Source organism: Sorex araneus, chromosome X (assembly GCF_027595985.1).
Source record: "Sorex araneus isolate mSorAra2 chromosome X, mSorAra2.pri, whole genome shotgun sequence".
In the NCBI taxonomy this organism is placed as follows: Eukaryota; Metazoa; Chordata; class Mammalia; order Eulipotyphla; family Soricidae; genus Sorex; species Sorex araneus.
The window spans coordinates 345212967-345356757 of NC_073313.1; the positions used below are offsets into that span (position 1 = coordinate 345212967).

At 45.1% G+C, this 143791-nt stretch overlaps 2 protein-coding genes across 4 annotated transcripts in view; both read left to right on the forward strand.

The window, feature by feature from the left end:
- The first annotated feature begins 22841 nt into the window (after window positions 1–22841).
- TAF1B (TATA-box binding protein associated factor, RNA polymerase I subunit B) lies at window positions 22842–82125 on the forward strand. Of its 3 annotated transcripts, none has more exons than XM_055122323.1 (15): window positions 22842–22927; window positions 24200–24298; window positions 28001–28088; window positions 32307–32404; window positions 34839–34934; window positions 36818–36974; window positions 37654–37810; window positions 43744–43843; window positions 61224–61371; window positions 68786–68963; window positions 69957–70003; window positions 72435–72525; window positions 74607–74677; window positions 75253–75475; window positions 81680–82125. In XM_055122323.1, the coding sequence occupies exons 1-15, from the start codon at window positions 22910–22912 to the stop codon at window positions 81882–81884; spliced, it is 1776 nt and encodes a 591-aa protein (XP_054978298.1). In that variant the 5' UTR covers window positions 22842–22909; the 3' UTR covers window positions 81885–82125. The 3 variants fall into 3 exon arrangements, with proteins under 3 accessions (XP_054978298.1, XP_004609472.2, XP_054978299.1); XM_004609415.2 differs by having other exon boundaries at window positions 36821–36974; XM_055122324.1 differs by lacking the exons at window positions 22842–22927; window positions 24200–24298; window positions 28001–28088; window positions 32307–32404; window positions 36818–36974.
- A 17743-nt stretch (window positions 82126–99868) lies between these two features.
- GRHL1 (grainyhead like transcription factor 1) overlaps window positions 99869–143791 on the forward strand; it is a 57052-nt gene continuing 13129 nt past the window's right edge. Inside the window, exons 1-9 of the mRNA XM_055122913.1 lie at window positions 99869–100026; window positions 103462–103648; window positions 105953–106023; window positions 109660–110050; window positions 110991–111067; window positions 112896–113052; window positions 113249–113360; window positions 114294–114388; window positions 138085–138243. Coding sequence (XP_054978888.1) covers window positions 100007–100026; window positions 103462–103648; window positions 105953–106023; window positions 109660–110050; window positions 110991–111067; window positions 112896–113052; window positions 113249–113360; window positions 114294–114388; window positions 138085–138243 — 1269 coding nt within the window. The 5' untranslated portion in view covers window positions 99869–100006. The remainder of the gene's footprint in view (window positions 100027–103461; window positions 103649–105952; window positions 106024–109659; window positions 110051–110990; window positions 111068–112895; window positions 113053–113248; window positions 113361–114293; window positions 114389–138084; window positions 138244–143791) is intronic.

A 143791-nucleotide genomic window follows, 5' to 3' on the forward strand; every position in this document is an offset into this window, starting at 1 on the left:
AGTCAAGGAGAATATCTTCATGAAAATCATAGGCTCTCCGCCCCACAGGGCTTGATTAAATCCTAGTTTACTGGTAGCACTTCAGGACACAGGGGTTCTTGCTCTAGTGTCAGTCTGGCTGGAAGATTTGAACTAACAACCCTCTGTGTTGCTCGGAGGTTGCAGGGGTGAGTGAGCCCCCAGGTCAAGGGGAAATAAGAAGCAGTGGCCATTTGAACAACACCGGGCTGTTTCTGGAGCAGATTTGTGCTGTCATGGCTAACTCTGAAGGCCCCTTAGGGAGTCACCGGAAAGTAGGAGAGAGAAGGGGCTGGAGAGACAGTGCAGAGCACACAGTCAGCCCTGGTTCAATTCCAGACACTGCATATGATCCCCTGAACACTTCCAGGAGTGATCCCTGAGTACAGAGACAGCAGCAAGCCCTAAGCACAGCCAGCAGTGGGGAGGGGAGGGGAGGGGAGGGGAGGGGAGGGGAGGGGAGGGGAGGGGAGGGGAGGGGAGGGGAGTACCAGAGATTTCCAAGAGAGTTTACAGAGATTTGCTGAGCAGATTCACAAGAGGGGAAGCAGGATTAACCCTCATCTTCATTGTACACTAAACAGACACAGACATAGCAGTACAAAACATATAGGTTTAATACATTTTTAATCAGATGATTTTAGAGATTTTTTTCTTTCTTATTTCTTTAGTCATTGTAGAAGATTGAAAAAAGTAAAATAAAATGCAAAAAATCAAACTTGGGGAGCTGGAGCAATAGCACAGCGAGTAGGGCATTTGCCTTGCACGCAGCTGACCCGGGTTCGATTCCCAGCATCCTATATGGTCCCCCGAGCACTGCCAGGAGTAATTCCTGAGTGCATGAGCCAGGAGTAACCCCTGTGAATCGCCGGGTGTGACCCAAAAACCAAAAAAAAAAAATCAAACTTGGGGTTGGAGCAATAGTACCAAGCACATAGGGCATTTGCATTGCACATGGCTGGCTGACTTGGATTCAATCCCCAGCATCCCCATGTGGTTCCCCAGCATCCCCAGGAGTGATTCCCAAGTGCAGAGCCAGGGGGAACCCCTGAGCATAGCTGATGTGACACCCCCCCAAAAAAATTAAAAATCAAACCAACAAGAACCTCTTTAATGCTCCCCAAATAAGTGCAACCACGGTAAAACCTGTTCCTTTCTGTTTTTCTTTGTAATTTTCCCCTTAATTTATTTTTTTTAATTTTAAGCACTGTGATCACAATAATATTAATGATTGGTTTTTATGCATACAAAGTTCAACATCACCCCCTCCACCAGAGGGTCCCTGGCTCCCTGCCCCACAATCCACCCCTCAGGCCTAAACTTGTTGAAATTATATTCTCTTTCCAGTTTTGAATTTTTCCGCCTTTGACTGAAATTTCACCATACACATTTGGAAGGGCTGAGCTTCAGTTAGCAGATACCATATAAAGGAGAAATCTGAGCCAAGGACTTAGCCTGAGAAAAGATGTGGGGTGGGGGGCTGGAGTGATAGCACAGCGGGTAGGGCGTTTGCCTTGCACGAGGCCAACCTGGGTTCGAATCCCAGCATCCCATATGGTCCCCTGAGCACCGCCAGGAGAAATTCCTGAGCTCAGAGCCAGGAGTAACCCCTGTGCATCGCCGGGTGTGACCCAAAAAGCAAAAAAAAAAAAAAAAGATGTGGGGACAGCAAAGAACCCAGGGCAGACTCTGGAAACAGTGAGTAATTCTCTGAGGCTACACTTGTGACTGTGATGAGCTGAGGTTTGGCAAGAGAGAGGAGAGAGAGAGAGAGAAAGAGAGAGAGAGAGAGAGAGAGAGAGAGAGAGAGAGAGATTCTCCTTTTCATGTTAGATGGGGAGGAGCCTTAATCAATGTGCTAAGAAATCTGAAGTGAATTCTATTTCCATTAAATAACAACACACTTTATACATATTTGGAAAAACACAAACAAGAATAAACAATTAGATAGAATTTATAATTGCCCAGAAACAATTGACATTGTTGTTTTTGTTTTGTTTTGGGGCCATACCCTGCGGTGCTCAGGGCTTATTTCTGGCTCTGCACTCAGGAATTACTCCTGGCACGCTCAGGGGACCATATGGGATTCTCACAATCAAACCCGGGTCAGCCACATCCAAGGCAAGCATCCTACCCCCTTTACTATAGCTCCAGCCCCGGCTATTGTTAATGTTTTGATGCATATATAACTTCCCCTCATAGCCCCCATTCTATATACCATTTCTTCTTTTTCCCTCCTAACTGGGACATAAAACACATTTTTTTAAGTTGTTTTGTGCAATAATGATTTTAAACACTTTAGACACTGGAACTCCACTTTTAAGCAAAATCTGACTGGGAATCTCAAAAGCTGAAAGAACTAACAACAGCGAGGCTGTGATGGGATGCTGAGTGGGGTGCCTGTGAGCCCCTGGCCCCTTCTGAGGTGCACAATATCGGTTTAGGGCTGCCTGGTCAGAATGCAGCAGCATCTGCTAAGCCTTGCCAGCTCCGTGGTTCCCAGGTTTTCCCTTTGTAAATGGAAACTACATTCTTGAAGAACATCCCATAATTATTTCCCCAGGAAGGTTTTTGAACATGGGTGTGACATGACCAGAGCTATTAGAGGGCATGCCAAATACAGTAAAATCTTACTTAACTGGAATTCAGCTAACCACAATCCTTAATTAACCCATTTTCTTTTACTCAACATTGGGAAGCATAAAGGAAACTGTCCCCCTCCCTCGAGTCCTCCCTCTCTCTTCCTCTCTCAAACACACACGGAATTATGAAACACTGATAAATTAGACAAAGCCATGCAATAACTGGACTCTGAAAATTGCATTGCTAAGAGCAATTCAACATGACTCTAAGTGGTGTGCTATACCGTACTAAGGAAATGGAAGACTTCATATCATTAAAATTTAAATTCCTGGGATGGATTGATAGTGGGGTAGGGCATTTACCTTGAAAGCGGCTCACCCAAGTTCGATCCCTGGAATCCCATATGGTCTGCCAAGCACTGCTAGGAATAATTCCTGAGTGCATAGACTGCTATGCGTGGTCCCCAAACAAAAATCAAACAAAGAAAATTTCAATTCTCCCTCCAAAGTGAGCTATAAATTAAAATAACATTGAAAATATTAGCAAGGTTATTTTGAGAAAGTGGAGTCAGCAGATTAAAATTTATGCAGAAGTGCAAAATCTGTAGAATTGTAAAAATCATATTGAGAAAAGAATAACAGCACTTAGAGGTGAAGTGAGTCAGAGGGTAAAAGATAAACACAGGTGAGCTCACTCATCTGAGGAATATAAGGAAATAAAGCAAGGCATTAGACAACTCCCAGTGGAAACAACTCTGAGAAGCAGTCAAGAACTTGGCAGAAGGGTCCTGGGAGAGGATGAGGGAGACAGGACCGTGGGATAACTGTGGAGGTCCCAAGCACTCAAGAGGTAGATACGGTGTAGCAGCTTCACACATATTCAATAATACTGGTTACATTGCTAAAACAAAAATAAACAAGTAATTTAAAACAACAAAAAAAATAAATAGAGACGACATAAGGAAACTTACTCTTTCTGGGGTTAAGACCTTGGGCTAGAGCTTGTAGAAAAAATAGATAATACAATATTCAACTAAAAGTTTGTCAATGGACATAATAGGAGGTCCAGAAATAGACAAATATATAAATTCTCAACTGATTTTCAGCAAGTTTGCCCAGACAATTAAATGAAAGGATACTCTTTTCTCTTTTCAATGAAAGGTTCTAGAATAATTGATTTGATATATGTATAAAAAACTAGCTGAAAGTATAAATCTTTTTTTTAAAGGAGAAAATCTTAGTCATTTTGGATTAGGTAAGCATTTAATTAATTTTTAAATTTCAAAATAGGACAAGTAAAATTTTAAAACATCAACACCTTGTATTTCATACAACCAAACAGGTCTGTTCTTTGAAAGTACAATTAGGAAAATTAAAAGGCAAATCAAAGATTGAGAAGTATGTGTACAAAACATGCGCACAAAAATAGGTCTTATTTTATCCATAATAAAGATATAAAATGCAATGAAGATGACAAGAAAATTAGAATTCAGCACAAGATTTGAACAGACATCTTACTAAGACAAAATATACAGGTACCAAATGAGCAATGAAAGGCCCTACCCATTGGGAGATACAAATTTAAATCACAAGTTGATACCTCCATACTGAAGTAGAAAAAATTGTAAAAGATTGAAAATGCCAAGCATTGGCTAGAACATAGAATAATGGAAAATCTTTTGTTTGTTTTGTTTTGTTTGGGGGCCACAGACAGAGGTGCTCAGGCATTACTCCTGATATTGCTCGGGGGACCATTTGGGATGCTAGGCTTGGGGATTGAACACAAGTTGTGTGAGAGCAAGGCAAGTGCCCTTCCTGCGGCTCTATCTTACATATTGTGGGATACAAGATTGTCTATAAACACTTTGGAAAACAGCAAGGCTCAGAGTGAGTGAAATCTGATAAAAATACAAATGTCCATCAACGGGTAAATGAATACATAAAGATATATAACTAAACTGAATACTACGCAATAATTTATAGGCATGCACTATAGGAACTGCTTACAAGTGATAGATGAACTGCAAAAGCATTATTGAGTGAAAAAAAACTAATTCTGTGCATCGCATGTATACATTCCCTTGAAGCTCTAGAAAAGGGGTTTTCTAGAGAGATAAAGAGCTGTCATATATCTAAATCAAGACTTCTTAAATTTTTTCTGCTTGTGAGCCCTTGTCACCCAAGAAATTTTTACTCAACTCTAGTTATATAAAGAACATATAAAAATCACTTATTGATAATAAAAAAATGAATCTATTTTAAACAATCATTTAAAAAATTACATGGTCACATAAAGGGTTGTGACTCACAGTTTAAGAAGTTAGGATGAAGAGGAGTAGAGAGATAATCAGTTTGTTGCCAGGGGAGAGAGGGCTGAGTTTGGGGACTGAGTATAACATTCCAAGTGGTATTTTGGTGATGGCTGCATTACTGTGTTAATATGTCAAAATTATCATGTAGGGTATCATAGGAAGAGTAGGAGGCACACTCCTCACCCTGATCTGATCCTCAGCACTACCTATGGTTTGCTGACTACCACCATTAGTGATCCTTGAGCACAGTCAGGTATGGCCCCCAATCAAAAAGCAAAACAAAACAAAACAAAAAAAGAAAAATCCAAAACCTACCAAAAATTCATAATGAATACTTAAAAAAATGGGTGAGTTTTATTGTAAGTTAAACATGCATTTGAAATAATCTCCATCAACTTTTAGGGATCATTATTCTAGAAACAATAGTTCAGAACAGTGAACTATTATCAAGAAGTTTGTGTTTCTTATTTTCATTGCCTATTTGTTTGTTTTATGTTTCTGGGTCACACCCAGTGATGCTCAAAGGTAACTCCCGAATTTGTACTCAGGAATTACTCCTGGCAGTGCTCAGGGGATCACTGGGGATCGAACCAAAGTGAGCTGTGTGCAAGGCAAACATCCAACCTGATGTTATCACTCCAGTCCCTTTCCTTCCTGTTTTGAGAGAGAAAGGAAGTGGGAACATCTGGCACTCACTGTCTCAAATATATAAACCAGGGGGAAGGGTCCCAGGCCCCTGCACGCAACAGGGTTCTCGGGCTACCACTTACACTCTCTCTTTTGCCCTACATCTCAAGAAACTGCTAATATGTTCCCAAAGGATAAATAATCAGAGCCCACCACCACCACCACTTTTCCTTCTCTGTCCCCCCAAGTAGTTATACAATAATATGAGTTATATCAATGGTCAGATATGTGTTGTTCGGATAGTATCAATGGACTAGAGGATCAAGATGGCTTATGCCAACCAAAATTCTGATCCATTCTTTGCCTACACTGGATTCATTGATTTCCTCCATCTATTTGACTTTCTATACACCCATCACTAATGTTTCCTAGAGACTCAGTGAAGTCTGACTCCATTCTACCAATAGTCTCTCATAACTCCAAAGAGCTCATGGTCATCTTCTTGCTCTGGGACCTTCCTCTCTACCTTCCCTCTAGGCTCTCCAATGCAGAATAGTCTGGAACACTGGGCGCACTGATGCCCAGGGATTGTGGCCTCCTGGTTTGGTGTCTCCTCTTCCCAGTTTGCTCCCTTGTTCTATTGGATTGTTACCTCTAGAAGCTGCTGTTTCCATTCTGTGCTTCCTTCTGCCTCATTGTCCCATCTCGGTCTTGTTTCTGGTTACCAATGCTCCCCTTTTCTTGTTCCTTGTGAATTTAACCCTTTTGTTTTACTATCCTTTTCATGGGGTTTCTGGAGTTATCGTGTATAACTCCATCTAGCCTGTGTTATTTCAATTACAGGATTCTAAATTAGATTGCGTTTGTCTTCTCCATTATCCCTCAAGGCACTGTTCTGTCTGGGTTTCAATTCCCTCCTCTATAAAACAGTAAAATGTTACAAGATGAACTTTATTTTAGTTTAGTTTTCAGGGTAGGCTGGGGGAGGTATCTTTGGGCAACATCTGAGGGTGCTCAGGACATACTCCTGGCTCTGCGCTCAGTTTGCTTCTAGTAGTGTTAGGCTAGGCTATGTGGTGCCAGGGATCAAACCCTAGTTGGCCAGGTGCAAGGCAAGAGCTTTACCAACACCCCCTAGATGGATATTTTAAAAGACTCTACTTGAAATCTCATGTTTCAAGAAACCACAGCCTCATCTCTCTTAATACTTTGTTCCTTGATCTTTTTGATGCTTCCGAGATATCTTGCCAATATTTTAAGCTCTGTCTTGGGTGGGGAGCAGTGGGGCTGCTGGTCACTCCTGTCTAGCACACACATTACTCTATGAGGGTCCTACATTCATCCAGACATCATGCACATGAAAGTTCTTCTTCCCATCTCCCAGATCAATGGCCACAGGAGGGCTTCATGCGTTCAGCCAGTGCAGTGACAAGGATCCTGGGCTTGATTTCATGTTCTGTTGCCACCCCTTGGAATTCTTATTAATTTTTGAACCAGGGGCCCCTGATTTCATTGTGTGCAGGATTCCATGAATGATGTAGCCAGTCTTGGCCACCAGTGACCAACGCAAGCCAGGAGTCATCTTTCAAGGACTTGAATGCCCATGGCAGAATCCCAGGTCCCATGGCTCTGTTAACTCACTCGCTGGAAGGCTGGGAGGAGCAATAGCACGTCTGCCCGACAAGTAATAATGGGTAAACCAGCCCCCAACAGGTTCTGCAACTTGCCTGAGATCTTATCGCTTAAAAGTTTGGGAAACTCCTGTGCTATTTAAGCCACATGCTGAGTACCTCACACGAATCTTAGATAGTTGTTTTCCTTTGGCTTAATTGGACCTGTGCCTCCTGGCTGTTGATGTCCTCTGACAAGTCAATTTTGCATCCAGAGGACTTAATTCCTTCATCCACTCATTTACTAAAGAAACTTTTATGAAACACTTATGTTGTGGGAAGAGGCAGAAATGAATAAGACTCTGCCTCCCCACCTCCCAGGCCATTCACTGCCTCCTTCCTGCTGGCCACATGGCCTGATTTGACCGCCTTGAGCTTCAGGTGAGAAGAGAATGATTACCTTACAGTTCAATGAAGACAAAGCATGAGGAACAGATCTGGCACAGTGGCTGACACACGTGTGCCCAGCAAATAAGATTCCTTTGTTTATTTTGTTATTTGACTTTGAGGGTCACAACTGGAGGTGCTTAGGGCTTATTCCTGGTTTTGTGCTCAGGGGTCACTCCTGGCAGTGCTTGGGGAACCATGTATGGTGCCTGGGATCAAACCAAGATTGGCCAAGAGCAAAGTAAATACCATAACCCCCTGTAATATCTCTCTGGTCCTAGGATTACTTTAATCTTCTCTCCAGAGTTATGCAAGCCACTTGGAGTTTCAGCTTTAGTCACAGACAGAGTAGATTTCTGGTGTACTCCAAGCATCCATCCATCCATCTCTCCATTCATCTATTCATCCATCTATCCATCCATCTATCTACCCATCTATCCATCCATCCTCGATTCTCTTTTCCTGAAGAGATGGCTGCCCAGGCAGAAAGAAGACCTCTCCTGCATCTGAGAGGTATCAAGGCTGGGGTTTGCTGTCTGAATAACCTCGTGCTTTGTGATCAGCATTTAATAGGCTCTCAGAAAGCTTTGAAGATAATGATACGTCTCCCCTCCCTTTCAACTGATGATCTTACCGTGATACACTTACGTTTGTAATGAAATTTCAAGTCTCTCCCAAGGAGCCAAGAATTGCTCTTATCTTCAAGGAAAAAAATAATAAATAAATAAATTTAAACCCTTAAAAGTCTATTTGTATAATAGAAGCTCATGAGGGGCGGCTGATAGGACTATCCCCTTTGACAGCTCTCCCACTGAGCAGTGCCTATCCTGTGAGATGACCAGCAGACAGCCTGGGAAGACCTCCCGTGACCTCCAGGGTCTGCCCCACACCTTTGTTTTTCAGAGCGTGGGCAATGCCCTTGCACAGTCACGAGCCAGTTTGCACTTGACAGTGTTGGGGGGCAAAGTTACCATTGGCAGGCAGCTGCAGAGAGAACCCAGACACAGAGCAATGACTTGCGCTGGTCACAACCAGAAAGTAACAGGGTCAGCTTCACATCTACTCTCCTGGTGGCAGGAGCTTTGCTCAGTTGCCTTCTTAAAACAATATTTAGCGGGGCTGGAGCGATAGCACAGCGGGTAGGGCGTTTGCCTTGCACGTGGCTGACCCGGGTTCTAATCCCAGCATCCCATATGGTCCCTTGAGCAACGCCAGGGGTAATTCCTGAGTGAAGAGCCAGGAGTAACCCCTGTGCATCGCCGGGTGTGACCCAAAAAGAAAAAAAAAAAAAAAAAAAAAACAATATTTAGCTATTTCCACACCCACTAGAATGGGCTTAGCTCAGTAGCTGAATTGTCCTGGCTCCAAATCTTGGGATATTAGCTGCCTGAGGGGCTGGGAGGCTGCCTCAAGTCCAGCCCCAATGCGGCCACAGGTAGGAGACCAAGGCCCCAAGCCACATTCCTGAAATTCTCATGGCCTGGTCATATGAGAAAAACACAGTGATGACCCATCAGGGCACACATCTCGTCTCCTCACCCACTCAGGACTTTGCTCCTGAAATTCCCTCTCTCCAATGCCATATTTATTTGCCCCGGCCAGAAATATTTGTTTGAATAATGAGGATACCTATTATACACCCACATATTTTCTAGAGTAGCCTAAAACTCCCCATTAGTAAAATACGATGTGCTATAAGTAAAATCTCTGTAGTCTTCACAACTGAGAACTTTCGATGGGCCATCTAGATTGATGATGATGATGATGATGATGATGATGATGATGGTGATGATGATTATTTTGGGGGCCACACCCAGTGGTGCTCAGGGCTTAGTCATGGTTCTGTGCTCAGTCATCACTCTTGGTGGGACTCAGGGCACCACTTAGGGTTTTGGGGATTGAACCCAGGTTGGCCAAGTGCAAGACAAACACCCTACCTACTATACTATCACTCTGACCAAGCAAAATTATTCACATGTTGGAGACTAAAAGTATGGTCGTTGATTTAGTCTTCTTAAAAACTATATTATTATTGAGATTACAAAATGTGTAATAGTGTTGATGTAAAAAGGAACAATAGTAGCACCAAAGTGCTACAACCATTCCACAGCTGACCTGATGTCACTCTGGTCCCCACCAAATACCTCCCCAACCACCCCACCCCAGCTTGGTGGCCTTAGTCCTGTTGTCAGAATCCAAGGGTTTGCTGTCACTGGACACTGGCCAAGCCCTTGGCCTGTTTCTATACCACATATAAGTGAATGAGATCATCTGACATTTGTTCTTCTCCCTCTGACTTAATTCTCTTAAACTGACCCCTCTGGTTCCACCCAAGCTGAGCAAAAGGCAAGAATTTCATTTTCCCCTCCTGTCTGAGTGGCATTCCACCCAAGGCGGCAATCTCCCATAGTTTACCCTCTTCATAGCTCCTGTCACCGTGATCCTGTCAGGAGGAGACCTGGGTGCCATCTTTACTCACCGTCATCACTTTTCTCCTCCCAATCTTCAGAACACACCCAGCTAAACTTTCATCCTTGCTACTTTTTTTGAGTCTCGTCCACAAAATCTCTCTTACTAGATCCCACGCAAAGTTCAGCCAAACTGTTATAATAGCACTTGATCCTTTTCTCTGGAGGTTGTCCTCCTCACTCGGCTGGTTCTCCTACCTGGATGTGACTGCACCTTCCCGGCCACCTCACCTATTCACCCCGCCCTGCCTGACCTCCAGCTGCCCTTGGGCTCTCTTCTCTCACTGACACCCACTCTCACTTCCTAGGTACTTTGGCGTCAGGACGCTAAAAAATGCGTACCTTAGACTCCCAAATTTCCTTTTCTAGTCAGAGCATTCCTGCATTCTAAATGCATTGTCTGATTTTCTGCCCAATTTCTTCGCTTTTATTTTTTAAATTTTATTATTTTTTTAGTATTTAATTTAATTTAATTTAATTTTTGCTTTTTGGGTCACACCCGGCGATGCATAGGGGTTACTCCTGGCTTTGTACTCAGGAATTAATCCATATGGGTTGCTGGGAATCGAACCAGGGTTGGCTGAATGCAAGGCAAACGCCCTACCCATTGTGCTAATGCTCCGGCCCCTTCTCTTTTATTTTTAATGGTCAAACTTAACATGTCCTATATCTGGAATTCCCAAATATTCTCACAAACATTTCGGTAAAGGGTTTCCTTATGACCCAGTAGGCCATCTTCGAGAGCTTTTGCACACCTCTACACAATGATTCTACTTTTAAAATGCTTCTATTTCTCATTGGCATGTCCCCATCCAAGCCCCACCTCTAGGTTAGACTTCTTTAACAGCTTTCCAGCTAGTCATCTTCATTCCACCTAATGTGGGCTGGTCTCCACATAGAGACCTGGATAACACTTCAAAGTACAAACTAGACCCTGTCATTCCGCTGGTGACTTCTCAGCACAATTTAGCATGAATCCAGTCTCCCCATCCCATGGTCTTAGAAGGAGCCTTTCACATAGCTACAGTTAACCACCAGTATAAATTCACATGTAAGCTTCTTTAGAAATCAAAAATTTAAAACATAGTCTTTTCTATTTTCTAAATAAACCCCATCATATCTATTTATCTACACGATAAAACTGCTTATGAAATGACGTAAGTCGTAACACAGAGCATTCATCAAGTCCATTTAATTACTTCTAAGTCATTTGTTGGTTTTTCAGAAATTACTGGTGTGATCTTTTGTTTGAAGATTCCACACTCATTAAACGATGCCCCTTGCTGGGTTTGACAGAGAGCAACACAACTCTTCTAATGAGGTCCCCACGAACTCAGTGTCTACTAGGTATCTTCCGCTCAAAACCAGAGAATGTCTCTTAATAACGGCAACACTGGATGTAGTAAGGAATTGTTCCTCACCAGCAACTAGATTCAAATACTTTCTGATGCTTCTGGTTTCACTGAGGATCCTGACATGCCATCATGTTCTTGTGAAGTTCCTGGATCCCTTAGTGCCCAGTGAGAGTGCCCAGTTGGGTGCCATCATGCCCTTCTCTCCTTCCTGAAAAGGCTCTGCTCACAATAGCCCAATTTCTCTTCCACAGCCTGTGGCTTGATCACCACTCTGGGCTCAGCTGCGTACATCAAATTCACATGACCTAAAAAACAAACAGAAAACCCAAAAACACAAGTCACATAACCTCTTCACCCCACAGTTTTCTTGTCCTCAAAATGGGGTTGATTTGAAGGCCAGACTAGTAGAGTAGTTGGGGTGCCTGATTCCAACTCCCAGCCCCACTGTTCCCCAGAGCATCCCTGGGTGCTCCACTGTAGTGGCTCAGGTAATCCACAGCACCTCTGGGCCCGAGCAGCACTACATCTTCAGGCTCTTGCACTGACCCACTATCCAGTTTTGCCAAGATCACTGGGTGGGGACCCAGGGCCTCCAGAGCACGACGTGGGAGCCCTTCCCCCACAAATATGGGGCAGGAGATGATTAGCCTAGTCCAAGGAGCTCACATGTTTACAGTTAAAATGCTAGCAACGTGCCAGCTCGCACTTGTCCGAGAAGACTGACATTCCTTCCCTTGACGGGGAGTCCTGCAACAGGCTTCGGCAACAGACCTGTGATGAAAATATTATAATAAGGTAAAAAGAGGGAGCCACACCTGGGGCCCGCAGGTCCTCCTGTCTTTGGAGAACCAACTCTTCCAACTTCCAACACTTTGCTACTTCCTGGGTGCCCACCAGCTACCACTTGCCTGTTCTGGGTGGGCTGTCTCCAGCCCAGTGTTCTTTGAGGGCTGGCATACTCCCAGGCAGGGGCGAAGGAGGCGGTTCAAAGCTGGCTGGCCATCGGTGATCCAGTCGCTTCTCCCCTTCCTGGTGGGAGCCAGTAAAATGATGGGAGGCCTGGTGACAGGCACCGCAGGAGCTGAGGGGGGACGGGAGGGAATCCAGGTGGCCTTTAGGTAGCGAGGCCCGTGCTCGGGTCAGAGGCCCTGACTCTACCTTTCACCCATTGTGCACACTGGCTTCAGTTTGCTCCACAAACACAACAAACACTCCTGGTGCTGCTGTGCGCCCTTTTCACTCTCCCTGGAATCTACTCACTCCCTGAGCGTGCTTCTCTCTGCTCATCTGCTCCTTCTTCTGAGTGAAGTCTTCTTCCTCAAGACGCTAAAAACAGTCTGCTCTCTCTCCCCCACCCAGTCTCTCCATCCAGCTGCCCCGCTACCCAGTCGGACTGGGTACTAGTCTGGCCCTCAAACCAAACCCTATTTTGAAGACAAGAACAATCGGGGGGGAAAGAGGATAATAGCACTATCTATGTTACATCTTATTGCACCCATGCCCCTCCCCCCACCCCCATCATTCATCCATGGGAAATATGGCTGAAATAACAGACAACAAATACTCTGGATGAGGAAGACAAGTGCTGAAAATTTGGACAAAGCAAGTCTTAAAATTTATTTTATTTATATATACAAATAAAATAAATAAAATTATATATATACTCATATAAGAGCAATATCATTTATAAAATAATATGATAATGTGTATATAATTTATATATGAATGCAGATCTATATAATGGGACGAATATTCCAAATGTTTTTACACTATGTTGTCTCAAGGAGGAGGAGGAAGTGCTTAGGATGTGATTAAGTCTGTGCACATTTTTGAGGTTTTGTTACCTCAAATTCTACATTAAGAACCAATTTCTCTAGAGTATCTATTACTGTGTAACAAAGTACTTCAGAATGTACTGGCTTAAGACAATAACCATTCTGTTGACTCGGAATTTTGTGAGTCAGGAATTTGGGCAGAACTTGGCTGGGTGGGTCTGTACCATCTAACTCAGCTGGGGTTATTCCCAAGGCTGCACGCAGGCAGTGACCAGGTCAGGCTGGGAAATCCTGGAAGGTTTCACTTCCAGCTTGAGCATCTCCACTCGCTTCTGTGTGGCGTCCCCATTGCATGTGACTTGCCCAGGCTATCTCACAGCGTGATCATTTTAAGGGAGTTGGACCATTTGCCATGTCTGCTGAAAAGACAAATGCTGTAAAAGCACGGCTTGGAAGTGGCACAACATAGTCAAAGTGCCATTTTGTGGCTCAAAACTGGCCATGAGACCAATGCAGGGTCAAGGAACTCACCTTTCAGTGAGAATAATGGCAAAGAATTGCAAAGCTTTTTTAACCCACTGGGAGCTTTTCATACATCATTGTATATGAGATTCATTCCCCTTGTGGTATGCAGGAATTACTCTTTTCATTATAATATTCCATAGTACAAATCCATCATAGCTTGTTTATTCATTTTCCTATTGATGGAAACTGGTTGTCTGATAAAGAAAGCGTTATCAAGATATCTTTAAGTGAGCTAATTTCTCTCAAGTATACTTAAGAGGGGAATTCCCTGGTCCTAAATAGAATGTATTATAATTGTTCCCAATAATTTCTCAAGGTAATTCTGTCAATTTATATTTCTATCTGGAATGTAGAAGAGGTCCAGTTTACTCATATTTGTGACAAACTTTGATATTGTCCAGCTGTTTAATTCTAGTTATTCTGGGTGTTAGGACATCTCACCGTGGTTTCAATTTGCATCTTTGTAATTTATAATTATGCTGAATGTTATTTTATGTATCTATTGATCTTTTGCCTATTCTCTCTGTGAGGTATATCTATGTTTTTGTTTGTTTTTAACTTAATTTAATTTTTATAAGTTGTTCACAGTGATTTATTGCATTCAATATTCTAACACCAATCCCACTACAATAACACCTTCCCACCATCATTATTTGGAATTTTTTCCAACTACCACTCAGGCCCTAAATTTTTTTTTTTTGCCTTTTGGGACACACCTGGTGATGCACAGGGGTTATTCCTGGCTTTGCACTCAGGAATTACTCCTGGCAGTGCTCAGGGGACCATATGGAATGCTGGAAACCGAACCCATGTCGGCCGTGTGCAAGGCAAATGCCCTACCTGCTGTGCTATTGCTCCAACCCCCAGGCTTGGAGCCCTAAATATTTTATTTTGTATTTTATTTTGTTTTGTATTGCTTATTATGCATAATTCTCTATTTTTGGTTCTTTTTTATTCATTTTAGTGCAGGCATGCTTTATTTGTAATAAAACCCAGAAAACAAAATGTTAAAGTTATGAAAGCTAAGACAACGTTTAGTGGCTCCATAAAGTAGGGCGCAAGAGAGGTGACTTGAGGAAAGAGTGTTTCCACTTCTCTACCCAACCCACACTCAGGGAAATGTCTGGCTGGGTCAGGAACGGGAAGTCGGCTCTGAGCACCTGCATGGCACAGACATTTATGTCCCACCAGCCCCATGAGGCGACTGTGCAGCTGGGCCTGGAATTCACTTGTCTGCTCAAAGTGAGAGAGGATCCTTGTCACCCAGTTTCTCAGGGAGCTGTGGAGTCAGGCTAGAGCAAGGAATTTTCTTTGCAGGGGAAAAAAAAAGTTTGGTCAAACTTCCTCAGAGGTGTTCCATATCTGTCACATTTTCCCTCACAAAGAAGAATTTCAGGAGGAGGCAAAATAGGGAAGCAAGATAGTTTTTATTAAAACTTACTTAGAAAGTTGTGAGGGGAGAAACAGGAGTATGTGCTCAAGAGAAAACACATGGTTCTTCAGAGTGAAAAACAAAGGTGCAAGCTAAGAGACATCGACCCAAGCAAATAAGATGCATGTTCCAGGGAGAACACACACTTGAAGAACAAAACTATTTACTCTTTTAACCAATTTGGATTGGGTTATTATCATTGCTGTTATTATTTTTTGTCGTACCCAGTGGTTCTCAGTGCTTACTCCTGGCTCAGGGATCACTCCTGGAGAGCTTGGGGATCAAATGGTATTTTGTTGGGGATTGAACCCAGGTCAACTGCACGCAAGGCAACTGCCCTACCCACTGGACCATCTCTCTGGCCCCTGAGTTATTATCTATTTTCTTATCTCTTTCTTGTTTTGGGGCCCCACCTGGTAGTCCAGGTACTCCTAGCTTGTTTTGAGAGGGTCACTCTCAGCAGTGCTAGAGAACTATGAGGTGCCAGGAATTGAACCTGAGCCTTCTTCATTCAAAGCATGTAGTCCAGTCCATTGTGTTATCCTTCTAGCTCTATTATTTATTTTCTTATAAGATTCCTTTCTATAGATGTCTTTTTGTGAATAGGTTCCTTAAGTGTTCCGTTTGCCTTAATTAAAGATAATTGAGATGCCAGATAGCTCAATGGGCTGAGTGCCTGGTTTGCATGCAGGAGACCCAGCTTCAATGCCTGGCACCACCTGGTCCCGGAACACCACCAAGAGGGACCCTTGAGCACATAGCTCGGAGTAGCCCGTGAACACGACTGGTGTGGTTCAAAAACAAACAATAGACGCTTAATTTAAAGGAATTTTTAAAATAACTCATTGAAAAATATTACAATACATAAATTTTAGGTGTGCGCCATGAAAAATCATATTTAGACATATACTTTAAGACTACTTTAAGTCTACCACTAAAAGTTCAACTCTTTTTATAACCATACAGTTAGTACCTTTTTTCTTTTTTGCTTTTTTTGGGTCACACCCGGCGATGCACAGGGGTTACTCCTGGCTCTGCACTCAGGAATTACCCCTGGCCATGCTCAGGGGACCATATGGGATGCTGGGATTCGAACCCGGGTCGGCCGTGTGCAAGGCAAACGCCCTACCCACTGTCGCTATCGCTCCAGTCCCCAGTTAGTACCTTTTATCTGATGTACTCATCTCCCCCCCTTCCCTTATGGTAACCCCTGATTCGGTCTTTTATTTTAAATAACTTATCTAGCTTGCTTTTTTCTCTAAATATTACATATGAATTACTTTAATTGCTATAGTTTAGGTCACATGTTTATAATTGTTTGAATGTTTGTGGTTTTGAGGTACACAGTTACCATCACGACCTCTACCACAATGTCCAGGATGTTCCACCCCTGTTCTTCTATTTTTTCTTTAAGTAAACAGATTTTATTTAGAGGTTTTTTTGAAGGAAGGAGGAAGGGATAAAAGGGAGAGAGAAGAGTAAGAGTAATGCGCTCAAGAGAGAACACAGGCTTCTCCAACGGTGGAGAGCATCCCTGTTCTTACATTACTTCCAGTCCCCCTCCTCATCCTGCATCACACATTGCCTTCTCTCTTGCCTGGTATTTTCAGTTTTATACTCCAGAGCCAAGAGCTTATTATCAATTGATACTTTCTATATGTTTGTTTTTGTTATCATCTGATATTGTCCATATATTTTTTTAGCATCTAATATTGTCTATATATTTGTTTTTGTTTCTCTGTATAGCACAGACTAGTCAGACATGGGTTTTGTCCTTTACCCTCTGAAGACTTATGCCACTAAACTTAATATCTTCTATGTCCATGGACCAGTGCCGGTCTGCAGGTGTAGAAATTTTAAAAATGGTGGTTCACTGCCTAAGTTCTAACTGCCTGTCAGTGGACCAGTATGCAAGACATAAACTGGTCAACTGATATAAAGTAATTGTAGAGCACCGGTTTAAAGCATTCATACTAGCAGTCAATTTAACTCTCAGGTTAGGTCCACTCTTTTTCAAAATTGAAAGAATTGGGGGCAAAAGCAATGATACAATGCAGGGCATTTGCTTTGCATGTGGCCAAAGTGGGTTAGATCCCCGCATCCCATATGGTTCCCTGAGCACTGCCAGGCATTATTTCTGAGTGTAGAGCCAGGAATATCATTGGGTGTGGCCCAAACCAAAAAGTAAAATAAAAAAAAACTGTAAGAATTTTGGGGACCACCACCATTATAGATTGCAGTTCATTATTGGTTGAAATGTCACTGCAGCTGAAATAACTGAGAAAACTTCACATTCAAGGTCATAGTGGAGGAAAATTATTTTCCAGAATAAATCTTCAATATGGATGAAACTTCTGTGTTCTAGAAATGCACGGCTGAAAGGAGTTTCATCCAGACGGAGCCAAATCAATGTCAGGTTTCCAGGCAGAAGGGCAAGGTTGCAGGTTGCAAATTAATACCCTTTGTGATCTGTCACAGGGAGAACCCCACAACCTTCAGGCATAGCAATAATCACACACTGCCTGGAGAACACAGGAGCAAAAAGATGTCACAGGGACCCAGTTCCTCTCAAGATGCCCCTCCCCCCTAATGATTATGCCAGCAAAATGGAGAGTTAGCATAGCTTTCAAGATTTTGCCTATTGCTCCAATTTCAAAGTGTCTTTCCCTTCAAATACCCCCTCTTTGATTGGACCAGTGGATCAAGGAGTGACCACGGCAGTAAGGTCCAGTACTCAAGGAGGCTCTTGCCCAAGCTGTTGTTGCTGCAGCTGTGGAAAATGTGGAGAAGACATGAAGGCCATTCCAGAAGGATTACCACATCTCTGACTGTATCAAGAACCTGGCTGGGGCTTGGGGTGATGTCAGCAAGGTGGCGGGGTGGGAGAGGGGGGAGGATGAGTGGCACCCGAAAGAAAACACTCAAGAGATGGTTCACTGTGACTTCAAAGGATCTGCCAGGTGGAGGCGATTGCAGAAACCAGCAAGGCTGTGGTTGGGAGGGCGAGCAGCTTCAACCTGGGTGGGAATGAGGGTGACTTTGAGGTCCCTAGAGGCAGTTTCTGAAGAATTGACTAATAAGTGGGGGGTGGGGGTGGGGTGGGGACTAGAACAGCATCAAAACTGAAGCATCAGCAGGAATCAAAAAACTTCCTACAAAAACAAACAAAAACTGAAAAACAATCACAGTGAAGTGTTTAATAGATGCTTTTACAGATTTTTCGGGGGGGTTTATTTTGGGGCTACCCCCAGCGATGCTCAGGGCTTACTCCTAGGTTCTGTGCTCAGAGGTCACTCCTGGTGATCCTTGGGGACAGAAGCCGGGTTCACAGATTGCAAGGCAAAGCACACAACCTTCTATTTTATCCCTCCGGCCCCAATCCCAGGCTTCTTAAACTGTGTGTCACATAAGTGAATGTGGGGGTGAGGGAAAAAAAATCTAGCAACAGCAAAACTTTTAGAATGACCAAAAACTAATTCAAAATCAATCAAGTGATGAGCCTTTCTGGCAGCATTCGCCCACGATGCATTTCTTGGGTGAAAAGGGGAAGGGGTTGCAAGTGGAATAAGATTAAGCCACCTTGGTCTGGGTCTGATAGCCAAGGTGTGTAGCAAGTTTTCCCATCTAGGTCTGTACAAGTACGCGCTATGATGTTTACACAATGATGAAATTGCCTGGTGGCTAATTTCTTAGGATGTGTCTACATCACGACTATTTGGAACTGTTGAAATGTCCTATTTCTTGCATCCTTCTTGATTTTTTTTTAATTATTTTCTAGATTTTTTCCATTTTGTTGCAACTTTCAAGCTTATTGGCTTGGAGTTGTATTGTTTTATGCTGATTTTTATGTATTTGCAGTGATGTCACTCTTCTTTTTCTAATATTGGTTACTTTTGCTTTTGTTCTGCTTTGTTGTTGGGTCACACCCAGCTGTGCCCTGTGCCTACTCTTGGCTCTGAACTCAGGGATCACTCCCGGCCAGCCTCAAGTGCCTTTCCTGCTATACCACCTCTCCAGTCCTACTCGCTTCTTGATTAGTCTTTCCAGGTTTTGTTGAATTTATGAGCTCTTTCAAAAGAACTAATTAGCACTGTGGATTATCTCTACAAATTTGCTCTATTGACTTTTAAAAAATAATTTCTATTTCATCTCCTTCCTTCTATTATTTTTTTTTATTCAACCCTTTTCCTAACTTTCTGAGATCTCTGTTGGTATCACTTTAGTCTTTCTAAATTTTTAATTTTAGCCTTTCTATTTTTATGTCTACTTAATTTCTTTTCAGGCTATAGAGTTCCCTCTTGATTTAAGTGCATTTTGTGATTTTAATATGTTCAACTTCCAATACTATTTAATTCAAAATGTTCCATTAGTCCATTGTGTTTCCTTGGACCTATGAGTTATTTAGGAGGATTTTGCTTAAATTCCAAACACTTGGGAGTTTGCCTGTCATTTAAGCATGCAGTTGATTAACATGACTGCTGATGGCCCAACAGAAGCAATGAAAGTTAGAAGGAATGGAATGCTCGAGTACTGAAAGAAAACAAATCTTAATCCACTATCCAATGTCAAGAGAAAATAGCCTTTATATTAGTGTATTCTCTGTTTTGAGTGATAGTTTTGGTTCTGCTGCTGCCAGTTAAGAGTGGCGAAATCTCCTATATAATAACTGACCATCATAGTAGAAACAGGTCCATGCTATTATTATAGTTAGGCTCTATTTTTGCTAGGCTCAAAAGGAAAAAATACATTTCTTTCTCATTTACACTGTGTTTCTTAAGACATGTTAATGCCTTCAGTCAGGCTTTCATGTTAAATTAAATCTTGACCCACAGACTCTTCAGTTCCTTTAAAGAATTTATAATTGGGCTGGAGAGATAGCACAGCGGGCAGGGCATTTGCCTTGCACGCGGCCGACCCGGGTTCAAATCCCAGCATCCCATATGGTCCCCTGAGCATGACCAGGGGTAATTCCTGAGTGCAGAGCCAGGAGTAACCCCTGTGTATCGCCAGGTGTGACCCAAAAAGCAAAAAAAAAAAAAAAAAAAAAAGTACTTCAATTGTTAAAAAAAAAGAAAAGAAAGAATTTATAATCTATGTTCTAATTTTAGTTTTCTCTTTCCTCTTTCTAGCTTTGGTTCATGTTGCTCTAGCATATCATCTTTATGAGGCTGAACTGTTTTCCAGAAATATATTCATTCACTCTCATCAACAGCATGAAAAAAAGAAAGAAAGGAAAGATTCCCTCCCTCTGAATTATGCCACTGTAATAAGTAAAATCAGGGGTGCAAACTTGACAGGCTAATGTGGAACCTGGATCACAGTTTTTAGAAATGCCTGTTGAAGTTTCTTTGTAAAATAATCCTCTCCATTGGCCATTTCCCCTGTGGAGAAGCCCATGCTCTCTCTTTCTCTCCCCTCACATCTCTCTACATTTCTTTCAATAAAATCTATTTTGCTTCACAAATAAAATAATCTCTATATCCTACAGTCTAAGAAAACCTTTTCTTCCATGATGCCAACTTTGCTCAAAACACTTAATTTTCAGTTAAGGAATAGGGGGGCAAAAATCTGTGGTTCATTCCTGTCCAACTGCATGTCCAAAGTCTCAAATCAAGTTATGTCATGTAGGGCTGGAGAGGTAGTACAATGGGTAGGGCCCTTTTCTTTGCACACACCACATACAGGTTCAATCTCCGGCATCACATACAGTCCCTGTGTCCTCCTATGAGTGACCCTTGAGCACAGAGCCAGGAGTAAGTTCTGAGAACACTGGGTGTGGCCCAAAAAACAAAACAAAAGCTACGTCACCTATACTATTTTGCATATACACAAAGTCTTACAAAGTCACTTATCTATTCAATAAATACTTATAAATCACATCCTAGGGGCTGGAGCGATAGCACAGCGGGTAGGGCGTTTGCCTTGCACGTGGCCGACCTGGGTTTGATTCCCAGCATCCCAATGGTCCCCTGAGAACCTCCAGGAGTAATTTCTGAGTGCATGAGCCAGGAGTAGCCCCTGTGCATCGCTGGGTGTGACCCAAAAAGCAAAAATAAAATAAATAAATAAATAAATCACATCCTATAAAACAAAACGTAGTTTTAGACTCTATAGAGCGATAAACAACACCAGCAAAAACATAGGCCTGAATCTCATGGAGCTGGTATTTTAGTTCAATACTCTTAACTTCCTGCTTACTTGGGCATTCTGTACTGTGCCCTCCTTCTTCTCATTTTCAACATTTGAAATCAAGATTTGTCTAGAGTGTGATGATTGTCCAGAAGAAGGAAGAGGAAGAAGAGAAGGAGACTTTTATTATTATTATTATTTTTCTTTTTGGATCACACCCGGCGATGCACAGGGCTTACTCCTGGCTCTGTACTCAGGAATTACTACTGGCGGTGCTCAGGGGACCATATGGGATGCTGGGATTCGAACCCAGGCCGGCCGCGTGCAAGGCAAACGCCCTACCCGCTGTGCTATCGCTCCAGCCCGGAGACTTCTATTTCTGATCAAATTGTTCATATGACAATCTTCAATGCTTCGGAGTTCAAGTTGCATGAAGTGAACCGGGTCACACAAACGGAGAAGACCTTTTATCTAGTAACACGATAAATCAATGAGGTTGTTTGCTCCCCTGAACCAGAGGACTCTTGAAGGCTGGGACTCTGCTGTTATTTTCATTTCCCAACTGCTGGCACAAAGCCTGGCATTGGGTAGGTGGCTAAAGACTGTGAATTACAGGAACTAGCAAGTAAATAAGGAGCAGTAATAAAAAGTTAAATTGAATGAGCACCAAATGTTATATCTTTATTAATCAGAGAGTCATGGGCAAAATCTGATTTTCACAGTGAGAGAGACCGGGATACAAGGCAGCAGAAAAGCCGGGGGGTTAGAAACGGAGGTCCACACAGATGGGGTTTACAAGCTTGCAATGATCGAATATCCGGATGAAATCTCCCTGGACTTAGTTGTTAAAGTACAGAAATACAAAACCGCGCGGCCGCAGTTTGTGAAGAGACCTCATTTCTCTTCACAACAGGTCTGACTCTAGTGGGGTGCTCCTAATAATAATGGTGAGGTTTGTGTTGAAATATTAAATGTAACCAAAGTAAATAGAAAGTAAAGTGAAATTTATCAGTTACAAGGCGGAGGGGGGTGGGCGGGATGGGAGGTGTACTGTGGTGTTTTTTTTTTTTTTTTGTCTTCGGTGGTGGGATATAGGCACTGGTGAAGGGATGGTTTTTTCAGCATTGTATGGCTAAGACTTAAGCCTGAAAGCATTGCAATTTTCCACGTGCTGTTCAATAAAATAAAATTTAAAAAAAAAAAAAAAAGAAACGGAGGTCCAACTTCACGACCTGGGTCCCTTCGCCCAGACCCCGAGGCCGCTCGGGCCCCCGCAAAAGCCGGTGGAGCTGGGAAGCCCGAGCGGTGGGTGCGGGCGCCCCAGCCTCCCCCTGCAGATGCAAGGAGTGGGTGTTGGGGCGAACGGCCGTCAGGACCAAGCGTTGATCTCTTACTGCCGGGTCTTGGGCAGTCGAGGTCTTGGTCCTAGGCGCGGAAAGGGGCGGCCCTCGGAGCTGGGGGAGCAGAATTTGCCCGACGGAGGGGCGCGCGCAGGCTTCCGGAACCCCCCGGCCAGGCTCTGGGTTTCCGCCCGGAGGGCTCCACCCGCCAGTCCCGGAAGCTGCGCTGGCGGCCGAGGGGATAACGGGCCGGGGGCGAGGCGGCCGGGTGGCTGCAGGCGGCGACGCTATGGAGCTGGAGGAGGCGGTGAGGGGGGCCGGGAGGGCCAGCGGCGGGCCGGGAGGGGGAAGGAGGCCGGGGAGGCGGGGCGGAGGCCTGCGGGGCGGGGACGGGGCTGGGCCGGCGCGCGCGCGCGTCCCGCCGGGCCGGGGCGAGTGCTGGCCGCGGGGGATCTTCGTGGACGCGCGGGTGCTGCGTGTGGACCCAGCTCCGCGGGGCGCATCTTCTCCCGGAGGAACCCCCGCAGCTCCCCTTTGAGGCTCGGGGTCGGGGGTGGGGGAAAGGGTTGGGACCTGAACGTTCCCCCGCGGTGCCTTGGCCTGTCTAAGGGTTTGGGGGTCCTTGCTGCCCTCCGTGCGCTTCAGCCCCCCCCCCCCCCCATACACGCCTGCGTAACGATCCTGACCGGTGCAAGACCTCTGAACACTTTCCAGCCTGTGGAAATCAGTGTGTATTCTTTTTTTTTTTTTTTTTTTTTTTTACGCGACTGGTAACAGGACCCACCCTCGCATCCTCCGCGCTAGTTAAGGATGCAAAGCCCAGGCGCGGCGGCGGGTCTCTCCCCAGTGTGCCCGGGCGCGTGAGGATGGCAGGAGACCTTACTCATGCCCCGTGCCCAGTGCCGACGCAAGCTGAACCCTGATGCATGACCACGCTAGGTTAAACGGCAGGTCAACGCAGTGATTCATGGATCAGCTCCCACACCTTTAGCCCGCGTGCGCTTTTGATGAGGGATCGAGTCCCATTTTTGCTCATTGTTGAACACCCCCTTCCCCCCACCCCCACCCCCCCGCCGCACGTAGTTAAAAATTTTGCCATGTATTTGTAGAGGTCTTAATATTGCTGAACGAGTACGTGGAAACTTGAGGCGACCGTAATGAATATTTGCACTATGCAAAATCAGATGTGTATAGTGGTCCTAGAGGAAATTTCAAAGGGTACCTCCTGCTCCTCTTCCTTCTTCAAGTATTCTCAATATTAAATCTTAATTTTTTAGTAGTATTTTCAAGCAGTTTTATTTATTCCTCTTTTCTCACACACGTTTACCCTGCCACCTTTTCTAACCCCCCTCATATACCATAATTTTGATGCGATTTGATAGATTCAGGGTTTTATGGCCATAGACACTTTTGGGTGCTATCATCCAGAAAAGGAACAGTGTGTATATTTAAGTTACTGTGTGTCTGAGATACAACTGGGACATCTAGGATCCAATGTATGTGTCTAAAATACTATGGAAATAAGATACCAGGTATATGCTGAATGTGGTTTGCCAGTAGCCTTTCCTGTCTTCTATAGAAAGAATTCAAGGAACGATGTTCTCAGTGTGCTGCAGTCTCCTGGGGTCTTACTGATGAAGGCAAATATTATTGTACTTCTTGCCACAATGTTACAGAAGTAAGTAGTACTTATAACTTTGCACCTGCCTTGTTTTGCTTTTGTGCTGTGGGTGGTGGCATCCTTACAGTGCTGGACTCAGGGTGCTCAGGGACCACCAGAGCTGTACCAGGCAATGCTTGGGTGCCTTGCCAAGCCAGGGAAGGTACCCGCATGGGCTCTAACCCTTGAGCCACATCTCCAGCCTGCCAGTTGCTTATGTTTTAGTTCAGCCTAATGTATCTCCAAAGACTCAACCTGTATTCTCACTCATGCGGCTTGCCCAGATTCCAAGGTCTTCAAGTACTGGTACATGGATTAAGAGTTGATTAGACTTTGGGTGAGATTTTGAAATTATGTTAGGCTAAGTGTGTATACATGAGTTCCTGACTTGTACTCTGTAGTTGAAGGGAAAATAAAAATTGTGTTTAAAAGATGGTGCATTGGGGCTGGAGCGATAGCACAGCAGGTAGGGCGTTTGCCTTGCACGCAGCCAACCCGGGTTCGATCCCCAGCATCCCATATGGTCCCTTGAGCACCGCCAGTAGTAATTCCTGAGTGCAGAGCCAGGAGTAACCCCTGTGCAGAGCCAGGTGTGACCCAAAAAGCAGAAAAAAAAAAGATGGTGCATTGTTTCCCCTAGTTTATACTTCGTTAACATTTTAAAAAAAATTGCTGTAGGAGCTTAGAGGTTTTAAAGATGAAATGTTAGGAAGATTAGGGGTTATTTGGAGTACTGAAAACATTCCTCATCATTTTTGTTTAGTTCTTTGGGATTACTGTGCTTGCTTTCTTTTGGGGGGAAGGAGGAATACCCAGCTGTGCTCAGGGCTTACTTCTGGCAATGTTTGGGGGACCATTTGCAGTGCTAGGGATCAGGCCAGGGGCAGCCACATGTAAGGCAAATGCCTTAACCCCTATACTCTCTCTCTAACTCTGCAGTCTTTTCTTTCTCTCCCTCCCTTCCCCACCCTCTCTCCAGGACCACACCCAGCGATGCTCAGGGTTTACTGCTGGCTCGATGCTCAGGGGTCATTCCTGGTGGATTTGGGAGACCATTTGGGGTGCCGGGGATCAGATGCCCTACAACTCCTGCCTTTCTGTAGTATTTCCTTAACCCATGATTTTATTTCCCCCTTGTAACAACCTGTGAGATATCGCTGTGTCTGTCTAGAGATGGGGCAAGTAGAGCCCAGGAGTTGAGTCAGCTTGCTGAGTCACATCTCATAAAATCTTGAACCATAAAATGTTACACTCGAGTCCTCTTGACTCCAGTGTTCATTTTACCCTCCCACATCTGTCTGTGCCAACAGAGTTGTCACACTGTCCTGTGTGACCTTGACCAATGGGACTATTTTCACAACAGGAGTGTTGGGTCTTACTGTGATTCTCAATCCTTCAGGGCAATAAAACCAAAATAATCCAGGGTGGGGACAACTTGCTGTTGGACTGGCTAAACATGCCAGGACTCTTCTGCTCGTCAAGGATTTGTTCAGAATACAGAACTAGGAAGGAACCAATACCTGCCCCTTATTGACTTACGAAAGCAGATTTGAGACTGATAAAAGCAGCAGCGTAAACTTCTCCTGGCCAGGATGGGACAACAGGGGCCAGATTAACCTTCCCATCTTGACTAAAATATGTGGGATTTCCTGGACAAAACACATAAAACAAGTTTAATTTTTTTTTCCCTTTGAGAGAAGTGGCTAATTTAGCTTTCCCTTGAATCTCTCAAGAGCATTTTTTTAAAATTTATTTATTTATTTTATTTTATCACCATGTGGAAAGTTACAGAGTTCTCAGGTTTATGTCTCAGTTATACCGTATTCAAACACCAGTGCCCATATTCCACCACCAAATCCCCGGTATACCCCCCGCCCCCCACCCCAACTGTATAACTGATGAATTTCACTTCATTTTCTCTTCACCTTGATTACGTTCCATATTTCAACACAAAACTCACTATTGTGGGAGTTATACCCCCAAACAAGATAACCCTATTAAGGAAGCATTTGATAATTACTTTTCCATTAAAAGATTGTATGTTTTCAGGTTTTAGAAAAGGTCGGGCCGCACGGCTCGAATGTGTCCCAGTCCCGAATCCCAGAGCCGTGTTAGTTGCTGCTCAGTGTCACCAGGGCTCCATCTGGAGAAGGTGTGCAGGCTGCACCTCTTCCTTCCGGCTCCCCGGTATTGTTGGCCCCAATTCGGGTCCGGAGCATTTTCCGGGCCGCGTTGCTCACCAGAATGCCTGCCGCTTCTCTGTTGATTGTGGGAAGATGGCGCCGAGGGTGGGTCGAGGGCGTGACTTCCGGCGGCCGGGACCACTTGGAGTTTTGGGCTGGCGCCGCCCCACTCCAGTGCCCCCCCCCCCGCAGCTCGGATGTGTCCCAGTCCTGAATCCCGGAGCCGTGTTAGTTGCTGCTCAGTGTCGCCAGGGCTCCATCTGGAGAAGGTGTGCTGGCTGCACCTCCTCCTTCACAAGAGCATTTCTTGAGACAATCATTGTTCCTCAGTGTGCAGCTGAAAGTCTGAAGGTGACTTTCTGTCTGTTCAAACAGAATATTCAGAAGATGTGTTCACATGAGGTGAAAGTGTTGGTTGCTTTGGTTATGGTGATGGTTTCCTGAGTACAGACACGTATCTAACTGCACATGTTAGAGAAGCGTTGTCTGGTCCTCGCTGCTCTGAGGCTTGTTCATGCCCTTGTACTCCCATTCCTTTGTCATGCAAATATGAGCACAGAAAAGAGAGGATGTTTTGATCTTTGCTCAAGGATCAAGACAGCATACTATTCCTCTAGAAAATAAGATACATTCCTTATTTCTCTTGTTTCAGTCTTTGATACTGTTTCTATTTGATTCTGTTCCCACACTTCAAGGCTATATCCTTATTAAATCATATATAAAATAACTTGCAATATCTGTTGTCTAAAGTGGCCAGTTTTAGGACCTGAGAAATCTTTTTTCCATGGAATTTAGTATATTTTACCATTATAAAGGCAGATTTGTTGTACAAAATTTGAAAGTTATCATGAAACCTAAGGCTAAAAATTACCAATTAGTATATTATTTTAAGTACTCTAGTTCCTTTTTTTTCTATGTGTGAAAGGGAGAGAGAGGGGATATAGATGGGAACTATTAACTCTCCCATCTTAATTTTTTCCCTGTGTCATTCTAAACATTTGTGGACTTTTTATTGATTATTTACAAATATTCTATAATATCACCACAGAATGATTATAGCTCTGGATTTTTTAATTTAATTTAATATTTTGCTTTTTGGGTAACACCCAGCAGATGCACAGGGGTTACTTCTGGTGAGTTAAGGGACTCGAGTGATAGCACAGAGGATAGAGCGTTTGCCTTGCATGTGGCCGACCCAAGGTTGATTCCCAGCATCCCTAATGGTCCCCTGAGTACCACCAGGGGTAATTCCTGAGTGCATGAGCCAGGAGTAACCCCTGTGCATTGCCGGGTGTGACCCAAAAAGCAAAAGAAAAAAAAAGATTTAAAAATAAAAGTGTATTATATGGCAAACATTTATTTGTGTTTACTGTGTCCCAGACACTGTTTAGATATTAAGATGCTTTCAATGAAAAAGGAAAATAAAAGGTAACTAGAATATACTTTATATAATTGTCCCAAAATGTTATCATTGTATAGAAAATATATGTAACTGATTCAAAACTATCTTTTAAATGATCTGTCTTATTGTTTACAGATATCTAAGGAAGTTTTAAACACTGATGCTATTCCTAATAGTAAAATTCAATCCATCAACCGGGGACTTAAGAAAAAGAAAACACTTGGTGAGCTCGCTCTTTCTTTGTGCTTAGCAGTCCTTAATTACCTTTACACCTTCCTAAGAACGTGGAATGGATTTTTATTTTTATTGTTTTTAATTTTTATTGCTTTATAAAGATCACAAGCTGTCTTTTTTTACTTTATTTTATGTTTTGGTTTTGAGGTCACACCTCACTCAGTGCTTGCTGGGGTCCAGGGTTGCTATGGTCTCTGTGGAAGGTCACACCGAACAGTGCTGGTAGCCACTCCCAGCTTTGTGTTCAGCGGTCATGCCTGGCAACACTTGGGGGACTATAGAGTGCTGGAGATTGAACCCATCATACCACGTGCAAAGCTCAGCCCACCTGAGCTGTCTCTGTGGTCCCCAGGAATGGATTTTATTGTTTGGAAGCCATGCTCAGTCATGCTCAGGGACTGTCCTGGGTCTATACTCAGGAGTTATCCGTGGTGGTGATTGGGGACCATATATGGGTACCAAGGATTCGAACTAGGGCTGGCCTGATGCAAGGTCTTAACTCCTATCCTGTTTCTCTGGCGTCTGGAATGGAATTTTTAAATCAATTCTAGAGAAGCTGCCAGAATTTTAAGGAGATAATTTAAAATGGAATTAATTGGGTAGTTATTGATGAAAAAATTGGAAACAAATGTCTTAAAGTATATCCTTTTTTATCCTGTTTATTGTTAGTGAGCTGCTTTTCCAGTGGGACAATAAATATGCCAAAAAATAGTAAAGAGAACACATTTTCAAAAATCTGTTGACATGTCTTTCTATCTTATGCTATCTATTATAAATGTGATTTTCTTTTAAAAAATGCTTATTTTGCAAAAGGATTCAAGTGAAGTATCTTCAAGTTAGGTGAGTTAAACATGATATTCAACTTTCTGAAATCCGTGACATTGAATTTTGAGTACGCCCTTTTAAAATAGAGAACATTATTTTCCCTTAAAATAGTTTCAGCATGAGTGTTTCTTGAAAGGTAATCTATTTCTTTAATCCACTGAGTACATATAATTAACCATTACTGAGAAGAATTTGAGGTAAGGTATAACTGAAGCTTTTTATTTCTGTGACTAATTGTTAGAACTATTCTTAAATTTGAAACCAGACTAAAAATAATGGTTATTTGAGGATACACAGACATGATATGTAAAACATGTTTGCTATAAATACATATGCATATGTAACTGAACAATAAAATAAGAATAATGATAAATATATGATGTATATTCTTAAACGATTAAAAGAGAATGCATAAATGCTTACTTGTTTTCTTGGTTAAGCTATTGACTTTATTTGGCTAAGTTACTAATATTATTAGGTTAAAATTTGATTAATTTTTTATTAAGTTTCATTAGTATAGCTCTGTAGCACTGTCATCCCATCATTCATTGATTTGCTCGAGTGGGCACCAGTAACGTCTCCGTAGTAAAACTTGTTACTGGTTTTGGCATATCGAATATGCCACAGGTAGCTTGCCAGGCTCTGCCAAGTGGGTGGGATACTCTTGGTAGCTTGCCGGGCTCTCCGAGAGGGATGGAGGAATCAAACCCTGGTCAGCTGCCTACAAGGCAAATGCCCTACCTGCTGTGCTGTCACTCCAGCCCAGTTCATTAGTATAAACCATATTAATTTCATTTTGATTATTGGTATGTAATAATTAAAATTATTAAACTTGCTGAAGAAATTTCAGGTACTTCAATTAGACATCAGTAGCTACCTAAGAATCAGCCTCTTTGTCTTTGGTTTCTTTTTTTTTTTTTTTTTTTTGGTGGGGGGCCCCATACCCAGTGACGCTCAGTGCTTACTACTAACTCAGTGCTCAGGGATCACTTCTGGTGGGGCTTGTGGGACCATATGGAGAGCTTGCTGGTAACTGGTCAGCTGTATGCAAGGGAAGGACCTTGCCTTCTGTACTGTCTCTCTAACCCCAGGTTTATTCATCTACAAAATAAAAATGATTAATACCATTTGTTAGGTAAAATAAAAACCCAGATTCAGAATTTAAAATACCCATTTATCAGTTTCTAAGAATAGTGTGCAAGAATAAGACCATACATGTATACAGCTTGAAGACTTAAACTTCACTTCCAAATGCACCAAAATGACAGGTTTTCTAGTTTACTCGTGCACAGTCCTAGACCTTATGGAGTTGAGTTAATGAATAAAAATGAGGGAGTTCTTATAACATCAGGTAGTGAGCAAAGGAGGGAATCCTGTGATATTCTGCAGGGAATAGGGGAACTTGGAGCCAGAATAATAGATTTTAGAAACTCTGTATAAAATGTGTTAAAACTCTGTATAAAATATAAAGCATATTTTTCAGAATTTTGCAGTGTTCACCCAGCAGGTAGGGGTAAAAACATAAGAGTCTTAAAATTTGATTTTAGTATATATATTTTTTAGCATTTCTGATAGTTCTGTTTAAATGCATAGTTTTCTTAGAGTGGCAAATTCCTTCATAATTAATCTTTTAGGGTTCTTTTGTTTTGAGGATTAAGGAAAGCACCTTATTTTAAATGCCAAACTGGTTCAGAGGCAGAGTTCAATAGTAGTTTTCTTGCTTTCAGTTTCTCCCTAGAACCTAGAACCATTTCCAAGAAAATCAGAGTCAGGATGCCATTGACCAGTTTGATACATTGAATGTTCTTACGGTTTTTTCTATACCTTTAGGCTATCCCATCTTGGCCTTTTTTTGGCCTTTTTTTCCTGGTCAGGGCAGGAGGAAGGAGCAAAGAGGGCCTTATGCAGTTAGGAATGACAAAGGACCAGTAATAGTTGGGCATGATCAGTAATAGTTGGAAATGATCATTGGAAATGATCACTCTGGACAAGAATTGAGTGCTGAAAATAGATAAAGGGATATACATAATAACCTTTTAGTGTATGTATTGCAAACCATATGCCCAAAAGGCGGTGGGGGGGCTGGAGGGTGGGAGAGGAGAGAAACAGAGGGAGAGAGGGAGGGAGGAAAAGTGCCTGCTGTGGTGGGATGGGGGGATGAGGCAGGTGGGAAACAGGACTTTGGTGGTGGGAAATGTACACTGGTCAAGACATGGGTGTTAGAACATTATATCACTGAAACCCAACCACGAGCAACTTTGTAATTGTGTCTCACTGTGATTCAATTAAAAAACAAATAAAAATTCAAAACACAGAAAACACAGAGGGCCTCCTAACCAGCGCTGAGAGACTTGAGGGCTACTCCCAGAGAGCCTCAGCCTGGCTCTGTGGGTCACGTGGTCCAGTGCTTGGGTTCGGCGGTGCTTGCTGTGAGACTGCTGGGAATTGAACTCAGGGCCTCATGAAAGCCAGGCATATGCTCCAGCCCTTTGAGGTATCTTCCCTGTCCACCTCCTGCCCCTTGGTTTTCATTCATTCATTCTCCAAATAATAATTGTTCCCTTTCTTTTTAAGTTGCAACAGAATTGCAGATCTAGGCGGTGGCTGAATTCTTTTGTCTAGGACTGTGCTGAACATTGTTCCGTAGGATGCACATTCTTCATATTAGAAGAGAGAGAGAGACTTAAATAGGGTTCACCCCCAGTGGTGCTCAGGAGCTACCAGGGCTCCATCCATTTGTACTTGGGGGAGTTAGGGGATAAGGAGATAGGGAATGGTGAGACTTGATTCTCATGGCCTTGCACGTGGTAGGCATATGCTCTACTATTTGAGCCTTTACTCTGGCCCTAATCAATTTTAAAACATTTGTCTTCCTCCTACAGTTAATATTCTAGAGCAGTAGCACTATCTGTAGCACTATCGTCCCTTTGTTCATCAATTTGCTGGAGCAGGCACCAGTAATGTCTCCATTGTGAGACTTGTTGTTACTGGTTTTGGCATATTGAATATGCCACAGGTAGCTAGCCAGGCTCTGCTGTGCGGGCGGGATACTCTCAGTAGCTTGCCGGGGAGGGATGGAGGAATGGAACCCGAGTCGTCTGCGTGCAAGGCAAATGCCCTACCTGCTGCACTATCGCTCCAGTCCATTCTAGAGGAATAATAATTTAAAATACTTAAAATCTTATAAGTCACAAAAAGGATGTTTAACATTAGCATTCATTTACAAATGTTTCAGACTGGAAACAGGAGAATGTAAGAATGGAAACTATTCAGGGGATACAAAATTCCAAGTGCAGTGTATAACAGTATAGAGTATAGTAGCATTGCAGTTAGTAACTCAGGAATGCAAATCTGAACTTTTTTTTTTTTTTTTGGTCTTTAGAGAAAGGCTGGGATTGGTATGTGTGCGAAGGTTTCCAGCACATACTTTATCAACAAGCAGAAGCCTTGAAGACCCTAGGTGTGGGCCCAGAATTAAAGGTAATTCTTCTATGTCCAGCTTTTTACTTTATTTTTAATTTTTATTATATCACCATGTGAAAAGATACACAGTTTTCAGGTTTATGTCTCAGTTATACAATATTCAAACACCATCCCTTCACCAGTGCCCATATTCCACCACCAGAATCCCCAGTATACCCCCCACCCCCAAACCCCCACTGTATAACTGATGAATTTCACTTTATTTTCTCTTTACCTTGATTACGTTCCATATTGCAAAACAAAACTCACTATTGTTGTTGGAGTTTCCCCTCAAGAAAGACAGCCCTACTAAGGAAGCATTTGATAATTGGTTTTCCATTAAAAGATTGTATGTTTTCGGGTTTTAGAAAAGGTCGCGCGGCCACACGGCTCGGATGTGTTCCAGTCCCGCAACCCGGAGCCGTGTTAGTTGCTGCTCAGTGTCTCCAGGGCTCCATCCGGAGAAGGTGTACCAGCTTTACCTCCTCCGCCTGGAGCCCTGGTGTTGTTGGCCCGGGTTCTGGTCCAGAGCATTTCTCCGGCCGCGTTGCTCACCAGACTGCCTGGCCTCCTCTCTGTTCAGTGTGGCAAGATGGCGCTGAGGGTGGGTCGAGGGCGGGACTTCCGGCAGCCGGGGCCATTTGGAGTTTGGACTGGCGCTGCCCCACTCCAGTGCCCCCCCCCCAGCGGCTCGGATGTGTTCCAGTCCCGCAACCCGGAGCCGTGTTAGTTGCTGCTCAGTGTCGCCAGGGTCATGTACATTTTCAGATTTTCAATTACTGTACCACATTTTTCAGGGTAGGCCCAGAGTGCATTTAATTCATTCTTCAGTTTGCCCCAGACACTGATTTGAACAGCAAAATTTCTCTAAAACCTAGTCTTGACGATATCCATCCATAATGATCTTTCATTTTTCTTCCCTCTCTTTTTGTCACATAAAGATATCATAATAGGCCCACCTTGGAGGTATTTTAGGCTTGGTGATAGACCACAATAAAATATTTATTGTGATAAAGTCACATGAATTATTTGGTTTCCCACTGCATTAAAAAAAACATATTTCTACCAAGTTGTCATCTACTAAAATATACAATAGCATAATGTAAAAATTGGCATACCTTAACTTTTAAGTATTTCATACTTAAATAGGTAAAAATTGCTAACCATCATCTGAACTTTCAGTAAATCATAGTCTTTTGATTGGTTTGCAGACACAGTATCTGCAAAGCACAATAAAATAAGGCGCACCTGTATGAACCTTGGTGCTACCCATTCCTCACATACAAGCTGTCTCTCCAACCAGAATGAAGAGAATGTCTCAGAATGTCACTTCATTCCCAAAGATGCTCATGATCTACCTGCTACTAGAAAAAAAAAAATGGCTACTAACAGGATTCCTGAAATGTCTTGAGCTAGATGAGGATATGAAGTAAAGCTCAACACAGATACTATGGTACTTCTAAGAAGAGCAAAATCAAAGAGTGGTTCCCGGACCTGCAGCCACAGTAACACCTGGGAACTAGTTAGGCAAATTCTTGAGTCCTGCTCCAGACCAGGAGCAAAAGAGAACAGGAGAGAACAATTTTGCTAGGACAGGAATCCTGGAATGCAGTCCAGCGATGTTTCACCAAGCCATCAGATGATTCTGACACACATTTATGAGTGAGGGAGCACTTGTTTAATGCATCGCTCTTCGAAGGGCATTCTGAGGAATCCAAGTCCTGGCAGGCCGTGCACACATACACACACAAGAGACTCTCAATCTCAAGTTGTGAATACTGAGATATTCACACAACACAGCCCCTTGAAAATAAGCACACTATTAACATATAAACTGTACCAGTGAGTATGCAAAGTTGTTTTAATTTGTCCCACCCAATGTTTCCCAAATATCTGAGCTCAAAAAAACGTTCTTTTGCACGTACTGTTTATTTACATCCCTTGGGTACTGCTGTCCTAGAAAAAAGGATTTTAAACAAGTGTGGAAAAATGATTCTTCCAGTAGTCAGAGGGATATGATTAATAAGATTAATTAATGAGATTGACTTCAAGGAACCAGTCTCTCTCTCTCTCCTTTTTTTCTTTTTTGGGTCACACACCAATGTTCAGGGGTTCCTCCTGGCTCTGTGCTCAGGAATTACCCCTGGCAGTGGCTTGGGGGACCATAATGGGATGCCGGGGATTGAACCCGGGTCGGCTGCGTGCAAGGCAAACTCCTTCCTGCTGTACTATCACTCCGGACCCAGTCTCTTTCTTTTTGAAAAATTTAAGATTATAAAGATTTTATTCAGCGTATCTCATATACCTGATACTCCTTTTTAAGGAAAAGTTGGCAGGAAAGTTAAGCTGAAGTAAGATGGGAGGCAGTATGCCAGGAGTTCTGTGGTTCTGGTCTGCCTGCCAGTCAGTGTCTGTCAACGCAACCCCAGTCATCTCCTTTCCCTCCACTTAGAATGAAGTTTTACATAATTTTTGGAAGCGCTACCTTCAGAAGAGCAAGCAGGCGTATTGCAAAAACCCAGTTTATACCAGAAAAAGGAAAGTTACGGTAAGTTACAATCTGATAAGGGTTTAGTTTTGTTTTTTCAGGTGTTTCTTTGACATCTCTAGTTTGAAGTAGAGATGGACTTGGGCGGGGGGAGGTTAGAATACTTGTCAGAGAACTTTCAGTGATTTATAGCCCAGTGATTTTACAGGGCCACTTATTTAGACTTTACAATTAATTTTAACTTATTTGACTACTTGAGACAAGCTTGTGGTTAATTTCTAAATGGAAACTTAAGAAATGTATATCGTTATGCTATTAAAGAAATTTGTTTTTGTAGCAGTCAGAGATACAGCTCCATGGTGGGGCACATGCATCACATGAGCTCTGGGTTCGATCCCCAGCACCCCCCGAAATATATAAAGTAAAACACAGTCTGAAGCACTGAAATAATGTAGAATTCTAATTAAACTTGGGATGGAGCCAACAAAACTTCCTGGTGTATTGGAAGCAGCATATGAGAGAAAGAGGGAAGTCATCCAGAGGACCGCTAAGGTTTTGGGAGCAGCGGGAAGGAAGGAGTTGTCATCAACTGACAGAACTGGTGGAGCAGGAAAGTTGGTAGTTCTATTTTAGACACAGATTTGAGACAGCTGTTAGACCTCCAAGAGGAAATGTCAAAGACTCAGATGTATGTCTGCAGGCAAGAGATAGATCTATGTTGGACATATTTATTTGGAAGCTTTCTGCCTAAACTATATCAGATCTAAAACGTTGTTTGTGAGTTGTACCTATAGAGATGGGATGTGCCTAGTGGCATCTTACCCCCTTTCCTGCGTCTTGTATATTTCATTCTCGTATGAGCTTCCTTAACAGGAAGTCTTATCTCTTTATGATAAGACCCAAGTTTCTTGGGTTGCATGGCTAAGATCGTGGCTTTTTGACCACGATCTGCTCCTCAGAGCTGTATCAGCTATTAAGACCTTTAGGGTCAGCCAGTCAGCTGCCCTTCCTAGGGAGCATTCTGACTGCTGTTTCAGCAGTGTGTGAAGAATTAAACAGTGGTAAGAGATATAACCTTGTTGATTAATTGCTGTAAATAATATGTGCCACTGGAATTCCAGGAAATGACACATCCTTGAAGAAGAGGTGACAGATCCTAGTTTCATGAATGCTAGGTTGTGACCCCCTTTGGGGTCATGCAGGGGTTATGAAATTTCTGGCAGCGGTAAAATGTTTCTGAATATGCAGCCACAGAAATCAACCACGTAATGACTCCATGGTGTTTTCTGGTAGTGCCCTCCCATGTGGCATTTCTGCTGCCAAAAGGGGGTCACAAGTGGCAAATGTTTCAGAAGCCCTGTGATAAAGTGTGTTGGAGGAAGTTGACGAAAGGCTAGTCCAGACAGTGGAAATGGAATTATGAAAAAAGTTTCGAGCAGAGTTACCCAGCAGACTCAGTAAAGAGAAGCCAGTGTTTTTATTGGTGCAGGTACTAGAGCTGCGAGAGCCATGTTAATGAAAGTGGGATTCTCGATGTTTAAAATTTTTGTAAATTACTCATTTTAGACACCATGATTTACAACGCTGTTAATGATTGGGTTTTAAGCATGCAAAGTACCAACACCACACCCTCTATAGAGTGTCTGTCCCATGCACTCAACTACACACCCAACCCCACACCCACCCCTTTTTGTCATCCTGAGCTCGGTTCTGTTGCCTTTGGTCATTTGTTTTCCCTTGCTTTTTTTCCCTTAATGGAATTCTCTTTTCTGACAAGCATTGCTAAAATCTTACAGAGAGCACAGTGATGAAATGAAGGTCTTTTGGTCCTAGGGGTTCGGTAAATAGTTTCAGCTCTTTAGTGGTTTTATTTTTTTATGGTGCTTGTGATTGTGTACCTTAATGGAAATTGTTTTAACCTTAAAGGCTTTTTATTTTGTAAGCAGGTATTAGGAGATAGTCTGAGTCATTCAGACTGGGATAGTGAGCCTGACCTGCTAAGTGACCTTAGCTGTCCTTCTTTTGCTGAAAGTGGATCCAAGTCTCAGTCTGATGACTACTCTCAACAGCCTTTCCCCACCATGAGAGCATCACAGGCAGGTAGGAATGAGAATCAGAATACCTGGAACTTTAAGAGTGGAATTTTAATCTGAATCTTAAGATTAAGAATGTCTGAAAAAATAAGTAGATCATATAAACTGCTCTTCAGTAGGAAGCTTGCCACAAGGTGGGCTGGGAGAAGGGAGAGATCAGAGAAGGGGATACTGTGACAGTGGCGGAGGGAACATGTTCCTGTTACAGAGGCAGGCTGAGGGACAGGAGGAAATCTGGAGACTGTGAGAGAGGGACATGGACACGGATGAAGAGATTGGTGCTGGAGTACACCTGAAACAATCATTAATAACTTTGTAAAGTTGTAATTCATGGTGATTTAATAAAAAAATTTTTTAAAATAATAATTTCATCCAGATCATGGATGTGGGTTGGGTCAATGGTAGAGAATGTGCTTTGCATATATGAGACCCTGGGTTCAACCCCTAGCACCAGGTGATGGTGATGGTGATGGTGATGATGATGATACTTGTTATTTTGTAAAATTATTCATATTTTAAGGGAAGGAATTTGGCTTACAAAAATGAATGATTTGCTCTTTGTAGTTGTAAGATACATAGCCCAATTTTAAGATATATAGAATGCCTCTATCGATTCTTTGTTGTTTATCTTTTGTTGTCCTGAATCATTACTTGCTCTTTGAAAAAGTGTTTCTTCATCCCCTAAGACACGGCGGCCATCTGTTCAGGTTCACTTGATGGTGTAGAGTATTCACAGCAAAAAGAGAAGGGAATCATGAAGATGACTGTGCCGAAGACACTTGCTTTCTGCTACCTGTCATTGCTCTGGCAGAGAGAGACAATCACTCTCTCAGATCTTTTGAGGCAAGCTGATTATAATATTTTTACTCATTATTTGTGTGAACTAGGGAAACAACCCTTTAGTTATTTTAATTTTTCTGGGGACTTTGAGCCACACTCGGCTGTCTCAGGGGTTAGTCCTGGCTCTACACTCAGAAATCACTTCTGGTAGTGCTTGGGAACCATACTGGATGCAGGAGATCAAACCCAGGTCGACTATGTGCAAGGCAAGCACCCTATACGCTGTAATATAGCTCTGGACCCTGAATTTTACTAGGTTTTAACTGAAAACAGTCTAGAAAGACTGGGTAGACTTAATTTGAACTCTAAAATACAATCCTCCCTGAGCTATTAATCTTCTCAGTTTTTACGTTACATGAGATGTTAGAAAATTAATTTTCTTTTTTTTTGGGGGGGGTCACACCCGGCGATGCACAGGGGTTACTCCTGGCTCTGCACTCAGGTATTACCCCTGGTGGTGCTCAGGGGACCATATGGGATGCTGGGAATCGAACCTGGGTCGGCTGCGTGCAAGGCAAATGCCCTACCTGCTGTGCTGTTGCTCCAGCCCCTAGAAAATTAATTTTCTAATGTGAGTAAAATTCTTTGAAGATAAAGAATGACATTTAGAACCAGAAAGATCTCAACAGCTGGAGTGCATGGCCTGGATTTAATTCCCAGCAGTTCATAGACCCCTGAGCATTAAGCCAAGAGTACCACTGGGTATGGACCCCAAACATGCAAACAAATAAACAACAAAAAAGAAAAGTGACATTTGAGTAATATTTTTTTTTTTTTGCTTTTTTGGGTCACACCCAGCAATGCTCAGGGGTTACTCCTGGCTTTGCACTCAGAAATTACTCCTGGCAGTGCTTGGGGGACCATATGGGATGCCGGGGATCGAACCCGGGTTGGCCGCGTACAAGGCAAACACCCTACCCGCTGTGCTATCGCTCCGGCCCCAACATTTGAGTAATATTATTAAGAATTTTTTTATTTCTAAAAGACAAGATGAACAGATAACTTTTTATATTGGCAAATGAATATTGGTATTTAACACAAAAGCATACACATGTATTATAAACTAAAATTTAGGCTGTCTATGTTTATAAGGTAAAATGGAAAACAAAACTATTGGAAGAACCTGTTAAGTAGATAGTGTTTATATTTTTCAAGGTAATCAACAGAATTTTGTTTTGTTTGGGGGGGGTCTCACCCAAGCAGTTGTCAGGGATCAGTTCTGGAGGGGCTCAGGGGACCATAGGAGATGTCAGGGATCGAACCTGAGTCCACCACATGTAAGGCAAGCACCACCGCACTGTCTCTCCAGCCGAAGACAAGATGCAGGTTTGGTTTGGTTTTTCAGTGTAGGAGTACTGCTGTTTATTCAGCCATTGCTTAAGCTGATTGAATTGGGCATGAACTCCACATTACTTTTTCTCAAATTCAGAATCTTTATTATTTCTTTTTATTAGTAATTTTTAATCACCACGAGATACAGTTACAAAGCTTTCCTGTTTGAGTTTCAGTCATACAATGATTGGTCACCTAACCCTCCACCAGTACACATCTTCCACCACCAAGGTCCCCAGTATCCCCCGCCCCCTGCCTCTATGACAGACAATTTCCCCCACACTCTCTTTGGTATTGTTTGTTATGAATAGCACAGGGTGTTGTGTGGCCACAAGAGTGGCCGTGTGCTCTTAGAATTCTAAAATTTTAGATAATTAGGGTCTGGAGAAATCTCTGCATCGAGCTGCTCGGTTTGTCTGGGTCTTGGCCATTAAGGAGCTTAAGTGGCAGCGGGAGGCAGTTTGCAGGCATGACCTCCAGGGTCCCAGGGGGACGGGGGAGAGAGGGACCGGCCCATCCCTATTCCTTGAGGCCTGGAGTTTGCCATCACTGAACCCATGTACATGTACTTCTTATTGGGTTTTGGAAGTTGGCAGCTGCTGGGTTTTTAGAGGAAGAAGCAGGTTTTTACAGTTTATGAGTAAATTATGACATTGTATGTAAGAATTTCCCATTAAATAGAAATGTACCAAAATTGTTAATGTGGTTATCTCCCCCTTGCTTTACATGTATTCTAAGTAATAATATTTGGACTTAATCAGTGTGTAGTGTGGTTTTAAGATTTAGAGCTCCTTTGTTTGAATCTTGACTCTGCCATTGGTATGTTATGTGACCTTGAGTAAGTTATTTAATTTCTCTGTCTCTATTTCCTCGTTGATAAACTGGGGTTAATAATATATACTGAATATGGTAGATACTACTTTCAATAATTAGAGTACATAAAAGCAGAACAATGCCTCACCCATAATAAGAACTTAATACTATTACTATTGTGTTTATTTTCTTCATCATCATCATCATCATTGGCTCTAGGCCCTTTGATTAAATAAAATGCCTCCCATAAATGATGATGGTGCCTTTGAATTTGGCCACATCAACTGAATAATAAGGCTTTTTTTTTTCTTCAGAAATGATTAACTCTGCATGCAGATAGTTCATGATTCAGTGAACTTTACTATTAAGTTAAAGGCCTTGTCTGTATGTCCTCACTGGGTGATCTCATCCTTTCCCAAGGCTTTAATTACCTTCTATATGATGATGGCTTTCAAATTTGTATCTCCAGCCCAGACTTGTCTGCTCAGGGCCAGACTCATATATATATCCCTACTGGACACCTCTTGGATGTCTTTATGTTATCTCAAAATTAGCACGACCAGGAGGTTCATACTCTTCTTTCCTTAGCCCAGCCTTCTGTAGTGTTTCCTGTGTAAATATAGTGCATATTAATGCAGGCTATTCAGAAACTAGGAATCATGCTCAACTCTTTCCTTTCTATGTATACAGCTAGTTATTATACCCTATCAGCTAATCACCCTCCCAGAGTAACTCTCAAAGCCATTTTTCCTCCCGTTCCTTTCTGCCTCTGTTCACTCGGATTACTTAGCAGTGCCCTAACTAAACCCTGTGCCTGTGGTCTTGTGTCACTCAACTTCTCTTCTACTGAGGACCAAAGGGATCCACCACAACCTCAATCCTACCACATCATGAATGCTGGGTAAAGGGGCTAGCCATCCTACCTGGGGCTAGCCATCCTACCCAGGGCAGTCTTGAACAGAATTCTCCCAGAAATCTAACAAGATAAGAGAAAATAATATTTATTCCATATAATCATTTATTTATTTATTTATTTTGCTTTTTGGGTCACACCTGGCAATGCACAGGGGTTACTCCTGGCTCATGCACTCAGGAATCACTCCCGGTGGTGCTCGGGGGACCATATGGGATGCTGGGAATCAAACCCAGGTCAGCTGCATGCAAGGCAGACGCCCTACCTGCTGTACTATTGCTCCAGCCCCTATCCCATATAATTTTTAGAGAGAAGTAGTTTATATGGTTGAAGGGACAGGAGTAAAATACTGGGTCTTACCTGTTTCACTCTCTTATTCCTTTCCTCCCTCTCAACTCCTCCTTTCTTCTCTCCTTCCCTCCCCTTTCCAAGGGGAATTCTAAAGGCTCTTTAAGGAGATTGGATCTAGCTAGCTGGAAGGTGTTTCTTTTGCTTTGTGGGACCTAAAGTTTAGTAATAGAGGAAGAGACTGTGACCACTGGTTTTTCTCTGCTCTTTTGAAGAAAGCTCCAAGTGTGACCTCTGACCTGAAGCATCAGCTGCACCTGAGAACTTGTTAGAGATGTCGATTATTGGACACATCCAAACCTTCTGAGTCAGAAACTCTGGGGGGTAGGGCCTGGTAATCTCAGTTTTAATAAGCCCTCCAAGGGCATCTTATAAATGCTGAAGTTTAAAAACTGCTGCCAACCTTGGGAAAAATTATTTAAAGAGCATTGCCTTGAAATGGCTATATATATGTGTATATGTGTGTGTGTGTGTGTGTGTGTGTGTATACATACATATATATGGACTGGAGCTATAGCATAGTGGGTAGGGCATTTGCCTTGCATGCAGCCAACCCGAGTTCAATTCCTCCATTCCTCTTGGAGAGCCTGGCAAGCTACCGAGAGTATCCCACCCGCATGGCAGAGCCTGGCAAGCTACCCGTGGCGTATTCGATATGCCAAAACCAGTAACAAGTCTCACAATGGAGACATTACCAGTAACAACAAGTCTCACAATGGACGCACACACACACACACACACACACACCACACACATATGTCCTTTTTGGACCTAGGTTCAATCCCTGCCACTACATATAGTCCCTTGAACTCTGTCAAAAATGATCTCTGAGTGCAGAGCCAAGAGTAAGTCCTGAGTACTGCTGGGTGTATACTTCATCCCCCCAAAAAAAAATTTTTTTAAGCAAGCCATAAATTCTGTATGTGAAATTTTCTCTTTTATAAGTGTGTTATTTAGTGATTTCTAATATACTCACAAGGTTGTGGAAACCACACCCTGCACCTTATCACTCCAGAAGGAAATGTCACTGAGAGTTCAGTAGATAATAAATCACTGAAAGAGCTCAGATTCAGGCAACAGTGAAGACAATGGATTTCTCGATAGACCTGGTGGAAGCAGAGAGCCCAAGTGGTCGTTTGCTGTTCTCAGGCAGACACAGTGACTTGGAGTCAGATGGTGATTGTAGAAGTGGAATGATGTGAGCAGGCTCAGGATATGTTTTGCAGGTAGACATGACGGTTCCCTTCCCATGCAGGGCTTCTTAATTATCCTGATGAAGAACCAAACTATTATGTCTAACTTGTCACAGATTTAAATGTTTCTGTTCCTGGACAACACCCAACTGTGCTCAGGACTTACTCCTGACCCTGCACTCAGGGATCACTCCTGACAGAGTTTGGGGGACTGTACGAGGTGCCAGGAATTGAACTCAGATTGACCGAGTGCAAGACAGATGGCTTATCACTGTACTATCTTTCAGGCTCCAGATTTACATTTTTGAAAGATGCAATAAAAGTATAAGTAGAGAATTTTTGGAGACATAGCTAAAACAGTGGTCTCCTGTTGGGTGGAGTGTATCGGATGCTTCCTGAATTCATCCAGAGAAGCACTTTTGACAGGGCTCAGGGGATCGGCCATGTGCAAGGCAAGTGCCCTATCCACTGTACTATCATTCCAGCCCTATTTTTTTTTTAATTTTTAATTTTTTTAAGTGAATCACCATGAGGTAGTTAAAGACTTACAAACTTTTGTGCTTACGTTTCAGTCCTACAATAATGGAGTACCCATCCCTTCACCAGTGCCCATTCTCCACCACCAATGATCCCAGTATCCCTCCCACCTCTGTCGCAGGCTTATTTCCTTTTACTCTCTCTCTCCTTTTGGGTGTTGTGGTTTGCAATACAGGTATTAAGTGTCCAGCCCTGTTTTTCTGTTTTATTTGCTGCTATGTCCCTAAGTCTGTAAGAGGGGTGGAAATATAGTACTAAAGTTTCTGTTAAATGAGTAAATACTAAATTTTTTTGGTACTTAGAAAAGTGCATTTGATCACCTAAGTGTGAGACATTAATATGGGATGGTGAGCAAATAGGAGAGACCTCTGATTACTTATCCTTCCAGTCACAAACCTCTAGCATACACTGTCATAGGTATTGGGGAAAGGCAGCTCTTCTACCAAGGAAAACAGGCTCAAGGAAGGTCTCCATGAAAAAGTGGTTTAAGAATGCAGAGCCACTACTGAAGTGAGGCGAGCAGAGATAGGAGCAATGCAGTGCCTGCGAGCCTGCTGGGAGAACTGGTGAACGGATATGAACCCCAGACACATCTCATGTCTCTAGTCAGAGATAATTCAGTGCTTTCCACATGTGAGTGCAGGGAATAAGAGATACTTTCAGGTGCATCACCCCTAAAAATATGTGGGAAATAAAATATGCCTAACAGATTCTTACCTAGTCTTTGAAATAGCGTTTTCAGAAGTTTACTTTTCTAAATTCATATATACCTCTGATTAAAACTCTTATTAACAATATAGATTTGTTGAAGAGGACCATATTCCTTACATAAATGCTTTTGAGCATTTTCCAGAAGAGATGAAATTGTATGGGCGCGACAAAGGAATCTTTGCTATAGAGGTAAGTTATTTTCTTTTTCACTTTGTCATACTAATGAGGCACGAGAGCAGTGTGGTGATCCATATTCCTACCCTGTGTAACGTGTACACTGCAAATTACATATGTTGTTGATACTGCTAGATATTTTGTAGAAAGTCTTCTGGTAATTCCAATTAAAAAATTTTATTTGCACACATAGCATAATCAGTGAGCCAGAAGGATATGATGGTTGGGGGGTGGGGGGAACAGGTAAATAAGCTTGTTGCATGCAGTGATACATAATGCCTGAAGATATTATATTTTTGTTTTTGAGGAGGAAAGAGGTTGTTAAGTTGATTCCTGTTTTGGGACAGTATTTTAAATGGAGTTGTCTTTTTTATTTCTTTCTCCTCTGTTTGTTTGCATAGAGAATTTTGTGTATTGATTTAGTTTTGGTTTACTTTGCAGTATGGGTTTATTGTTTCTAGGAGTTTTTTTTTTTAGCAGCGTATTTGGATTTTCAATATATGTATTATCATCTCATCTGGAGATGGTGATAGTTAACTTCTTTTCCAACTTGATTCCCTTTGATTTTCTATTCTTGCCTTGTGCCTGATCTCAGAGGGAAGGAAGGTTTTGTTTTTTTTTTTAATTACTGAGTATGATACTGACTGTGGGTTTGTTGTAAACAGTTGTTCCAATCTTGAGGTGTGTTCTTTCTATCCCTATTTTGATTTTTTTAATCATGAATGAGTGTTGAATCTTTTAAAAAGGTTTATCTCCTCCAATTGGTATGATCTTTTTTCTTTTTATTGCTGAGGTATGTTACATTAATTGATTTGCATAGATTGAACAATTCCTGTATCCCAAGAATCCCACTTGATCATTGTATATGAAATGCTTGATATATTGTTGGTTTGGTTCATTAAGATTTTGTTCATTAAGAGGATCTTTGCATTGATATTCATTGGAGGTATCAGTTTGTGATTTTCTGTTTTAGTATTAGGGTAATGTTGGCTTCATGGAAGCTGTTGGGAAGGAGTCCCATTCCTTTGGTGTTTTGGGAGAGTTTGAGAAATATAAGTAATAAATTTTTTTTTTTAATGGTTTAGTAGAACTCACTAAAACCCAGATGGATCCAGATTCTTGTTCTTGGGGAGATTTTTAATTACTGTTTCAATTACCCTACTTGAGATTGTTCTGTTCAGGTTTTCTGCTTCCTCCTAATCAATCTTGGGAGGTTGGTTATAGGTTCCAAGAAATGGTTAGAACCCTTTTATTCTAGGTTCTCCAGCTTACAAGCATAGAGTTTTTTTAAAGTAACCATTTATGATCTTTTTATTTTCAAAATGTCCCCTTCGTTCATCATTTCTTTATTTTTCTCCTTCCTCCTGATATTTTTCTGGGACGTTAATTTCATATTAGAATCCCATGATATTGTCCTGCTCTCTCTTTTTCTGTTTTCTCTTCAGTTGTTTCTTTGGTCATTCTTCAAATTTAACAGTCTCTGCGTAAGTGTTGTTAAACTTAGTTTAGTTTTCATTTCAGAGCTTATATAATTTTTATATCTAGACATTTTATTTTAGTATTATTTTTTAAATTTTTTTATCATTTTAGACAGTGTCATTGTTGATATTTCTCTTTGTTTTCTCGAGTATGTTCTGATATTCTTTATAATAAATGGTTTTACATGTTTACCTAATTTTATCATCTCTGCTATTTTGGGGACGCCAAAAACAGTAACAAGTCTCACAATGGAGGGGATGGGGTGATAGCACAGCAGGTAGGGCGTTTGCCTTGCACGAGGCTGACCCGGGTTCGATTCCCATCATCCCATATGGTCCCCTGAGCATGGCCAGGGGTAATTCCTGAGTGCAGAGCCAGGAGTGACCCCTGAGCATCGCTGGGTATGACCCAAAAAGCAAAAAAAAAAGTCTCACAATGGAGACATTACTGGTGCCCGCTCGAGCTAATCGATGAACAGTGGGATGACAGTGCTACTGTGCTGTTATTTCTGGATATATTTTCTACTTTTCTACTGATCAATTTTCTCCTGGTTATGTGTCATATTTTCCTGATGCTTTAAATACCTCTAATTTTGATTGGATGTAGATATGAATTTTATGTTGTTGCATACAGGATTTTTGTTCTGGAGTATAATTAGGAAGGATGGCGATAAATTTGATCTTTTTTTTTTTTTTTTTGGTGGTGTGGGAGTTCGGTCATACCATGCTCAGGACTTACTCCTGGCTCTGCACTCAGGGATCAGTCCTGGTGGGTCTTGGGGGAACCATATGGGATGCCAGGGGTTGAACCTGGATTGGCCACTTGCAAGGCAAGCACCCTAACCACTGCACTGTCACTCAGTTTGATCCTTTGCAGGCCTATTTTTGACCTTTTTGAAATAGGAGGTCCTGAGCCTAAATATGTTAGAACTTGGCCCCACCAGCTACTAATGCCTGCCTTTCCAAGACTCAGCGCATGTTCCCAGTTACTCAGTCTCTCCATCTGTACATTCTGACTTTGAGACCTTCTGAGTAAGATCTGGAACTTTTTTGGATTCACTGAAGGCTAAATCTAAGTCCTGTGGCCCAACAACACATCCCCCCCACACACGTTATGTCTAGTTTCTCTGAGACTTGAGCGGATTGTTACTCAGACTTGAGCAGATTGTTACTCAGGCAAGATACGTTTGTAAATGCGGGAGTTCTCTCAGTTCCTGCTGGTTCTCTGCCTGCAAATTATGTAACCATCTGAGCTTCCAGGAACTCCAATCTCTCTAATCGACTCAGCAAGACCACTAAGCTGTTTCTCTCTCTACCACCTGCACAACCACTTGGAAACTGCCCCTGGCAGTGAACTGGGGCTCCAGGTTTCTCTTTCAAGGGTTAGAGTCCCGTGCTTTCTGTGGTCAGATGTCTGAAATGGTTCTTCCTTTCTTCCCGAGCTCTGATTACTTATTCTGAGATAATAAGTAGCAATATCTCAAACCTTTGTAGTTGAGTGCTTCTTCCTAAATAATTCTTTTTCAAATGCCTGAGTGTATCTCGTTCATTAATGCCTTGAATTTATTTATTAATTTTTTTAAAGTCTCTTTATTTTTTATTTATTTATTTATTTATTTTTTGCTTTTTGGGTCACACCCAGCGATGCTCAGGGGTTACTCCTGGCTTTGCACTCAGGAATTACTCCTGGCATTGCTTGGGGGACCATATGGGATGCCAGGGATCAAACCCGGGTTGGCCGCGTGCAAGGCAAACGCCCTACCCGCTGTGCTATCGCTCCAGCCCCAATGCCTTGAATTTAGATACTAGGATTTATACTAATATTGTCACAAATCAAATCTTTGTGTTAACATTTTCTCCCAAGTAGACCATGTTTTTGGAAAGTCATGGAATAGTATTTTATTTACACAAAATATTTTCTTAGTAATTATCTCTTTTGTAGACTGTTTCCAAGTTAACCTGAATAAGGGTTGGGGTAAAATAGAAGAGTAATTTTTGTATAGAAATGATGTGCATAATAATAAATTACATCATGGTACAAAAGCATTGCCCTTTGACTTTTTCATATATCATGCAGAGCTCTTTAAAAACACTTTTTGTGGGGGGCTGGAGAAACAGGTAAGACACTTGCCATGTACATGGCTGACCTGGGTTTGATCCCTGGCGTCCCATATGGTCCCCCAGTGCATCAGGAGTGTCCCTGAACAGAGAGCCAGGAGTAGCCTGGAGCACAGCCAAGTGTGCCCCTCCCCCTCAAAAGTAAGTTGATGATGATCACATTTTAGGATACTAGTTACTTCTGTGGGGGTAGAGGGGGAGGGAGGTAATGAGGGTAGGGAAGGAGTACGCTTGTCAGTACAAATGTTTTGTGATGTTTCACGTTCATGGTTATTTATTTTATTATCATTCTTCATGGTTTACAGTTATAGAAAAAGAATATTTTTGTTCATTTCAATTTTAAAGGCAGAGTCAGAGATAGGAAATAGTAGGTAAGGTGCTTGCCTTGCACACTGCTAACCCAGGCTCTATCCATGTGTACATGGCACTACATATGGTCACCAGGAGTGACACCTGGGCATAGAACTAGAGGCCCGGGGCGCAGCCTGGTGTGGTTCAAACCCCCTACCCCCCGCACCACCACCCCCAATAAATATATATATGTATATATATATGTATATATATACATATATATATTTCGAAAGCAGCTCGAAAGTGTTATCAAGACAGAATTTCTAAAGCAGAACAGTAAAGGGCTATATGTGATACCTGGGTTTATTTGTGTGTGTCTTGCATCTCCAACTAGGAGTGTGTTGGTATCAACGCAGGAAGAACCAATGTGCGAGATAATCTTATTTCATTTGTTCTGGCCACTGATCTACTGAAATCATAGTGAATTACTCCAGTCAGAAGGTGTTTGTGTTAGTTTGCATTAATGATCCTAGCATGTTCAGGGCTCCTTGTCTCTGCTTCCCAGATGAATGGGAACTTGGTTTTATGCTAACCTAAACGCAAACAATGACAAAGGTAAATCTGCTGGTAACACTTCCAAAATCAAATAGAAAGTATTTTGGAATTATCTGTTCTTCAAGATACCAGTTTTTAATCTTTTTGAGTAAGGATATATGAAATTGAAACATCGCTGTTAACCAATTGGCAGTTTTGTCAGACAGATCTTAATGAGGAAGACTGCAAAAGGCTTTTCCCAGCTCTGATCCTGAGGCCAAAACCAATTACTGTCTCCTGTTTGGTTGGCAAGACCTCATTGGTCATCAATTCATAAATGTGTATTTGTTCATAAGCTTTGTCTTTGTCTGTGCAGGCTGACAACATGTTTCAGAAATGCTCTAAGCCCTAGGACCAAGACTTTATTTCATATAATGTGGTCACCACAGGCTTACATAACACTAGACTTTGAACATTAAAAAAAAATTTTTTTTTGTTATTACATGGCAGATGTAGAATCATTAAGATAATTCCAGCACACTAAAATTGCAAGGTGAACTTTTCTGTGAATCATAATATGCTTGGAATTCATTTGATCCTTCATAAATAATATATCATAGTACTTTGACATTAACTCTAGCATTAATTTTATTCCTTCTTCATTTTCCTTTGTTATAGAAAGTCCTATTTTAAGTTTGGATTAGCAGGTGCATGCACAGCAATAGCTTTTTCCCAGTTGAGTCTTTGCCTCAGAACCAGAATAAGGGTGAGGCACTGTATTCTTTTTTCTTTTTTTTAATAGCTAAGCAGGAAGTTCACCTCTGACAGGGTATTGTAATCAGGTTTATCACAAGCGCCTGCTGTTGTGTAACAGAAACTCTAGCTTGTCCTTACCTGTCTTAAGACATTGCTTCATGAAGGAAAATAAACTCACTGGAATATTTGTGAAATTCAATAAAATGCTTTCCCAAGCACTCTGTTTTAAATGCATGCTAGAACACTTTATTACAACTAAGTGGATTTTAAGGAACATTTTAACCTTGTGGTATCTTACCGTTGTAACAAATGACTCTATGACTTTAGAAGCCCAATGTGCCATAGTCATTATACTTTTTAGACATGTTTTCAGCCACATTTAGTAATAGTCCCCACTTCCTCCTTGTTCTCATCCACCCACCCCTCTTTTTTTTCTGAAGGCCTGGGATGCCTTCAAATGACTGTTTATTTAATTGACAGGCAGCTTTTCTTCATTGTGTGCCTTGCCTGTGCTCACAAAAGTGCATTCACTATTCCGTAGTATGTTGAAACTTTTAAATGGAAACGGCTTTTCATTAACAAAGGAAGCTTTTTCTTCGTCTTTCCATGTCTTAACTTTCCCCGCTAAGTCTTGGCTTCTTCAGCAGCTGTGCCTCCACCAGAAATGACAAAAGGTGCAATTGTTCTAGAAGATGGTGATGAAGATAATGGCACTGGGGCTTGTGGGGGGGGGGCTGCTGGGGACTGTTTTTCTGTATTTGTTTTGGTTTTGTTATTTCAGAAAATTGCACACACCTTAAATACCAAGAGGGGGGAAGAAATGAGCTCTAAAGACCCATAAACCTTTATCCTAGGTGAACTATTTCCTTTGAGTTCTGTTAGTATTTAAGTGCCCCCCTTCCCATAACAATAAACTTAACTAAACTCACTTAAATTTAGGAGAATAGAAACATAGAAGGTGTTAATGAAGGGGGTGTGTGTGTGTGTGTGTGTGTGTGTGTGTGTGTGTGTGTGTGTGTGTGTGTGTGTGTGTGTGTGTTATTTTCCTTTTCCAGGCATTTCTTGAGAGTTTGAGTTTTCCTGATATTGCTTCTGTTCAAAATCAGAGCTCAAGAGAGGACACAGATGTGCAAGTTAAGCTTTCATACTTCCAGCCATTTCCTTTTTTTTTTTTCTGTGGGAGACCCAATTCTAGGTAGTCTTTAAATTGTTTTTCCTTTTTAATTAGAAGCAACCTCTACCTTATTTTACTGCCTTAGCCTTTCTCTCTTTCATTCCTTTTTTCCTTCCTCTTTCCTTCCTTCCTTCCTTCCTTCCTTCCTTCCTTCCTTCCTTCCTTCCTTCCTTCCTTCCTTCCTTCCTTTGTTCCTTCCTTTCTTTTTCTTTCTCTTCCTTCCTTCTTCCTTTCTTTTTCTTTCTTTCTTTCTTTCTTTCTTTCTTTCTTTCTTTCTTTCTTTCTTTCTTTCTTTCTTTCTTTCTTTCTTTCTTCCTACTGTTTCTCTCTACCTATTTCTTTCCTTTTTACTCTTCTGTTTCCTCTCTTCTACCTCTCTTTCCCCTCCTTTTCTCTCTTTCTTACTCTCTTTTTCTTGGGGGTTTAGACCTCACACATGTAAGCCATTTGTTCTGCAGCTGAACCACATCTCCAGCCCCTACTTTATGGTTTATTTTGGGGGGGGTCACACCTGGTGATTCACAGGAGTTACTCCTGGCTCTGCACTCAGGAATTACTCCTGGCGGTGCTCAGGGGACCATATGGGATACTGGGAATTGAACCGGGGTCAGCTGTGTGCAAGGCAAACACCCTACCCGCTGTGCTATCACTCCAGCCCACTCCCTGCCACTTTATGTTTTATTTAAGAATTCTGGCACTGGTGGAGGGATGGGTGTTTGATCATTGTGTGATTGTAACCCAAACGTGAAAGCTTTTAACTATCTCACAGTGATTCAATAAAATTAAAAAAAAAAAAAGAATTCTGGGGCCGGAGTGATAGCACAGCAGGTAGGGTGTTTGCCTTGCACACGGCTGACCCCGGTTCGATCCCTGGCATCCCATATGGTCCCCCAAGTGTTGCCAGGAGTTATTCCTGAGTGCAGAGCCAGGAATAACCCCGGAGCATCGCTGGGTGTCACCCAAAAGACAAAAAAAAAAAAAAAAGCTGTACTATAGTGTTGATTCAAATATTGATACTTCTAACAAAAATATTTCAGCCCATATGGTAGAATAAGTTGGAATTTAACCTCTTTCAGGGGGATCATCTGTATACAAACTACCAAAAATAATATACATTGATAATTATAGTAATAACATTATGGTTGAACCAAAGTATTAGGTTTAGACACAACTGTCCCTATAATAGACACAATTTACTCTTCTATTAACATACAGCCAGTACTAGTACATCTGTCTTTTTGGCCTTGATATTCTTTATTTTAGTGTATTTTAAACCGATTTCTACATAGATCATATGTAATACACGTACTGTTCAATCATAGTCCTTTGACAGTGCTTCCAAATCCTTTCAAGAATTAGTCATTTCATCATGCATCACTAGACTCAGCAAAAAGGGATAAAGAGGAAACTGGAACTTCACTCTGCAGTACATCTCCAGTACTTGAATGTTGATCAACAACATTCTGATGATCTCTCTGAATGAGTAAAAAGAAAAGATGTAATGCTGGTTCTGCCAAACCTGTTGAGTGGCGCTTTGCCATGATGATTCATTTTGCCTTGGTGTAATCTTACACCCTCTGTGAAACTACGTTCCTCTCAGTTAAAAGAAGTGGGGAGGAAAACCTTCCAGATATGCCAATTATTTTTCAAGTATCTCCAAAAAAAGTTCTAGTGAATCAAGTTTTAATATATCCTGAATCTTCAAACTCTACATTTGTTCGCCACCTTACTCTCTAGACCACATATAGCTCTTGAGAGTGTTTATGCAGTCTTTGTTAGAATAATTATCTGATAGGCTTAACATCTACCTAAGGGAGATTAAGACAAGTGCAACCATAGCAGGTATTAAAGCTCCCTCACTCTTGCTCCTCCCTTCAGACTTCAGGAGTAGAACCCAGCTGATGTTTTGCTCCTGGCCTCCTCCACTTTGTTTACTATTATGGAATTTGTAGCTACACTTCTTTTTTTTTTCAGCCTGTGTTGTGAAATTGTCTTGGGGTCTCTTCCAGATTGCAGGAAAAATGAGAATTGGAAACCACTGTGTTTTTGTTTACGAATATCCTGGTGAGGGGCTCAAGAGATAGTACAGCAGATAGGGCACTTGCCTTGTATGTGCCAACATGGGTTCAGTCCCCACCACCAAATGTGTCCTCCAAGCCCACTAGAAGTGACCCCTGAGAGCAGAGTCAGGAATAAGCCCTGAGCACTGCTGAGTCCACACTTTTTTGCCCCCACCCAAAAAAAAAAGGGGGGGTGAAACCCACACACAGAGTCAATAATAGATTAAAAAGCTCTAACTTTAAAAGAAATTCTAGAGAGATTGTTTAAATTGTAGGGTTTTTTTTTTCTTTTTGGGTCACACCTGGCAATGCACAGGGGTTACTTTACTCCTGCCTTTGCACTCAGGAATTACTCCTGGCAGTGCTCAGGGGAGCATATGGGATGCTGGGAATTGAACCCGGATCGGCAGCATGCAAAGCAAATGCCCTACCCACTGTGTTATTGCTCCAGCCCCTAAATTGCAGATTTTTAACCCAACACTAGAGATTGATTCAGTAACTCATGTGGGATCCAGGAATCTGTACTTTTAACAAGCCTTTGTATGTGATGCTGATTGAGAGGGGACTTTGTGCAGTGCAGATCAGTCTTTTCTCTGTACCTCTTATTTATTATTATTATTTTTTTTGCTTTTTGGGTCACACCCAGCGATGCTCAGGGGTTACTCCTGGCTTTGCACTTAGGAATTACTCCTGGCGGTGCTTGGGGGACCATATGGGATGCCGGGGATCAAACCCGGGTCGGCCACATGCAAGGCAAACACCCTACCCACTGTGCTATCGCTCCGGCCCCTGTACCTCTTTCTTTTGTTAGTCCTTCTTCATAAAAGATCTTGTTCATAAAAGAATTGAGGTAAAATTTGACTACTTAGATGGCCATAGGGTAAGTATAAAACAAAATGCTATGATACCTTACTATCGAGCAGAGTTTTAAACAAGATTCTAATAACCCTCTTATTTCACTTTGTACGTTAGCAATACCACACACCTAACGGCAAATCCAGTGCTGATGGCTTGGTCCTGGGGACCATGCGTTGTTGGAGCAAGCAGCATCTGTGCCCTAACCCTCTAGGCTCTCTCCCCAGCCCCTAGAATCTTGTCAGAGTTGGAGCCTAATTTCCCCATTGTAAAACAGTGAGACTAAGCCAAAAATATTTCACCACTCTCATCCTCTAATCTGCTGCTAAGTAACAGGGTTCCCAGATTTCTGTGCAACAGTGTCTCTGCTGGGCTGCCGTTGCAAGCCCCAGACTGGCCTGGCTCAGTTGGTTCGGGAGCAGTTGTGTAGGGATCCAGCTGTGTAGGGACATTCCAGAGCAACCTTGCAGCAGCCAGTGGGCCACCACTTGAGGTGCCCTTGGAATTGGAAGCTAGCATTCCGCCCCTTCCCGTGATATCCCCTGGACAGAAATGTGTGTTCTCAGAAATTGCCTCATTGCACCTGCCATAGAGGCAGGAAGGGGTGGGGGGCGGGGAGTTATAGGAGGGAACCTGGGGGCACTAGTGCTGGGAGATGTACATTGGTGGAGGGATGGGTGTTGGAATACTGTATGACTGAAATGCAATCATGAACAGCTTTTTAAGGGTCTATCTCACCGAGATTCAATTAAAAAAAAATGAAAAAAAAAAGAAATTGTTTCAATGGCAGCACTAAGAAGAATGCTAATACATGAACCATTCAGTCTCATATTGGGTCCAGAAGCATAATAACTTCTGGACAGAGACCCTGAGAAAGAGAGCCATATATGATGTTCTTCAGTGTAATTTGTCTTCTGGGAAAGGCAGATTCATAATTGCAATTTAGGAACTCCTTCCAACATATGTTTTTGTTGCTAATTATACAGTTGCAAAGATATTTTATATATCATAAAAGTGAATGTTAGAAAGTAGAATTTATGGGGCTAGAGCGATAGCACAGCAGGTAGGGCATTTGCCTTGCACACGGCTGACCCAGGTTTGATTCCCAGCATCCTATATGGTTCCCTGAGTACCAAAAGGAGTAATTCCTGAGTGTGTGAACCAGGAGTAACCCCTGTGCATCATCAGGTGTGACCCCCCCAAAAAAAAACAGAATTTATTTAACTTTAACTTTATTATTCTAATTATGCTCTAATATGTTGGGAATTTCCCCCTGTAGACATATGCTTTTTTACATTTACTTTTATACTTTTAAATATGTATTGAAATATACTTAGCACTGTGCCAGGGAGATAGCTCAAAGACCTAGTGCATTTGCTTTACAAGTGGGAGGCCTAGTTCAATGCCTAGCACCACATAGTCCCCTGAACACTGCTAGGATCAACCCTATATACCTTGCTGGCAGTAGCTGTTGGGTACTGCTGGGTATGGCCCCCAAACAAAATGAATACATACCACAAAAGAGTCAGCCATCTTTAGGTGTGCCTTTCAGTAGAATTAAGTGTGTTCACATTGCGCGTCCATCAGCACCATCACTTTCCAGATGGCTTTTAGTCTTTCCAAACTGAAGCTCTGCATCCATTCAACCACTGGCTCCTCATTCCCTCTACTCCAGCCTCTAACATCTGTCATTCCACTTTTTGGTTCTATGGATTTGGTTATTGTAAGTACCCCATCCAAGTGGAATCATACAATACGGTCTGTCCTTTTCTATCTGGTGTATTTCATATAACAAAAGCATATTTAAGATTTCTCCATGCTGTTGGATGTCAGAATTTTATTCCCTTTTAAGGATTAAGTAGTATTCCATTGTAAATAAATGTCACATTTTGTATATCTACTTATCCATGAGTATTTGGATTGTTGCTATCTTTTGGCTTTGTGAGTAATATTCATATATGGTATAACAGTACCTGTTCTTGCTTTCAATTCTTTCAATCATATACCTTGAAGTGAAGTTTCCGGATCACAGGGTAATTTTGTGTTTAATTTTTTATAGACACCATGATATGCTTTTGAATATTATTTTTCTTATTATAAAGTTAATTTGGGACTGGAGCGATAGCACAGAGGGTAAGGCATTTGCCTTGCATGCAACCAACCCAGGTTCAATTCCTCCATCCTTTTCGGAGAGCCCGGCAAGCTACTGAGAGTATCCCGCCCACATGGCAGAGCCTGGCAAGCTCTCCGTGGCATATCTGATATGCCAAAAACAGTAACAGCAAGTCTCACAATGAAGACATTACTGGTGCCCGCTCAAGCAAATCGATGAACAACGGGATGAAAATGCTACAGACAGTGCTATTATAAAATTAATATATTCAGACTGAGTAAAATATATTCAGACTGATTATAGAAAGTTAAATATAAAGAGCAAATTAAAACATCTCCCTTTTATTTTTTTCATGGATACCACTAACATTTGTTATTTTTGTTTTTTTAATGTATGTAACTGTTTGCAAAATTAGTTGAAGACTATTTACTAATTTGTTTCCAGTTTTAAAAATTCAGTATCATACTATATTTTCTGGAGAAATAAAAACTTTTTAATACCTATCTTGTATGTATGTATATTATGTATAACATTGATATACAATCACGAATCATGAATCACGAAAACCCGTTAATCACCTATTTCTCGGGCGGTCTCAGTAACCTCTCATTTCGTCCTTTCCCTGAGATCTTAGAAGTCTCTCTCTACTGGCCCTCCCAACGATGTCGCACTGGGGGCTCTTTCAGGGTCAGGGGAATGAGATCCAGTTTGTTACTGGATTTAGTGTATGAATACACCATGGGAAGCTTGCATGGCTGTCCCATGTGGGCAGGAAACTCTCAGAAGATTGCCAGTTTCTTTTTTTTTTTTTAATTTTAAATTTTTATTATATCACCATGTGGAAAGTTACAAAGTTTTCAGGTTTATGTCTCAGTTATACAATATTCAAACACCATCCCTTCACCAGTGCCCATATTCCACCACCAAAATCCCCAGTATACCCCCCGCCACAGACCCCCCCCCCAACTGTATAACTGATGAATTTCACTTCATTTTCTCTCTACCTTGATTACATTCCATATTGCAAAACAAAACTCACTATTGCTGTTGGAGTTTCCCCCCAAGGAAGACAGCCCTACTAAGGAAGCATTTGATAATTGGTTTGTCATTAAAAGATTGTATGTTTTCAGTTTTTAGAAAAGGTCCCTGGTGTTGTTGGCCCGGATTCGGGTCCAGAGCATTTCTCCAGCCGAGTTGCTCACCAGACTGCCTGGCCTCTTCTCTGTTGAAGGTGGAAAGATCAGAAGATTGCCAGTTTCTCCCAGATAGCGCGTGGCCCCGTGCTTCTAAGAGCTTGCTTTTAAGTCTCTCTCTGGATGTTGGCCGTTGATGGAATTACACACACCTGGGTTCTTCTGCCAGTACCTTCATGCATGAGGCCTGTCCGAACGTGTGGAGAGGGGCCTCCAGCATGGCTGTAGCTAGGTTCTGGTGGTCTTCAGCTCTGCTCGGGGTGGGGAGGGAAGCTGGAGCCCATCCCCACCAAGGGGCCCTGGGGAAGACAGCCAGGCATGTGAGCAAGAGACTGTCTGGATCATTCTCTTGATATACAATAATAAGGAATTAATAGGGGGCTGGAGCAATAGCACAGCGGGTAGGGCATTTGCCTTGCACTTGGCTGATCCAGGTTCGATTCCCAGCATCTGATATGGTCCCCTGAGCACGCCAGGAGTAATTCCTGAGTGCAGAGCCAGGAGTAAGCCCCGTGCATCGCCAGGTGTGACCCAAAGCAAAAAAAAAAAAAGGGGGGGGGATTAATAGATTCACAGAGGAAGAATAGTAACCCACAGTGCTGGTTTTAGGGCCCGAGATAGGATGCAGGGTAAGGTGTTTGCATTGTATGCAGCCAACCCCGGTTTCATCTTCTGCACCGCACAAGGTCCTCTGGGCACCACCGGGAGTGATCCCTGAGCAGCCGGGTGTCACCCAAAATGAAAACACACACACACAAAAAAAGTTTTGATTCTAAAGTTTAATCTTCCTCCTCGTTAGTATAGTAGTAAGTATCCCTGCCTGTCACAGTCCAGCTTTTGACATAGAAGATGCTCACACAGTATAATATTAGGTGAAACCACAGAACATGAAGAAGACACACCTATTTCAGCTTGTGCAGATGTTCTCTAGCAGATGGGAGCTCTTTGTCCTAAAGCATTGAAACTATTAGGAAACTTATTGGGGAGGGATAGGTCAAATTTACATTTAAAAAAATTTTTAATTAAAGCACTGTGATTTACTAAGTTATTCCTAGTTAAGTTTTAGACACACAGTGTTACAGCTACGGTCCCCACCACCACCATCTGCTTCCTTCCACCAGTGTTCCCAGGTCCCATCCCATACCCACCCCACACCTCCAGCCTGCCCTCTCAACAGACACCTTTCTACATTGAGATGTTAAAGTTTGGGTGTCTTGATTTCAGTGTTATTAACTGTGGTTTGGAAATTCAGCTCTATCATTCCATAACAACACCAATGTACCTCAATCCCCTGACCTGGCCCCTGTTGCTTCCCTTCTGTCTCTTCTCCTCCTCCCCTCCACTCTTTCTTTCCTTCTCCTCCAGCCAAGGTTGATCTGGGCATTCCCCGTTTAAAACATTGCATTCCCTCACATATAAGTGATATCATACACCTTGAAGTGCAAGTTCAGGATCCCAGGGTAATTGCATTCCCTCACATATGTTTGAGTTGCATTCAAACTCCCACATATAAGTGATATCATCCTATGTTTATCCTTCCTGCTTATTTCACTTAACATGATATCTTTCAGTTTCATCAGATTTGCATTTTGGAACATCACTCTTGCTGCTAGTTTGAAAGCGGCTAAAGGAGGTACAGGGTATCAGTTAACTGGCCTGGCATAATAGGCGTGGGGAGGGCAGTGGGAATGGGAGTGGGGAGAGAGAACAGTAATCAAGACCCAGCTTTGAGGTGAAGAGTAACTATGACTAAGTGCAAGTGAGGTGTGAGCAAAGGGAGCTGTGATCGATCCTTGAGTGTTTGTTTTTGTGTCTCAGTAGGGAATACGGATGGGGGAATCATATTTGTGAGTGAAGATGATGAAGACCCACTTGGCATAATACAAGTTTGTTGTAGTAGAGCCATCCAAGTAGAAATATCCAGGAAGTTATTGCACTTAATACCAACATTACAAATATGGATTGTCATAGGGCTGAGGAAAAAGTCCACCAAGATCCTTATAGTGCTCCTCCCTCTAAATTATGAGTAATTTTATTGTCTTTATTGTATTTTATTGTATTTTAGGTTTCATGAATTTCTGTATTGATCAGGTACCTTAGTAGTGATTTTTTTTAAAGTTATAAATGATCACTTTGGTTTTTTAAGTTGTTTTTTTTTTGGGGGGGGGTGTCACTGCTCAGGGGTTACTCCTGGCTCTGCACTCAGGAATTACTTTTGGCAGGGCTTGGGGACCCATATGGGATACCGGGGATCGAACCCGGGTCAGCTATATACAAGGCAAACGCCACCCATTATACTATTACTCCAGCCCCTTAATAGTCATTTTAAAATACGACTAACACATGCTTATTGTGACATTATTCATACTAATATGAAAATGGAAACAACTTAAATAATACTGATAGAGCTTAGGTTTAAAAAAGTTAGCAGAATGATCATTAAAAATTCATTAGCCACCTCTGAAAAGTGGTTTCAGGGCTAGGGATGCGGCTTAGTAGTAGACCACTTGCTTTGCTTGTGTGAGTGCTTGGGTTGTGTCAAGGACCACATGTGTGTTCCCTCATATATGAGGTAGAAGCAGTCTTGCTTTGTCATAGAATGTGTAGATGCCCAACTGTAATAGAGTATCAGTCAGGTTTCCGAACGTGGTTTGCATTGTGACCCAATTTTACAAGTCCCTGCCATATCAGAAATTTAAATTTTTCTGAAATCCCATAAGCCTTAAAAAAACCCTAGATAATAAAAACTTATTTGTGATACGTAATAAGTACTTAATAGCTTCCTATTTAGTTCTCTAGTTATTTTTGTATGCCATATCTTCCCTTCTCAACTATAAATACCTTGGAGGGATTGTTTTTCATCTTTTTTTATTTTTCAAAGATGCTTACATAGACTAGATTCTAATTTTAATATTTGTATAAGAACAAATGAGAAAATGAAGAAAATATGTAGTATAATCAATGTTTACAAGTATCAAGAATGTTTATAAATTACAAAAATAGAAATTACAAAAATAAAAGTAGTATATCCAGTACATTATAGAAGTGCTCTGAAAGTGGACATAATGTTAGCTCACAGATTATCCTGAATTCTGTAAGAAATTTATATTACATAAATTATTAATAGAGAAAGATTAGTATCAAATTGAATTGTGGATTTTTAACTATTACACTTAAACCCTGTAACACCAGCCAGTATTGAGCTAACCTTCTGAACTGCGAACCTGAATACTAATGAGCGGAGGCTGATGGAGACGGGCGAGGGGCAGCCGTGTCAGTAGAGCAGCCTCTCCAGCTTGGCACCTTCAGGTTGGGGCAGCTCTAGCCCACCCCATCCTCAGCCTGCCACCAAGTACTGTCTCACTCTACCACGGGTAAGACCAGGGAGAGTTTTCTGAGACTCAGTAGTGCTACCATTAAAATCCGCTAAGTCAATATGAAATGGTTCCTTTGTAATGGGTTGGACTTTGGGGGCACCATAATAGGGTTAAAGTTTGTAGCGACGTGTAATTTCTGGCTGTACTTTCCCTGGACTTTATACAGAAATTCAAAGCCGAGAGGCCACTGCCATGGCCGCACAACCTATTGTCATTTAATCATCACCAATATGAAATGGTTCCCTTTTAACGGGTCGGACTTTGGTGGGAAATCCTAACAAGAATAGTAAGTCTTTTGCTGAAATATTGAAGGCTACCAAAGTGGTAGCCATCTCTATAGACTGAACTAAGCCATATCCCCACGCCGGCTGAGAAGAAATATCCTTCTTTCTCGGGAAGAAACGCGGCGTGGCGTTAACCATAGTATGATGTCCATTAAGCTGACACGGACCTGGTGGCGTGGGAATGGGATACAAGGGAATAAATTATTATGTACTTGGAACAGCGGGATGCTGGTAGAATCTCGAGCCGGGGCCGATACCAGCGTATTACTTTTGGTTCCAAAAACTGCTTGCAGACATTATACCAGACTATCAACTAAGCCAGAGCCCCACGCTGGCTGATGACGAGAAATAACCATCTTTTTTTGGTTTGTTTTCCCTTTGTCAGGCAGCGTGGTGATTACTAAACAGGCGTGATCTCGGTGGCGCGGGACGAGGGGGGAAAAAAATAGAAAAGTTATGTAACAAACAGCGGGACTTAATATCTCTACATTCTCAGCAATGGAGAGCCATCAAATGCTTCCTTGACAGTGGGACTGTCTTTTCTTTTTTGGGGGGAAACCCTAGCAACAATAGTGAGTCATGTGTTGAAACATGGACTATAACCAAGATAAAGTGTAAACGAAGTGAAACTTATCACTTACAAGGGCAGGGGCTGGGGGGGCGGGAGGGGGCGGGAGGTATAATGGGGTGGTTGGTGATGGAATATGGGCACGGGTGAAGGGAAGGGTGTTTGAGTATTGTATAACTGACATAATCCTGAGAACTATGTAACCCTCCACATGGTGATTCAATAAAATTTAAATTTAAAAAAATAAATAAATAAAATCCGCTGAGTCAGGGTTTTAGGTATTTTGTTGTTGGGGGGGTGTGGGCACAGGGAGAGTGGTCTGGGCGACACCTGACAGTGCTTAGGACTTATTCCTGGCACCGCTTTCAGGAATCCCTCTGCGGGGAGCTCAGGGATCAAATCCAGTGTGTCGTGTGCAAGGCAAGCGCCCTTCCCCTGTACTGTTGCTCCAGCCCCCTGGGGTTTACAGTTGCTTCTCCTTCAGGCTTTTCTCCATATTCCAAATATTAGTCAGTAAAAATACATGATTTCAAAATGGAAGTATTTTTTTTTTAATACTGTGAACACTGCTCTCTTAATTCTCTCTTCTCTTAGTCTTGGCCCAACTATGAGGAAATCTTTAAACAGACCATTGAAGTCGCCATATTTTTAGATTTGCCTCGTTTTCCAGACATAACTGAAGACTGCTACTTTCACCCCAGGATCCTGTGTATGAAATACCTGATGGAAGCCAATCTCCCGGGTGAGTGTATAATGTGTATGTCCTGAGGAAGCTTTGACCCCAGGACCATGGTGAGGCAAGTGACAGGCTAATAGGACCCCCGACAGGGTCCTCACAGCACACACCATTAAAAACTGTAAACCGGGGCTAGAACAATAGCACAGCGGGTAGGGCGTTTGCCTTGCATGCGGCCAACCTGGGTTCGATTCCCAGCATCCCATATGGTACCCCAAGTACCGCCAGGAGTAATTCCTGAGTGCAGAGCCACGAGTAACCCCTGAGCATTGCTGGGTGTGAACCAAAAAGAAAAAAAAAATGTAAACCCTTCAGATATGTCAGATAGTTTGAAAATGGTTAAAGAGCTCGATTCAGAAATAAGGGCTCTATTCTGGTTGTGGGAGATGACCTTGAGAGAATACATTTGCTTTCAATATTGTTTCCCGAGTGCCTATAAAGTAACAGCGGTTATTTGCACAAAGCAAGATTGTTACAGAATTCTAATTTTTAAAAGACGACACGAAGGTAATCAATGAGAATGCGTTTATCGTTTGGCAATGTGCTGTTCCAGTTCCTGAAACAAGGGGAGATCACCCTGGTGCGGTCACTGAACTCTCCAAGGTCTGAAGCCCAGAGTGAACGTGGAGAGAGGCCGGCGGACCGTGTGCACAGTATACCACAACACAGGGCGCCGAAGCGGCCTGCCTGGAATCCAGCCCTGAATTTCTTGCTGAACTAGAATTGTGAGAAATTCAGGATTTTATTCTAAAGAGAAAATACAAACACGGTGTCACAATATCAGTAATGTGATTAAGTATGTCTTATTAGGAAATAAAAATTCACATTTCTACAAAGCATAATACAAATCTCACCATGTGTAATAACACATGCAGAAATATAAATATTATATCTGCTTTTTTTTTTTTAATGTGGAAGGTCCACCAAGTAATGTGCACAGGGTCTCGGCACCACTCCCAGTGTTACTCTGCCAACAGGGCCAGACGGTTCAGTGGAAGGTCCCAGCAGTGCTGGGGTCACCAGAACCACCCCGAGGTGCTTATGGAGCCATGCAGTGCTGCAGAATGTGTGTGGGGCTCGTTTGCGCCAGCCCTCCGGGCTCCTCCCCAGGCCTTTGCTACCTGGAGTCCACTAAAGGAAAACGAGGTTATGGAAGTAATGCGACGGATCACCCAAACGTAACTGATGCAGGCGGGTTCATGCCAAGTATCTACCTCACGTAGTTGCGATTGGATGGAGAGAAGGTGGCAGTATTTTCTGACCAGGCTGTAGTTGACCAGTATTTGTCTACTAACTGCTGAGTGCAGAAAGGTAGAGGTAGGTCCTTTAATGTGAGAGAGGCATTCTTACCACCTGGGCGCCCTTTCGGAGACCATTTAAACAGAGTCAGGGTGCACAGATGCCATCTCTCACAAACTCTCCAGTCGAAATAATTGGAACTCTGAAAATTTTCGTGCATGAATGTTAGTGACCTTCTTATTGAGAAAATAGAAGGGATGAAGGGACAGTACAAGGGTGAAGGTGTGTAGGTTAAGGCATGGAGGTGCCCAGCCAGCTCCCCTGCATCCTTGGCACCACCTGGTCAAGCATTGCCTGGGGCAGCCCTGAGAGTCCCACAGCACCACATCCTTGGACACTCATATTAGACCACTGGCCAGTGGGCTGAGAATTCCTGGGAGCCCCCCAACCAGTCCTCTTCAGCACCGCTTGAGAGACCCTCCTATTTGCACCCCAGTAGAATAAATAGTTTTGGGCTCTTTGTCGGTGTTGAAGTAACTACGCCAATTCCTAAGTGGTATGTCACCTGTCCTTTAACGTAATGAATTTTAAAAAATAGAGCAGCAAAAATTAGAAATACCTTGGATATCCAACAGAGAAATGATGATGGTTAAGTCAATAGTACTGTATCTATTAGCAGTATTAGTAGAATCTAATGTGTTTTTTAAAATTATGTTTGTGGGGCTGAAGATGTCGCTCAGAGTAGGGTACTTGCCTTGCATGTATGAGGATCTCTGTTTGATCCCTGGCACCACAAATAAAGTAAAATTATGTTTGTGAAGTTAAAAAAAAATAGGGGAAATGTGTGTTATAATAAAAAATAAGATAGCCGCATTACAAAGGTATGTATATATAATGTGCCAACATCTATGTAGAATGAAACATTGGTAAAGTATTTAAAATATACCAAAAGATTAAAATTCATTTTTCCTTCTGCCTTTGTGTATCCCTAAGGGACTCTATTGAGTTTTTATTACCTAGTGGTGGAGAGAACAGTTAACCAAGTCTGTAAGATTTTCCAATGCGCATTCCATTCTAGAGTTCTGAGCTCTCCATTCTGGGGTCACCCTCATCCCAGCTCTGCTGTTTTCTTTTTTTTTTTTTTTTTGGGGGGGGGTCACACCCAGCAATGCACAGGGGTCATTCCTGGCTCATGCACTCAGGAATCACCCCTGGCAGTGCTCAGGGGACCATATGGGATGCTGGGATTTGAACCCAGGCGCTGTTTTCTTTATATGATTTCCTTTCTCCTCTCTCATATATATAACATTTCCTGAATAAAACCAGTTTACTTTTTTTAAAAGGGAGGGGCGGAGCAATAGTACAGGAGGGAAGGCGCTTGCCCTGCGTTCGGCTGAGCCAGGTTCGCTCTCGGCACTGTATAGGATGCCCTGCCCCTGCCAGGAGTGGTCCTGAGCACAGAGCCTTGAACACCATTGGGTGTGGCCCCAAAAATGAAAACAAAAAATGAAACAAAAAAGACATAAGACGTGATAGTGTGCCTTAAGATTTAGGTTTAAAAAAATTGTGACTTTATAAAAGTATAAGCTTGCTTATATTTTTATAAGCAAAACTGTTGTCCTTTTTTTAAAAAAAACTTACAAAGTTTTCTCTCTCTCTGGTAGCATTAGTTCTGTTGTATTGTGAATTAGAAAGAAGAGACCTGTGTATTTGGCACTTTCACAAAGAGAGGTTTTAAGGTTCCCAGAAAACTAAAAGGAGCTCTCAGCATGCTGGGGCGAAAACAAATGCCCCGCCTAGAAGCCTTGACAAATGACCATGGCGTCACTGGCGCGAGGTGGGGAGTGTTCAGCAGGCCTGTCACACACACCCTCCCTGAGTAAGCACCGTCTCGGGAACGGCCTTGACCGCGCTCCGAGCAGTTTCTGAGACTGTTCCTCCTACTGGAACTGATGAGCCTGCTTGGAGAGAATTTTTGGCAGCTCTCACGGTTACATTGCGGAGAACTTGAGTATTTCCATGGTGCTTCCACCTGTGTTTTCCCACCGGGGAAGGTGGAGAGGGCAGGGAGTAGCCTAGTTCCTGTGGCACGACCTGGGAGGTGGCCGGGCCCAGACGTGAGCCCATTTCCCACACTGCTCTTCCCTGTGCCGTCTGGCCCAGGCTCCCTGCACAGCCGGGTTTGTGGGTTGGTTTGTTTTTTCTTGGGTTTTTTTTTTCTTTTTTGAGTCACACCTGGCAATGCACAGGGGTTACTCCTGGCTCTGCACTCAGGAGTTACTCCTGGCACTGCTCAGGGGACCATATGGGATGCTGGGAATCGAACCTGGGTCGGCCACGTGCAAGGAAAATGTCCTCCCCGCTGTGCTATCGCTCCAGCCCCTCTTGTTTATTTTTTCATAACTATTTTTCTTGTTTCTTTTTTCATAACTTCCCCGTTCACATTTTTATTAGTCTTTTAAAAAATTTTTCTTGGGGCTGGAGCAATAGCACAGCGGGTAGGGCATTTGCCTTGCACGCGGCTGACCTGGGTTCGATTCCCAGCATCCCATATGGTCCCCTGAGCACCACCAGGGATAATTCCTGAGTGCAGAGCCAGGAGTAACCCCTGTGCATCGCCAGGTGTGATCCAAAAAGAAAAAAAAATTTCTTATTTGTTGGTATAAGAGAAGTAGTTCAAGAGATACTCAGTTTAAAAGGAACAGGAGAGACTAGAACAGTGAGTAGGGTGTTTGCCTTGTACAGGGCCGACCTGGTTTCGATTCCCAGCATCCCATATGGTCCCCCAAGCACCACCAGGAGTGATTCCTGAGTGTAGAGCCAGGAGTAACCCCTGTGCATCGCCGGGTGTGACCCAAAAAGAAAAAAAAAAAGAAAAGAAACAGGAGGCTTTTTCAAGAATGTGATTTTATAGTAATAAGAATATAATTTTCTAGTTTTTAATTATCTGAGACTATAACACAAAAAGATAGATATAAAATCTTAATGGACATATTTTTTAAAATTTTTTTGTTATATTAGGATGCATGGACTTCATTTTTTTTTTAATCCTATTCTTTCTGTGTCTGAGTGAAGTTCATGAGTAAATTCTGATGGAATCTGAAGTTCAGATCATCCTAACAAGAGTAGGTCCAATTTCTTAGGCCAGAAGGCCATGATCTGGCTCTGCCCACGTTCCACTCCATGACCCTGCTGAATTATTTGCATTTCCCCCACATCTCAGCCACCATCTCTTCTTTGTCGTAGTCCTGATTTTGTCCTTTAAATTATTTGTATGTTCTTAAAAAAATGATCTCCTTGAGGAAAATGACTATATTATTATCCAAACATAGTAGTTGCTCAGTAAATGTTTGGTTTTGGGTTTGGGGGACATATATAGCTTTGTGTTCAAGGTTCTATGCTCAGGAATCACTCCTGCCAGGCTCGAGGTACCATATGTGGTGCTGGGGATAGAATCTGGGTCAGCTGCATGCAAGCCAAGTGCCTGTAGTACTATTGTTCCAACACCTATGAATGGATTTTTTTATACAGAATAAATAAAAAGTAAAATTTGCAATCAAATAGACCTATAAAAATGCTTTGCCGTGTTTTGAATTGTCATTGTTAAATATTTTCTACTTTTATCTGAGCAGTTATTTTTTAGTCAGTAGAATTTTTACTAAAATATTTCAAATAAAAAATTAACTTTCAGAGGACCAGAGAGATAATGAAGCAGGTAAACCACTTGCTTTACACATACCGACCCAGGTTTGATCCCTGGTACCCCATACGGTCCCCTAGGAACTGCCAGGTTTGGCCTAAAAATGAAACCAAAAAATGAGGTTTTATATTTTATTCATTCTTACCATAAACGTCTAAGTAGCGTTAAGTATACGTCAGCTGCTGCAGGTGAAGACAAATACACCGAAGTCTTCGCCTCTGAGAGGGATGTAAAGAAATAAGCCCTTGGCATCCCAGAGCAGCCTCGTGAATGCTAGAAGACCTGCTTTAGAATCAGAAGAAGGCTGATCAAAGGGGCCTGATAGCATGCGTGTGTTTTTAGAAGTAATTGGTGTAACTGAGATACGAGAGATAACGTGTGTGAGAATCTGCTCAGCCAGGCCCACGGTGAGAAATGAGAAGAACTAATTGGCCTTCTCAGCAAAGGGGCAACTGCAGTGTGGAGAGCAGAGGGCCTAATGAGAAGGAGGCTCCGTTGGGAACAGAGACGTCTGTCTGGCCTGAATGAGGGCAGGGTAACAAGGTGATTGGATCACAGTGGGATCAGACCGAAGGAGGACCAGTCAGGAGCATGAACGAAGGAGGGACCGTAGAGAGGAAAGGGCAGTTGAAGATGAGAGCAGTCAGCAGAAGAACTCCGGTTTACTAAGTGCCGTTGTGTGCCAAGTACCGGTTAGAGTGCGTTAAATGTATTTGTTCATTTAACATTCACAGTTGACTACAATATCGGTCCTACTGACGCTCCTGCTTTATACCGAGAAGTTGAGACTGGTCCAGGGTCGCAGCTCGCGGTGTGTAGTAATGGAGCGGGGATTCCAGTGCCGACAGTCCAGGGTCCCACCGAAGGCAGCTTCATACACCGCATTAAGGAATTATACGCTGCAGTGGGGCGTGATGACTATATGTAGGAGTTTCAGTTCGACTTATTATGACTAACATCTTGAGATTAATTACAATAGAATGTGGTGGGGCCAGAGCAACAGCACAGCACTAGGGCATTTGCCCTGCACGAGGCTGACCTGGGTTCAATCCCCAGCATCCCATATGGTCCCCCAAGTCGACCAGGTGTGATCCCTGAATGCAGAGCCAGGAGTAAGCCCTGAGCACCACTGAGAGAGAGAGAGAGAGAGAGAGAGAGAGAGAGTTGTGTGTTGGGGGGAGGGATGGCATATCTCAGGTACTTAGTAAATAAAGAAATTAGCTCTTTTAGGGTTGGGAAGATAGTTCAAGTGGCAGACAGAACACATGACTAATATGTGTGAGGCCTTGCGCTTAATACTGGCACCACATGCCCCAACCCTTGGAGAAGTGCCAGGGTGGCACTGGCGACCCCAGTTACCCTAAGCTCCAGTGGCCCTGAGCACTGAACCTGTACGGCCCCTGACACCAAGAGTGGCCCTTGATCCCCATACCCCTTAGGGTGCGGCTTCTGCTTTTAGTGGGGAGAAATGGGGGCAAGAGAGAACTCAGGAGACGGCTGAAGTGGTGGAGCGTGTGCCTAGCCCATGCACGGCCCCAAGTGCAACCCCAGGCATCAGAATCCCACGGTCCTGGTGAGCATTACTGAGTGTGGCCCCCCAGGTCCCTGAGCGACCTCTGTAATGAAAAGATAGAAAAATTCATTTAATAATTTGGAATTTTTCGGGGCCGGAGCGATAGCACAGCGGGTAGGGCGTTTGCCTTGCATGCGGCCAACCCGGGTTAGATCCCCGGCATCCCATATGGTTCCCCAAGCACTGCCAGGATTAATTCCTGAGTGCAAAACCAGGAGTAACCCCTGAGCATTGCTGGGTGTGACCCAAAAAGGAAAATAATAATAATAATAATAATAATTTGGAATTTTTTAAAGTATGGTCTCTTGTCTTATGTACTGTAATCTGTTTCTCCTCGCTGTCATCCATTTTACAAATGAAGAAACTGAGGTGAAGTGACTGTGATCCCGAGTCCCTAAGCTAATAATTGGAAAGCTAAGTACAGGCCCGAGGGTTTCTGATCCCAAGTCCCTTTGAATTCACCTTTGAATTATAAATACAGTCCATGCTGAGCATATAATTTCTTTGTAAAAGTAATACGTGCAGTGCGCGGGATGCGAGCCCAGGCACCAGCCAGCGAACAAATGTGCGTTCCTGGAGAGGCACTCGGGCCTACTGGGGGGTCAGTTTCCGGGGTGCTGATCGCTGCAGCTATGTGCATGACTGCCGTGGCAGCCAAGTGGTCACCTGTCCTCGCTAGATGGTTTAGGAAGTCAAAATCAGAAAAGAGAAGAGCTTGCCGGGAGTCTCCCAGTTGTTTTTATATTTGGGAAGTTTCTTGTGTTTTTTTTAATTTGCTCACAAAATGTATTTCAGAGTTGTAATACAGCGTGATGTCTTAAGAGAAAACCCATTGCCAGTATACACAGTAGTATAGTCTAGTAAGCCAAATAATTTAATTGACATTTTGCTGTTTGGTTCTTCAACAGACGAAATGCACGATCTGACCTGCCAGGTGGTGAAAATGACTGGAATAGGAGAAGTGGATTTTCTGACGTTTGATCCTATAGCTAAAATGGCAAAAACTGTTAAATATGATGTACAAGCTGTAGCTATCATCGTAGTAGTCTTGAAGCTTCTCTTCCTATTGGATGATCATTTAGAATGGTAAGCATATATCGATTTCTTGAGGAAAGTATTCTTTTGTTTAGGGGGTCAGAGAGATAGTACAAGGTTTAAGGTCTGCCCTGCACAAGGCAACCGGGGTTCAATCCCTGGCACCACATAAGGTCCCCCAAGAGCAACGAGGAGTCAGCCTTGAGCACCACTGGGTGTGGCCAACACCCTCCTCTCAAACCATACTGTTTTTAACCTAATTACTGAAAGTGAAGGGATCTGTCTGTCTCAGTAGAACATCCAGGCTCTCGTGTTACAGAACACTAAGAGCAACAATTGCTTCTTACATATTTTGAGTCAGATACAGAGTTCATTCTTGCTTACTAAGTAGTTTGTGTCATGTTTCCTTCATCTTTTCAAGAAGACACACACAGGTTTCTTTTTGCTCCACTAATTGAGGAGTTGCTTGTTCTTTAGTTTTATCGGTTTTGAAACCACACTTGGAGGCGCTTGAGGTCTTCCTGGCAATGCTTCGGGGACTCCATAGTGACAGGGATGAAAACAGGTGGCCTGCAAAGGCTGTGCTCCAGCTCCTTGAGTCCTCTCCCGCGCCCCGGCTCAGGAGCTGTCACTCCTCGGGACAAACTGTAAGGAACCAGCACGCAATTTATATGCTGTTAGGATCCTGACACGAAGTGTTTTCCACAGACTATTTTGTGAAACCAAGGAATCTTTAAAACATTATCTCTTCCGAATTTGTAGGAATGGCAGTTATTTATTCTTCCCCGTTCCACCGATTATTTCTTCATTACAGTTTGGCATCAGTAGATGTTTCTTTTAGGAAAATTCAAAATTTGGAGGTCAAAGAGGTAGTATAGCAGGTAGGGTCTTTGCCTTGCACATAGCTGACCCAGGTTCGATCCCTGGCACCCCAGATGGTCACCCGAGCACCACCAGGAATAATTCTTGAGTGCAGAAAAATTCAAAATTTTACTCTCTTTAAATAAATTCTTTCTAAATTAACCAATTTATTGTTATCTCTAGGTCCCTGTCTAATACTGCTGAGAAGCATAATGAAAAGAATAAACAAGGTACTTAAATTTTTAAAAAATCAGTTTCAAAGTGATTGTAAATGATGGATTAAAAGGTCTGATAAATGTAGGAAAAACATGAAACTATATAAATACACATACATGTAAATATATAAATAATGTGTGTATAAATCATGCCTTGCATTGTGTTTGCTCCTTATCAGTTTTATTTTGCTGCCCTACTCAGTGACTCACTCCTGCTTGCAGGGATTAGCTGTTCTCTGGTTCCTAGCTTCTACCCACTAGCTACTCTAGAGCATGACCTGACTGGAAGTTTTGTGACTATACGACTAATTCTAATGCCTTAAACCTTTGCTCATGCTGGTCCCTCTACCTGAAATTCTCTTTCCTCCTTATCCTCTACCTGTTTTAATCCTTGGCACATCTGTCTTAGGTGTTCAGCATGTAGCACAAATACCCTCTTCTACCTTCTTTTCATACCTACTCCCCCCTTGCCTCTTCCCAGGTCAAACTGATGGCTCCTGCCACAACCCAACTCATATTAGGTGTATAGCACATGGATCATAACTAGTGGACTAAGTATATAGTTAGTTGTAAGTATTTGTAAGGTGCCTAGAAAACTTCCTGGTAGATACATATTAAGTAGTACATAAAGTGTCCAGACAGACAGGTAGATGGTAAGGGTGTAGAGGGAGAAACGTTACCTTTCTTACCTTCTTAACAAATGTACCTTCGGCGCATATGCTGCCCAAGCCCATGTGCTGCTTGTGCCCACATGGCTGAGCACATGTGGTGCCCGAGCACATGTGTCGCCCGCATCTCCCCTCTTGAGATGTGTACTTTCATGCTCTCATGTCTAATGCTGGGATGTGTGTAAGGGCTCTCTTCACCCTTGGAGAAGCCCGCATTCTCTCCTGAGTGCGTTACTCTCTCTTTCACCCTCTCTCTCTTCACATCTAAAACCCTCCAAATAAAATCTGTTTTACTTAAAAAAACAAAAAAAAATTACCTTCGGTGCCAAGTGTGGCAATTGCTCTATAGGCTACTTAATACAGTGTGACAGGTACATGGATTCCTAAGTTCAGTTCCAGTTTCTGAAAGTGTTCCCACCAGGTTTCATGTTTACCTGTTATTTTTCAGTTTCAGCTTCCTTGAGGTATTATGTATATATTAGATTGTAAGATATTTAAGGGGTACATAGTAGTTATTTGATTTCATCCTATCTACTGTGAAAGGTTTCCTGCCATCTAGTTAATACAGCCACACCTCACATATTTACCTTTTTGGTGTCTTCCTGTTGGCCTTTGCGTGGAGCTAAAGGCTGAACAAGATGTCCCTTAATGTCCCTTCTCAGATAGGGCTGTAAAAGACTGTATAGATACTGAGGGTACAGGGATGGCACTGCTGTGATATCCCCCCTGCCTCACCCACCCTCTGCACCCTGCTGTTTGCCACCTCTTGCCTCCCTACTTAATTGATGAGGAACGAGCTTGTGGTTTAGAGAAGTTGGGACTGGCCTTAAGTTATTAATAGTTACAGTTTTCCTCTTTCTAGCTCTTGTGGTACTGTCTCCTCTGTATGAACTACAAGACCCTAAAAGGTTAGATGATATTTGTAGTAGACAACTGAAAAGATGTTTTTCTGAAAAGATTTTCAGGTAGATATTGAAGAAGATTCTCTTCATCAGGGTTAATTAAAATTTTGCCTCTCACTCGTCCTTCTCTTAGCTTATCTTGCTTCTAACATTCTCTACCTGCCCCCATTCTCTTTTTTGCTTTTCCGTCTCATTTTTTCCTTCCTACTCTTCTCATCTCTTCATATGATTTCATATGATTTTAAAAAGAGTAAAGATTTATCTTTATATTTGACTCCATTCCATTATGTTCTAAAGGATCTCGAATATAAACTCGTGACAACTGCCAAGTGCAGTCTCCTTTCCTAGACTAGATTCACTGGACTAGGGTTTGGATCCAGATTAGGAAGAACAGATATAGGAGCCAATAAGTCTAGAAATTTGGGATTAGCTATTATAGTGCTACTTCACGGAGCTGTCGTTTGTTATTGATTTATGAATTCTCAGGCATTGTTTGAACAATGTGTAAGGCATTGCTGGGTATTGGATTGGGAGGAAAAGGGCTAATTACGTAGTGTCAAACAAAATATGTAAAATATCTCTTCTGTAATAGTCAAATCTAGGAGAAACATAAATAAATAGATAGGTGTGTGTGTGTGTGTGTGTGTGTGTACACAATTTAAATACGGTTTAGTAAGGCCACAATATAGGTGAAACTCAGAGGAGTGGCTGGTGGTTAGGAGTCATAGTAAAAGATAGAGATAGTGACTCCATCTATAATTTCTAAGAACTATTATAGAAATCTTTAAATACGTCATTGGATGACGACTCAGATCATCACTGTATTGCTGTTATAATGTGACTTTGTTTGATAATTGTGGATTTCACTTCTTTCAGATAAGCCGTGGTTTAATTTCAGAAAATGGTACCAAGTTATGAAGAAATCTATTGATGAGAAGAAACAAAAATGGGAAGAAGCTAGGGCAAAGTATGTTATCTTTCCTAGTTTTTCATTTACCAACTTTTTTCTGTTACTTTATATTTGAAAGCTGAAGTTTTATCGGTATAGACTTCTTCGCTTTATGACATTTTCCCTAGAAGTATTAGTCTCTATATTCTAATTATTGTTAACTAAAATTTAGATTTTGTTTGATTTTTTACCAAATAAAATCAGTGTTTCCATTGATGTCCACTTTCTGCTCCAGATTACCAGTCTACCACATTATACTTAGAGTAAGTTAACTTTTTGCTGTGTGTCTGTGTCTTACCTGCATTTCTGTTTCTAATGCATCTTTCTCCGCCCCTTCTTCAAGCTGATAATTTTCTACCTATGCTTTTTATTATTATCAATATCAGTAATGTCAGCCTATGGAATAGTTCCTATGAAAGTCAAAACAAAGAAAAGCAGAGTGTATACTTAGTTCAGTCACTGCCACTGTTTGATTTTGAACCCTCAGTCTGCCAGAAGTCCCTGGTGCAGAAGCTTTAGAGACAAATGCTGGTTTGGTGCATAATGACGAAGAGGTGGAAAGTGAAATTCCCCAGGAAGCCAGGATTTTCATCTTCCTTGTTGAAGCAGAAATTCCTCTTTAGTCCTTGGGTCCCTGTGAGTATAAGAGCAGCAGCAGAACAAAAGTTTTAATAGAAATAAACTCCTAAGACTTTAATTCTGAAAATCGTCCTTTGGTCCTGCCTTTATGCGGTGCAGCTGGGTTGTCCTGGCTGGCACTGGAGGCTCAGTGTCCCATGCCATCCTGCTCAGGCTTCTCGGTCGTGAGTGGGGATTTATTAGCCCCACTCAGGTACCAGCTTACTTTAAGCGAAGCTCTTGGAGCCCAAATTCACATTGCAAGGTTCTGCACTCCTACAGCTCTCTTACATTTAGCTACTTTAGGGAGAACCTAATGAGCAACAAAAGTGTGTCTAGTTTCAGAACGGCATTTTCCAGGGAACATCAAAGCCTGTGGAGGGTTTTATCCAAGATCCATTATCAGGATCCTGCTTCAGAGAGTGTGTGTCGTCTTTGATGAGGAGGACATTTGTAAATCGGTGCTGACTAGTGCTTGAGCGTAAAGCCTCAGTGCCTTTTTCACTCCACCCTACCCAGTTCTTGACATACAGTTCTAGTTTTCTCCACATCCTTCTGGGCATTATCTTCTCTGATGCTAAGTGAAAACTACTAAGGCGGGGCTGGAGCAATAGCACAGCGGGTAGGGCATTTGCCTTGCACTCAGCCAACCCGGGTTCAATTCCCAGCATCCCATATGGTCCTTTGAGCACTGCCAGGAGTAATTCCTGAGTGCATGAGCCTTATGCATTTCCAAGTGTGACCCAAAAAGAAAGAAAAAACAACAACAAACAAACAAACTACTAAGGCATTTCCCCTCCTCCTTTGGGGCACATCCAGTGACTGCTCAGCACTTACTCCTGCCTCTGTGCTCAGGATTCACTCCTGGCCAGGCTCGGGGGACCACGTGTGGTGTCAGAGATTAGGCAGCCACAGTAAAGTAGTACTCACCAATTGATTGTTGGCTCCACACAAAACCTGTCTCTCTGGCTTTCCCTGGGCCAAGAGGAATCAGTCCAGAGATGAACATGTGCCAGAATCCAGATCTTTCCTTCTCATTCCTGGCAGGAATATCCAGACATCAAGTGTTGGAAGACAGGTACTTGTTCACTCTCTATGAGCTGTTAGGAAGCATCACCAAATTAATCATCAGCAAGAGGGCTATTGGCCAAAAGGGAAGAAGAGACAGTTATTTCTTAGGTCGCTTCATTTTATGAGAATTAGCAGCAGGAGAGTTTGACTGTCAGGGAAGCTGTCTCTGCATTTTTGTATAGTAGCTTTTCATCTTGAAGAAGATCATATATTTGTCTTGTTCAGTGCTTCCCCCTTCTTTCCTTCTTTCCTTCCTCCTTATTCTCTTCTTCCTTTCTTAAGCTCTACAGACATGTGTCAATAAGTAAATCCTTCAAAGCCAGAACTTATGATAGCTTTAGACAAACTTCTCTGAAACATGTTAAGGTCCATTTCATCTCCTGCTTCACCTACTTCTCTTCCCTGTATAGGTACCTGTGGAAAAGCAAAAAGCCACTCTACCACTCATCCATTGACAAATCTGTAGTATATAAAAGAAGAGGTGAGTTGCATTTTCTCTTGTTTATGCCAAGTCGCAACACACTTGTAGGAAAGCTAAATACCTTCACTTGAAAAGAAAATGCATACAAATTTTGGTTTGTCTGTTTACTTCTTTTATAAATGTTCCAATGCACATCCAAAGAAAAATATCCTCTGCAAGAAATTTCCAAAGGCATCTATCCATTTATTTCAGAAACAGGCCATGATTTGAAATAGAGTTTAAGTTTCCAAATCTAAAACCCTAGATTTGTATAATTTTCAGAACTCTAGAGAATTGCCATTAGGCTGTCTTGTTCATTTTTTTTTTCTCAATAGTGGTCAAATATACAAAAACAAATGTAATGATTTTAACCATTTGGGCATCAAGTGCTTAGCATAGCTTAGTGCTGCGCCCGTTGGTGTGTGCTGAATCCTCTGGTTTTAGTTCCTTTAACGTTGCCCTTTTACATTAGCAAAGTACATTTGTCAGAACTGAGAGACCAGCCTTTGACCGCTGGGTAAGCTCCAGACTCTCTTTGTGCTTTAACACTAGTCACGTGTCTGTGTTTTTTCTTTCCTTTCATCCTCCAACTCCAGAAATGGTGGAAAACCTACAAAAACAGTTTAGCACATTGATTGGCTCAACACCAGCTACTGAAAAGCAAAGCCCTTCGAGTTTTCAGTTCAACTGGATGGATGAAGACCCCGGCAGAACTTGTTTCCATGGACATAGCCTCCAGGGCCTCCTGAAGAAGAAAGGCCAGTCACTGACAGCCAAGAATTCACTCTACTGGCTTAGTACACAGAAATTCTGTAAAAGGTAGGTGATGCCTTTAGAAGTCAAAGGATTAAAAGACATGATGAAATTTCCAGTTTGGCCTGAAGTAGTAAGTATGCCTTTCTCATTAGAAGAAAGACATATAATTTAAAGAGGTTGACGATAATAAGAGCCAGAGAGGGGGTTTTTTTTGTTTTGTTTTGAGACTGAGAAGATAATGAGCTTATTATCAAGAAAATCAGAATTCTGTATTGAGTTTTTTTAAAAGGTTTAGGGATGGAGGTGGTAACCAATCTGACTGTGATCATCTCAATGTGACAGATCCTTATTCTGTACACCCTAAGCTTACGTGGTGCATGTCAAGATTTCTCAGTTGAACTGGGAATACAGTTTTAAAGGATAAAGACTTTCGGAATGTTGCTTTATGGTTTTACACTAATCACATTCCTGGATTGACAGAGAAGTTGTCTCAAGGCGGTTTCCCACAGTAGCTGGAATCCTGCTCATGGGATGGCTCTTCAGATCGCAGGACTGTTACTTACTGTTCCTGGCAGCTCATTCCTAGCCCCTTGGTCCCAAAAGTGAAAGAAGGAATGATACTGCTCCCGTTCCTCTTCTTCAAACCTCCCATCCCATCCAGTTCTCCCATCTCACGCAGAGTCGAGCTCAGAGAGCCCAGGAAATCTGTGAGTCCCTGCTCTTCACTCACCTCCCTTGCCATCGTACCGTTTTGCTTCTTTTCTTTTTTCTTTTTTTCTTTTTTTTGGTTTCATTTTCAGGTCTCGCCAGGTAGTGACTCCTGGCCCTGCTCCGGGGACTGGGTACGGTGCCTGGGATAGAAACAGGGCAGTTTTGTATGAAGCAAACACCCTCCCAGCCATACTGTCTCTCAGGCCATTTTTCAAGCTCACTCCCCTCTTCACACTGCCCTTCTAGCTGTCCTTGAACTTGTCAAATGGCACTTTCCACAAAAGCTTCTGCATGTGTGGTGCCTTCAAACTGGAATGTTGTCCCTTTTTTATCCACCCAGACTCACCTCTTTTCCGGGCTTTGCTCAAACTTTACCTCCTCAGAGAGGCCTTTCATTACTCTCCTCTCTGTAAAAACAGCGCCGGGCACTTCATCACTCTGTCACCTTGTTTCCTTTTTCCTTATTGCTTTTGTCATTATTGACAATATTATGACAAATTCTCTTCAGACCTGAAGATTTATTTTCTTAAAGATCCAGACATTTTATTATTGTATATGTTTTAATTTTAATTTATTATATGTAAATTAAAATTAAAATCACTGTCATTCACACTGTCATCCCGTTGCTCATCAATTTGTTTGAGCGGGCACCAGTAATGTCTCTCATTGTGAGACTTACTGTTACTGTTTTTGGCATATCCAATATGCCATGGGTAGCTTGCCAGGCTCTGCCATGGGGGCGCGATACTCTTGGTAGCTTGCCAGGCTCTCGGAGAGGGGTGGAGGAATCGAACATGGGTCGGCCACGTGAAAGGCAAATGCCCTACCGCTGTGCTATCGCTCCAGCCCAAAATTAATTTTAATAATTTATTCTTTAATTTTAATAGTTTGGGATAGACATCTTTGAAACTGAGCCATTGGGCAGAATAGTTTAGCGGGTAGGGCACTTGCCTTGCATACAGGTAACCCCAGTTTGATCAACACCCTATCTGGTCCCCTGAGCCCTGCCAGGAATGGTCCCTGACCAGAGAGCCAGGAGTAAACCTTGAGCATTGCCTTGTTTGGTCCAAAAACTGAAACAAAAACTGAGCCACGCATTATTTGGTTATCATAAATAGCATATTTAGCATAGCTTTTAGTCCGACAATTACATTATTACAAAGTGTCCATTTTGGGGGAGAAGGTATGGCTTGGGCTACCCCTGATGGTACTCACGGACTACATGAGGTACGAGGGATTGAACGTGGGGTCGCCATATGCAAGGCATGCACCTGACTCGCTGTACTATCTCTTTGCTTGTGACAATGGAAACTACTGTCAGGTAAAACCAGCCTAAAGAGAAGACAGCATTTTGGGACATGCTCCGGGTGGAAGGGAACATTTCAGGTGTCCTTCGTCTGTGAAGCTGGCACCTGTCTTATGAATGAACTTCTGTAATGTGCATTATTTTTCTCTGTGTCCGGTCAGATGCTGGCACCTCTCTCATTTGTCAGGCGGATGCCATGTCAGTGTGCCGTCGCGATGCCCGTCAGAGGCATATTCTCAGGCCCCCTCCCACTTTGTTTCTTCCCGTGATTAGGGATTTGGAGATTCAGACAGTTCAGGCTCCCAGCACGCCTGCAGGCAGACTGAGTCGGGGGCTGAGGCTCTGTTGGAGAAAAGTGGATGTTTGTCATGGGCTTGTTGGCTTCTTATTGGTTGGCAAGTGCCTTTTTGTCCTCTCTATGATTCCAGGCTATGGTATAAAATGCAAGGCAGGGAGATCACTTTGCTGCAGAGTTAGAGAACCTCTGAAACCCCATCTGTGCTACAGGTTAGCCTTGTAGACCACCAGGGGGAAATTTCTCTAGTACTTTTCTCTTTGACTAAGCTAAGGTCAATGGCTCACGGCCTTATACCTAATCACTAAATCTGTGAAGAACATCCATGATCCTGCTGTGCCTTTGGAAAGCACAGAGGTGCGAGCTCAGGACCAATTCTGTAGACAGACAAGGCAGAAGAGAGCCAGCAATCATGAGCAGCTTTGTAACATCTGTCTCATGGTGATTCAATTAAAAAGTTAAAAATTAATTAAAATTTAAATTTAAAAAAAGCGTGCCAACAAGCACTTCCCATCCTACCAGATGTCTGCAAGTGCTCCTCACAGGCTAGGACTGTGACACTTTCTCTTCCTTCTTCAAGATATGTTGCTGAAATCTGAGGGGCTGGAGAAATGATACAGTATAGCAGGTGCGGAGCTATACGTGAGCATCCCACAGCATCCAGTTACCACACATCTGTTCACAGTGTCAAATAGCTCAAGGGACAGTGCTTGGTACATGCTCCTCTCAATGCTGATGTTAACAAGTTCCTTGTATATTTGTTTTGTTTCTTATAACTCAAGGATAAGTTACTCAAGGGCTGGAGCAATAGCACACAGGTAGGGTGTTCACCTTTCATGCAGACGACCCATGTTCGATTCCTCCGCCCCTCTCGGAGAGCCCGGCAAGCTACCGAGAGTATTGCGCCCACACAGCAGAGCCTGGCAAGCTACCCGTGGTGTATTGGATATGCCAAAAACAGTAACAGTAAGTCTCACAATGAGAGATATTACTGGTGCCCGCTCGAGTAAATCGATGAGCAACGGGATGACACAGTGACAGTGACAGATAACTCAAGGATAGTTTTCTGGCTTATAACAACTGTGATCCTCATAAGGCTTTAGGGGTTCCACTGAGAAATCCTTATTGTAGCAAGTTTGGTGTGTATACCATATCTTTCTGCCATAGAAACAGTCCTTTATGGCCCCAAATACGAAAAACAATACACCCATTTTTTCTATGGTACAACATTGTCTGAAAAAAAAATTTGGGGGGGGGGGTTTGGGTCTCCCCCAGCGATGCACAGGGGTTACTCCTGGCTCTGCACTCAGAAATTACTCCTGGCGGTTCTCAGGGGACCATATGGGATGCTGGGATTCAAACCTGGGTCTGCCGAGTGCAAGGCAAACGCCCTACCCACTGTGCTATCACTCCAGCCCCCCCCAAAAAAAAATTTTTTTTAAGTACAGCAGAAACCAAAAATTAGAAAAGAGCAAGAGAGAAAGCTCACAGAAGTGGAGCTTGTCCTCTGCCCCGGCCTGATATTATATTGTCAGAATTCCTGTAAAAGATTTTCTAGTCAAGTCATCAACAGTGAGACTTTTGGGGGGTAGTGGGGGGTGCAGTGCTCACTCTTGGCTCTGCACACAAGGATCACTCCTGATGGTGCTCAAGGGACCACACAGGATGCTGGCGATTGAACCTGGCTCGGCCACATGCAAGGCCACTGCCCTACCTGCTGTGCTATCTCTCTGGCTCCAACAGTGGGACTTTCTAAAGTTTGTTGCTGATGAACAAAGAAGGGTATCACTTTATGGAATTATTAAAATAGCCTTAATATTTTACATAAAAACAAGAACCACCTCAGTTAGACTTCATGTTTGTTTGTTTGGGGGCCGCCCCCAGGGCTCACTCCCGACTTCCTCGGGGATCCCTCCTGAAGGTTCTGGAGGTCCCTGGGGGGCGCTGGGGCTGGAACCCGGCTCAGCCGTGGGTGAGGCGTGCACCTTCATGCCTGCCCGAGCTCTCTGACCCGGGAAATAAACATTTTCAACTCCTTGTGCCAAAGATGGGGTCAAATAATATATTTTCATTTAATTCGTTTCTCTACCCGTGAGAGGGATAAGAGAGCCAAGAGTAGCTGGCTGTGCAGGGCATACCGGAGGGGCAGCTGCGCACTCTGGCACACTCATCCCTGGAGGGTCTTCGGACCCTCCATCCTACAGGAGGCAAAATAGCAAAGTTTATCTGTTACCTGTTTACCTGTTTTAAGTATTTTATGATAAAGAATTTTATTTTTTAATTTTTTATTTTATAAGGGGGGCTGAAGAGACAGTACAACCAGTAAGCAAGGGTGCCTGCCTTGCATGCAGCCAAACCAGGTTCAATCCCAATACCCCACATGGCCCCCTGAGCACCACCAGGAGTGATTCCTGAGCACTGAGAGAGGTGCAGGCCCTGAGGACAGCTGGGTATGACTCCAAAACAAAATTCTATAATGGAAAAAAGTTAATATATATATATTTTTTAAATCCTGAGAATCCATAATAAGTCCCTTTCAGTGACGTAACAGCATAGCTCCACTTCTCACCTAGCTTCACCTTTCCTGCTAGTCACAGATTATTTGGGGGCAAATATCCAGCATCATATTGTTCAAAACAATATCCTAATACCATTAATCATACATAGAAAATAGAATAATTCTTTTTTTTTTTTTTTTTTTTTTTTTTTTTTTGCTTTTTGGGTCACACCTGGCAATGCACAGGAGTCATTCCTGGCTCATGCACTCAGGAATTATCCCTGGCGGTGCTCAAGGGACCATATGGGATGCTGGGATTCGAACCCGGGTCGGCCGTGTGCAGGGCAAACGCCCTACCCGCTGTGCTATCACTCCAGCCCCAGAAAACAGAATAATTCTTAATGTTATTAAGCATGTTTGGTCAGTGTTTAGATTTTTTCCAATTATCACATAAAAATTGTCACTAATAGCCCCGATCCAAATAAGGCCATTGCCAGTGGTGAAGATATCCCTTAGGCATTTTAGTTTGTAAATTCCCCCTTTATCTCCTTTTTCCACTTGCAGTTTACTTGTTGAGTAATCCAGGTCATGTGTCCTGTACAATTTCCCATAGTTCAGATTTTGCTGATTACAAGCTGCGATGCCATTTAAATGTTTCTCTGTTCCCTGGGTTGCGTATATCTTGGTATAAGTTACTCTGGTATTAAAGACTGGTTATTACAATCAGAGGTTTGCTGGCAGAGCTTTAGCCAAATTTCATTTTTGCTACATCAAAATAAATGAAGACACTTTATAAACTCTTCTATCATCTGCACAGAAAAGGCTGTCAAGTCTGGCATCCGATTCAGGGTTGTGAATTGTTCATTTTGTATAAAATGTGTCCAGAGTCTCTCTGTGTGCTTTCTCTGTTTGCTTTGACCCTGATAAGAAGAAGGTGGCTGCCTGTGGGGGCTCTGGGCAGGGGCCGGGAGTCTTGGCCCTGGTGTGTCCTGTGTTCCTGCTGTCCTGGCCACAGATGGTATGGATATAGTTTGTTTTGTCAAATTAAGGAGTTCTAACAAATTGGGTTTTTTCCAGCTCGAAGTATTGTTTTAGAGATGTGGTGGAAGACGGGGTGAAGGGGCTGGCCGTGCCAGAGTTTGAGCCCAGGGCTTCACACATGCACAGCATTGCCACGGAGCCTTGCCCCTGCCCTTTAAATTACTAGCGAGTACAGGAGTGAAGGCCCTGGCTTTGCATGCAGCCAGTCTGATCCCCTGCATCGAATGGTCTCCTGAGTACCGCTGGGAGCCATCCCAAGCACCACCAAGTGTATGTCCCAATCCCCACCCCAAAGCACTATTTTAAACCTGAGCATTTTTATTTGCAAAGTTACTTAGGGGGCTGCGCAAGAGATAGAGGCATCCATTTCTCAACGGCCATTTAAAGATAACATCTTCCTTTTCCTTCCTCCTCTAGCTACTGTAAACATGTGACTACCTACGAAGAATCCAACTTTTCCCTGAGTTACCAGTTTATACTCAACCTCTTTTCTTTCCTGCTGAGAATCAAGACCTCCTTTCTCCATGAAGAAGTGAGCTTAATTGAGAAGAGGCTTTTCAAAGCAAAATACAGTAAATTAGAAAAGAAGTCTTCAAGATCTGGGAAAGCAAGGAAATGTTGACAAGAATGAAATGGGGGCGGGAGGGCGCAGAGCGGTCGTACAGCAGGCAGAGCTTGTCTTCCATGCAGTGGACAAGACTCAGTCCCCAGCACCGCATATGGTCCCCTGGCCCGTACCAGGAGTGATCCCTGCGCTCAGAGCCAGGAGTAAGCCCTGAGCACTGCCACTAGGTTTGGTCCAAAAAAACAAAAGGGAAAAAAAAATGAAGTAAGAACCTCTTGAGAAAGTATTTTATTTCTTGGGGGGGAGGGAAGCTGGGGGTGGGGGGAGGGGACAGAGGGTATTGACACCCGGCAGTGTTGAGGGGACCATGTGATACTGGGCATCAAACCCAGGACAGCTCCACATGCAAAGCGTGCACTCCCGCCCTTTGTGCCATTTCCCTGATCCCTTGAAAAAAAAAAAGCTATTTTGTTTTTTTGTTTTGGGGCCACTCCCCTGAGTGCTCAGGGCTTCCTTCTTGTCTCTGTGCTCTGGGATATTCCTGGCGGGCTCGGGAGAACATATGGGGTGCTGGGGATGAAGCCAGGACCCGAGATAGACAAGGCAAGTAAGTGCCTTATCAGCTGTACTTATCAGGCCCCTGGAAAAATATTCTAATATTTTTTAGGGATATCATAGTGTATGACTTTCCAGGAAACTTTGGGAAATATCTTTACATATATGTATATATATGAGCTACGCTTGTAAAAATGTTTATTAGGAAACAAGTAAACTTTAAATTTGGGCTTTTTTTTAGTTATAATGTTTTTTGATAAAATTAAAATAAGTTATATAAAAGATATCCAAAAATGTGCACTCATTATATTTATTCATACAGCTACTTACTGAGCCACTTCAATATTCCAGACACATGCTTGACACTGGAGATAGAGCACTGAATAGTTCTCTTCTCTGATAGGGGCTTTACTAATTGGGTAGGGACAGTTAGTCAGCAAATCCATAATATCGGGGGAATGAATACAATAAAGGAAAGGTAAAGTGATAGGATTGGCCGTTGTATAAAAAGGGATTGAGAGCTGGAGCACTAGCATAACAGGTAGGGCGTTTGCTTTGCATGCAGCCGACCCGGTTCGATTCCCAGCATCCCATATGGTCCCCCTCCCCCCCCAGCTCCTCCAGGAGTAATTTTGTGAATGAAAAGCCAGGAGTAACCCCTGTGCATCGCCCGGTGTGACCCAAAAAGTGAAAATAAAGGATTGAGGCTGTAACATTTTATCAGAGACCAACTTGAATGCTAGTACAGCCAGTAGGGGGTTGCACACAGCCCACCCAGGTTTGAGCCTCTGAGCCCTGCAGGAGTGATTCCGAGTGCAGAGCCAAAAGTAATCCCAGAATATCTCCAACTGTGGCTCCTGGGTTTTGCAACTTTTTTACACCAGTAGAGTAGCCCAGTTGAAAACCACTAGGTTAGATTATTTTGCATTCCTCCCTTCCCTAGGATTAAAGCTCTTCGAGCAAAAATAAGGTACCATTAGCAGGGAAAGATGGGGTGGGATGCACGAGGCTGTTGGGCGCTGAGAGACATAAGAGCTTGTGATCTTTGTTCTTAAGTCCATGGTGTTGAGCTAAAGGAGACAGACTATGATGCTCCGACATGGGAAAACGGTTCCTAATATCTGTTCATCGTCGTCCAGGGGAGGACTGTGATTCTTGATTCCCATTCAGGTTTATTCTAGTCTTGTGCAGGGACCTGATATTATCACTAAAATATTGCCGCAGGAAGTGATTATCTGGGATTTTTCCTTAGCCTCCATCTGCTGGGCAAAGGCGGAAGGCAGGGAAGAGGCAGCGATACCCCCTTCAGTCCTCAGTGTCACCCGTGCACGACACCCAGGTCTCCTCAGAGGTCAGTTGCCCGAGAGTGGGCATTGGTAACGTTCAGGTCCCCGTCAGGGCGTTTCTCCATTTCTCTTTCCTTCCCCAGACCTTCCCAGAAGAGCCCCCACTCCACACACACACGCTGATGACAAAGGGTGTCTGCGCTGCAGCTCAACTGGAGGGACCTGTGCCGTGGACGGCAGGTGGCACTCAGCTCTGCCCTCGCTTGAGGAAGGTCCTTGAGACAACGCGCCCATGACCCTCAGCGGCTGGGCCCCCATCTCTCTCCGCTGCACACGCCCACCTGGCACAGGACACTCGGAGGAGATAGATTCCCAAGCCCTAGCTCTGCCTCAGTGCTCGCCTCAGCTATTTTAGTCACAAAGGCCCACGATTATGAAAGAAGGCAGAAGTAGGTGAAGTGCCTGAAGGGATGGACAAAGAGCGTGGTGGGGGCAGAAGGAGGAAGAGATTAACACTTCTGGAAGGCTCCGGGCGAGGGGGAGCAGGGCCCCAGAGCTGGCCCTGCCAGGAGCAGGAATCAAACTTAATCTCCTTTCAGGGTCAACAAATTGTTTGCCGCTAAGGTGACTTGTATTTATTCCTTTGTGTTGAGTCTTTTTTTTTTTTAATGAGCAATTTTTTTGGTTTGGTTTTGTTAAATGTAGAAGGCCGGGGGGATAGATTGAGGGACTACTGCGCCTGTGGGACCCTCGCTCCATCCCCGACTCCACACGACCCGCCTCTCCCATGAGCTACCCTGGAGGGCCAATGGGTGTGGTCAAAAGCCAAGGGGGAAAATATTAAAATCTTACCACTACAAGGAAGCATAAATCTATGATTGAGGCAATCACCCGAAATGGCAATTAAGATGAGATCTCACCTGGTCTCAGCCACATACTGTCACTGTGTGAAGCCAGTCTTTAGGCGGGGGGGGGGGGGGGGGGGGGGAGGGGGGGTGCGGGGGGATGCAAGTACAACACAGCAGATGTGCTGGGGCAACTTCTTGACACCGTTTTAGCTCTCTGGAGCATCTGTCAAGCTCAGAGTCCACCAAATATAACATGTTAAAATTGAGTTCCCGACTTTATATATTATTTTGTTTGCTGGGGGGGCCATACCCTGTGGTGGTTAGGAATGACCCCTGGTCCTGTTCAGGAGACCCCATGTGGTTCTCGGTCACCACCAGACACTACCGGCGCCTTTCTTCCTGTACTCTCTGCAGCCCAACTTTTGAGTTTTTAGTTCTGAGGATTAATTTAGATCACAAAAGACACAGCTCTGAGACTCTTTATCTGTACCTTTTTGTACCACATAACCATCTCCATTGCATATTGTTGCACACTGGTTGTTTTTCATTTTTTTTTTCAGTAATATTGGCATAATTGTTTTAGAAAATTCACATAGGGTCAGAGAGATGGTACAATGGGTAGGGCGTTTGCTTTGCATGTGGCCAAACTGGGTTCAATTCCCAGCACTCATCTGGTCCACCAGATTACCACCAGGAGTGATTCCTGTACCGAGCCAGGAGTAACCACTGAGCATAATGCCCACACCCCACTTTTGGGCCAGAAAAGGAAGGGAGTCATAACATCTGCAATGAGAGGCCAGAGAGATAATACAGCAGGTGAGACACTCAGGGGAACCATGCTAGGAGTAAGCCCTGAGCACCACCTGATATGGCAAAAAAATAAATAAATAGTCTGCAATGATTATGCAATGAAAATCATGTATCTGTCTTCTACGGAACATTGTTATATATTTGCTCATTTAATATTTCTAGGAAAAAAATCTGTAACCATAGTAATGAAAGGTTGGGTCACAGTATATTAAAAACTTGACTTTTTTTTTTAAATGAAAAAATTTGGGAGCTGGAGTGATAGCACAGCGGGTAGGGCGTTTGTCTTGCCCGGGTTCAATTCCCAGCATCCCATATAGTCCCCTGAGCACCACCAGGGGTAATTCCTGAGTGCAGAGCCAGGAGTAACCCCTGTGCATCGCAGGGTGTGACCCGAAAAGAAAAAAAAAATGATAAATGAAAAAATTTGATCAGTAAGATGTACAATGAGAGTTTTCCCCTGTGAGACTACAGAACATCGGCCCAACTATTTCACTGAGTAAAGGGCGTCTTACTCATTGTCGACATTATTTTCTTTGTTAAGTTGGTTTCTGTGGGCTGTTGGGAGATTCTGGGTTACATCTAACAGGCTGACAGGGAAGGTGTGTCAGCAGCGGACCTGGCTGATCACGGTGACAATCAACAGGTCAGCAGCTGCGGGGTCCCTTCTCTCCTCGTTTCTCTCAGGCCTCCGGGGTCTTCCAAGTAGAGGGGCGATGTCAAAGCCCCTGGAGCTCACTTGCCAAGCCCATGCTCTCTGCTGAACACGCAAATCACTTGTTTGTCTCAGTGTTTTCTTTGCTTGCCTGGTTCCACTCTGGAGAAGCCAGTCTTCTGTCTTCAACATGTATCTCTCTCTTCCTCTCCCCTCACAAGTCCCAGTAAAACCCCTGCTTCACCATTTTGCCTCCTCCTAAAATTCTTTTCTGGGCTGGAATAACAGAAAAGAATCTTAGTAGCACAGAGGGTAGGGCGTTTGCCTTGCATGTGGCCGAGCCGGGTTCAAATCCCAGCGTCCCATATGGTCCCCTGAGCACCGCCAGGGGTGGTTCCTGAGTGCATGAGCCAGGAGTGACCCCTGTGCATCACCAGGTGTGGCCCCAAAAGCAAAAAAAAAGAAAAGAATCTTAGGCCCGACCTGATGTAGGCCCAGTGTGTGCATGGAAACCGAGAGGGTAGCTACATTCTTTTCTCAACTCAACTTTCCTTGCTCCCCACTTCATGAGTCGCTGGCAACAGTTACGTTCCTAATAATAAGTGACTTCCTTAACAAACAAAGATACCTGAGGGGGCAGGAAATTTTTTTCAAGCCCCCCAAGGAAAGAGACTCCTGCTCCGGGCACAAGAGCTACACGCAGACATGAAGGCCCCTCCCCCTTCAACAGGCATAAAGCCACCTCGGAAAAAAAGCCCTGAAGAAGAAATAAATTTAATCCTGCATTAGTACGGAAAGAGATGTTCACTTAGGAGAAAAGGAGTGTTAAAAGGAGTGTTATTTCTGACAACCTTGACGGAAAATTTCAAAGTGTAGCTATTGTAAAATTTCCGTGAATTATTATACAGGGCTGATGGCTAAAAGTGTGTATTTTTATCTTGACTGCAAGGCAGGTGGTTTGTTTTGTGTGTGTGGTTTTTCTTTTCCTTTTTAATTTAAAATGCCTCTGTGTTCTTGAACACTGAGTAAATTCACACAGTATTAAGTCTCTCACCAAGCGTTTTCAAGAAGCCCTTAGCGTATGTTCCCTTGTTCTGTGCCCTTGGGAAGTATTTAAAGCATAAAGTGGGTTCAGTGCTAGACTTGGCTGATAATACACTCAGACTTGAGGACTTACAAAAGAGTGCTGTTATTGACTTTATAAATTAAAAACCCGGTGTTTCAGCTTACTTGGCCTTTTGCCCTTCTGAAACAATTATTGCCTTCTGGAACAATTAGTACGTATTTTATAGATATTTGCCTTGAAATGGGTGACTCACAGATACTCCTAGAGGAATTTTTGAGTGAGAATACCACTTAAATGGAATTACCTTTCGACACCATTGCGGTCTGCATCAATTCAAATGGATTAAGTTAAACATTACCTAAAATGAAAAAGATGGTCTCTGAATTAAAAAAAAAAAAATGCACAAGGTTAAAGGTGTGGGGGCGGGGGGGGAGGGAGTGTTCTTTATAGAGTTTGAGGGTAAGAAACTATTTTAAAATATATTTACTTCTTTCCTTCCTTTTCTCCTTAGAAATACATACCAGCCTCAGTCTCCCAGGAGGGATTTCGTTTTTTGTTTGTTTGTTTTTGCTTGGGGGTCACCCTGGCTGTGCTGAGGGCTTCCTCCTGGCTCTGTGCTCAGGGATCACTCCCTTTTGGGCTTAGGGGAGCATACGAGGTGCCCCAGGATCATGCCAGGGAAGCACCTGGCATCGGCGCTATCACTCCAACCCAGGAAGCATACCTTCTGTCCAGTGCCGCGTCCCCTGGGCAATCACTGCTCAGCTCAGAGCCCGGGGCCTCCTTCCCCACTCAGCCCTGCACCTGGCTTGGAAGCAAGGTGGCACCCTCGCCCGCCCCCTGCCCTTCAGTCTGACCCTCAGAGCAGGCAGGCTGCCCTCAGAGTCCGCGTCCCCTCCCCTGGCACCTGCCACCTCCCACTCTTCAGGCACAGGTAAGGGACAGCCCACATTTCCCAGCTGCTCCTGGCTCTGAGCCAGTGTCTCTCTCTGTCCCTCCGTTTCTTCCATCCTCCGTGTCTGAAACGACCCAACACCCTCCTCAGCCTTGGACTGGGAAACCCGTTTGTATTTCCCTGGCGCTTTCGAACACATCCAGTTTTCACACAGAGTAAGCATGTGGTCCTGCTCCCCTCACAACGCAGTGGGTCTTCGAGGCGGGGCAGTTTCCCAGGGCTCTCTGCGGAGTCCTAGACTCAACACTCAACACATTGGCATCACCCTCCCTGCCAGAGCCAGTGGACATGATGATGATGATGGGGAGGGAAATGTGACCCAAGGCTCCCTGCTTTCTTTGTTTGATTAAAAAAAAAATGTTTTCATTATGGGCTGGAGCGATAGCACAGCGGGTAGGGCATTTGCCTTGCATGTGGCTGACCCGGGTTCAATTCCCAGTATCCCGTATGGTCCCCCAAGCACTGCCAGGAGTAATTCCTGAGTGCAGAGCCAGGAATAACCCCTGAGCATTGCCGGGTGTGACCCAGAAATCTAAAAACAAAACAAACAAACAAAAAAAGAAACAAAAAAGAATGGCCATGACTACTGTGGGTTTGTTGGTTTATTTGGGATTGGGGGCCACACCCAGCGCTGTTCAGATCTTACTCCCAGGATCACTGCTGGCAGGGCTCCAGGGGACCATGCATGGTGCCAGGGATAATACCTGGGTCAGATGCATGCAAGACAAGTGTCTTACCCACTGTGCTATCTCTCCAGCCCTGACTTTAAAAAAATTCAAGAGACCTATACCTAGCAGTATTGGGGTCCCAGTGGCTCTTGGCAGAGGTAGTCTCCCACCTGGACAACAGCATCCCTACTTGACAGGTGATGCTGGCTGGCGTTTCCTGCTGAGGACCAACCCAGTCAGTGTGCTCAGGGCAGGCATGACTTTGGCCCCTGGCATGATGGTGGTCTTATCAAACTATTTACAGAGCTGAGAACGTTCCAGAGACAAAGTGACCGCTCCTTGCACTCTCTACATTCGGCCTCATCTGTGAGCCCATGAGTGGCCCCTCTGATTTTAGCCAAAGGCACTGAGAAGCTCTGAGCCCGGGCAGTTGAGCCCAGGATGTGTGGGTTTCACCAGGGCACAGCCCGCCTCTCTGAGATCTGGTGATAGCTGCATTTGGAACCTCAGGAAGTGGAATGCCACTCTGGAGAAGAAAACATTAGCCTTTATGAGGGGAGTAGATCTTCACTACCCCAACCTCCCGTCCACCTCCCCCGCAACTCCACCCAAACCTGTTTGTCTTCTCTGGTCCCTGCCTCTTAATTACAGCACCATTCACCTAATGGCCCCAGCCATAAATCGCTGGCCCCTCCCTGCCTGTCACTCAGGCCTGACAGTTCCACACTGAGCACCTCTGGCTGGTCTCCAAGCTACTCAGTCACGGCGGCTCAGGCCCTCATCCTTTCCCTCCCGGTGGGTTGCAAAACCTCTCTCCCGTCCAAGCACTTGTCATCCCTCTCATCCCACTGCCAGTTATTTTCCAAAAATAGATCTGAGATCCTAGATCCTTCCATGGCTCTTCATTGCCTCCAGCCTGAGAGCCTGACTCCCAAACATCATTTCCTGCTGCATACCCCGAACCCTGCCTCATCAGGCTCCTGACGGAGCCTTGGCATCCAACCCCAGGGCCTTGGCCCAGGTCGCCTGTCACAAATGTGCTCCCTCTTCTCCCAAGAACCTTTCCTCTGCCTTGAGCCTGCTCGAACGCCTCTCCTCTCTCCCACTGCGGTGTCACATCCCCAGCATGGAGTACCCACCTCTGGGAAGGAATTGAAAACGACTTGTGCTTTTATGCCCAATCTCCAGGCTAAGGAACTGGAGGGCGGGACCTGAGATCAGCTGCCAGTCTGTGCTTCCAAAGGCAGGAGATGTTGGGGTTAAGAAACTTGAGACCTGAGTGTGAAAAATAGAGTTCACAGAGAAGAAATAATGCAGGCAGCGTGCCAAAAATGCGCACCTCTGACATTTCACACATCTAGCTTGCAATAATTTACACAATTTCCACTACTCCGAGCTCAAGAGAAACTTGGTAGGATCCCTCTGCTGACTGTTTTCAAAGTGATTCCTGTACATTTGTTTTGCTTTACTAAGGATTGTGTGTTCACTACAAAGTATGTTGGGGTGCTTTGCTGGTTCCTCCTCGTATGGCTCCTGTTGAGCCCCAGATTTTCTGGCTCAACACTAGTGCCCAACAATGGCTCTAGAGGAGTTGCTCAGAGATTTTTCTTGCTTTTGATCTTTATTGGTTGTTCGAGTTGGGGCTACACAAAGTGGTGCTTGGGAATTATTCCTGGCTCTGTGCTCAGGGATCACTCCTGTGGGCTCAGGGGAACACCATAGATGCCAGGGATCAAACTGGGTCAGCGACACACAAGGCAATTGCTCTACCTGCTGTACTGTTGCTCCAGCCCCTGCTCAGAGTTTGTGATGCTCTGAAGGCATAAGGATTGGCAGATCCCTGCGTAATGCTCCCACCTGGACAATAATCTAGCCAGAGACGCCCTCAGGAAAACTTCACACCAAAACACACCAGAGCCTTCCCTGTGTGAACAGAAATCCCACAATTCCAGGACTGACTTTTGCTTCTTTTCTCTCTCGATGCTTTTGGCTAAATTCCCCTAAGCCTTTCCTCCTCTTTTTTTTTTTTTTAATTTTTCTTTGACTCCTAATTTTCCCCCTTTTCTAATTATCATCAACAGGAGTAACTCAAGATTCCAGATCTTGGAACCAACAGCCCTGCTGTTTAGATGAGAAGCACAAAAGGGAGTGAAATTAAAACAACTAAAAAAAATTAAATAAAAATAAAAAAATACTCAAATTTTAGGTAGAGAAAACTCTTGAGGAAGAACTACTTTGAAAATGGTGCTCATGTCAACTTTGGGCAAATAACTTCACCCCTCCTTGCTGGGATGAGAGACTACCATTTGAAATGGACATTATTTTATGAAGAAGCTTAGTGCCACTAGTAAACTTTCCTTCAAAGAGTAAAACATGCAAATGTCAGCCAGCAAGCGCTGCCTCGGCCTCCCAGCCTTGCATCTGCAGTGAGCAGAACGGGCCGCCCTCGCGTGCTTAGTCACAGGCAGAGAGAGAGGTTGAGAAAAGGTGAAGGCCAGTCTGACCAAGCCAAGAGCTTTCTGGCAGCTCTGTTGCAACTGGTAAGTCTTCGTCTGTAGGATGGGTCTGCAGTGAGGCAGGAGGAAAAGAATGTGAGAGAGCTGGGTTCCAGCTGCCAGCCGGAGGGTGACACCCAGCTTGATCGAGCGACTCTGCTGCCTTTCCAAAACAGAGAGATTGTGGGTGCCGGGTAAACTATGTAGTAAGACTCATCTGAGATGAGGGTCATGCATCTGGCATGACAGGGCGGCACTATCTTCATCAACAAGCACCTTCACCAACACACCGCCAAGTGAGGTCTCACGTCTCGCCTCTGAAATGAGACCATGTGGACAGTTGTGATGAGAATGACGAGAGCCAGCACGCTCAGCTTAGACACAAGCTACCACCCTCCCTCCAGTCAGACACTATCTCTGAGAAATTTTACCATCCCACCAGGCTTCTGCCCCATATTCAAGAGATCTCAAGGCAGAAATACATCTCAATGTTTCCACCACCTAGAGGGGAATGTCTGGGTGGGAGGCCCACCCACAATGGTGCTCAGGGCTCACTCCTGGCTCTGAGCTCAGGTATCACTCCTGGTGGGGCACAGGGACCAATCTGAGGTGCCGGGGATCGAACCCAGGTCAGCCATGTGAAAGGCAAGCACCTTACTAACTCTCTATTATGTCTCCAGTCCCAGGTCTGGGATTTTTGAAACGAGGCCTATGAGTTCAAGTCCTGAATGTACTAGCTCTGAAACTTTGAATATGTGATTTGAACGGCCTGGATCTCATATATCTGCCTATAAGCTGGGTCTAACCCTGTCTACTCAAACAGTGGTTGTAAGGATCAAATGAGTTCAGGGCTCTGCCTGCTTTGAACTCTGAATACTGCTGAGAACTTCATGCTTTGGCCCTTCTGAATTCGACCTGTTGTTCCTCTGTAATATACTGGTTCTTATACTAGCTCCTGAAAGAAGAATTGTTAACTCTGAGCTAGAATTTCTGTCCTTGGAGCAGTTAATAACGGGGAAGGAGAGGAAGAAGGAGGTGGAAGCCTTCTGTGTGTGTGCCTGTGTGAGACATTTGTCATAAAACAAAAACAAATCGAGGCACCTACCCCTAGGTGATAGGATTTCTTTCCCTGCATTCCCCAGTTGAGGAAACCAAGACTCAGGGGTTCTGTAAGTTGCTGAAGGGCCAGGGAGGCAAAGGGGAAGGTTGCACACTCTCCCCTCCACACCCTGTTTCCCTACAGTGGGAGACTTTCCTCTCACACAGCGGCCCGGGAACTGGTTGTGACAGATTTGAGTGAAGGGCAGAAGCTCTGCCATCTTGACATCCCTTCATCATGGGCTGTGTCAGGAGGGTGTGGCCCCTGGATAGGATGAGTCCCACAGAGGGCTGGTCAGGTGATGATTAGGTCACCTTGTCACTTAACAAGCCCTTGGAGGAAATGGACAGTGTTCCTGCCCTCCTGAGATGTGTAGAGATGGAGACTAACACTCAAGTCTCTGCCATGCATTGTGTGGGAAGCCCTTTCAGTAACGCTCCTGTGAACCCCATAAGCCTCGCCATTGTTTCCCCTCATTTGACTCATGAGGGACTAGCAGCAAGGTAGATAATGAAGATAAAAAAGAGGAGGCAAGTCTAGGCTTTGAAGCCAGGTCTGAAAGCCTTCATGTCATCATCAGAATCATGAAAAGGGGGAGGGAGTGCATGAAAGGCAGGGATAATGTGAAGAGGGGCTCAGTGAAGGGGGTGCCATGGCACTGAGGGATCCCTTCACATGAGTGGGAGGCTGGCCTTGGAAGAAGATGAAGAGGTCGGAGTGATAGTACATCAGGTAGACCGCCTTGCATGTGGTCGACCTGGGTTCGATCTCCAGCATCCCACATGTTCCCCCCAAGCACCACCAGAAGTAATTCCTGAGTGAAGAGCCAGGAATAACCCCTAAGCATCACTGGGTGTGGCTGTAAAAACAAGCAAGCAAGTAAGCAAGCAAGTGAGCGAGTGAGAGAAAGAAGGAAGGAAAGGAAGGAAGGAAAGAAGGAAGGAAGGAAGGGAAGGAAGGAAGAAGGAAGGAAGGAAGGAAGGAAGGAAGGAAGGAAGGAAGGAAGGAAGGAGAGAGAAAGAAAGAGAAAAAAGAAAGAAAGAAGAGAGAGAAAGGAAAGAAAGAAAGAAAGAAAGAAAGAAAGAAAGAAAGAAAGAAAGAAAGAAAGAAAGAAAGAAAGAAAGAAAGAAAGAAAGAAAGAAAGAAAGAAAGAAAGAAAGAAAGAAAGAAAGAAAGAAAGGAAAGAAAGAAAGAAAGAGAGAGAGAGAGAGAGAGAGGGAGGGAGGAGGAAGATAGGAGGGAGGAGAGGAGAGAGGGAGGGAGAAGAGGGAGGAGGAAGAGAGAGAGGAAGGGAGGGACGGAGTAGGGATGGAGGGAGGAAGGGAGGGAGGGAGAAAGGAAGGAGAGAAGGGAGGGAGGAAGGAAGGAAGGAAGGAAGGAAGGAAGGAAGGAAGGAAGGAAGGAAGGAAGGAAGGAAGGAAGGATAGGAAGGAAGGAAGGAGAGAGAAAGAAAGAGAGAGAAAAAAGAAAGAAGAGAGAGAAAGAAAGAAGAAGAAAGAAAGAAGAAAGAAGAAAGAAAGAAAGAAAGAAAGAAAGAAAGAAAGAAGAAAGAAAGAAAAGAAAGAAAGAAAGAAAGAAAGAAAGAAGAAAGAAAGAAAGAAAGAAAGAAAGAAAAGAAAGAAAGAGAAATAAAAGAAAGAAAGAAAGAAAGAGAGGGAGGGAGGGAGGAAGATAGGAGGGAGGAGAGGAGAGAGGGAGGGAGAAGAGGGAGAAGGAAGAGAGAGAGGAAGGGAGGGACGGAGTAGGGACGAGGAAGGAAGGGAAGGAGGGAGAAAGGAAGGAGGGAAGGAAGGAAGGAAGGAAGGAAGAAGGAAGGAAGGAAGGAAGGAAGGAAGGAAGGAAGGAAGGAAGGAAGGAAGGAAGGAAGGAAGGTAGGAAGGAAGGAAGGAAGGAAGGACAGAGAGGAAGGAAGGACAGAGAGGATGGGTGGTAAGGGAGAGACCACCCTCACCTATTGGGGTCATCATTAGGGACCTAAAACTACAGGACTCAGACAGGGAATGCTACAGCTGTGGGGGTTCCGGGCTTGTAACGGGAATCTACACTTGAAAGTACATGTTGAAGTCTGAGAGAGGAGGCCCCTGAACGCCAGGTGTTTGCACGTCAGTCGGTGACCTGTCGGTAGCTGAGATAAGAACTGCTCTGAGCAACATATTTAGAGTTCTGGGACATTGGATCAAGAAGCCACCAAAAGACCTGTCTGACCCCTGCCTTTTGCTGGAAAGAAGGGACTGGACTGACATCACTTGAGTGGTGATTAGAAGTCTGGGTTCTAACCCAGGCTTTGTGGCTCAGGCTACGCCCCTGCCTCTTCACTTCTCTGTAAAAAATGCAGCCTCCAATGAGGGCTCCAAACATTCATTCTCACTCTGGACCTCAAGACTTGTGAAGGCATCCTATCATAAAATTCTCTCTCTCTCTCTGTCTCTGTGTCTCTGTCTCTCTCTTCTTGAACCCTAAATAGTTATTGTGAAAAGAAAGTCTTAGAGAGACAGTGCATACAAGGGCAGGGTACAAGCCCTACATGCAGCTGACTCAAAATTAATCCCTGGCACCACATGCCCTCTAAGTACTTTTAGGTATGAGCCTAGGAACACCAGATCTCATGTTGGGTGGTCCAGGTGTCCTTGATACTACACGGAACCCTCTTATCCATGCCTCTAAGAATCACTGGGAATGCCCCAAATACCTGAGGTGGCTTGGGAGAACCCCCCACCAAACAACAGCTTATTACCAAAACAAATAAAAAATACCTCATTCAAAATAATAGAAAATGTAAATTAAAATAATGAAATACTATTTCTCATCTAATAGACTAGCAAAGGTTGGTCAGGTCCAAGTTGGAGAGGTGTGTCTCTGTTAGCAGTCTCGGACCCTGTTGGTAGGAGTCAAGCGAAGGATTGGTAAACAATCTTTATGCTTATACAGAAATTACAACTGAGTGGGGCCAGAGTCATAGTACAATCGGCAGGGTACTTGCACTGCAGGCAGCTGACCTGTGTTCGATTCCTGGCATCCCATATGGTACCTGAATACCACCAAGAGTAAATCCTTAATGCAGAACCAGGAGTAACCCTTGAACATGACCAGGTGTGGCCCAAACACAAGAAAGAAAGAAAGAAAGAAAGAAAGAAAGAAAGAAAGAAAGAAAGAAAGAAAGAAAGAAAGAAAGAAAGAAAGAAAGAAAGAAAGAAAGAAAGAAAGAAAGGAAGGAAGGAAGGAAGGAAGGAAGGAAGGAAGGGAGAGAAAGAAAAGAAAAGGAGAGAAAAGAAAAGAAAGGAAAAGAAAAGAAAAGAAAAGAAAAGAAAAGAAAAGAAAAGAAAAGAAAAGAAAAGAAAAGAAAGAAAAAAGTTGCAACTGAGCACATATCTTCAGCAGCAAGTCTCATGCTAGGAGCAATACAGTCAAGTGTGGAAAGTGCATAGTTAAAGGGATGTGTAGTGTAGAACATCCTCAACTGTGCAAAACTGGGGAGAAATCTCTAGTTGCCAACTGCCCACCATTAGAACCTAATTATCTTACACCAAAACACAGAAATAAGATGTAACAATTTTTTTTTTTTTTGGCTTTTTGGGTCATACCCAGAGATGCTCAGGGGTTACTCCTGGCTTTGCATTCAGGAATTACCCCTGGCGGTGTTCAGGGAACCATATGGGATGCTGGGAATCGAACCTGGGTCAGCCCCATGCAAGGCAAATGCCCTACCAGCCATGCTATCACTCCAGCCCCAAGATGTAACAATTTTTAAGATGCATTAGATGTGTATATGCTGACACAGAACATATCCAAGACAGAAGACATAGAGAATTTCTTGCTAGAACTCACAGAAACTGTTAGCAGTGATTATTCTCAGGGAGAGGGGCAGGATGGAAGTTAGAGGGACCGTGTTCTGAAAAACCCCAGTTTCTTATGCTTCTTTCTTTACTTTCCGTTGCCTTTTTTTTAAAAAAGAATAAGGTATGAGCAGGAACTATTTTTCTTTTCTTTTTCTTTCTTTTTTTTTTTTTCTTTTTGGGTCACACCCAGCGATGTACAGGGGTTACTCCTGACTCATGCACTCCGAAATTATTCCTGGCAGTGCTCAGGGCACCATATGAGAATCGAACCCGGGTCGGCCGCGTGCAAGGCAAATGCCCAACCCGCCGTGTTATTGCTCCAGCCGCAGAATTATTTTTCTAATTTAGAAAACAAAAATTTTTGTGAAGTAAAATGGTTTTTATTGAAAGATATTTAGACAAGTGTGAGAGAAGACAAAGAGAGGAAATACATCTTCAAGAGCAAACATGAGCTTCTCTAGGGGAGGAGATAAAAGCCTGGAAAACAAAAACTAAAAATAAAAGAGGTGTTGGGGGCCAGAGCGATAGTACAGCAGGTAGGGCATTTGCCTTGCATGCGGCCGACCCAGGTTCGATCCCCGGCATCCCATATGGTCCCCCAAGCACTGCCAGGAGTAATTCCTGAGTGGAAAGCCAGGAGTAACCCCTGAGCATCACTGGGTGTGAGCCAAAAAGTAAAAAAAAATAAAATAAAATAAATAAAAGACGTGTCATCAACACCTCAGAGAGAGGTTTTGCCTATTTTAGAGCACTCTTGAGGATCAATGAAATAATCTTACATTTAAGTATACAAAATAGCCCCACAATGTTGCTTTATTATTATTATTATTATTTATTTTTCTAATCACTCCAGCCAAAGTGTTTAGATCCTTGGGTTCCTACAATTCCTGTTTTTTGCATTTGGCACTTGACTTTCATTTATTCCTCCCACATCTCTTTTATGCTCACCACGTGTCAGGAGCTGGGACTCGGGCCCTTCATGTCCTGCAGCAGCTTGTGAATCTGTCCTGGTTCCGAAGCAGGAGGTAGCACCAGGCCTGCAGAGGAGAACGGCCAGCCAACCCACACTCACTGGACGTGCCGGGAGGGTGGGAACAGTGCAAGGAAAGCAGCAGCATCCAAGCCTTCTCTAGGAAAGCTCACTCGACGGCAGGGAAAGGCCGAGAAAGGAATGTCAGGTTCTAGACAGAATGTGTGAACCTGGTGATGGATGGGGTGGAAGGGGGTGCACGTACTGCGGAGTGCACCAGGCATGAAACCCAGCCTTAGAGGGCAGAAAAGCTGTCGGGGGAAGAAGCGTCCCAGTGAATCTGGAAGCTTGAGTGGAATTCGCCAAGGAAGAGAGGAGGGGGGCGAGTGGATGGGGGGCTGGGTGTGAGCAGCGGGGAAGGAGCAAAAAGGAAAAAAATGGGTTGAGCTGTTCCCGTCTGTGTGATGCTAGGGGCGGCCCCGCATGCGCCCCCGTGTCCACCCGGCCTGAGTGGATCAGAGTGCCCATCGGACCTGTGCTGTGGAATGGTCACTCTGGCCACATCTGGAGTCGGATTAGAGGAAGAAGAAGGAAAGGAAGGAGAAGACATTGTTTCTCAACAGGGGTCTCTGCCGCAGCCTGTCCTGGTGATATGCACTAAATCTGGGGAGCCCAGGCCATTATTTACTTGATTTCAAAAAACAGTGCAATTTATGTAAATAGAAAATGAGTGACTACAGAGGAGGAAACAGGGTTCAGGTCTCTGGCAATGTCTCCAAGGTTCGGGACGCATACTGAAAGTGGTGGAAGGGTCTGTGAGAGGTTCTGTGAGTGCTGGTTGGGGTGGGAGCAGCCTGGGAAACGGGGAGTTTGGGAGCTGAATAAAGGCCCCGCTGGCCACCATGTTGCTACCCCGCCCCATCTCACTGAGCCCCCTGGAGCCAGAGGTCCATTTCTTCACTTGACTTCCATGCTTCCTCCTTCTTCTGGCCCCAGGGATCCCAGCTCCTCTGCTGGTCCTTACCTCAGCAGCCTCTCCGTGAAGGAGCCTCCCGGGAGTCCAGAGCTGGTCTCTGCTCTCAGTGCGGGAGAGTCGTGCTCATCCCATGTGACCTCTACACTGCTCCTTGCCAGTGTCCACTCAGCCAGACCTGGCCCGGGAATCCCGGCTTTGGAGCCAACCTTCTACATCTACTCGATTCTCAAAAAAAAAAAAGGAAAATCCCCAAAGAAGCTCCTGCACTGCTCCCCCGTTCCCAGACCCAGGCCTGCTGCCACCCCATCTCCAGGAGGACAAATCATCCCTTCCAGCTTTCAGCGGAAAACCTGGATATTGCCCTGAGTCTCATTTTTCTCATGTCCCATGCTCAATTTTCATGAAGTCCCGCTGTTCCTGCCTTCAGACGGCTCCGGCAGAGGAGAGGACCATTTCTCACCCCCTACAATGGCATCACCTCACACTCAGGTCTAGCCTGGTCCAGATAAATTGTCCCAAAATCCAAGTGAGGTGATGCCATTGCCCTCTATCAAGCTCTGAGCGTTCCCATCTCACTCAAGAAAAATCAAGTTCTCACAACTAGCCCCGTCATTTGTTATCTACCCCCCCAACGCCTCTCCCCATCTGCTTTTGCTCATTGAGCACTGCAGGAGCCCCTACCTTCCGCAAAGCTGACCCCCTCTCTTTCACCTCCTCCCCTTCTTCTTCACACCACCAGAAGCCTCTGTCCAGCCCCTGCTCCCACCAATCGGCGTTTCCCGACTTTTCTCCCACAGAACGAGCCTGTTGCTCGCCTAACATGTGATTTACTTTTGTTTGCCGTGTTATGGTCCTCCGGTCACCGGCTGAAGGGAGGCCGGGAGTTTTGTCTGTTCTGTTCACTGTGGTAGTCCCAACATCTCCGACAGGAATATGTAATAGGTGTCATCCCAAGACTGGAATGAATGGGCAGATCCTACAGAAGGAGCGAGCTTGGGCTCAGGAAGGACCACTGGACAGCGGCAGGGATGGGCATGAAAGGAAAGGGCAGCAGGGGAGGAGACTGAAGCCCAGATGGGGTCCTAGGGGCTAAAAGGCGGCAAGACTTGAGGGAAGACGGAAGGACCCCCGACACACACACCCACACCAGGGAGGTAAGGCCCAGGAGAGAGGAAGGGGCAGACACAGGGCTCCGGGGAGGGGAGGTGGCCCCGGAGCTCTTGTGGGTGCCCTCCTGCTCGCACGATGGGGAACAGCGGGTAAGAGACGGGAGCCCGTTTTCTTCAGACGCCGTCACACATTGTACCATAGGAGTTGGATGGGCAAAGGCTCTAAAGTGGGACAGATGCGGCGAGTTAAGGGCGGAGACAGCTGGACCTCGCAGGTAAGTGACCGCAAGGGTCCGAGTGACGCTGGAGTGGGAAAGGTTCCAGCGCAGACAACTGGAGTGGGAAGGGAAGGTGTATGGGGAGAACGCCCAGAGCTCGGGAAGGCGGCGCCCAGGCACTGCCAGTCCGGGGAGGTGGTGGGCGGCCGTGCACTGCGATGGCCGGGACCGAGAGCGGAGACGCAGCACCTGGATTCCCGGGGGCAGGCGAGCGCGCGCGCCCCCGGGAGCGCGGCCACGCACGCGGAGCGCCGGGCCCCGCCCGGCCGCCTCGCTCGGCCCCGACGGCTCCGCCCCGGCGCCCGGCTCACGGGCCAATCGGGAGGCGGCGCCGGCCTCCCCGAGCCCGAGGCCCCGCCCCCGGCCGGCGCGCGGCCAGCCAATGGGCGGCCGAGCCCCGGCGCCCTGTGCGCGCAGCCCGCGCCGAGCCGGCTCAGAGCGAGAAAAGCGAACCTAACCCGTCGGGGCCGCTGCTCCGGACCCGCCGCCGCCGCCGCCGCCTCCTCCCCCCGGATCGGGTGTACTGTCCCAACCCGAAAGTCCAGTTCTGCGGCCCGGCAGCGGCGAGCGAGCGCGATGACACAGGAGTACGACAAGTGAGTGAGGGCGCCGGCGTGCCAGGCCCACGGGGTGGCCCCGGGCCGCCGCTGCCCCGACTGGCCGGTCGCACCTGCAGCCGCGAGGCCCGGAGAGACGCGGCCGGGCCCCTGGGGGGGAACGGTGGGCAGCCGAAGGAGGCCAGCGGGCAGCGAGAGGAGGATGCGGAGCCGCGCCGGGCGGAGCGGAGGGGGACGGGAGTGGGGGGACGCAGCCGGTGCAAGGCCGCGAGGACCGGACGGAGCCCGGGCGGGGGGCGCGCGCCCCACCTTGCACCTGGTTCTGCCGGGCTGCGGCCTCTGCCCCTCCGCCTTTGTTCCCGTTACCCCCCACCCCGCGTCCTTTGGGGGGCGATCTCCTCCTCCCGCCCCCCTCGTCCCGGGCCGCGGACGCCCGGGCTGGAAGGTAGGGGGGACCGGCCCGCGCTTCTGCTCTCCGCGTGCTCCGCGCGGCCAAAGGCAGCGGGCGGCCCCGCGTGCGCCCCGGTGTCCCCCGGCCCGGGCCGCGGGTGCTGAGCCCGGCAGCTGGCGGCGACCGCGCGCGGCTCGCGACCTGAACCCCGGGCAGCAGAGATGCCGGGACAAGTTTGCGGGGCTCCGCCGGCGTGCTGGCGCTTTCTCTCCCCGGGGGCTGGCTGAGCGGCTGCGGAAAAACGGCTCGTAGGAGTTACTCGGCCCCTCGCATCACCACCGATGGCAATTACAGATTACCATGGGGTTTTTTAAAAAGCAAAAGGAAAGAAAAGAAAAAGAAATGCTCAGAAAGTAGCAAGAGGCCGAAACGCCGAAATCGGGGTTGTGACAAGCCGTGCCGACGACGGTGCCTTTCTTGGAACCGGTGGGTTCGAAAGCATTTGTTACGTGGTGGACAAATGCGAGGTGGTAAGGTAAGGTGGACAGAGCCAAGGAGAGAGTTCTGGGGTTTGTCACTTCTGAGCACAGACTTGTTTCCCAAGAAAAGATTTGCATGAAATAACTTTTTTTTTTTAAGTAAGTCTTGCCAAAACAATCATTTCTAATTCCGACCAGTGCGTCGAGAGCACAAAGAATCCTCCCAGTTGTATAATTACTCATTTGGCTTAAGTGTGCTCCTTTCTTCCAGATGAGAAGATGAGATGTTAGAATTTGGAATAGCCTCAGTGGATTAATCTTGTCTGGTAGCATGTGCTGTGAAATTATCGCTGGAAACGTATTTGAGGAGTTTGAGAGATCGTTGATAAAGGAGTTCAGTCTCTCGGGCAGCAGTGATGAGCGTTTGGGGCTAGCGCTGGCCTGTCATATGAGGAAGTGGACTGAGCAGGGCGACTGGGTTCTTGTTTATTTCTGGACTTTTTGGTGTAGATAAGGCACATTTCCAAAGCTAAAACTTCTGCCGTAGGCACACTTAGGAATGTAAGACACCTTCAGGGTGATCCCAAACAAAACCATTTGCCAAAAAAAAAAAAAAAAAAGAAAAGAAAATTTTTAAAAATTTTCTGTTGCTTGTACAAATTTGGGATGGAGGTGGGAGAGCGGAAGTTGAAAAACTAGCATTACTGGAATTGAACGAGCCAAGTGTTATCATAATCTTCTGGAAGTAGCTATTACACTATTAATAATAGCTTAGCAGTGCACTATTAAATCACCCCAAGGTACCACTGGTTTAGTAGTTATTATATTCTACCCCTGATGGTGCAGAGAGTGCCCATGTTTCGTATGTGTATTTGTGCACATAAGTTTAAAAAACTTGTTTTTTAAAAACAAGTTTTGAAATTTGTATAGACTTCGTTTTTACACAAACTGCTTTCAGTAACATTGTGTTTAGTGTTAAAATAGTCCACCACCTTAAGACTTCTTGCCTACCTAGTGTAAACTCCTAGGACTTTATGCTTAGGTATGGGTGAAAACATTGACTTTGAAATAAGACTTTTGACTAAAAATAGTTCTGAATAGCCCCACTACTACCACCCCAACCCCTTTAAGGTATTATCTCCTTTTTTCTACATCTGTATCTGGTTTTGGTTTGTTTGTTTTTTTTCTATTTTTTTGGGTCACATCCAGCAATGCACAGGGGTTACTCCTGGCTCATGCACTCAGGTATTACTCCTGGCGGTGTCGGAGGACCATATGGGATTCTGGGAATCGAACCCGGGTTGGCCGTGTGCAAGGCAAATGCCCTACCAGCCCCCATCTGTATCTGTTTTTAAAGGGCTCGGGTGATGGCCAAACCCTAACTTGGGCTGATTACTTGAAAAGATAATCAGTCTTTCTACATTCACTTTTAGAGTAGGTAGGTCACCTTTAGGCCATTTACATATTTCATTTGTGTGTTGCAATGAGAACTGAGCCTTATTAGAGTAGTGACAGTTCAGTCTTCAGAATACTTTTTAAAAAAAAAGATTTTCCTTTTAAAAAATGGCTTCATTTTGCGTTTTCTCTTTGTTGACTTATTAAATAGCACCAACAGAATGGTTGTTAAGACTGTTTACATTTCACATTATTTGGAATTGGTAATGTTTGTTTTAATCTTCCAAATGAAACCTCTCAGAAAGATCTTTATTGGTTTTCTGGATTTCCCCCCACCAGTCTATGGCATTAAGAATGAAACAGTTCTGGCCCATTGGAAAACCAATAGAGATTTTTGTTTTAAACAGATCTCTCCACCCCCATTTTCTTAAAAATCTTTTCTGTTCAGTGGCTTCATTTATTATTATAGATTCTTAAATGTTTATCTCCTTAGATAAACAGTCAACTCCCTTGCCAGAAAATTATGCCTCCTTATTGATTTATGGTCCCCTTTGGCCAGATTCCATGCTCAATCTGTTGGTAATCAGTAGAATATTCTGACTTCTCTTATATACCCCCGAGGATTTAAGAAAGTATCCCTTTTTCTCTCTGACCCCCTCCTACTCTTCCCCCAGTTCTTAGCTAGGAGATGTGTTAAGTCGAGGCATCAACTGGAGACAGTGAAATAACATGTAGCAGCATGATAATTGAACATAGATTCCCTTTAAGAGGGCAAGGTATATGTCTGAAGGAAATTAATGTCCTCTTTTCTCCCGCGCTTGTCTTGTGTTTGTTTGCGGAAAGTGTTGGAATAGTCTGGCCTTCTCCTGGAGTGTTTTGTCCTCCTGTGGATAGTCATTCCCGTGTACCATGTGTGAATTAACTGTAGGTTCCTGGCTGCCTTATTATCTTCTAAGTACATTAGTGATTCTGCATCTCAGTGAGTTTACTCACTGGCCCGAATTTAAATGCGTCAAATTCTGATCTTATCTTAATTTATGAGGGTCTTTTGATGAGACAAGAAATTATGGGAACATTAAGGAAATCATCATTTAGGTTCTTGAAAGAAAAAAATAGCTAATAATACCTGGAGTAGAAGAGTGTGAGATACATTTGTATATGTCTGTGTGAGTATTTTTTATATATGTGGTTTTTTTTTCCCCTTTGAAGCAAACGGCCAGTGTTGGTTCTTCAGAATGAAGCACTTTACCCACAGCGGCGCTCCTATACAAGTGAAGATGAAGCCTGGAAGTCTTTCCTGGAAAACCCGCTCACTGCAGCAACCAAAGCGATGATGAGCATCAATGGAGACGAAGACAGTGCAGCTGCACTGGGCTTACTCTATGACTACTACAAGGTAGGTTTGTCTGCACTTTTAAAACCTTTTAACAGTCCAAGATGCACTTGATTCAGCACCGTATAAAACAGTAATTTGCTGGTAGAATGTAACGCAAGTTGCTTCTGTAGTGACTATAAATACTTTAATGAGTACTTTGACTTACTGTGGTTCAAAGCTGAAAAATCTACAATCCCAGAATCAAAGGGTTGCTTTTTAAATGTACGAAGGAGCCAGCTGTTCCAACTCTGTCTGAGAGGAGAAGCTACCAGAGAGGAAGATGGTAAATGTGGCTTACTGAGACCGAATACTTGACCGAGGGTAGTCCTTAGTGCCATCTTCACTGTAATTAATTTATCTATGTGCTAATCTTTATTCTTCTGTAGGCATGGTGATTTTCTTTTCCTTAAATGATGTCACAGAGCCTTTAATTTGATTGTTGAACTCTTTTTTCTTTCTTTTTTTTTTTTTTTTTAAATTTTGGACTTCTAGTCCTAAGAACGGGATATATTTTGTAGTCTGTTTCTAGGGAGTTAAACTAGTTTTAAATATATTCTCTGCTTTGGTTTTTCATGGTGTTGATGTCTAGAGATGACCACCTGTGCATTACCATCGTCATCAACATCATCAACTTTGTTCTAATAATACTACCTTTTATTTATTATCTTAATTAGATCAGACATAATGCCAGCATATAGGTTATTTCTAGTTCCTCCAGAAATCCTAATTATATGACATTATTCTCATTTTGGGGGCTGAAGTGATAGCACAGCGGGTAGGGCATTTGCCTTGCATACGGCCAACCCAGGTTCGATTCCTCTGTCCCTCTCGGAGAACCCAGCAAGCTACCCGTGGTGTATTCAATATGCCAAAAACAGTAACCACAAGTCTCACAATGGAGACGTTACTGGTGCCCGCTTGACCAAATCGATGAACAACGGGATAACAGTGACAGTGCTATTTTCATTTCTCAGGTGGGGAAAAAAAAGGGTTCTCAAGTCACAACACTAGTATGTGTTGTTCCTGGTCTGGTGTGTGCTGGATTTTGTTGGCCTGGCCAAGAGCAGACTCAGGGATGGCTACATACTACATTGCGCTGTTGACATCTTTTTGTTTTGAAAACCTGTCAGACCTATCAAAAACTTACAATGATGAACAGTTGAATTAGATTTCACTGAGACCCACCACTTGCATGCCTTTTGTTGCATTCTTTTGTTGCACCAGGGCTGCCCCCCTACCCCCACCCTGAATACAAGGAATACAGAGGAATGAAAGCAGAGAAGATAGTTTGATTAGCAGAATTAGAGGGAGACCTGAGTCAATGATTTCATCATTTTCTGCTATGAAATCACATGTCCAGTCTGTTATGGTTGAAGGGCTGAGACAACTCTTTTCCCTTTGGCCCTGAATAGAAACTTGTGTAGGAACTAACAACGTCAGGAGAAACCCTCGCCTGGGAAGCGTTGGCTGTGAAGGGATCCTTTGAAGTTGAATTTATTATATATCTGTTCTTATGACTTGTTTTATTGACTCTACCTGTGTAAAAAAAAAACCAAACACATAAGTCCCAGAGTACTAACTATGAAGTTTGAAGTTGTGTATCTTTTAATGAAATGTGGGGTGGGCGGGGAACCAAGTTTAGTGCTGGCAAGACTGGTATTTTAACACTCTTTTCCATAGTGAGTGTTTTAAGTAAAGGATCCTGAAAGTATTTGACCTCTCAGGAGATTAATCCTCATTTATCTCCACTAAGACAATCTGACCTAGTCAGATTTCTTGACATTGGTGGAGGAGGGTCATTTTCTTTTTTAAATGAACTTCCAGGCTTGTTTCCATAGTTTGGTTGTAACCATCAGTCACTTTTACATAATACCACTGGTCAGTTTTAAAAGCACATTGTTCACTCAACCAATCCTTTTAATTTTGCATTTTATCCAAAAGGAAGGGTTATGGAAGAAGGTAGCGAGAAAGGTACGGGAGGCCAGTTGTGTTTTTAAAAGCCTCTTCCTGAGTATGTGATTTATAGAAATATGGGTCTAACCAGGCCAGGGGTATTTGCTTCCATGAAGAGATAAAACCCAGACGCCGGGTGTGTTTGTAATGCCCTGAGGTTGTTTGTATGGCAACTGTATAATGGTTGGTTTTTACAGACCAACCTGGTGACCAGATTGTGAACTTCTTAAGATAGATGCTGTTCCATTTGTCCCAGGGTTTGGTAGAGAGTAGGTAGATGTATGGTTTTGAACTTACCAAGAAATGAAAGACTGCATCTCTATTCTTCACCGTGTTGGAACTAAATTCTTGTCGTGTGTGCCAATACCTAAGGTTCCAAGGGAGAGAAGATCATCCACAGCGAAACCGGACGTGGAGCACCCAGAGCCGGATCACAGCAAAAGGTGATGTTCTTAATAATCTTGTGCCCGTGCACTCGGAAGGCTGCAGTTACCTAAAACTAAGATGAGTTCATTTAAGGGAGCCAGGTCAGTTGTACTCTTGGTATCTAACTTCAGGTTGGCCTTGTGGTGATTTAGATTCTATTGTCCTGGGAACAGAGTCTTAGGCTTCATCACCTTTTGTAGAAAACAAAAGATCCACTTTCTCTTCCTCCAAAGGGTTGGTTTGATCTTAGTAATGACATAAAATAACGAAGTGAAGTGTTTGCTTCCCTCCTTCCCTTTTGGTTTGTTTGCCCGCCCCCCCCCTCCCGCCCCACACTGCATATGAACTGCTTCTGACTCAGTGCTTGGGGTTTGCTCCCTGTGGTGCCAGGGACCAAAACTGGGCCTCCCATATGCCAAGGATGCCTTCTGAGATTTCTCAGACCCCGTTTATTGTTTCTTTAGGGTTGTTGTTGTTGTTGTTGTTTGGGTTTGGATTTGAGGCCACATCCTGCTGTGCCCCAAATCCTTACTGCTGGCTCTGAGCTCAGAGATCACTTCTGGAAGGGCTCAGGGGATCATATGTGATGCTGGGAATCAAACCCAGGTTAGCTCTGTGCAAGGCAGGTGCCTAGCCCACTGTACTCTCTCTCTCTAGCCCTTGTTTTTTGAGGTTTTTAAAGAAGGATATGGTGGAGATTTAAGGCCATGGTGGGAATCCATTTTAAAAAAGTTATGTGGAGGGGGCGGGGGCGGGTGGTGGGAGCGATAGTACAGCGGGTAGGGCACTTTCCTTGCACAAGGCTGGGTTCGATCCCCAGCATCCCATATCATCCCCCAAGTACTACCAGCAGTAATTCCTGAGTGCAGAGTAAGGAGTAACCCCTGAAGTGTGCCAGGAGTGGCACCAAAAAATAAAGTTATGTGGTGGGGCTGGAGTAGTCGTAGAGCAGATAGGGTGTTTGCCTTGCGTGTGGCCAATCCAGGTTCAGTCCCCAGCATCCGATATGGTCCCCTGAGCACCGCCACCGGGAGTGATTCCTAAGCACAGCGTACTATAACTCTGGCCCTCATTTTTAAAGAGTGACTAATAGCTCAGCTTCCCACTATCAGAGTAGTTCAGTTTGACACACATGCATACATCATGTGGTTGTAATTATATTTTCAGGTAGGATTTGGTTGTATTTGGTTGCTTTCTTCTACTGAATATGTTTTATATTTATCTTCCATGTTGCTGTTTTCATCTTCATAATACCCCTTTGAATAGGGTTGATGACTTATTTTTACTTTTTATTTTAGGCCTTTTCAAACACAGTGGTCAAGAAAAAGTATAATCGCACATTTATCTGTACCAGCTCCACTAGGGTTTTGACATACTTTTTCTCACTGTCATCTTCAAAACATTTTTTTCACTGGAGATTTTTGTTCGTTTCTGTTTTATTTTTTTGTGATGGTGGTGGAGAAAGCTCCCAAGCAGTCTTAGAGGGTTCAGGGGCCTTTCCTGGGGATGCTCAGTTCAGCCAGGTCAGTGTTGTCCTAGGGGGCCTCCGGGTGCCGGGTGAGTTCTGGTCCTGTGAGCTGTCTCTCAGGCCCCTGCACTGCAGTATTTTTTGTTTTGTTTTAGGAGGGAAAGGGTGTGGATTTTGGCCACACCCGATGGTGTTCAAGGGATGCTCCAGGTGTGGTGCTCAGTGGTCACTCTGGGCAGTACTTAGGGCCCAGGAGGTTCTAGGGACCAGACTTGGGCGTCCTGCACACGGAGCACGTGCTCTTCCCTGAGCTCTCCCTGCGAGAGTACTCAGAAGCCAACCCTCTCTGATCCTAACAGCTTATTTTTTTTTACTATTACCAAGTGTTTATGGCTTTCTAGATAGGTTACCCCCACCCCCTTCCCCGACACACACATACACACTTTTTTTTTTTAAAACTAGGGGCCACACCTAGCAGAGCTTTCGGGTTGAGCTCTGGGGTGTAGGCAGTGCTCAGCCCAGAGGCACAGGGCCGGTGTTTGGGCCTCGGGACCGGCAGTGCATTGCTGCTTCGGCCTAGCGGTGCTGGGGGTGCCAGGGCTAGGCCTGGGGGTGGTCCAGGGGCCATCTCTGCTAGGGCATCCTACTCAGGGACCCAGCTAGGCATGTGCTCTGCGACTTGAGTTGTCTCCCCCCACTTTTTATTTTATTTTTTTAATTTTTTAATTTTTTTTTTTTTTGCTTTTTGGGTCACACCCAGCAATGCTCAGGGGTTACTCCTGGCTTTGCACTCAGGAATTACTCCTGGCGGTGCTTGGGGGACCATATGGGATGCCGGGGATCGAACCGGGGTCGGCCGCGTGCAAGGCAAACGCCCTACCCGCTGTGCCATCGCTCCGGCCCCTCCCCCCACTTTTTAGAATAAACTGCTGGGAGTCCATTTATAGATCCGTGGTTAAAACATTTTGTCGACCTTGAAATGTGCAAGATTCCATATTTTTTTCTGTTTAAAAGTGTCACTCTTGAGGTTGAAGCAATAATACAGTGGGCAAGACACTTGCCTTGCACGTGGCCGGCCTGGGTTCAATCCCCAGCACCCCCTTATGGTCCCCCAAGCCTTACCAGGGGTGACCGTTGAACTCAGAGCTAGGAGTAAGTCCTGAGCACAGCCAGGTGTGGCCAAAAACAAACAAAAAGCTTTCAAATATGGTTGGAGGATATTTTAAAACTTCATTAAGTTTAACTCTGGACTAAAAAAGCATCTTTGTTGCTTAGGATAATTTGTGAAACCAGAAGTGATCTTATAGATAGTTACTGGTGCAGTCTGATCACGGGTTTTCTTTTGGTAAAAGAAAAGGCCAAATAAGCATAACTGTTAGGAGAAGGGAGATAGCTCATGCTGCTGGTTTTTTTTTTTTTTTTTTTTGCTGTACTTCTGTTTTGCTTTTATTTGGGAGCTATACCTGGAAGTACCCAAGGGTTACTCCTGGCTCTCTGCTCAGGGATCACTCCTGGTGATGCTCGAGAGACCATGCGTTGTGCCAGGAATTGAGCTGGGGCTGGGTGCATGTAAGGCAAATGCCTATACCCTCTCTGGTCCTGGTAATTCATACTTAAACCCTTGCGTGCCAGGCATTATAACTGCATTTCAGTGTACCCTCCCTCATTTCATCATTCTCAGCCTCCTGTGGGGGATTCTTCATGATTCCCATTTTTTAGGGGAGCGTGTAGTCACCAAGAGATGAATAACTTGCTCCAGGTCACATGGAATTTGAACCGAGACAGTCTGACTCTAGAGTCTGTAGTTGAATCACCCTTTTTGTATGATTCCACCTGCTTGTAGCTTCGGGCTCCTAGTAAAATGTCATTATTGCATTGGGATCATGAGAAATAAAGCATAGTAGAGAGCTCTGAATACTCAGCTTTCAAATAAAATTGGACTTATTTGGATTTTTATTTGACCTATAATTAGGAGGTTGTCTTTCTCTGGTAATGGGATGTCATGCCATTTTCTGTTTATTTGGAGTCTACGACATGTATGATCATTCTTGTTGTTATTCCCGACATATCTGATCATTCTTGTTGTTATTCACGTCCCACCTCGCAGTGCCACTAGGAAAATAAACATTGAAGAACTGCATCAGCTCCAGGTTTGAAAACACAGGTTTCTTTTCTTTTCTTAAAGAAACAGCATACCCAATGTGACTGAGCAGCCGCTCATCTCCACTGGCGAAAACAGAGTGCAGGTTCTGAAGAATGTGCCTTTCAACATCGTCCTTCCCCATGGCAACCAGCTGGGCATTGATAAGAGAGGCCACCTAACCGCTCCTGACACGACAGTCACCGTCTCCATAGCGACGATGCCCACCCACTCCATCAAGACAGAAACCGAGCCTCACAGCTTTGCTGTGGGGATCCCCCCGGCAGTATACCACCCCGAGGCCACCGAGCGTGTGGTGGTCTTTGACCGGAACCTGAGTACTGACCAGTTCAGCTCTGGGGCCCAGCCCCCCAATGCTCAGAGGCGCACGCCAGACTCTACCTTCTCAGAGACCTTCAAGGAAGGCGTTCAGGAGGTACAGGAAACGAAAGCATCTTCCTCAGACGGCTGTGTGTTTGTCTAAGTATTGGGTGCCACCCCTTCCTTGTTATGTAAGCTTGAAACTCAGCCTGAAGTGAGTGGATTAGGAACAAAAGATTTTTTTTTTTTTAAAGAGTAAAGGCCCGTGGGTATAATTTGTAAACTAAGCCTATAAAACCAGAAATTATTATCAAGGGCACATGGCTAATCTTACCAGCAGCTGAGTTAACAATCGTGATTTCAACCGAGTGCTTTGCTGGAGAAAGAGAACCCCGTACCTAATCTCCAGTCAACAACAGCTAGATCCCAGTAGTCTGTTTTCAGCTTTTGTCCGAGCCCCAAAAACAAGCTGCCCGAAACGGGGCGCTGGTGTCAGGGGCGGCCTGGAGAGCTCCATGAGAAAGGCGCCTTTCACGCCAAACACTTGGCGGGCTTCGTGGCAAGGAGGCCCTCGCTCAGGTGGAAGCAGTGGAAGATGCTTAGGCCTGTACCCAGAAACTTGGGGGGGAGCTTGCTCGCGGAGCTCACTTGGTCACCTCTCCTGACGGCGGGCCACGGCGCATCTGGCCAGGCGTGCGCTTGGTATTCTTAATCCTGATTCACTCGGCTGGGGCCCGAGTCCAGAGTGGGAACAGAAGTGGAATGTGCGGGCAGGGAATACCAGAGGATGTCTTCTGAGTCCCTAAGATTGCCTTGATGTGGTCGAGTGACACATAGAAAGGACATTTTTTTTTTCCTTTCTGTTTTCTGTTTTTCTGGTTGTTTTGTTTTTTTAAAAAAAATTTTATGGTAAACTTTTTTTTTTTTAAATAAGTATTGAAAAAGAGTAGTGGGGGTGCCGTAAGCCACACGCTTTCATGCGATACCAGACAGTGATCTTCAAGGGAGCCTGATAACCGGTTAAATCGTTGTGGCTTATCACGTTGATATTACAGGTTTTCTTCCCCTCGGATCTCAGTCTGCGGATGCCTGGCATGAATTCAGAGGACTATGTTTTTGACAGTGTTTCTGGGTAATAGTTGTCTTTTAATTTGATTTTTAACTTTCAGTTTTTATGTCTCTGTACCTTTTTGTTAACTTGACGTTAAACAACTCTGAGGCGGTGTCCGCGGGCTCTCACCTGTTCTTCCTGGTCTCGGGCAGCGCCTCTGCCAGCCGGCACGGGCTCCGGTGCATCTAGCTTTGGCCTCTGAGCTGCGTTTCAAGCTTCCTCGGTTCTTGGTGTTGGTGCTTCTTCTTCCCTTTGGTTTCATTATGCGATAGTCAGAGAATGGAATCCAAAGAGACCAGATCACGTCAGCTCTGTGAAATCCCTTCTGTCTTCAAAAATGCATAATGCTGTGACCGTTTAGAAAGAGCATTAGGTGAATAAGACATTTTAAAAATTAGTCTCACAAATGATAAACGAAGTTAGCTGTTTTTCCTGACCTGACAACCTCTTCTTTTTAAACCTCATAAAGTTTATCTTTGCATTCCTAAAGCAAATAAAAATGAGTCCTTGCTTCAGGCATGCAAATATCCTCCAAGTTAATTATGGATATATATACATACATATATATAAAAATAACTTCAGATTTAAAAAATAATAAACTAAGATTACATTATATACGTTTATGTATTTTTTTATCTTTAATGTGTATGTTGTGTTTTGAAATACGAAAGGTTTTATTTGAAGGTCTAGGATTTTTTGGGAATTGAAACTTCCCTTACATTCCTGCCTCAGGGTTTAATAGCCACAAACTCAGATCCCGTTTCAGATCTAGGACAGGTATCAGCAAACTTTGTCTGTGAAGGATCAGATAGTAAATATTTCAGCCTCTGTGGGCCATACAGCTTCTGTTGCGACACTCCGCCTCTACCATCGCATACTCAGCCAGAGATAAATATGTAAACAAAGTGTGTGGCTGTATTCCAGTAAAACTTTATAAAAGTAGCTGCAGTTTCATGGCCCCTGATGGTTATGAAAGGTTATTAAACAGCCTTTGGGAGAACATACGTGTGGCACTGTAAAGTAATAAGAAACATAAAGAATTGTCGAGGGCCAGAGAGTTACTACAGCAGATAGGGCGTTTTACCTTGCACGTGGCTGACCGGTTCGATCCCCAGCACCCCAGAGAAGCCAGGAGTATTCCTGAGTGCAAAGTGAGGAATAATCCCTGAGCACTGTTGGGTGTGGCCCCCAAACAAAAACAAACAAAAACAAATTGTTGAGGAACCAGAGAGATAGAACAGCAGGCTAGGTGTTGCCTTGCGTGCATGCAAGCTGGGTTTGGTCACCAGCACCCTGTATGGTCACCCAAGCCCCGCCAGGAATCAATCTTGAGCACAGAGCCAGGAATCAGCCCAGAGCAGGTCTGGCCCAGAAACAACAAAAAAAGCAATTGTCGAGTGTCCCTCTAAAGACACTTAAAATTATAAGCAAAACCGAAAACTGCTGTGGAGAGCCAGGTTGAACTTAGCAAGAACTACCAAACCCTTGTCTGCAACTTCTAGGTAAATACCAGATTGGAAGCCTACCTTGACTTTTGCTTCCAAAGTCCTTTCACTTGTATCTCTCCTATCCTTAGCTTCCAAACGTCTCGTTGTTCCTATCACATCATCAAATTTCCAGTAGGCACCGTATATTTCACATCTGAGAGGCTAGAGAATTTCTGGGTTGCTTAAGATCATGCTTACCCTGGGCAAAGTGGCAAACTCTAGAAGAGGACCTAGTGAGGTGGCTGTTTGCTGGCAGCCTGCTGCTTGGCTAGAGTCACCCTGAAGCACTGCAGGATTGAGCTGTAGCGTCCAGGAAACTGAAGAGAGGTGATTCGAGATTTGTGACTTTTCTGGTTCTGTAGGAACAACTTTGAATATACCTTGGAAGCTTCGAAATCACTGCGACAGAAGCCAGGGGACAGCACTATGACATACCTGAACAAAGGCCAGTTTTATCCCGTCACCTTAAAGGAAGTGAGCAGCAACGAGGGGATCCACCACCCAATCAGCAAAGTGCGGGTAAGTTCTGCTTTAGCGCGCAGCTCTCAGGGAGCACGTCAGAGCTTAAGCCCCCCCCACCCCGGGCTGAAGGAGCCACTAAATAAAGACCAGACTCCAGGCTGCCTTCTGCGGCCTTAAATGCAGGATCAGTACGTTTTCCTGAAAGATACTCCTCTCTCCATGCTTGTCTGCCCTAATGGATCCCCTTTCGTAGAGCGTGATCATGGTGGTGTTTGCTGAAGACAAGAGCAGAGAAGATCAGTTGAGGCATTGGAAGTACTGGCACTCCCGGCAGCACACAGCTAAACAAAGATGCATTGACATAGGTAAGTAGCTCTGCAGCCCGCTTTTATTCCCAGAGGTGCAAAGCATCCAGTTTTCTAAATCCAATTATTTTTGGCAGTGAACAGCTTCCTGCCAAAAGCCTTTGCATTTTCATGCCAGCTACTGATCGGTTCCAAACACTGTCCCTGGCCTCCGGGAACCAGTGCTCTGAACATTACTTCCTTCAAAAGGACATAAGCCCCATGCAGTGGCTTTCCACAGGGCATTGGAGCCAAAGCTCCATGGCCAGCTCCTGCCAAGTACCCCTCTTTCCAGTCTGCTGAAGTTTTTTGTTTTGTTTTGTTTTGGGGGAGGGTCTTTATGAGAGTCTGCTAAGTAGAACATGGACATTGGGTGGAGAAATCAAATGGACCACCTCTCCTGGAACTGAACTGCATCGCTAGCCTCTCCTTAGAGATTCAGCACCCGGGGAATAGCAACAGGCCAGGACAAATGTGTATTCTTTGAAGCAGCTTCATTAGGACCCTGTTCTTGTCGTGTGTGTGTCTATGTCTGTGTATGTCTGTGTGTGTGTGTTTGTGTGTGTCTGTGTGTCTGTGTCTGTGATTTTACATAGAAGCATTGCTAGTATCACTAGGTACTAACTGTCTCTGCTAGTGTTCCTTTGACTTTTCAGAATTAAAGGAAGCTGAGCTCTAATCCCAATTATCTGCAATAGTTTTGTGACCTGGGGACAGTGATTTAAATTTTCTAATTTTGACACCACGGCTTTCAATATCTAAGCTTCCCTCTGTTGCAAAAATTCTCTGAATTCCGCGTGTGTGTGTGTGTGTGTGTGTGTGTGTTTATCTCCACAAAAACTGTTAAGTTATCCAGATGCAATAATGTAAAAGTAGAATCTTACTTTGAGTGGCTGTCCTCTCATGTTGGAACCAGAACTCATGAATTCTTGTTTTGTTTCCTCGTTCTTCTAGCTGACTATAAAGAAAGCTTCAATACCATCAGTAACATTGAAGAGATTGCTTATAACGCCATTTCTTTCACTTGGGACATTAATGATGAAGCAAAGGTAGGTGCTGAGGCCGGAGAGGCTGGGGTAGAGCCGTAAAGTTGGGAAGTGCTTGAAATCGGGGCAGGATTTTGGGAGCAGTAGCTCCCCAAATGAGCGTTTTCCTTCAGGTTTGTCAGAGCCACTGGAATCCTCCAGTTCCTCTCTTTGAACAGTATTTCACATTTTCCAAAATGAACAGTTTCTTCTCAGATGTTATGGAAATCGCCTCCCCTTTTCCTCTTCCCCTTTCTCCAAAATGAGATTGGTGTGGTGGCGACGCCGCAGCACTTGGCATGGCGTCGAGCGCACAGCCTCTGGGGCCGCCTCTGCCGTCCTCCTGCCCCTCCAGGCTGCCCCCTCACTCTGCCTCCTTCCCTCCCATCTCCTCCTCCGTCCCGAGGCCAGAAGGAGGTTCCAGACGATACCTCAGAGCTGTTGGAGTTTCTTTCCTAACGGCCCTTAGAGTCAGGTTTACCCCAGCAACTCTGTTAGCGGTCATGTTCTTTGAATATGACCCCCGTATTGTTGTATAAATACATAAAATATAAAATATATATAACACAAATAATAAATAGGCTGTATTTGTTAACATAAAAATATAAAATATCACATACTCCCTGAGTCTTCTCAGACTTTTATAAGGGAAAAATTGTCCCTAATCCAGAAGGAAAAATAAGCGTATTTTAAAGTGATGTCTGCCTTTTTTCACAGTTTTTTTTTTTCCCTTTCGGTATAATTCCTATTGTCAGTAATTACTAGTGTTCAGATATTTGTCTTTTTCTCTGAACTTCTTTTTTTTTTTTGTTTGTTTTGAGGGGAGGGAGGGTGTCCTGGGCTGTGCTCAGGGCTCTTTGCCTGGGGATCACTCATGGGAGGCACCAAATGTGGAGGATTGAACCCGAGTCAGATGTGTGCAAGGCATGTGCCTTACCATGTTGTACTATTTATCCAGTCCCTCTGGATTACTTCTATAAAATATGTAATCAAATAATAAAGTATTAGGTACAAAGTTGTACTTGTCTGTCCTTTCAACTTTTCTTTCTATGGCAGGGACATAGCGAAGTGGCAGAACACTTGCCTTGCTTCTTTGTGGCCCCGGTTCAGTTCCCAGAACTGCAAAACCAACGAAAACCCTTATCAACCTCTCTTTTGAAATTTTTCTTTTATTTATTCAATAAGATCTTTTAGCTGGTGCTCTGAGACAATGAATTATGTGCCAAGCATAACAGAATTTTATTTTATTTTTTTTACTTCCGGCAGTTACTTTTTAAAATCGTGATTGGATTCCCGAGAATCATGTTCAGTCTGTATTAAAGTTTACTTTCCCTTATTGTTGTCCTCGGTCTGTGCAAGGCAGCAGTGTGTCATTAAGACTTCAGGATCTTGCAATTTAGGTTCCCCAAGCTCTAAGGAAACTGAAGTTACTCTTAATTACATGAAGGTTTTCCTGCTGACCACCTCAGTCCTTACACGGCTGTCCTCAGGCTGCGTGGTTCAGAGTCTGGTGCACAATGAAACCGGGAATTCAGGAGGAAAAGTCAACGTGGTTTTACACCATTGTTGTTATAGCTCTTTTTTTTTTTTTTTTTCTTTTTGGGTCACACCCAGCGATGCTCAGGGGTTACTCCTGGCTTTGCACTCAGGAATTACTCCTGGCGGTGCTTGGGGGACCATATGGGATGCCGGGGATCGAACCCGGGTCGGCCGCGTGCAAGGCAAACGCCCTACCCGCTGTGCTATCGCTCCGGCCCCTCTTTTTTAAGTTAATTATCATAATAATAGTATAAGAGCTGACCCTCCAGTTACTTCTGTGAAAAGCAAATCACTTCCGGTTTGCCCCTCGGGTCTGACGGAGCACTTCTGGAGGAGCAGAGTAGGACGGTGCTTGTTCTGAGTACACTCTCCGGCTTCCGGGTGACTTCCGGTCAGTCCCTGAGCTCTGGAGCTCATTTCATCTGTTGTGGGGAGGGGTGGGGAGCCTTCTTATTTCCCAGGGCCACTGGGTATTGATGATGTCATTCGTGGGCCACACAGTACAGTCACACATGTCTGTCCCTTCTTGGAGCAGAGCCAGACCACATGATGGCGTGGGCCTGATGTGGCTGGCAGGCTCGCTCTCCCCACCCCTGCTCTTGGGAAGTCGGAAGGCTACAGCGACCGACTCTCTTCTTTGTCAGAGTTTTGTCAGGATTAATAAGCACTTGTCAGGGTGTGTGGGGGCCCCGGCGACAGAGCCCTGCTTGTGGGCTGGGTGCTTTGTTCGTCGGATGTGTCACAGGAGGGTGGGAGTAATGCGAGTCAAGATGACAGGTGGGGATAATGGCTGGTTGTATTCCCAGGGCCTTCTGCATATTTGCGCTGAAGAGGAATACTGCTCGGAGGTGTGTCTTAAGTAGCCTTAATAGCATTGGTAATTGACGGAGGTAAATTCCATTTCAGTTCCCCTTCCAGACCCCCCAGCACTTGAACTTGTTTTGGAGGCCTTTGCTGCCGCTGCCGGAGCCGGGTGCCGGTTCTTAATGAGGCTGCTCCCTTTTGAAGCTGATATCAGGCATCAACTTGAAGCCAGTGGCGGAATCAAGTTATCTCAGTTTGGTGCTTTCCCTGGCCAAGTTGGTGTTTTCTGTTTTTCCGCTTAAAGTAATTGGCGCCCCGGGGCAGCCGGAGAGCACGGATACACAGGCAGAATCCTGTGTGGATTCTTCTCACTGAGGGGACGTGTCATTCGAGGACTCTCAGTCCCGGAGCCTTCTCCTCCACAGACGTAAGGGCTCATTAGCGATAAGTGGTCTCTGCCCCCCCCCCTCTGCGCCCACCCTCACCCCGGCCCCTGCTTTCTTAAAGCCGCCTGACAGCCCCCTTCAGTGGTGCTGGGCCTGTGTGAGCCCAGAATTTCAGAGTCACTGTGAACAGCTGAGACTTCCGGGTAGCGTCTGCTGTTTGCTTTGGAGGTGACTGTGTTTGGAGGACACCGCAGGTCAAATCTTGAACACTGTGACTTCTGCTCCAGTTTGACGCAAACACTGTGCAAGCTAGTCTCACTCTTAAGCTGTCGCTGCGCACTCGGCTCACCAGCAGAACCAGCTACCTGCGATACTGCACTGGAAACGTGAAGAAGTTAAGGAACTTGCAGGGGGAAAAATGCCTTTTACAGCGGTGGCAGAGAAGGACATGGAAGAGCAGGGCCCTCTCAGCAGCGCTTCCCCGGGCTGCCTGACTGCGCCACTGTGCAGACCTGTTTTCTTCATGTTTATGTACTCCATAAGAAAGTTGAATTTGGGGGAGAAGCTAATCAGGCATTACTTATTTATTGGGGGGAGGGGGTTCCCAAGTGGTACTCAGGAGTCTCCAGGCCCTACCAATGGTTCTTGGCCAGTCAGTCCATGGTTTCAGTGTGAGGGCCTGAGGATGCTATGTTGCTGGGTATGTCTGGGCCACCGTAGTGGGGCCCTGGGCCCACCAGGGTTGTACTTTCCAGTGTTCAGTGGGCCGTGAGGTGCCTGGAGTCAGACCCCAGTCGGCAGGCGCCATAATTGCTGTCTCTCTCCTGGCCCCCATCAGGCATCCGTTAAGGAGTCAGATCTCTGAGTAAGTCGGGGTTCATCAAGAATCTATGTTGTGGACACACTCACTCGTAGTTCTTTCCTTGCTAGGCTGCTGAGGTCAGCTGCTTCAGGTCATGTGGACCAGAAGAAGATGGTCTCCCTTTGAAACATTGAGGGATGGAGCACTGGCCAGGTGCTAAAGTTCAGAGTTCCTCAGCTAGCGGGCACTTGTCCTTTGGGGGGAGAGAGAACCAGCAAGTGGGGGAAGCATGAGGGATGGTGGAAGAAGGATAAAGAGGATAGGAGGAAATTAACCAGCGTCAATACTGTGCTCACAACCCCCCACTCCCTAACCCCACCCCCCAGTTCCAGGACATCTGAGCGTCCAGCTACAGCCTGAATGATGCCATGTCTCAGGCTCAAACACTAGCACCATGGTTCGGCTCGAATTGTGGGTGATGAGGCATTGGTGGGATAATCGAAGGTCCTGCATGTGATGGCATCGTGACATAGGAGGAAGCGTGTTTATGCTGTGTTACGTGTGAACTTCAGAGACACAGACACAATACTTAGAAACTAGGCTGACGCTGTTGTGTCCTGGTTTCAGCATTTCTGAAATCAAGTGAATAATTCTGGATCGGCTGTACAGGTTGGCCTAGGGTTTGATTTCTTGCACGGGTTATAAATCAGAGAGTTTACACCAGCACTGAGATTGGATTAGTGATAGGAGCCTCGGGGCCTCTCCAAAAAAGTCCAAGATCCAAAAATTGAATGTAATCAAAGTAAAGAGAGAGTAAAGTGAAAATCATCTGCCATACGGGCAGGGTGGGGGGTAGGAGGGGGGCACACTGGGGTCCTTGGTGGTGGAACATGTGCACTGGTGAAGGGATGAGTACTTGATCATTGTATGACTGAGACTTAAAGCTGAAAGCTTTGTAACTGTTCTCACGGTGATTCAATTAAAAAAAAAAGAGAGAGAGAGAGAAGAGAAAAAAGAAAACAAAAAAGTCCAAGATCTAAAATCAGTAGAGGCTCATCCTAGGCGAGGGAGTGTGCTGAGGTGTCTCAGCTGTAGTCGCACTTGCCCAGGCTAGTCTCCCTGCTCAGTGCCCACAGGAAGCACCATGCCCGCTGAGCAAGGACGTGCTTGCAGCTCAGTCATGACAGAAGTGATACCCCCCGCCCCCCGGAGCTGAGATGCAAACCCTGAAAAGTATCGTGGTCAGTGTTGTTTTAAATTGTCGGGATTTTATGAGCAGAATGACATTACAATTCACTAGTGTGTTTCTGTAGGAGAAGAATGCTTTTTTTCTAATAGAAAATAATTTATGTTGACTGTTGGACGATCGATGTTTTACTCCAGAGGGTAGAAACTAAAAAACAGGGCCAGAGAGAGTAGAGGGTGAGGCACTTGTCTTGCATGGGGCCGACCCTGGTTCAAACCCCAGCACCCCATCTGGTCCCTCAGCACTGTCAGGAGTGATTCCTCAGAGCACAGAGCCGGGAGTAAGCTCTGAGCTCTGGGCCAGGGGTGGCTCAGAATAACAAAAAAGAAGTCAAAAGCAACTGTATTGTACATTGGAACCCACTGAAAATTAGACAAGCCAAACCCGAGGAACACTGTAACCCCAGGGAACTCTGACAGGGAGAAATACCTGTGACTGCTATGGGAATGTTGGATTATATTTATATTAACTAGACATGGGCTGGAGCAATAGCACAGCGGGTAGGGCATTTGCCTTACATGCGGCTGAGCTGGGTTCGATTCCTTTGTCCCTCTCGGAGAGCCTGGCAAGCTCCCCGTGGCGTATTCCATATGCCAAAAACAGTAACAACAAGTCTCACAATGGAGATGTTACTGGTGCCCGCTTGAGCAAATCGATGAGCAACGGGATGACAGTACTACAGTGTACAGATATGTCACATAGGAAAAAGCAACAGCTCAAAGCAAAACTTGAGTTCTGTGATCATCTCCTTGGAACTGTGACCTCCATGAATATTAAGCAGACCTTTTCAAGATTTAACGAACCCCTAGAGTATAAAATATTCAGCTAATTGGGTGTTTGTCCCTCTGTACCGTAGTGACTTCTAAGTCCTTATACTAGGGTGAGTTAGGATACAAATATTATTCATATATTGACGTTTCAAAATATCAACAACAAAGAACTTGTACCAAGTTTGGTACTAAGAATGTACCAAGGGGCTGGAGCAATAGCACAGCAGGTAGGGCATTTGCCTTGCACACGGCCGACCCAGGTTTGATTCCCAGCATCCCATATGGTCCCCTGAGCACTGCCAGGGGTGGTTCCAGAGTGCAGAGCCAGAAGTAAACCCTGTGCATCGCTAGGTGTGACCCAAAAAGAAAAAAAAAAAGTACCAAGCCCCCGTAAGTAATGCTGGTAGAGAAGTGAGTGTGGATTCTCATTCTCTCTGACCATATTACATTGCATCGCTGCCTTAACAGCCGCTGCATTGTAGATTCTGGTTGTGTTCTTGTGTCTCCATCAATCCTTCAGAAGGAAACTCTGTTAAGGTTTATGATAGGATTCAGCGGACTGGCAGGGCTGTATCCTTTTCTTGATCGGTTATAATATTTTTGAGTGTGGCTTTGGGGCCACACCCAGTCAGACTCAGGGATTACTCCTGGCTCTGAACTCAGAGATCACACCAAGCCAGGCTCAGGAAATCTTACGGGGTGCCAGGGATTGAACCCAGATCTTCTGCGTGCAAATCAAGCGCCCCACCCGCTGTAATATTGTTCCAGTCCTATTTATTGGTCATAATCTTCCCTCTGGGGATGAGACCTGATTTCAAGGTGCTTTTTTGTTTCTGCTTCAATTCCCCTTCCCTTCAACTCCTCCCCACTTTTTTTTGTTTTGGGATCATACCCAGCAGTGCTCAAATATAACTTCTGACTCTGCACTCAGGGATCACTCCTGGCAGGGCTTATAGGGTACCAGAAATTGAACCCAGGTCAGCAATGTGCAAGGCAAACGTCCTTCCCTGTGTGCCCCCCCCCACACTTAGGTTATTGTCCCTAGTCAGTGGTGCCTGCGCCTGGGGAGAGGATGGGGCCCGTCAGAGGGAGGACAGAGTTGGAGTGTCCTCCTGGATCCCCCGGGCCCCCCTGGAGGAAAAAGCCTCGCTATGGAGCACTTGTGCTTTTACACGTAGTCACGGTCTCTTGGGTCAAGGGAGAGGCGCCAAGGCATTCTGTAGGACTGTCCCTCTCTGCAGAATGTTTTGTATGTGGTGAAGAGGCTCGAGTTACGAAAGAAAGAGGATTAAAGTAGAATGTGGAGCCCGACTAGAGTCCCGTGAAGCCTTACCACCAGGGGCCTGTGTGTGCATGGAGCCTCGGTATCTTTCCCTTTTGTCTCCTTGTCTCAGCAAAAATGTATGGAGTTCCTGGTGAGGGATTATGGAGCCCTGCAGTGTTCCTTCTGTCAGAGGGGTGTGACCACTCTGGTAACTTGAACTTAAGACTTTTTGTGTGTGCTTGTGGGATGCAGGTTTATGAGTTTAATAACAGTTTGTTGCTTTGTCTAAGCCTAATATTTGGAATTCATTGGAAGAGTAATTTTTAATTTGTTTGGAGTTGAGCGTATTGCTTGCATTTATAGGGATTCCATTCTGCTGAAGCATCAATCAAGGGCTCCATTAAAATAAGGTGTTGGCCATGTTTGGTTGCATTGAGCCGGGACTGGTTTGGTTTGTTTCACAACTTTAAATTTCCAGCATGAATAGGAGGGAGGAGGCAGAGAAGTGAGTCAAGTATCTTACTTGCAATTGTAGTTAGACGTAGGCAGGAGATTTGAAACTGAAATGTATCCTCCCTGGCCTAAATAGAAAAATATCAGTAAGCATTGTTACTTTTATTTATTTATTTTTGGTATTTAGGGCCACACCTGGTTGTGCCCAGGGCTTACCCCCGGCTCTGTGTACAGGGATCATTCCTGGCAGGGCACAGGAGACCGTATGGGGCTTGGGGTACCAGCGATTGAGCCTGGGTTGCTCGCAAGCAAGCACTTTGCCTGCTATACTGTAGCCCCGACTCCCTGAGAAGTGTCATTACTTTAAAAACAGAATCAGAGACTTGAGAGACTAAGCAGGTGCAGTCCCGCTATATTAAATTGACATGTCCCTGGCTCCTGTCCTTGGTTCTGGAGGCTTCTGAGTGGGCACCCATTAAATTCCAGGGATTTAGATATACATACATGTGTATATATATGTGTGTGTGTGTGTGTGTGTGTGTGTGTGTGTGTGTGTGTGTGTGTGTGTGTGCCAGAGATAAAGATATTCCTTCCTAGGGAACGAAGACTCTTTCGAGTCGAAGTTTGATCAGTAACTGGAAATGAGTAGAAATTTTTGTTGACCAAAAATACACATGTGGCAAGTGCTCTTTAATTAGCGGATAGAGCATAAGTTCTTGGCAATTGGAAATTTTCTCTGAAGACAGTGTTCCAAGTCTGGTTGTAAGAAAGGTCTCTTGAGAACTTCTTTGACGTCCCATCTCAGGATGTGCTCCGTTCTCGGGACTTGGGCTGAGAAGCATCTCCAGGCGTGTAGTCTGAAGCATCTAAGCAAGAGGCTCTGTCCAGATGTGAAAACCAAACTCGCTGTGTGCTGGAGCCTTAGACTCGGCAGCGAACAATAGCTTGCCTTTATCATAGCACATGCCCCAGGGTGAGGGCCAAGTGTGTGATGTTTCGGATTGGCCAAGAGAGACACTTGGCAGCTGAAGAAAGCTTCGGTTTGCTAGCGAAACTTGCATCTTGTGAAACGGGTTTGAAGCACCCGTGTGTATTTAGCTACCATTTATGCTGTCACTTGAATTCGTTATTTTTCATTCTCTCGCTTTTTTTTCCCCTCTCTCTCCCAGCAAATTTCCCCCTTTCCCCCACCTCCTCCTGTCAAGAAAAACAAAAAGCACCTCTGTAGAACTTTCTTCTCTGACAGTTTGTTACCTTAACCCTCCTTCTTGTCGGTCCTTCCTGGAAATTTCATCTAAAGTGCTTTTCTAAATCTGTCATTTCAACCAGTTTTGCCACCTGGGAGCTAAGTAAGAGAATTTTGCCCCGGACCTGACAGTATTGGTAACGGAGGTGACCGAGAATTGGGGGTCTGTGCACCATGGGGGGTTGGGGGGGTTAGGCAAATCTTCAAGTGCAATTTCCACATGTATTGCTCACTTGGGGGCGCTTTCCTTGGATTTATTCCAAGGGAGATTCATCTCACCTGAAAAGCTTGATTGGAAGTCAGCTTGCTAGCCGAGTCTCCCCCTCTGCGACCCCCATTCTTCCCCATCCTGGTCTGTCCCCAGGGATCCTGGACCATGCTTTGTGGTTGTCTGGCGCTCACACCTGCGTCCAGCCTGCGCATTTCAGAACAAACATTCCCTTTATTTGGGACAACAGGTGCCAACCCCTGGAGCTGCCAAGTGGCCTGAAGTGCGGCAGAGGAGAGGAGTGTCCCGCATCAGAATCTTCTCACCCCACCTCCTTCCCACACACTCGTGTGGGAGAGAGAAAGAGAGAGAGAGAGACAGAGAGAGAGAGAGAGAGAGAGAGAGAGAGAGAGTGTGTGTGTGTGTGTGTGTGTGTGTGTGTGTGTGAGAGAGAGAGTGTGTGTGTGTGTGAGTGTGTGTGTGAGTGACTTTTCCCCTGGCTCTCTGCAATCTCTGCAGAAACTCCGCTGAGGTGTGGGCGGTGTGGGAAGGCCGCACTGAGGCAACAGGAAGGGCGATGACTGGGTCCCTGTGTTTCTTCAGGGAAACGCCCCGAGTCTCTGTGAGAACATCTCAGGCTCGTGCTGGGCGCTTCCCACGTCCCTCTCCTCCGTTGCCTCCGATTCCTTTTCTTTTCTCTGGGTGGTCACTTGATAGTCTTGAGAAGCAGCCCAGAGAAGTGGGGAGCGTTCAGAGGCTTTCAGTTCTCCCCGATAATCATTCCACAGTGGGGTTTTTCACCGCTTCCTCTCAGGGCAGGGGGAAGCGTGACTTTCCCGGGATTAACCAGTGAATCAGTAATGCACCTCGACTCTGCTTAGGAGTTTATGACTCAGTCTTTGATACCTTCTTAGGCTTAATTAGCTGGACCTGCACATAATGGAATAACTAGGCAAGACTGACAGAAAACTTAATCAAGGTTTCGTTTGGGGTATCATATTTTTGGTTGAGAGGCAAGGGATATGGATTAGAATTTAAGCATCTTCTCAATAAATGATTTTTCTAACTAGATAATAGCTAATAATTGAATCTTGATTTCTTATATTGTTTTCTTTTTCTTTTTTTTTTTTCTTTTTGGGTCACACCCAGCGATGCTCAGGGGTCACTCCCAGCTCTGCACTCAGGAATCACTCCTGGCAGTGCCTGGGGGACCATATGGGATGCCGGGGATTGAACCCAGTTTGGCCCCGTGCAAGGCAAACACCCTACCCACTGTGCTGTCACTCCGGCCCCCAGATTTCTTATATTGTTTTCTGCCCTGTGGACTTCAGTCAACATTTGTAATATAGAAATATTTGGAAAATTATTTAATTCTAATACTGTGGGGTTTGAGTTGAGACTTATTTGTGTTTTTTTTTTTTCACTTTTATTGGGCAGGGGGCCAAATCCAGTGGTGCTCAGGGCTTGGTTGGGGGTGCTTGTGGGATATGTTGTTCAGTAGTAATCAAGGGCTACTCCTTGCTCTCTGCCCAGAGCGCCCTGTGTGGTGCTCACCTGGTGAGCTGCACGCTGAGCCTCTAACACTGTGTTGTCTCTGTAGCCCAGACTTCTTTTATTTTCTTTTTTTTAACCTCACTGTGTGGGCAAGACACAGAGACAGACAGACATCTTATAGCCTAGTTCTCCCTCTGGGAGGACCTGGCAAGCTGCCAAGAGTTTCCTGCCCACATGGGAGAGCCTTGCAAACTCCCGATGGTGTATTCATATGCCAAAACCAGTAACAATGCTGGGTCTCATTCCCCTGGCCCTGAAAGAGCCTCCAGTGCGGCATCATTGGGAAGGACGAGTAAAGAGAGGCTTCTAAAATCTCAGGGCTAGGACGAATAGAGACGTTACTGAGACAGCTCGAGAAATTTGACAATCAGTGGGATGATGATGATGATGATGATGATGATGATGATGATGATGATGATGATGATGAAGTTGAACCTCACTGTGTAATTTTGTATGTTAGGAGGTTTCCAATGAGGTAAACTTAGAAAGGCTTGTAGGTGGTCTTTGTGAGGTGCTGGAGAGAGAGTGCAGGGATAGGGCATTTGCCTTTCACGGGGCTGACCCAGGTTCCATCCCTGGCACCCCGTCCAGTCCCCCAAGCCCTCCAGGAATGATCCCCGAAGTCTGCCTGGCGTGGCTCAAAACACAAACCAAAAAGGCAGCCTTTTTGGTCGCTATGGAAGAAAGTTAAATGAGCATTTGTTCGGGGGCGGGGGTTGACTTCCCACTTAGTAAATCAGCTGCACATAGGAATGGAATTCTGAATAGCACAGCTACATTTGACTAAATTAAACTGGGGGGGAGGCACCAGGGATGCCTCACTCGTGGCTTGGTCAGTTCTCGGGGCACTGGGACAGCCTTGCTGTCGGCAGCACCAAGCATGCGCCTGGATGAGGCCCAGGAGCAAGGCTGGTGTGCGCTCACTGCTCGCCTCACGAGCGAGAAAGTGACCGAGCGGCGAGAGGAGCCCTGGGGGTCACTTTCTCCCTGCTCTTCCCCACACTGTGCCTTTCCCGCTTTCAGTACTTCGCTACGGCAGTGGCCTTTCAGGAACCCCCGAAGCTATAGATGCCTCAGCCCCCACCATGCTGAGCACTGTCTCCGAACTGAAAGGTGCTGAGTAGGGGCTGGAACGATAGCACGGCGGGTAGGGCATTTTCCTTGCACACAGCCGACCTGGGTTCAATTCTCAGCATCCTCTGTGGTCCCCCGAGCACCACCAGGAGTAATTCCTGAGTGCATGAGCCAGGAGTAACCCCTGTGCATTGCCAGGTGTGACCCCCCCCCCCAAAAAAAAAGAAAGGTGCTGAGTGGACAAGACTCCTGGATTCTCGATTTTCTGACGCTTCTTCCATAGTTCAGTCAACCCGCTTTTCCTTTTCCCTCTAACAAATCTCTCTTTCCTTACATTTACCGGGCATTTCAAACTCACCTGAACTATCTGCATCGGAAAGATCACAAATGACAGTATGTAACAGTGACACAAGACCTGAGGCACGCTCCCAACTCTAGCTTCTGACACTTGCTCTAAAAACCCGCTCTGTATAATCTCATTCATTATTGACCGTTTTGACTCCTTTTTTTCTATATCCTTCCCGGAAACTCTATGCAGGGGAATTGACTGTCGCTGCTGAGTGGCAGATCAGGCTCATGAAGTCATGTGGCAAAGAGTGGATGTCTTAACTAGACGCTCGTTCTTTCAGTAAATTATTGTACTTCTCTGTGAAGGAGACAAAAAACGAGACTTCAGCCTGAAGCCCATCCTCAGAAGGATACTACATTTTCTAGTGGTCAAAGCATAGGGAGGTTTTTAAAAAAAAAAGAAAAAAGATTTCCAGGGAAAAAGAATACTTTTGGCTGGGGAGTCAGGGGCCTTACGGCAAAGATAACACCAACACAGTTTCTTTGAGACATTAGACCCGCAGAGCATTTTTGCCATCCATTTGACTGGAACTTTTTCCTTTTCCTATATTATTTTTCCTCTACAGAATTGCTCTTGTATATTTAAGCGGAGATAAGTGACACAGTCAGTTCAGCTCAGACGCCAGTGCTCAGGAGGCCTATGGGGCCCACACACAGGGCAGGAAGCAGCAGATGACTCTTGTCTTCTGCAGCCCTTGAGTCTAAGAAGGGTCTAGCTTGACCACTTCTGTCAACATGATGTGACAGCGTAAACAAAGGAACCACTAGTAGTTATCGGGTACAAGATCAGCAGGTACCTGCACTCTCGATAATGTTGAGGCATAAAAGTGAATAGGTGCAGGGGCTGGAGAAGTAGTATCGCAGGTGGGCATTATCTGCCTTGCATCGCATTCGATCCCCCAGCATCCCGTATGGTCCTCCAAGCGCCGCCAGGAGCAATTCCTGAGTGTCAGTGTAACCTGTGAGCACCTCTGGGAATGGCCCAAAATAAAAACCCCCAAAAATGAACAGATGCAGGTGCAGTAGAAAATGACTCTGTGACACATTACCTACTTAGACTTTGCTGTGTCTGTATCTTTCAGTCTGTCTCTGTTTAAAACATAGGCAGCCCCCAGCGGTCCTTCGAGGCCCCTGGGGCTGCCCTGCAGTGAGGCGAGGGGGACACTCTGCGTGCTGGGGATCAAACTTGGGGCATTGCCCGGATCAGGCAGGTGCTCAGTCACGCAAACTCTCTCCGGGCCCCTCTGGTGCTTTCCCTCTTTATAATAAGGTACATATGTGTAAATATGTTCATGTGCCTCCTAAGTGCCATAGTATTTTCCAAATTAATTGAGGGGAGGGGCCAGAGAGAGAGAGTACAGTGGGGAGGGCACTTTGCCTTGCATGTGGCCTGCCCGGGTTCAATCCCCAGCAAACCCAGATGGTCCCCCCGAGTACCTACCGCCAAGAGTAAATCCCAAGTGCAGAGCCAGGAGCCTGAACATTGCTGGGTGGGACTCAAAAACTTTTGCAAAATTGAAGGGCTATAATTGATTTAATGAGTAATTAATTTACCAAGTATTTATTACTTTGTTTTGGGACCACACCTGGCAGTCCTCAGGGCTTAATCCTGGCTCTGTGCTCAGGGGTCACTCCTGGTGGTACTCTGAGGACCATTTGAGGTGCCTGGGATTGAACCTGGGTCAGCCGCGTGCAAGGCAAACGCCCTACCTGCTGTACTGTCACTCTGGCCCCCATTCACCAAATATTTAGTGTCCAGTATGTATAAAATGCTACTTGCCACTTGGGGTCCTACCAGTTTACCTCAGTATTCTTCTTCATGGAGGAAAGATACGAACACAGATAACATGCAAACTCGGGGCAGCAAGCTTTCCTAACCTCTCAATCTTGATTTCCTCTTAAGATGGGGGTCATGATAGTTACCTATTTCATGCGTTTCCATTGCTTTGGAATGCGGAGGGCCAGGCACCCTCTGAGACTGCAGTGGTCGGAACGGAGAGGCCAAAGCAACATAGCTTCCTTTGACTGCAGTTTAGACCTGGGCTCATTCAGCGAGCTCGTGCTTCACATCAGCCGGCCGTGCAGGAGTGTTTGGGGGATGAAAGGTCCCAGGCTTCACCCTCGCAGACTCCCAGGTGAGCGGGGAGGATCACCACGCTGTGAGTGCCATAACAGAGGAGACAAGAGAGAAACGGAAGTGCTCTGAGACTGCCATCATGGTTTTCCCCAGCTGACCCTCGAGGGAATCCTGCAGGGTCATTGAGACCTGGCCAAGCCCTTCCCGTCCCAGCGCAGGCCTGTCTCCCGGACGTGTCCGGGACAGAACGTGCTGGAGCTCTGGGCCTGAGGCAGCAGCCCCGAGGGCCATGGGGCAGGTGCCGAGAGCCGAGAGGACCCGATCCTGAAGGCCCCGTGGCCCCAATAAAGACCGTCTTGAGCTTCACCCTCGAGACAGGCCCGGCCAACCCTGGGAGGCTGTGGACTGAGTGTTGCTGGTGTCGGGGTTTCTTGGGGATTTTTTTTTTTTTTTTTTTTTTTGCTTTTTGGGTCACACCTGGCGATGCACAGGGGTTACTCCTGGTTCTGCACTCAGGAATTACTCCTGGCAGTGCTCAGGGGACCATATGGGATGCTAGGATTCGAACCCGGGTCGGCCGTGTGCAAGGCAAACACCCTACCCGCTGTGCTATCGCTCCAGCCCCTCTAGGGGAATTTTTAATAACTGCGCATTCAATCTCGAGAAATGAAAAGTTAAAAAAAAAATCATAAGCGCCGTCTCGCCATCTCTCACCGCCAGAGTGCAGGGCTAGCGTTTGTGCGTGGGCGTCAGGACTGACCCAGACGTGGGCCGGCTGAGGTCTGGGGCTGCTGAACGAGCAGGTGTTTGGCAGCCCTGTGCCGAGCCTGTCTCTCGAAACCATGACAAGGACGGCAGACAGACGGCAGAGGCGACTGACACTGGTGTCGGGTATGACAGGGAGCCGCCATCTCCTTGGCCTGTGCGTTTGGTGTTTCTCCCCACCACCAGGGCTCCCTCGCGCCCCGCCTGGCTCTCTGAGTGTTTGTTTGTGCCTGTGTTCGCCGGGGCTCGCACGCGCTCACTGTGGGCCTTGCTCCTCCTAGGCAAGTGCTCAGTCACGCATACTCTCCCTCCAGCCCGTCTCGCGCGCTCTCTCTTTCGGAATACGTAGTGTACATTTGTGTAAATATGTTCATGGGCCTCCTAAGTACCACAGTATTTTCCAAATTAATAGGGGGGTGCCAGAGAGAGAGTACAGTGGGACACATTCCGGTCGTCGAGCTCACCGGTCATGACACTCCTAGCCGCAGTGCTCCTGCACACCTGGCTGTGGCGTGGGCTGACTGGAAGCCGCTGGCGCTGCTTGGGCGGGGCCCCACAGCACTGCCGGGATCACAGGTGCCACCTGCGGCACAGGATCCCACACAGGGCTCACACCTGTAGGGCAGTCTCCCTAACCACTGAGCCACCCCACACCTGTAGGGCAGTCTCCCTAACCACTGAGCCACCCCCAGCCCCTGAGTCTGGAGCTCTTTTTAGGGGCTAGGCAACTTGAATTATTTCGATGGGACGAACCCCCAAGAAGTCCCCAGAGGACCCAGGGCCCTCTTCTCGAAATTCTCCCCTGGGCGATGCGGACCTGAGTGTTGCTGCCAGGGACCACGGCACACTGAAGGGAAAAGGCCTTTTGTTCATGAGGACACTTTGGTCGAGAAGGGCTTGTGAGTCCCCTCCTTTAGCATCAGACTCCAGTTTTGTAACTTTTTGGTGAATTACAGGTGCTTAGTTAATACTCTCTCTCTCTCTGTGAATTAAGTGGGTGAAAAGTATTTCTGTAATTTCTCCCTACAAAGCAGACTGACCGGGGCTCGAGCGATAGTGCATGGGGTCAGGCACTCGACTTGCCTACAGCCAACCAGGGTTCGAGCCCTGGCACCCCGTGTGGTCCCACAAGCCCCACCGGAAGTGATCCCTGAGCCATGAGTCAGGAGTAAGCCCTGAGCACAGCTGGGGGTGGCCCCAAAGCCATTTTTTTTTTAAATTAAGTGTTTTAATAAAATAGATGGACTTGTTAAAGCTCATGTTTCTGGCCATGGTCTTGAGACCAGCCAGATAGGAGTTTTCCCAGAATTGTGGTTTTGTCTGGGATGTTGATGAAAAGACCCCAGAAAAGTAGGTGAGTTGATATAGTTGTTCTCTGTATCTTCACTCAACCCCTGGGAAAAGAATCTCCTAGGGGTCACTGCAGTTTTGAGCAAACTGTCCCCTGTGTATCCTTCCCCCCCCCCAGCCCCCTCTCCCCTCCCCATTCCTCAGCCCCCACTGTCCTCTGAGTCATCGCAGCGGAGAAGGCAGCAGACACGTGGGCCGTGGCCTGCGGCTGCCGTGATGCGTCCCAGGCACGTCCTTATGATTTAGCCCGAGATCTGATTCCTTGCTGTTCTCTGTGCCTATAAACATTGGGAGGATTAAAAAACAAAAAAAGTCACATGCTAATCCCTGCACGACATAAATCAGTTTTTTGCTTTCCTAACATTTTCCGACTTGGAAAAGAAAAATGAAATCCTTTGAAAAGTTCTACGGTCACGAATTCTGCACCGGGAATGGGAATGAGGAACTGTCTCCAAAAAAACGGGCTGGATGTTTAAAGTGGAATCCGGCGAAGCACCTTGGAGCTGTGTGTCAGTTCTACTTTTGTGGTTGGGTTTTGTTGGTTTTCCCTTTTTCCTTTTGTTGTTTGTTTTCTTTCTTTCTTTTTTTTTTTTTTGTTTAATTGCGGGTGGGAACATTCGCAACTGTTGTTCATCTTCAGAGATTCAAGTTCTCGTTGTTTGAATGAAATCAAGCTTTTCCTCAATGGTGCTGGCAAGGGAGCTTGGAAACGGGAGGAAGGTTGGGTCTCCAGCCGAGGTGCTGTGAAGGCCGAGCCTGTGCCATGCCCATGGATGCTGCCCGAGGAACTGTGTCCCCCTCATCTGCCAGCGTCCAGCTCTCCTCGTCCACCCTTTTCCCCTGTCCACAGGAGACACTGGGGTTTCTCTGTAGCCCTTGATGCAGAGGGCTTCTCTGTACGGCAAGAAGGGGCTGGGTGGGGTTCTCGAGAGATTCAGGGCACGTGGCCTGTGTGTCGTCCTCCCCTCGTTGGTGTGGGGCTCACTGGGCGCCCATGGCCAGGCTGTGGGCACACAGCGTAGGCTGGCTGCTCGGGCGTGGACCTAGCAGAGAGGTCTGCAACCCCCCCCTGAGGAAAGGAAATGCCTAGAAGTGGAGCCGCTCCCTCAGAACTTACCCAGCCCCCCTCCTCAGGTGCAGACACATCACACCCCTTCTCTGCTGTGATGACTCAGAGGACAGTGGGGGCTGAGGAATGGGGAGGGGGGAGGGGGCTGGGGGGAGGACACACAGGGGACAGTTTGCTCAAAACTGCAGTGACCCCTAGGAGAGTCTTTTCCCAGGGGTTGAGTGAAAATACAGAGAACAACTATATCAACTCACCCACTTTTCTGGGGTCTTCTCTTCAACATCCCAGACAAAACCACAATTCTGGGAAAACTCCTATCTGGCTGGTCTCAATCATTGGTGGGGCACTGGCGCCTGAGCCATAACTTCTCAGGAGGTCCCTTCCCTGGAGAGTGGACTTGCAGAAAGGGAAGTCGCAGCTTCCCCGCTGACCCACGGACAGCGAAGAAGGAGCCTGTCCCAGGCAGCGCCCCTTCCTAGTGACCCCGGGTAGATAAGAGGACTCTGCAACTCAAACGTGTACGGGTAACTCATGAATTTGTTCGAAACCAAGATTTTCACAGCCCCCACCTGCAGTTTACGTCACTCTGCACGGGCTTGTGGCCACCGGTTCAGGAGCTCGGGTCTAAGCACTCAGAGAACGGCTTTAGGTCAGGGGTCCGCCCGCTGTTTCTCTTCGGCCAGCCCGTTGCAGGTGAAGAGTAACTGAAACACCGCCACACCCGTGTGTTCGCTTCCGACCTTTGACTACTTCAGCCCATTTCTGCGCGTTGTATAGTTGTATGTGGCCACAAAGGCTAAAATACCTTTGGGCTCTTTCTTGGGGCCACACCTGGCTGTACTCGGGGATCACTTCCTGGCAGGGCTCAGGGGGACCATATATGGTGCTGGGGACTGAACCTGGGCCAGCTGCGTGCAACACAAAACTTGCTGAATGAACTCTCCTGCCCCCTGCTGGGCTCTTACAGAAAAAGGTAGCCGACACCTGGCTGAAACAATGCCCGTAAAACTCAGGTGTCTGCAGCGTCCTTTCCTCTTTTTTTTTTTTTGCTTTATGAGTCACACCCGGCATTGCACAGGGGTTACTCTTGGCTCATGTATTCAGGAATCACTCCTGGCGGTGCTCGGGGGACCATATGGGATGCTGGGAATTGAACCCGGGTTAGCTGCGTGCAAGGAAAATGCCCTACCCACTGTGCTATCACTCCAGCCCCTGCATTGTCCTTTTAACCATATTTCTAGTCCACTCCCTCCGCAGAGTCCTCCTTTTATTAAAAAGCACACAGGAGAGGGGCTGGAGCGAGAGTCCAGCAGACTGGCTCTTATTTCGCATGTGGCCGACTTGGGCCTGATCCTGGCACCCTATATGGTCCCCGGAGCACTGTGGTTGTGGTTCCAAAACAAATATGCGTGAGAAACATGGGCTGTGTCATGGCTGTCAGGAACAGAGCTGGTAGGTGGTCCCGGCGCTCGCGGGTTGGCGATTCAGTAGGAATAGTGGCCCAGGTCAGCCTCCCGCCGCTGCTCAGAGACGCTCCTTCAGCACATGGCTCACCCGCGAACTCTGACCCCTGGAAACCACACATGGCAAGGGGAATATGAGTTGGAGGCTTTGCTTGATCTAAGTGAGGGGCAGGCTTGGCCTTCGTTTAATCGTTAGTATATTGTGTGTGTGTGTGTGTGTGTGTGTGTGTGACGCGTCATCTTTATTGATTTATTTTTGTTTATTTGTTTGCTTGCTTTGGGCCACACCCAGCACTGCTTAGGGGTTGCTCAGACGTCATCCCTGATGGTGCTCGGGGACCACATGGGGTACTGGGGCTTAGACCTGGGTCAGCCACGTAAGGCAAGCACCTTAACTGCTGTCGCGTCTCTCTGGCCCAACTACTGTAGTGACTTCAAATGGTACCCTCGCACGTACTTTTAAAATAACAGAGTGTGGCAACTGTAACACACAAATTTATTTCCACTAAGAGGTTCAGAGTTGAGCCTGCTCCAGCGAGGATTCAGCATCTGTCATCAGAAACCCACCATGGGACGCTGGAGTGGAAATGTCCTCCAGTAGTTTCTCAGCCTTCTCCCAACCGTGTCCCCTGGCCCCCATCCTAACAGACGCCTTCCCCTGCCCCCCGTATATGTGATTTTCCACTGTGGCCCCTTAGCCCCTGGGGACCCACGGGAGTCCATATGGTCCCTGTTTAAGAAACGCCGGTTCAGGCGTTGGCCAGCGCTCCTTCCCTCCTGCCAGGTGAGGGCCTGGCCCAGCGGCCCGGCACCGAGTGGTGATAGCTGGAACTGAGACTCAGGGCTTTGGCATTTCACGCCGGAGCTGTCCTTGAACCACCTCCTCGCCTCTGGCCGGCACACAGCGTCAGCCAGCCTTTCCCCCTTGCCTGCTTCGGGGGGGGCGGGGCACTCGTAAGCCGGCCTGGACCTTGCGGTGGCTTCACACGAGTGTCCCCACCCTCTCCACAGGTGGCCAGTCCACTCCCCCCGCCCTTGCGTTTACCTTTCACCCTTTGCTGATGCATTTGTGTTTCTCTTTAGACAAGGGGGTGCTTTTTGGTCTGGTCTTTAATTTTTTTGCTTTTTGGGTCGCATCCAGCGATGCTCAGGGGGCCCATATGGGAGGCTGGGGATTCGGCCTGGGCCAGCCTCGTGCAAGGCAAACGCCCTAACCACTGTACCATCACTCCGGCCCTGGTTTTTCATTTAATGGAATATTGGATATACTTAGGAAATCCCCCAGGTGGGGGGAACAGAGAGAGAACTCAAAGGGCCGTGCTTATGCTGTGCATGTGGGAGCTGGTTCTGGTCCAGGTCACCAGGAGTAGCCCCCAGCATCACCCAGTGTGCTAAAAATAGTAATAATAATGATAATAATAATAATAATAATAATAGTTAAATAAATCTTAAAAGCAAAATAAAAACACTAATTTTGTTTAAAAAAAAAAAACTCCCAAGCTTGGAAGAAATTGATCTACAAAGTGGGAGAAATTGTAAATAGAGCCCGCAAGCCCTCTTGAATTGTAGAGAGGGTAATGTCTCCGAAGGGCCAGTGTTTCTGCTGATCCCGGGATAAGCCCCTGCTCATTTCGGCTCTGAATAGAAACCCGAGACCGGGAAGCGAGGAGCGGCCAGGTTTTAGGTTAGATTACCATGAAATCCTCTTGTAAGGGGAATCGCACTTGGGTCAGAGACTTCCTGGAGTGATTGAGTGGGGGGTAACTTTCCCAGGCGGCTGTTCGGAGTTAGGAATTGAGCTGAGTGGCCCCGAATGGTAGAGAAAAGTGTACACTTGGCGTGTGGTTGTAAACTGAAAAACAGTGACGTGGTGACTTTTTTTTTTGGTTTTGGGGCCACACCTGGTTGGCACTGCTCGAGGGTTACTCCTGGCTCTGCACTCAGGAATCAGTCCTGGCAGTGCTCTGGGCACCTCGTGGGACCGTGAGGGTGCTGGGGACAGAATGCAGCTGGGCCGTGTGCAAGGCAGCCCTGATTTGGTAACTCTGGTGCTTTACAGATGTCTGTCTTTCTTTGCCTTTCTAGCACTGTCTTATCTTTAATGGTCTGTGTATTGAGTTATAGAGATCACTTATCTCAGATTGATGTATATGAAGTGGTGATTTGTTTGGGGCTTGAGTTTGTTTGTTTGTTTTGTTTGGGGGTCACACCTGGCTGTGCTCAGGACTTACTCCTGGCTCGCTCTCAGGGATCACTCCTGGCAGGGTTTGGCCCGACTCACTGTACTATCTGCTTCAGCCCTGGTTGTTTGTTTGTTTGGGGGGGCGCCACCCCTGGTGATGCTCAGGGTTTACTCCTGACTCTGCACTCAGGGATTACTCCTTGTAGTGCTCAGGGGACCATAGAAAGTGCTGGGGATCAAACCCAGGTCAGCTATGTGCAAGGCAAGCACTATACCCACTGCCCTCTCGCTTTGGGGCTATTTTATCCGGATAATGCACCAAGGAAGATGGCAAACATTCCCTTAGAGAGGAAGAACCAGGGGATGTGTCTAGGACAGTGTGGTTTCAACTGCCAGTGCCTGTTGCAGAAATTTCCTGTTGGTTCAAGAAATGTGTTATTGATACTGAATTGATGGTGGTTTTTAACTGCTGGTTTTGACTCGGTGCCAGCATTCTGGTTTAAAGAAAAAAAAAAAGGTTGAAAAACGGGGCCAGAGATGGTACACAGGTAAGGTGCTTGCCTTGCAAAAATGGTTGCAAAACGGGCCAGAGAGATAGTAGAACAGGTAAGGCGCTTGCCTTGCCCACAGTCAACCTGGGTTCCGGCCCCATCACCCTCTGCTCCCCTGCGCACCGCCAGGATCGACCTCTGAGTGCAGAGCCTGGGATAAACCAAGCGTGGCTCCCAAACAGCAAGTCAAAGTCACGAAAATGACTGATCTGGCATAAAGCTAATCCGGGAAAGCGCGCGGGTGAGCAGAGAATTTGGGGGACAGGTCCTGTTGCGTAGTTCAGCACTTGCTCTTTTATGCTGCGGGACAGTTGGACTCTCGGCTTCCCCTCTGCAAGGGGGCGCTCTCCCTCCAGATGGGGTAGCAAGGTGGTGGCCCACGGGAATGGCGAGGCCACGTCCATGCTGGGACAGGAGGTGCTCGGGCAGCACTGCTTTGGGTACCACGATGGAGAGAGAACAGGGTCGAACGGAGCTTTCCATACAGGCGGACCTTAGAGGCAGTGAGGAAGCAGCACTGAGCGGTGGGGGAAGGAGACGGGGGAGCAGGGACGAAGAGGTGAGGCAGGAAGGGAAGACACATTTGAGGAGGATCCAGGGACAGGAGCCTGCCAATTAGCACGCAGAGCCACTTAAGCCAGGACAAAGAGGGTCTTTAAAACCATCGATTGGGGCCAGTGCCTTAGCATTATGGGATGCTCTGGTCTCTCCCTCCAAATAAGGTGCTAGCTCTGGCCTTGGCAGCTGTCCTTTTCTTGCTGGGGTTTTTTGTTTGTTTTGATTTGTTTGTTTCTTTTTTGTTTTTTAAACACAGCCAGCTCGAGTTCCATCTGCTTTGTCCTGAAAGGCACAATTTCATCTTTTGTAATAGCAAAGTAGTGTTCTGCTGAGGTCTTCTTACACTTTACTCCCTCAAATCTGTTGATGGGCATTTAGGTTGATCCGTATTTTGGCCATAGTGGATACACTGATGTGAACCTAAGGGTACAAAAATCCTTTTTAATTCATACATTGTGTTCTTTGGATAAAGGCCTGATAGGGACATTACTGAAATGTGCAGAACTTCCCTTCCTGCCATTAAAGTACCTCCACACTGTGAAACTGTTTTTGGCTGTGGTGTGTGTGTGTGTGTGTGTGTGTGTGTGTGTGTGTGTGTGTGTGTGTGTGTGTGTTTGGATCTGTAAATCTCATATGTGCCGTGAGGCTGGGCAGTTTCAAATTTCTGGCCTTGAAGCTGTAATTCTAATCATAGCCACTGTGTGGTGCTCGTGCACCAGAAATAAATTCTAAAGCGCACCAGTTGCAAGACTGATTTGGGGTCAAAATTCAAGTCCTGAATCACAAAATACAGGGACAGCAGAACCTGGGCATTCACTATGCAAAGATCCATTTGGGTTTCTCTAAGTAACAACCTCTAGTGCCACTGGAGCAGAGTGCCTCACTGATTTCCTACATTCTAGACTCTTACCAGGATCTAGAGCGCTTAGGAGTGTCCTACGAGACACAGAGGAAGACGCCAAGAGCCTGGGCTAAGCTATTAAACAGCTGCTAAGAGAAGCTGCTCTCTTGTTGGCATTTAAAAACGGCCTTGAGGGGCTGGAGCGATAGTACAGCGGGGAGAGCGTTTGCCTTGCACACGGCCGACCCGGGTTCAATCCCTGGCATCCCATATGGTCCCCCAGGCACCACCGGGAGTGGTCCCAGAGTGCAGAGCCAGGGATGGCCCCTGAGCATTGCCGGGTGTGACCCAAAAAGCAAAAAAATAAATAAATATAATTTAAATTAATTAATTAGCTGATTAATTAAAACAGCCTCAAGAAGAGAACCACCTGCATGGTGTTAAAGGATGGAGCTGGCAAGGCGGTGCCCAGGGCCAGGGCAGGTGCTCTGCGTGCCGTGCGGGAGCCCTGGGACTCTCTGACCCCAGCACTTAGTGGGCTTCCCGAGCAGTAAGCCAGGAGTAGCCCCCGGACACTGCTGAGTACAGAGTTGGCTTGTTTTATCTGTCACTGTCACTGTCATCCCGTTGCTCATCGATTTGTTTTATAGTGATGTAAAACAAATATTCTAGAAGGAAAGATCAATAGGTGCTCAAAGCTATTTCCCTTCTCAATTCGTTTGTAATCAAAACTATACTGAAGGCTGAAGAGACAGCACAGGGATTAAGGCGTTTGCCTGGTATGCAGCCGAGGGGTTCAAGCCCTGGCCCCCCATATCATCCCTTGAGCTAGGACTTGCTTACAAGTCCTAAGTACTGCTGGACACACAGCCCAAAATTCATTTTATTTTGGTACAACCAAAATATATAACTAATAAGTAAAATAAAATTGTACGGATTTAGCGTCTGTTTCAGGAGTAGAGATGTTTATCCTGTTTTCCTCCCTTGCGGCCTGCCATTTGTAGACCGGTTTTAAAAATCAGCCCTTTCTCCTTCTGCTCCAAAACAACGTTTCCTGTGACTGCAAGGTGAAGCTCCCTTACTAGCACGTTTCTGGGGTCCTCTTGGTGACGTGGGTGTTCGGACGCGCTCCGCCCCGGCTAACCGCCAGCGCCTTGCCTCTCTCCGCAGGTCTTCATCTCCGTGAACTGCCTGAGCACGGATTTCTCCTCTCAGAAAGGCGTGAAGGGCCTGCCTCTGAATATCCAGATTGACACCTATAGCTACAACAACCGCAGCAACAAGCCCGTGCACCGGGCCTACTGCCAGATAAAAGTCTTCTGTGACAAGGTACGGCTGCCCCAGGCGCGGGGACACCGGGGCTAGAGCAGGTGAGAGGGGCGCTTCCTTGCAGAGAAGACCGCCGTCTGCCTGGACACTCCGCTGAGTCTAGAGGTAGCACCGATGGTCTGGTCTCGCCTTCTGCCTGCCGCTCGCCTGTCCACTGCTGGGCAGATGTGGCCCGAAGTCCCGGGCAGCACGCCCCGCGTGCAGGGCAGAGCCAGTCACAGCTTGACTCATTTCTCAGGTGAAAGATCTCTAAGGTGGAAAAGAAAATCACTTAAAGCCACGGTGAGAAAACGGAGGCTCTGCATGTGCTCGAGCTGGGAATGGCCTATTAGTAGGCGCCTAAACACCCCTAGTCTTGAGCTGGGCCAGGGGGCTCAGAGCTCAGACCCAGTGATGTGGTGCTCCGGGCTCTGTGAGGTACCAGGGGTCGAATCCTGGTTCCTGCCCGTGCAAAGCATATGCCCCCAGATAACTGAGCTCTCTCTCGCCCCCATTTCCAGCTCTTAGAGAATGTTGCCGGGATGGTGTCATGAGGCACTTAAAGGGACCTAGAAAGGGCAAATTATGTTGTTGGCTCTGTGTGTGTGTGTGTGTGTAAATTTATTAATCTCAGAGCTATCCTATGAGTTGATTTAATATTTTGTGTGAGACTCAAACACCATGTGTAAGCTGTGTCTCACTAACTTACAAGTCCTTGAATCTTTGAATCACGTGAAACCCCCCTCTGACCTGACACCCAGTTTTTGCCCATTAGTTTAGATCTTCCCCCATCCCTTGGTCTTGTGTCTGCCACCTTGTGCCCCGACGTGCCTCCTTGGCTCCCTTCATAGAGTTGACTCACCTGTTACTGGTGCCCGTGAATCCATTTCTCTCTGCTGGGTCTGGAATTCTCACGTTTTATGGATCAGATCTGCATTTGCAGTAAGAAAATAGAACTGAAACATCGTTTGGTATCCTTCGAGGTCTTGGCATTGTTTTTTTCTCCTAAGAGGAAGGTTTTGTTTTGAACTGCGTAGGTAGTCTGATCGATGGAATTTTTGTTCTTTTAGAAAGCAGTAGCAGAGAGAACAAAATTTCAGAGAAAACAGGGACAGAAATTGGATCTCTAACCAGTGAAAATTAGGTCACTCCTCTTTCTGAGCTTCTATATATCTCTAGTCCATCTCCAGTCCATTTTTCTAGAGAAAAAAATGTCCTTGGCATATATTTTTTCGCAGATAGCTCTCTTCTTTAGTGTAATATTGACTCTGACTGATCCTGGGAACACGTCCTAGATTAATTTTTTTACCCTTGACCTGATACAGTTGTCCAAGAAACTGCTAGAGTCAGAACAGCCAAAATTTGTTGGCTCTCCATGATGTCACAGGATTTCCTTCAACATTTCTTGGAGTGAGTGTTTATTACTGATGAATTCTTTTAGCTTCTGTATATGTGAGAAGTCTTCCCTCCCCACCCACCCCTGCAACTTTATTTAAACACCATGGTTTACAAAGTTGAACCTCATGCAGTTATTTTAGGCATTCAGTGTTCCAACACTAATCCCCAACACCACCACTAGTGTGACCTTCCTTCCACCAATATCCCCAGTTTCCCACCCACCCCCAAAACCTGCCCCCTTTAGCAGGCACTTATCAAAAAAAAAAGTTCAGTGAAAGATAATTTGTGGGAATTGTTACATCTCACAGTCACTGTCACTCTCACTGTCATCCTGTTGCTCATCGATTTGCTCGAGCAGACACCAGTAATGTCTCCATTCTGAGACTTGTTGCTACTGTTTTTGGCATATTGAATACACCATGAGTAGCTTGCCAGGCTCTGCCATGTGGGCAAGATACTCTTGGTAGCATGCCTGGCTCTCCGAGAGGGGCGGAGGAATCGAATCTGGGTTGGCAGCATGCAAAGCAAACACCCTACCCTCTGTGCTATCATCTCACAGTGGTGTTATTAAAGTTTTTTAAGGGTTTCCTGGTTGTTTGTTGCTAGTTGAGCCTTCTGTGGTATTGTTTTCACTTACTGAGCCTAGTGGGCTTCTGTGCCGCTTTCCCATCTAATTTGAGGAATTTGGACGTGTCATATAGCTGTAGCTGTATATGCGGCCACACGCTCCGGGAGCTGTAGAACTGGCATGATTCTTTGGCTTGACATCTCTTGAGATTAGTCATGAAGTGAGTGTGGATGTGTCTGTTGGGGCTTCCAGTATTACCAGGGTGGGGTAAGGAAAGCTGCCCCCACAGTCCCCTGTGTGTACCTGAAAGTTTTATCATCTTGGCATCTCTTTTGCGATTACTGAAACGTAGTTATTTCATCTTCTATCTTGTTGTTTTTGTTGGGTATAAAACATTAAAATTTTAAAACATTAAAATGAGTAAACCAAGTTTACTCATTTTTGGGGTTTTGTGAATTTGTTTTTGGACCACATCCTGCAGGGCTCAGGGCTCGATCCTGGCTCTGCCCAGGGGCTTAGGGATCATAGAAAGTTATATGCAAGGCAAGTGCCTTACCCACTGCACTATCTCTCCAGCCCTCTAGTTTACCTTTATAAAAGTCATTGCAGGGGCCACACCTGGCAGTTCTCTGCCCGTCCTCTCCAGCGCCACACCCAGAGGTTCTGAGAGGTAAGAGTGGCATGGGGGCAAGGTTGGGCCAGGGCCTGGGCATCGAGTGCTGGTGATCAGACACCACCCCCACCCCACCCCACTCCTGAGCCTTACTCCTGCTCTGCCACTTACGCCTCATCCCTGGCCCTCATTTACTTGGCTCTACCCCACTCCAACCCTCACCCTGTCAATGCTTTAACGATGTGTGACTCTGCTGTATGAATCTTGTTTCTGATGAGAAGTCTGTGCTCTTCATTATCTTTATTCTTCTGCATTTAATGTATTTGTTTTCCCTGTGACTTTTTTTTTTTTCTGGTTTTGGGTCACAGCTTGCTGTGCTCAGGACTTAATCCTGGCTCTGTGCTCAGGGATCACTCCTGGTGGGGTCAGGGAGCCATACATGGTGCTAGGAATGGAACCCAGGTCCACTGCTTGCAAGGCAAATGCCCTGCCCGTTGTGTTGTCTCTCCAGCCGTGTCATTCTCTTTTTAAATACCAGCTAACGTTAGAGTAAAGCATCCAATATGTTGATTTTATCTTGTGACAAGCTTTTGAGATCTTTAAGATCTCTTAGTACCTTTCAATTAATACAGTACCACATTACTAACTGTAGTCCCTGTACTGGGCTAGAGCGATAGCACAGCAGGTAGGGCGATTGCTTTGCATGCGGCTGACCCGGGTTCGATTCTTCCGTCCCTCTCGGAGAGCCCGGCAAGCTACCGAGAGCATCCTGCACTCACAGCAAAGCCTGGCCAGCTACCCGTGGCGTATTTGATATGCAAAAAAACAGTAAAAACAAGTCTCACGGTGGAGACGTTACTGGTGCCCGCTCTAGCTAATCGATGAGCAAAGGGGCAACAGTGCTACCGTCCTTGTGTTCTGCATTCCACCCCCTGGCTTGCTTGTTTTATGGCTGGAAGGCTTTTTTGCTCTTAAGCCACATCCTCCCATGTAGGGTCCCCAGCATGCCCCACATCTCCAACACTTCTTTGGTAAGGAGTCATCTGTGAATGTGATTTGTTGCTCTTGATTGCTGCTGCTTTTTGTTCGTTTGTTGTTTTTACTTTGGGGCCACATCCTGCAGTGCTCAGGGCTTATTCCTGACTCTGTGCTCAGGGATCACTCCTGATGCTGCTCGGGGGACCCTATAGGGCGCTGGGGATAGAAACCAGGCCCACCCTGTGCAAGGCAAGTGCCTTCCCCTCTGTACTCTCTCTCCAGCTTCCCAGTTTCAATCTGCGTTGAAAGTATTATTGTCTTGTGAGTATACGCAGCAATGTCTTTGCCACTCACCCATTAATTGAACTTCGGCTTTTTCCTTATCCTGGCTCTTGTGAACTAGGCGGTGGTGGACATGAGGTCGGGTTTCTTTTGGGGTTTAGTGTTTTTTCCTTCAGATAACATGGTTGTTCTTGGCTTGTTGGGGAACCGGAGTCCTGTTTCCCACAGTGGGTGCTGTGCTCGTACACGCCAATCCATATTCCCACCAACAGTGCAGAGGATCCCCTTTCTGCACCCTCACCAGTGCTTATTCCCTGTCTTCCCATCATAGCCATTCTCACAAGTGTGTTGTATTTTCAGCCAGTGTTACTCTGGCAGTTAGTCATGTTGAAGACCATCTGAATGTCTTTGAAATTTTTTCTATTTTTATCTTTACTTATTTTGCAGTTTTTATTGGAGTAGGTATAGTTCAGCTTAGTAAACTGAATGAATGCAGGGGATCAGATGTGAGGCCTTGCCTGTGTGAAGCATACTCCACCCTGGAGCCACAATCCCACGCCAAACATGTCTGTTTTTAAATGGAATTGTTTGAGTTCCTTAGTGTTTTGGGTGTTAATCCCCAAATCAGTATTATGATTTGCAAGTAGATCCCCCCCCCATAAAGATTGGCTTTTCATTTTTTTTTTGTTTGTTTGTTTGTTTGTTTTTGCTTTTTGGATCACACCCAGCGATGCACAGGGGTTATTCCTGGCTCTGCACTCAGGAATTACCCCTGGCGGTGCTCAGGGGACTATATGGGATGCTGGGAATCAACCCGGGTCAGCTGCGGCTTTTCATTTTATTAACAGTTTCTAAATATTCTTATGGGTGTAACTGATAGTAAGCAGGGGAAGGTCCTGCTTAATAAAGCCGCTCTTGCGGGAGTGTGGTTTATCATAAGGGAGAGAGGGATTGAGAGGGCCAGACCACTTGCACCCAGTAATTGGCAGGATATGAGATTCTCCTCTCTTCCGGACAGGGAGGTCATGCCTGTGTCAGTATTACTAGCAATTTTTATAAGAAGATTGTTTACTCATCCGTTAATCTTCTAGAAGAGGGACATTATAGTATTTTAGTCCTTTAAAAAAAAATGTTGTTGTTATTAAATAATAATTTCAAGGTCACCGGGGTGGTTTCTGTTGCCTTGCTTTGCTCTCAGGAAATGCATTTTCAGACATACAGGCTACCAGTTCATTGGTAGCTGGATAACTTTGCAAGGAAATCTATGCTATCCAGAAGTGAATGTTGGTGATATGCCAAGCAACACTACTATTTAATAGTATTGTTTTTATTATACATAATTGCTCGATTTCAGGTCTTTGTATTACTCCTTTTCTATGTTTGCGGGTTCAGTTGTCACTCCATTTAAAGGTCTATATCTGTATTGATAAGCATTGTGCTTTATGTCCTTTCTGTAGGACTGGAATCAAGCTTTCTTTTAAGGCATTATGCAAATTCACAGCCATATTCTATCACTCGTACCAAGTGATAGTTGGTCCTTCTGTGATTTAGATGGTGTCAGATCCTTAGATAAAGTCGCAGTGTTCAGGTGCCCTTGTAGAAGGTACACTCAAAGGTTGGGTCAACTTCTTTTTAAAATTTTCTTGTCTACTAAACAACTGGCGCAATAGCACAGCGGGTAGAGCATTTGCCTTGCATACTGTCAACCCGGGCTTGATTTTGATTCCTTC

Excerpts from the sequence above, each read along its gene's own strand:
- TAF1B (XM_055122323.1), top strand. Across the intron at positions 34,935-36,817 it reads CCAGAAAAAGGAAAGTTACG|CAGGTATTAGGAGATAGTCT; the intron begins GTAAGTTACAAT and ends TTATTTTGTAAG. Across the intron at positions 74,678-75,252 it reads TGTAGTATATAAAAGAAGAG|AAATGGTGGAAAACCTACAA; the intron begins GTGAGTTGCATT and ends CTCCAACTCCAG.